Source organism: Pseudocercospora fijiensis (assembly GCF_000340215.1).
Source record: "Pseudocercospora fijiensis CIRAD86 unplaced genomic scaffold MYCFIscaffold_5, whole genome shotgun sequence".
Classification (NCBI taxonomy): domain Eukaryota; kingdom Fungi; phylum Ascomycota; class Dothideomycetes; order Mycosphaerellales; family Mycosphaerellaceae; genus Pseudocercospora; species Pseudocercospora fijiensis.
Window position 1 is genome coordinate 2,008,603 of NW_006921536.1, and position 135,584 is coordinate 2,144,186.

The following is a 135,584-nucleotide window of genomic DNA, read 5'->3' on the forward strand; positions in this document are numbered from 1 at the left end:
CTTCTAGGCAAATTAATATCTTTATCGTTTTACTAGTTATAGTATAAAGAAAAATTATATATATAGTTAGAAAGATCTAGTTTTTTTACTACCTAATAGTACTAGGTTATAGTACTAACACTAGTAAAGTAAATAAAACTAGATCTAGAGAGAACTACTAATTTATTAGATATAGTAGCTATTAATAGAAATATTAAAGAATTAATATATATACTAAAATGATTAGAAATCTCGTAATATAATATATCTAATTGTGTAGATACAGGGATAGCGATAAAAGTAACAGCATTTAAAAAGGCTATATATATAATAATTAGAAAATCAAAAAAACAGTCTTTTATATACTTAAAAATTATAGAATTTATTATAAAGCTATCTAGTTATCTAGAATTCGCTAGGAAAAAGGATATTTTTAATAATCTAAAATATATCTTACTTTAAATCTAAATATCTAAACAAATACTATATATATTAAGCTAATATTAAAAATATAGACTATTAAGTATATATCGTATCTGCTTACAACTTGTTTTTCTAGAGTTTCTTACTAAACCGTCCTATAGAATTCCGTACGGTATTCGAAGCCTATTAAAGTTATTTCCTAATTTAGTAGTTCTAAATTAGGAAAGTTTCTACGAGCGGGGTTAGAGCGGAGTTAGAGCGGGGTATGTAGGGTATTACTATACGTCTTATGCGACCGTATAGCGCAGTCTCTCTATCTAAACAAACTCGTAACGTAGACAAAGAATACAGAATAACTTAACAAATTCCGAATAAATCTCTGCCTTTCGAGATGCCTCGACAGCGCCGTTTTTACTATCCGTACGGCTTTAATGCCTACGATCACCGTTACGACTTTACTAGGTCCCTCGGTGAACGTGTTACGCTAAAGAAATACGGGTTTGTACTGCGATACCTAGGTTCGTTCGCTAATTCTGTTTCGAAGCCCGACTTAGCGTCGCGACTTCTTTGCTCTTAAGCATGCCCTTCGTAAGGTTTAGAAATATATAGACAAAATCAAGGACCTTAAGGCCGAGATTCGGACTCTAAACGAGCGTATCTACGACCTAGAAACGCGCCGTACGTACGCTACTACCCGCCTTTGAGGTTGCCGTCGCGTTTGCGTTTCTAACGGCTTTAGTCGCTGTTTAGCACAACGAGAATCTGCCGACAGTTATACCGGGTCCCCTGCCTCTTCCGGAGCCCGAACTCGAGGATTTGCCAACTCTAAACTTCGAAGAATTTACCGCCGAACGTAAGTATAAACAGGAATACTAAAACGAGTACTAATTTTTGTTTCAGAAATCGAAGAAATTCTCGGAGGCTTGGACATTTAGAGCTACTAAGGTCGCTCTAAGATAGGCTATATATAGCCTATATAACTACCAAATACTATCGTTAGTTAGGGGTAATCTAAAACCCTACTAAAATCTTAATTTAGGCCTTGTTTTTCCAACGCAATCTAACGCTAAGGTAGTATAGTTTCGGGACTAAATAGTAGTATTGTAGGTCGAATTTAGTCTCAATCTATCCTATATAATAATAGAATTTATATCGTATACGTAGGAAGGCTATAAAAGCCCTAGAAGCCGGGGGGCCCCCGATATTAGACTTTGAGAAATCTAACGCAATCTAACGCTAAGGTAGTATAGTTTCGGGACTAAATAGTAGTATTCTAGGTCGGACTTAGTACAAATCTATCCTGTATAACAATAGAATTTATATCGTATACGTAGGAAGGCTATAAAAGCCCTAGAAGCCGGGGGGCCCCCGATATTAGACTTTGAGAAATCTAACGCAATCTAACGCTAAGGTAGTATAGTTTCGGGACTAAATAGTAGTATTCTAGGTCGGACTTAGTACAAATCCATCCTATATAATAACAGAATTTATATCGTATACGTAGGAAGGCTAATAATCTCTAATACAAAGATTTCTAGTGTTTAAATAGAATAACCCTTAATTATAAAATAGTATCCTCTCTAGATCTTAGTCTTATTATATTTCTTTCCTATACTGTAGTATTAGACTAAGCCAGTACTATTAGTACTTATAAAGCCAAGATTTAGTATTATAGTAGTATATTTTTCTATTTTTCTTTATATTTATACTATAAGCTATACTAACTTCTAATCTAATTAAAACCTATTTCAGCGTCTAGGTCTATATCTTCATTGTCTATATCTAAAGCATCGTAGTCTTTATCTTCACTAAATACTTCTTCGTCTTCACTTAGAAGCCCTATAGTTTGTTCTAATTCCTCTAAATCTAAATCTTCCTTAGTAGCCTTTCCTTTTCCTTTATTACTCGAACTAAATGCTTCTAGAATTCTTTCTGTATCTACTTCTTTATCTTTTATTATATCTTCTTCGTCTTTAATAACCCCTAGACTCTTTAATATAATAAGTCTCTTAAGATTCTCCGAGCTAAGTCTATTACGTTTCTTTGTTAATATATCGACTGCTATAGAGAACTACGACTCGCTAGGTACCGAGGTTGCTAATATAGATAGCCAATCTCGAGCTATATTATAAATAATAGGTAGTCTATACTCCATACTTCTATAATAATCTTCTAGTAAATTTGTATTATTCCTATCTTTCGGTACTCTAGGCTCGGATAAGTAGGTCTCTAACTCGTCCGTTTCTAATCGTACTTTATTATCTTTAATATAGAATTCGTCGTCGCCGCTATCGTTATTATTCGTTCTAGAACTGCTAGCAACCGTAACTTGCGATTCGTTATAAATATCTGTGCGGCCCCTAGTACTATTATACTCGCTTTTATAACTATTATATATTTCTCTCAGATAATCTTTTACTTCATCTATTATAATAGGGCTAAAGTTAAGCGGAGGACTTTCTAAAACTTGTAACTTAAAACACGGATTTAGAACCGTTATAACTAGTAAGTCTTTTAGTTTATTAAATGTAACTGTTTTACTATTACTATCTAAAACGGTCGTATCTTTAATAGGATAATACTCTAAGGCTTTTGTAATAGCCTGTTCTACCCCGTATTTTAGAAACGGATTAGCTTTAATACTAGGATTTTCTAAGGTCTTTTCTAAACTCCTTATAATTTTAAATATTTATAATATAGTCTTTGATATAGTCTCGTAGTCTCGGGCCTGAAATAGCTTAGTAGGATGTTTAAATATCTCTAGAATATCTCTTAATATAATAAGATAGTCGAACTCTTCGTTACTAATAGTAAAATTATCTATATTCAAGCTACGTCTCTGTTTATTAGGTAATCTACTAGCGGTATCTAAGACTTTATTAATTTCACTAAAATGATATATTACACTAGTAATCATATTATATTTAGATAGCCATCTAGTAACATTATCGCCTTTAAGCTTCTCGGAACCTCCTTTAGTATTATATAGCTTTTTATTCTCTTTTACTACTCGACTAAAAGTGTTTTTTAGAAAGTGATTTGTTTTAAAAGCCCTAATAATCTTTCGTAAGTTACTAGGTAGTATTTTCATACTAGAAGTAAAAGAATAAGTAGGATTATTTCTAACTATATTATCTATAGTATTTATAAAGATTTTGCTTGTATTAGGTATAAAAAAGCAATATAATAGAATAGAGTTACTTATTAAATTAATAATATGTGCTACGCACCTTATATCTACGATATTGTGAGAAGGGTATATTAGTAGGTAGATAGGGTAGTAGTAGGTACGAGTAGTATTCGATAAGGAGCTAGGAGGAGAGGGAGGAAGGCAGGCAAGTTGGCCTATTGCTAAGCGCCAAGCCCTGCCTAAGGCACTAAGACCCTGGCTTTACTTAGCCTAGTTATATGCTAATTACGTATAGCCTCTTTAGCCCTAATACACGCTTCCCTTCTAAAGGCCGCGCCCTCGTAGCCTGTCTATGTTCTAAGACCTCTATTGCCGCTAACTTAGCAAGTCTAATAAGCTGCTTAGCCCGCGCTAAATTAGACACTTAACTACCTAATTATGTAACTATATCAAACCTCACCTTTAAACAATATAATATACAACTCTAACTACGCTATCTCTATATACAATAAACTATAAAGTAATATGTATCTATAAGAATTAAAGGCCTTCGACTAATTACAATACGAGCGCGTCTTCCCTACTATAATAGGTAGACGTACGAGGTATTGTAGCCCTACCTCCGCTCTAAGTAATATCGTACCGAGTTCTTTGCGTCTACTCTTAAAAGACCTAGCAATATCCGCTTCCGAGGGTTATCCGCTTCCGAGGGTTTGTTCTTATTGTTACGAGGACTATTATTGTTCGTAGTTTCGCTAGCCCTAATTAGTTAGGTTTAGTAGCCTTTAATTGTCAATCTTATCTTATCTTTTAAAAAACACAGCTCGTCTAGTTTCTATAAGTAAAGGCTATTATAAGTATAGTAGTAAAGGTTCGCCTCGCTTAAAGGGTTAGATAGATCGAGGAGTAACCTATTGTCCGCAAGATCGACCCTAGCTAGCTTAGCTCTATAGTTTTGCCCTTAGTTAGTCTATTAGTCGCTTAATCTTTTAAGCGGCTTAAAGTTTTGATTAAAGTTTTAATTAAAGGTGCCTTAGGCTCGTAGTATAGGTAAGGTTGTGTCTATAGGCGTAGTAACAATAGCAAGTAATATTAACAATAGCGGCGCTAGTCGTCTTAGCGCTAACTTTACTTTGCTTTCGATTTCCTTCTTCGACTAATAATACACTCCGCAATACCGTTACTAACATAGCCGCGTTAGCCGCCGGCGCACTGCTAGCTCGTAGCGCGACACTATTACCTTTATTACTGTTATTTGTACGCGCGCGCACATCGCCCTTATCGAACGCTTAGGTCTCGAGGCCTCGATAGAATAAAGAACAAGAGGGGGATCTATAGGGCGTATTAGTAAAGAGGTAGAATCCTCGAAAGAGCAGTCGATTAGTTAATAGTTATAGCGCGTTCGTTAACGCTCGGTGCGCATCTGTTATCGTAGTATAGTCTTGTTGTCCTTTGCTAACAATTGCTTACCTCTAATTAGTTAGCTTAATAGCACCCCGGGGGTAGTATTATTCCTAGGCCCTAATGGTGATATTATAGCCTCTTAGCCTTCTTCTTGTCCTTTATACTGGTCCAATACTCGTCTGACAACTTGGTTGTATCCTTAAAAGAGTCTTTAGCCTCCTATAAGTCCTATTCTAGTAAATAGCCCTACTATCTTAGTAGGTACTCCTTCTTACCCTGCCTAGTCCGGTGCTTTAGGATACGTTCTGCAGACTGTAGCTCTTTACTATTGGCTAAGACTTCTTCTAACTTGGTAGGCGCTTTATCGCCTTTACGCTAGTAGTGTAGTTTAAGGAGGGATACGCAGAAGGTGTTATAGATAGTATAATAAGGTAGAAGCTACGGCTAATAGGCCTATGCGGAAGAGCCCTTAACTTCTCGAATACGGAATGAGCTAATGTATCTTAGTGCGAGCTTAGGCCTTGTTTTGCTATTAGGTAATAGGTGCTTGCGGATGCGGAGGTTCTTAGTGCTTAGTATAACTATATCGCCTTGTTTGAAGGTTATTAGTATATAGCGCTTATCGTAGTAGGTCTTTTAGTACTCTTAAGCCCTTATTAGCTTCTTAGCTATCTTAGCATAGATTTCTCGCATCTTCTAGATACGTTCTATTGCCGCTAGCGTTTCTAGTACTTAACGCGCTTCCCTTTCCTTACGCTCGGCCTCGAGCGATAGTAGGTCTTGTAGTATAGCAGCGTTCTGGCCTATTGTAGCTGTGTGTAGTAATACCTTAGTCGCTAAGTAGACACTGTTATTGTATACGAATTCAGCCAGTTATAGGAGGTTGACCTAGTTGTTAGGGTTCTCGTTAATATAACTGCGTAGGTACTGCTATAGGGTAGCATTCTGCCTCTCTGTTTAACCGTTAGTCTATAGATAGAAGGCTGTTAATAGCCGATGCTTTAGTCTTAGCTGCAAGCAAATCTCGCTCTAATAGTAAGATGTTAGTATCGATCTACGATTAGACACTATCCCCTTAGGGGTCCCCTAATAGGTATAGAAGATATTGTTCTATAGCGCTTCTACTATATTAATAGTAGTCTAATCTTTCCGCGCCGGGATATATCGAGCGCCTTTAGTAAATCGATCTACTATAATAAGGATAGTATTATACACATCCTTACTGCCCCTACGCTTAGTAGGCGGAAGGCCTATAATAAAGTCTATTATAAGCTTAGTAAATAGCTTCCTAGGAACAGGAAGTAAAGACAACTCGCTAAATAGTAAGTGCTTTAGTGCTTTAACTCGCTAGTATACTACATAGGTCTGCATATACTCCTTTATATGCCGCTTACTATTTGGCTAGTAGTATATACGCGATAGCAACTCGTGCGACCTCTCTATACTATAGTAACTAGCGAGCTTACTATTATAGTGCCTCTTTAAAAGCTCTTATCTAATCGATTGTTTAGCGGGGATATAATATCTGCCCTTAAACTTTAAGTAACCTTTATCGTCGATCGACTAATTGTTATTACTCTTACTAGATCGAGTCGCCCGCCTACTTATAAGCTTATTAATGCGCTCGACAGCAAAGGCGTCCCTCTACTAAGCACGCAATAGCTTATCTATAAACGATTAACTATCCCCATTTGCAAGGTTATTTAATAGCACCCGTACTATCGAACGAGGTACGTATTATATGTATCTGATAGTACTAGTAGCCGGAACTACTGCAACCTCTTCTATAGTGCTGTCGCTATAGATAGCAATATCTTTAATCGAGTTATTATAGCTCGAGCGATCTACGTCCTTCTTAACGTATACTAGAAGAACGACAACTCCGCTATAGTATTTGTTGCCGCCGCGGGGTCCGGAAGTCCGCTTATCCTACGCTTACTTATTAATAATACGGGCTATAGCAATCTTATACTATAGGGTTAGAAACAATGAATTGATGTATTAGGTCTCGCTATCGTAATTAGGTCGCCTCGATAGGCTATCGGTAGGGTTACTTACGCCTAGCCGGTATAATATATTAAAATCGAACCTAGCGAGGTAGACGGCCTATCTAGCCTATCGACCTATAACCCTAGTAACCTTAGTAATACTACGGAGGTTGTTATAGTCTATATAGACCTGTATTATATATTAAGCCCTATCGAGGTAGTACCTCTAATACCTAAAGGCCTCGATAACAGCTAGGAGCTCTTACTCGTAGGTCTCGTAGCGACGTTTAGTATTAATTATCTTCCTCGAGAAGAAGGCAATCGGGTACTAGTAGGTATTATTAGCCTACTATAATATAATAGCTAATATAGCGAACTATAAAGCGTTAGTCTCAATTCGGATCTGTTTACTTAGTACGAAATAGTGCAACAAGGGGACTTTAGTAAAGCGTTGCTTTAGACCGTTAAAAGCGGCTTGTGTTTTATTAGTCTACCTAAACTCTCTAGAAGGGTTTGCCTTAGTCTTAGTAAGCTTAGTTAATAGTATTACATACCTCGAATAGCCCTTAATAAAACGGCGGTAGAAATTAGCGAAGCCGAGGAACGATTAAAGCTCCTTAATAGACGTAGGAATAGGCTATTTAGTAATTGTTTTGATCCGATTAGGATTAGCCTTAACACTATTAGTTAATACGATAAAACTAAGGAAGGCTACCTCCTTAGCAGCGAAGGTGCATTTAGAAGGCTTATAATATAGTCTATAGGCTCGTAGGCAGTCGAGGACCTTACGGACTATAGCCTAGTACTCCGCAATGTTAGGTAAGTATATGTAAACCAGGATGTTATCTAGGTAGACTATATAGAGGTGATCTAATAGGCCTAATAGGGCCCGATTAATATAGGACTAGAATGTAGCAGGGGCATTAGCTAGCCTAAATAGCATAACTAAGTACTTAAAATAGCTATAGCGAGTACGGAAGGCCGTCTTCTATTCGTCGCCCTTACGAATACAGATACGATAGTACGTATCCTTAATGTCTAGTATAGTATAGAAGTAGGCCCTAGAAAGGCGATCGAGGGTCTTATTAATAAGCGGAAGTAGACAGCGGTCTTTAATAGTAATAGCATTAAGTCTACGGTAATTAACGTATAACCGCAGGCTACTATCCTTCTTTAGAACAAACAGGATTAGTGCACTAGTAGGGCTATTACTGTACTAAATGCGGCTATTAGCTAGGTTTTCCTCTAGGTACTTACGTAATATAGCAAGCTCTCGCTTACTAAGGTTGTAGAGGGGGCTAAAAGGAACCTCTTTGCCCTCTATAATGTTAATCTTATAGTCCGTCTCTTTAAACATAGGCAATGTCGATGCTAAGTAGTGTTTAAATACATTAATATAGGTTTCTCGAATAGGCACTAGTATACGAGAGAGCTAATTAGGGTCTATACTATTAGGGGGTATAGGTTTATCGTTATCTCTACCGAGAAGATTAGCTATCGGATTAGCTAAGGTAGGTATTAGGTTGCTAATAAACAGGACCCTAATATTATTAGGACACTCGCTAATGTCGATGTATTTAATGTCCTCTCTCCTAGCGATTCTAAATCGCTATTATTAACTACCTAAGTCTATAACTACAGTATAGTGCTTAAGAACAGGGTTGCTAATAATAATATCGGAGGGGAGGCTATCTATATCTACCGCATAGGTAGTAAAGTCTAGTAGGCGTTCATTTCCGAGGTCGTCCTTTAGAACTATAGGAATATAGTAGGCCCTATAGGTTAAGTGCCGAGCGTTATTAAACTAAGTAAGGGTTGGCAGGTTAGTTCTCGGTAGTTATCGAAGGTCCAATTGCTTAGCTAGGCGATAGCTAATAAGGGCACTAACTGAATTTCCTAGATCTAGTATAACCTTAGTTTAATAGTTAGTGCCCTTCGTGTCCTATATAAGGTAGGAGCGTGTTATAGCTAGTACAATATCGATAGTCTTACGCCGTATAAGGCTAATAGTTAGTGCGGCGCTTACTCTTTTTTCGACTAATTAAAAGAGCCGACTAGGGTAGCATTAGCGGCTAAAAGATGTTTCCTATACTCGGCGGAAGTACGGTTAATTCGGGCCTAGTCCTTAGGTTTGTCGTATTAGCCTAGCAGATAGCTAGTACTATTATAATTGAAGCACTTCAATTTAGTTAAGAGGTTGCTATAGCCGCTATTGCTACTATTATTAGTTAAGCGATTAGTGCTATAGGGATACGAGCCCCTTCTACGGCCCCTATCGCGGCCTCCTCTATATAGCCGCCGGCTACGGCCTCTTCTACGGTCGTTGTTACTGTTCCTATTATTAGTACTATTGTCTTAGTAGGAACCTTAATTTCCTCCGCAGCTACGGTTACTACGGTTACTAGTAGGTCGGATCCTTAATTCTAGTCGTTACTAGAGCTAGAAAGCTCGTTTAGCTATTTCTACCTCGACTATAAATTGAATACGTATTAGATTAGCTTGTTCGAATATACGGCGACGGTCTAATTCGAGGATAAGCTCCTATCTAAGTTTTAGGCGTATCTCGGAGATCTATATAGAATTAGTCTTAGGCGGAAGGTCGTCTTTAAGGGTTTTCAAATAGGCCTCGAATAAGCGAGCCGATTGATTAGTCTTTTGTTTAGCTCGAAGATATAGGTCCTAAGTATGTTATTACCTTAGTATAGGGTTTCTAAGGGTATCTAGCATAATAGTTTTGTAGGTCTACTACTAAATAGCGGTCTAGTCGTCGAGGGAGTCGAAATAGTTATCCTATATACGCTTTAGGTCGCCGTTAATGTACTATATAGCGTGTACGACTAAGGAATAATCGTCTAGTAGCGCTCTTAGTGCATTGCGCTAGTTAAGCTTATAGTTACGAATATAGTCGTTGTATTGCTTGCGACTAGAGCCGTTAAATACGGTATAGTCCTTAAGCTTAGCATCCTTCTTTTAGACTAGTAGTAAGGAAGGTCCTACTATTAGTTTAGTAGTAGTTGTTAGGGCTTCCTAAAGGCGACGGAGCTCGAGGAGGTTATCTCTTAGCTATTGTTCTTAACGTAGGGTAGTAAGCCTGTTTTAAGTAGCTTCTTAAAGTCTCCCTAATAGTTGAGGGCTAAAGGCTAGTTAGCTATATCGTCGATTAACAATATTGTTAAGAATGTCGCTAATAGGCAATTCCGGATTATTACCTAGAATTACAGGTTCTTCTTTAGTAGGCTCTCCGGTAGGCTCTTTAGTAGGAGGCACTTTAGCAGGTACTCTAGTAGGCACTTTAGTAGGCACTGTGCTACTAGCGTTGTCGTTGCTAGCGCTGCTAGCGGTAGTACGGTTGTTGTTGCTTCGTAATAAGCCGGCCATTGTAATAGGGGGTAATACTAATAATATATTGTTAGCCCCTAAGATACGGATATAGCGGAATTAGTAGATATTAGTCTAGTACGATTAACTTAGTATAATAGGCCGTATAGAAGGCCTTACTTAATAATTGGTACGGTTGTTTCGATAGAATAGTACGTATAGGTCCCGTTCTTCGGGCGCAATATAGTTAGATTAACGGTTTTCGTAGCTATACCGCTAAAAGCTTAAAATAAGGACTATCTAGCTACTGCCCTTAAAGGGTAGATCGAATACTATATAAGAAGGGTATATTAGTAGGTAGATAGGGTAGTAGTAGGTACAAGTAGTATTCGATAAGGAGCTAGGAGGAGAGGGAGGAAGGCAGGCAAGTTAGCCTATTACCAAGCGCCAAGCCCTGCCTAAGGCACTAAGACCCTAGCTTTACTTAGCCTAGTCACATGCCAATTACGTATAGCCTCTTTGGCCCTAACAGATATAATTACCCTATTGCTGTTTATATTCGGATTTAATTTGTAAAACTAAGGTATTAATAGGGCTAGCGTTATCCCTAGTTACTCCTAGAATTCTATTTCTAATACTATATTATTAAAGTAGGCCATCTAATTCTTTAAATAGAAAATCTCCGCTATAGGACGTAGCGCTATTCAATACTTCGAATCCGATTAAATAACTCTCTAATTTAAATCTTTTATTTATAAAATGTAAGGTAATACTATTGGCTAGTAACCGGCCCTATACACCTAGGCTAAGTTTTGAGCCTATATAAGAGGCCTCCTTCTGCATTGTAGATAGAGCACCAACCTCGTATAGCATATTGTTTATGTCACACTTCTATAATGCCTATGTTGCAGGGCTCTAGTCATTAGCCTAAGCAACCGTCTTATTATCCTATTATGCTAAACATAGCTGCCTATATTGCTATAGGTTATGTTACCCTCGGTAGCCTATACTATTACTATAGGTAGTAGTAGTAGTGTCGGTTTCCGTCCTTTATTAGAGCCGAAGGTAGGGCCATCTCTTTATATCTAACAGGTTCGGGTATATTGAAGGTAGTCTCTAGGCACGAATGGCTATAACTAAAGCGAGGGCACGATAAGAGCCTACGATACAGACGATACCGAAGTATCTTAAGGGGCTATTAAGACAAGCAGAGAAACCTCTTAACGAGGGCATCGCTTTAACCCCGAAAAGCTGCAAACCCTTAGGACTGTTACAGCTTAGGGCCTAGTCTATAGCTATAGCTAGCTTCTAAGGACTCGGCTCCGGGTCGAAGACCTATTTAGCACCGCTTGCTCGAGATAAGCCCCGCCTAAGGAGGAGATAGACTAATTACCTATCGGCCTTGCTTGGTTTGCTAAGACTATTAATTAATAGCAAATACGGATTGTAGGTCGGATAGCCGGGGAGTCCCCTATTAATCGGGTAGGGCGTTCCTAGATTCGCAGCCTCGCTTAGATAGTGCTTAGCCTTCTACTAGAAAAAGAAGGCTACCGCCCCCCCGCCTAGCTAAAGGAGATACGAGCTAGTTTCTAGGATCTAGGTATAAATAGAGATTGTAGTCTCTCCCTCCGAGCGGCTTTTGTCTAAAATCTACTAAACTAAGCTCCTAGAGGTAGTTAGGCGACCCCTAGGAGGCTAAATCCTAATACTACCCCAGGGGTAACACTAGGAGAAATAGCCTAACACACTACTCTCTCGCATAGCAATATTACAACAAACTAAACAAACTAAAGACACCAAAAATACATTTATATAGCATTCTATTTCAACTTTATATAGCATTCTATTTCAGCCATTTTAACTATTTTACAACAATCGAATAAGCTCTAGCGCTAGCGAAAACGAGCATTACGAATTAGTAGAATCCTCTAAATCCGAAAACGCCCCTAATCCTATTAACGAAGAAATCAGGCGGCGACTAGTTAATATAAGTAAGCCTCCTACGCCCTCTACGCTAGAGGCGCTCTACAATATTATTATAAAGATAATAGAGAAGTAAACTGAACTTCTCCGTTAAAGCAAGCGTCGCCCGCTAGAACTAGGGAGTACTACAAACCCCTTGTTCGAAGGGTAGAACGCTATAGCACATATTGAGCGCTTTAAGGAAGGCTTAGTTAATTACGAGCTCGACAGAGAATCCGACTAGTACAAGATTCGGTCCTTTACGAGGACTACCTCCTCTAAGCTTTACCGAACCCTTAAAACCCTAGTTAGCTACCTAGAAAAGGACGACAAGTCTAATGCCAACTAGGAGACCTTCAAGGTAGCCTTTATAAGGGAGTATTAGGAGCGCGATAGCCGTCGTATTAAAGGTAGTCGTACGTAGCTCGAGACCCTCTACTTAGTAAGGCGCACCGAGGATAACGACCTAAAAGGGTATATCCGCGAGTTTGTCGAGTTAGCGGACGGTATCGAATAGAGTAACCTCGAAAACTCTTAGAGAACGAGGCTGCTCCTCTAAGGGTTGCCGTAGCCTATAGCTTAGCGTATCTTCCGTCGCTGCAAGCTTAGCGAGTCCGATCCTAAGAGTTTTAGGAAATACAAAGAGGTCCTAGTGTATATTAAGGCCGATATTAATAGCACAGCCGATGCGAGGAAGTTCATCTACGGCGAAGACCGGAATAACCTAGCGTAGGTTAGGAAAGAAGCCTTAGGAAACAAGGGACCTAAGTTCCTTCCTAAATCGCAAAGTGGTCCTAAGACCGTAACTCCTACTATTACTAAGCACTCTTAAGACGTTGCGGACTTAGCTGAATCCCTAGCCTAACTAAACCTAAATGCGAAAGTATTATAGCGAGTTAGGGAGGTTATTAATGCTACTACACTAGGCGATGTACTACTAGTCTACTAGGTTTCAGATCCCAACTACCCTAAAGCCCCTTTAGTAGATGTCTACGCTATACGGAAGATCCATTCTAACTTAGATAGTAAGTGCTAGATGTATAGCGGGTTCAAATATATCTAATCGTCCTACCCTATCTAGAAAGAGCTTCTTAAAAGGAAGCTTATTATACAAGTAAATGGCCGATTCTACTATATAGACACCGGCGACAAGATTGATTTCGAATAGGATCGGAGAGCCCCGAAGCTGCCTTAGCTAAAGACCCTTCTAGAAAAGAAGTATAGCGGCAAGATCGAGTTTAAGGACACTAGGAACAGTACCCTCGCCGCTATTACTAAACGAGAAACTTAGAAGGTTAGGGCAAAATAGGTTGAGGAGCGAAGTAGTAACGGAACTACTAAGCCTATTAAAGTCAACTTTGTTTCTTAGGATCCGGACGTAGTTACTAATGTTTACGCGGTTACTAAGAACAGTGTAGATGTCTACGCTACTACGCGGTCTCAGACCTAGTCCTAAAACAAGGGTAAGAGCCCTTAGAACCCTATACGCCCTAGCGCGGCAGCCCCTACTAGGGTACTAAAGAACAAGGCGGCCGACAAGGCTAAGCAATAGCGAGAGTCAACCGCTAAAACTAAGACTCTCTAGACCGCTATAGACCGTGCTGCCCGATCTAGCGCCGCACCTAGCACCCTACCTATAGAAAGCCTAGTCGTCCTAGAGACTCTAGAGGTCGATATAGAGGATGTTGCTACTAACATTAGTAGTACCCTAGGTCTAGCTAACCTACCGGCCTATAAGCGAAAGTCATCCGATCTAAAGAGCTTTCGCTTTAATAGGTATATAAAAAAGTATAGTACTAGCCTAGCTAACTCCTTAGACACAAAGGCAAACGCTCTCTTCTAGGCTTTATAGTTCCTAGACCTTAAGTCCAATGTGTCTATAGGGGAGCTACTAGTATACGGTTTGCCTACTAACCTGTTCTAGAGCCGAATCCCTAACGATACTACCTTTATAAAAGACCTCGCTGCCCTCCGACGAAAACAGGGACGAGAAGACTATATCGACGTCTCTTCCCTACAGTTCCTTCCTGAATTTTTAGGTGCCTAAGAGTTAGCAGAAGGCGAATCGGTAACCTACGAGAACTAAGAGACTATCGATAATACTAACGAAGAGGGAGTTGAGGAGATAGGCTAAGGGGATAGTAATAATCCCGACCCTACTCTAGTTTCAGTTTCTATTAAAGCTGTCCGGTTTACTAGCTAATAAATCGGTCGAGTAGGACCTCCTCGACCTAAGGAACTTTACTCTATCCCTAATAATGTAGACCTTTCCGCAGTTACCTGTTCCTTCGCCGTCGTTCCCGCTATCTATATTTAAGTCACTATCGGGAGCTATAGTTAATAGATGCTAGCAATACTTAATAATAGTTCGGAGTCACTTATTATAAGTAAGCGTTAGGCTAAACAACTTAGGCTGCTAATAAACAGAGACATTTCCCTAGGCATATAGGGAGTAAATAGGGAGGTTGCGCTAGTAGGTGCTTACTACAATGTTATAGTAGACGCCTTCGGCATATGCTTTTCCTTTACCTTCTAGATTGCCGCCGACCTAAACACGCTAATTATTCTAGGTCGACTATAGTCTCGCATAACTCGAGATATCTAGCGCAACTGCGACGATAGTTCCTAGGAGGGAACTATTACTAACTAGAAGGGCAACCGAGTCGTATTTACTAGTTATATCGGAAATACTAGCTACAAGTCCTACGAGGATATCCTTGCTGCTTCTAGACGGTCTTCGGGAAACGCTACGGCGCGGTTGTAAGACCGGCAATCTGCGCTATAAGTTAGTATAGCTTGAATAGGTTATTTCTAGAAGTGCGCCGCTCCGTACGTTAAGGCAAGTTTCTAGGTTCTACACTAAGAAGACGAATGCTCGAAGCGATAGCGAGTATAACACAACGACCACCTAATATACGAGTGAAGGTAATAATACTATCGCAAGTATTACTACCGGACGCGGGTCTACCCGAACTAACTAATCAGAGCGCGAGTCTAATGCTACCCCGGGGGTATTATTACGAATCCAACGTTTTCGCCGGCGTTATAAATCAGGACTACTAGCTACATACCTATCGACTTAAGGAAACTTCTAAAGAAGTTTACGCGCTGTTTTGTTGCGCCAATCTCTAAGCCTAGCGACAAAGAGAGCGAGCTCGGGTTCGATAATCGATTAGTATATATACCCTATACAAGAGGGTAGCTAACAAGATCAAGCCTATAAAGGGTAGCGTACACATTACCGATAGGTCCAATCCTAGCGGGAATCCTAACTAGCGATAAAAGTGTCTTAATTAGGAAGCAACATTGCTACCTAGGGATAGTCCGTACGATCAGAAATACATTACTAAAAAGTTCTCTACTATCCCTAGGGGGTTAAGGCTAATAGAGGAGAGGCTTACGAAAATCAAACCTAGCATCGAGCTTTCGGATCGTAAACTAGATTTGCTATACGAGCTTCTATACAATCGCGAGGCCGTATTAGTATATAACTTCACTTACCTAGGTAGGATAAATCCGGAGATTGCCCCTCCGTAGAGGATCCGAACGATCGAATATAAGCCTTAGGCCTACCTAGGTTTCAAGCTAAACCTAAGCCTGCGAGGTATAGTTGAGGACATAATACGACAGCGTATAAAGGCTGGCACCTTAGAACCTTCCTATGCCTCGTATCGCAATCTATACTTCCTAGTTTAAAAGAAGATAGCTCCTAGGGAACTAAAGAAGTACCGTCTAATTAACGCTATACAAAAGTTTAACGCAGTTACGATTAGAGATACTAACCTGCCTCCGGAGACTAATAGGTTCTCGGAAGCCTTTGCTAACTGTATTATAGCCTTACTAGTTAACGTTTTCTCGGGCTACGACTAGATTCCTCTTTACCCTAATAGCCGCGACCTTACTAGTTTCGAGATACCTCTTAGGCTATATAGACAAACTACCCTTCCCTAAGGGGCAACTAACTCCGTAGCCCAGTTCGTTCGCATTATAAACCAGGTCCTCGCGGCCTATATCTCCTATATAGCGATGCCTTTCCTCGACGACATCGGTATCAAGGGCCCTAAAACTAGGTACGATAATAAAGAAGTAGAGCCTAGGATCCGCAAGTTCTTTCTCGAACATATTTAGAACCTCGATAGTGTCCTCTACGACCTAGAGCGAGCTAACCTAACGGTATATAGGGAGAAACTTTAGCTCCTATACAAACGAATAAACATTGTCGGGTTTGTAACTAATAAGAACGGCCGCTATCCTAATAATACGCGGGTCCTAAAGATAGTGTCCTAGCCGGATCCTACCTATTAGAAGGATATCCGAACCTAGCTTAGAGTAGTCTCCTACTTCCGTATCTAGGTCGAGAACTTTGTATTAGTATATAAGCCCTTATACGCCTTGCTTAAGAAGGATGCTGAATTCGAATAGACCTCCGTTTACTAAGCGGCTAAGGATACGGTAACTAAGGCGCTCGTTAGCGCACCTACACTAACATCTATTAACTACTTAGAGGGTGCGGGTTTGATAATTGTTACTATCGACTCGAGCGGGGAAGGCTATAGCGAGATACTAATGTAGTATAACCGTAAGGAGCTATCCTTACGTTATCCTATTAGGTACGACTCCGGGCTATAGAAACCGATCGAGGCCCGGTACGATGCTAGCAAGCGAGAGTGCCTTAGAGTCTATAAGGCTCTAAAGAAGTTCCGACTATAGCTCTTTAGTGTGTTCTTTCGCTTAGAAATCGATGCTTAGACGCTAGTCTATTAGCTTAACCGTACAGCCTCCGACCTACTAAACTCTACGATAGCTCGGTAGGTTGCCTAGATCTATTTATTTAATTTCGACGTCTTCTACGTTCCTAGCAAGAAGCATACTAGACCGGATAGCCTTTCTAGAAGGCCCGCTATAGAAGAGGACATCGCCGAGATAATAGAAGAAGAGGATATCGATACGGTAATTAACCGCACTTTCTTCGCTACCTTCTATATTAATGCTATACTAGCGATTACTAGGCCTGCTACCGACGACCAACCTAGCGACCAACCTAGTAACTAGCCCGACGGGAGCCCTACTGCTAACGATAACGACTAGGCTAAAGCTAAGGCGGATAAACTAGAGAGGGATAATATCCTTAATAGGGTCTACTCCGACGACTCCTATTACATCGCCTACTTCCTAACCTATACAAAGAAAGCGCCTAGCCTATTAAAGAGTTAATACCGTCGGGTTATTCGCTATTCTCGACGATTCCTAGTTAAAGATCGAATCCTTTAGCGACAAGCGATAGTTAATGCACCTCTCTAGCGTATTATTAACGACCTAGCAGCCCGACAAGAGATCCTTCGTTCCGTTTACGATAAGCTCGGCTACCGGGCGGCGGAGGACACCTTCGATGTCCTTCGTCGGCGCTACTAGTAGGATAGCGTATAGGCTAATGTCTCCCGCTACTATAAGAGCTGTCCTAAGTGCAATTTTAGGAATAGCTACCGACGTCTAGGGGAGCTGCGTATTCCTACTGCCTAATTAGTCGGAGAACGATAGTATAGCGATAGGGTCTATCTTAGTCGCAATAACAGCTTGTATATTATTCGGGAGGGTCTTTCTCGATAGCTAGAGGCCTATTATTTCTATAAGGGCTACGGCGCTATTAATGCTCGTAATATAGCTACCTTCCTATTCAAAGATCTGTTTTGCCGCTAGGGAATACCTTACGAGATTATCTTAGACAATACTACGAATAATATAGCTAAAGAAGTTCAAGCGCTACTTGTTTCGTATAGGGCGAAGAACGTTCGCATCTCCCCGTACTATCCCTAGTCGAATGCTATTGTTAAACGTAGCTATCGGTCTTTGATTAATGCCCTATCTAAGATAACTAATAGAGGGGACAGGTCGGTTCCTATCTCTACCCGCGTTCCGGCCCTTCTCTAGGCGGATCGAACTACTATTATCGACACGACTAGACTTACGCTAGTAGAGCTTATAATTAGGAGGGACGCCGTTCTTCCTATTAAGTTGTCCTATCGCACGTATAGCGTTTACGACTAGGGGTCTGTTCGTACTAGAGCAGATCTCCTTGCCCTACGCGCTAAGGCTCTTAAGGATATAACCGCTACTTCTTAAGAGGGTCTTACTCGACAACGGCGCCTCCGTAAAGAGGCTAAGCAGTATTTTGATAACTATAATGCTGTTGATTGGGAGCCTCTAAAGGTTAGCGATATAGTTCTTATATACCGGTCCGAGTTAGAGTATAGTTACTCCTATAAGCTAGCCTTCAAATAGAAAGGGCCTTATAGAGTATAGGAGGTCCTTTACGATAGTTCTACGTACCGGCTTTAGGAACTTAATAGTGCCACCTTAAAGCACTCGTACCCCCGGGCTAATCTAAAGAAGGTCGTCGAGTTAAGAGAGCCTACCCGTCCTCCCCCGACCGAGGAGGAAATTAATGCCTCTATAGACCCTCTACCGACCTTAGATACCTATCGAGAGGAGGATCCTACCGCGATTATAGATCCTGTTCTGCCCGACAACTATACGCATCCCTAGATATATCTTAGTAAGCTATTAGGAATAACTTATAAACAAAAGGAGGGTTATATACGTATTAATTGCGCGTAGAGTATTTCCGATATTGATTCCGATAGTGAACTAGACTTCTAGCTATCTAACTCTAACTCCGAGGAGGAGCTCGACTAGTCTAGCGACGAAGACCGCCTAGAATTATAGCTAGATCCCGAGACTAAATGATTGCTTACTCTTCCTTACCTCTATCTACCTCTGCTACGTTGCTTCCTTGCTCTTATTAATCGTTCTCCGCGCTGTTAATGCAGTGCCGCCCTATAGCTTCAGTCCTTACTACTTGTTCCTACGGTGTTAATGCTTATAGTTGTTGCCCTCTTTTGCTTTTACTTTGTCTATTGTTTTGCTCTTTAACCTTCGAGATGTTGCTATAACTTCATTCCTTTGCTCTTGTTTCCTTAGATAGAACTATACGAGGCGTGTTTTCCTAATAATACCCCGGGGGTAGTATTAGGAAAACGGCCGAACCTAACCCTCTCCCTTCCTAGCTCTTAGATAGACATAGCAACCTAGGCCGATAGCCTCTAAGAATAGGGACCTTAGGCTGTTAAGCTTAGCGTTTAGAAGAAGGAAGAAGGAAGAAGGTGAACGTATAGACTACCTTTACGTACTTGCTGATATAAAAGGTAATGCTGCATCTATAACGGCAGTGCTATAGGCTAACGCACTAACGAATTAGCTACGCTAGGCCTAGGCGACTTGCTCCTCGTTACCGAGCATCTCTAGAGAAAAGCCAATACTACCCCGGGGGTGTTATTAGTCCCGCTAGCTTTACTACTATAGATTTCTGCTAAGGACTCGAACTAACTAGTTACATTTCGAGTACGCGAGAATCTACGCTAGCTAAAGGTCAATAAAGGCGCGTAGTCGCTACTAGCAATTAGCTAGATCGATTGTTAAACTTTAGCCTGCCCTAATAATAAAGAGGTCTCGTATATAGCTTTACTTTTATATATAGCCGTTATCCGTTTGCTTTACTAGCGCGGAATATACGGACTACGTTACCTTCGCACTATATTTAAAGCGAGCTTCCTAAGCTCCTTCTTCTACTCGGTTACTAACTAACTCGCTACCGCCTAACTACCCCCCCCTTCTATCTAAACCCTTCAATCATTATTGTTAAGCAACGAATATACTTGCAAACTCGTTTATAACCTACTTCGGTCGACTATATCTTCCGGCGCCCCGAATCCGCTAGGCGCTAGTAGCAGCAACGACCTACCTGCCCCTATTAACCTAAGCCTAGCCGCCCTAGTTCCGATCGAAGCCCTATCCGATAGCGCCTTAGCTGCTACAACTAGCCTCGAGCACTACTTCTAGATCGTTACCGCCCTTAAAGACCCTTAAGAGAAGATCTAGAACGCTCGTACCCTACTACGCGTTATTAATAGGAACATTGAGAAGGCTGCTATCTTAGTTACGTATAGTATAAACAACTTACGTTAGTCTATCGGTAAGCGTATCTTTAAGCGCGAGGTTCTTAATAATATAGATATTAAACAAGCCTTTCCTATCGTCTATAGCCTCGAGACTACCGGCACCTAGATTCGTTTGCGCTTTAAGACCCTCGACTAGGCCTTCGAACATTAGGGAGGACTAAGCAGTCTTCCTAAGAGCCTTATTAACTTCGCCTACGGTAGATAAGAGCGTACTAAGTAGGTTTCTTCGTTCGTTAATAAGTATAAGGTCCGTCGTTAAGGCGCCGAGTATCTTTCCCGCACTATAATCTATCGTATATCTACCGCTAGTAAGAAGGTAGGCAAGCAGTTGCTTAACTTGTCCTTTACGCTTAACGACTTTACGACAGCCTACTAGAAGAAGTACTACGATGCGATTGTCTAGGTCGATCTTAATATGTAGACAACTAAGGATCTACTAAAAGAGAAGGGCTATCGTATTAATAGTATAGGCTTTATTGTTAAAGGTTAAGAGGCGCCTATCGTTAATATTCTTAAACGTAAGGCTCTTCGCCTAGAAACGGAGGCCGATACGGCTGCTAGTCTCGCGCTCGCTGCGGAGATATAGGCTAAGGGTCGTCGCTCGACCCGTAGCCGCAAGGTCCCTTAAGAAGTTTAAGACGAGCGCGCTAGGGCCGAAGCAGCGCGTAAGAAGGCATTGCATACTCGCTAGGCCCTCCGCAAGGCTACTAAGAAGTGTGGCGCTCCTTCTAGTACCGACTATAGTACTAACTGTAGTACTAGCTGTAGTAACTCGGATGTTAATATACTAGATGCACTACTAGAAGATGTCTCCTCCGAAGGCTCCTTTAGCGAGCGTAGAAATAGAGGCCTCTCGCCGATCCTGTTAACTAAGAACATTTACGGTTCTTATAAGGGCGACTCTATCGCGCACCTTATTACCGACATCGATATAGTTCCTAAAGCCGCAATAGGCGAAGCCCCTGCCGCTTTCTCTATTTGTTAACAGCTCGACGACCTTAGTAAGCTAGGAGAAGAGCCGTTCTCTATATATACTAACTATGTTAAGAAGGCCGCTAAGGTCTATAGTCTCTATACTAGTACTAAGGCGAGTGTCCTCGTCGGTCGCCTATTAAAGATTAGTCGCGAGGTTCCTAATTAAGACGCCTTCGCTGCCCTTAAGGCTAATTAGGCCTATGCTAACTAGTTTCCTAGACGCCCTATTGCCGCCCCGACATCTCTAGGACTCTACGCGTTCAACCCTACTAGTACTATTACTCGCGCCCTTACGCTAACGGATCGCTAGAGCAAGTTCGTTACCGGCATTCTTAGCTAAGGCACCTCCTTCGATCGCTTTCGCTAGACTAGCAATACTATCTTCCCTTAAGTCTTTAGTTAGTTACAAGAGCCTCGTAGAGCACATCTTCCTTTCCTTATCGACCTAATGTAGGAAGAGTTTAAGATATACCTTTAGTATATGCGTAACATACCTAAGTCTAAGCAAGAAGGCCGCAATGCCCTTTAAACTTATAGTGTAAGCAACTAAATCGTCCGCTAGCACCCTGCCCTATAGCTCTTAGCTATCGCCCTTCGACCTAATTACGTATACGAGCTTATCTCCGTCCCTAAGCCTACTAAGTTCTTTAAGGTTAGCGGTACTTACGAAAACTGTCCTTCTAAGGAGTCTACTCGTCTCGGACAAGATATAGTTAAGCTCGTAGCTAGCGAGGGTGCTAGTTACCTACGCATTAAGGTCTATCTTATATCTAAGGATAAGACTAGCTACTCTACTATTGTCGAAGGTATATATTAGCCCGAGGTCTTTGCGAACTAGGTTGAGAAGCTTAAGGCTCGTAGCCTAGTCCTACTAAGCAAGATCGGCAAGCTTACTAATAAGCACCTTACCGACGACGACCTCGACTATATATTCGATAGTTAGCCTAATAGTAAGGGGCGTAAGGCGGAGTAGATCCTCAACCCTCTAAAGGAGTGCGAGGTCTCTATTTAGATACCGCACCTACTATATAGTAATCTGAAGACCGAGAGCAACCGTATATTAATTGACCTAGGCTACTCTCGCGTTATTAATAGCACTAAGGTTGAGGGTTACGAGAACTTAATAGTCTCCTAGGTTGCTAAAGCGTACCGCAATCTAACCGCCCTCCCGGCCTCTAACTCCTTCGTACTATTCGCTTTCCCTACGGCGATCTTAGTCGAAGGCCTCGGCTATATCTCCGACGCTCTAGTTAGTAGGATTCCTTAGTTAAGTCACGTTATTTAGAACGAAGTTAAACAGATCCTCTAGCTTAATAACGAGGGACTTAAGGAATATCTATACAATTAGGAGAATGCTGCGACGGAAAAGGCTATTAACCTCCTCGTTAATTAAGCTTTCTACGAGGGACAGTACTTCGGTGCTAACAGCTTCAACGTATGCGGAGGAAATTTCGAGAGCCGACTAGCAGATAAGGTTATTGCTAGTAAGGATTACGGTACATTAAAGCAGCAGTAAGTTAGCGTAGTAGATTGGATACTTAGGAAGTTGTTTTTGCATATTAATAGAATCTAGGAACAATGCTACCCCGGGGATGTCATTACGGAGTCTCTAAAAGATAGCCTTAGCTAAGATGCCTGAGGTTACTGCATGACTATTTGTTTTAAGCGCACAATGTAAAGCGTATCTAGTTAGACACGAAGAAAGGGAGGGATATTAGCTGGTAACCGGCCCTACACACCTAGGCTAAGTTTTGAGCCTATATAAGAGGCCTCCTTCTATATTGTAGATAGAGCACTAACCTCGTACAGCACATTGTTTATATTACACTTCCACAATGCCTATATTGCAGGGCTCTAGTTATTAGCCTAAGCAACCGTCTTATCATCCTATTATGCTAAACATAGCTGCCTATATTGCTATAGGTCATATTACCCTCGGTAGCCTATACCATTACTGCAGGTAGTAGTAGTAGTGTCGGTTTCCGTCCTTTAATACCTAGATAATCGTTACTATTATTAGGAGAGTTCCATTCGTCGAAGGTTAACGAGAATCTACTAGTATTTTTATTTACAATTCGTATATATTTCTTAATTTCGTTATTATAAAAAGTATTAAAAGCTTTAGTAATAAGATATCTAGAAGGTAACTCGTCTATTTCACTATTTAGATAATTTAGCAAGTTAAAAAAGCTCTTACTTTGAACTATAGTAAACGGCTCGTTATTATTAATTATAAATAGTAATAGTAATCTCGTAAATTCGTCGGTATTAAATAAACTATAACTTTTTCGCTTTCTAAGATTAGGTACTGTCTCTATACTTAGATGCTTATCTAAAGTAGTCTAACTATTATTTAAAGTATTATTATCGTTACTATCGCTATTATAATCGGAATCCTTAGACGTAACTATATCTTTATGTTTTTGACTATAGTGGTTATATAGATTACTCGTATTAAAAGGCTAGGTTCTATTCCTATAGATATGATTACACGTAGTACAAGAAATTGTAAAAGTCCGTACTTTATTTTCAATATAGGGATCTAAAGTATAAGTGAAAAGCCGTTCCCTAATCGGAGGGGGCGCGTGTTTAAGTGCCGGTAATTTAGCGTCCGGGGTATTAAAATTAAATTTAGGAGCCATGTTTTACAGTTTAAGACAATTATTAAGATTTATAATTGTTCTAGCTATAAGATATTATATATATAAAGACTAATAGAATAATAAATAATAACTTTTTTTTTAATATTAGTAGTATATAAGAGGTAAGTATATAGTAGAGTATATAGTAGATTGTATAGTAGATTATATAGTAGATTATATAGTAGATAGTAGTCTAGTATACTAGAGAACTATAGAGAAAGACATCAAACTTAGGAAGAGCGAAGGCGAGTATATATATTGCTCCCTCTCTACTTGAATTACGGTTTATATACAATATTATAACTATATATAGTAATAATAATATAATAGTATATTAAAATTCATTTATTTATTTATAATAGTATATTAGAATAATAGGATAATAGAATATATTTATTCTAAAATAATATATTATTCTATTATTCTAAGATACTATTATAAATAAATAAATTTATTTAAATATATTATTATATTTTTTTTACTAAATATAGTTATAATATTGTATATAAACCTTAATTGAAAAGGAGAGAGTAATATATATACTTCGTCCTTTCCTTTCTAAAGATCTTTCTTCTTTCTATACTACTTTAGTATACGAGACTACAACTAACTACGCTACTCTCTACTACGCTATAATCTTATAAGACGTCTATTCAATAGTAGACTACTACTATAATACGAAGTAAGTCTACTAATATAAAAAAAACTACTTACTTAGTAATATACTAATTTTATTGTTATTAGAATGTATACCTTCGACGATACCTTAACCTCTATTACTTTTATTAATAAGTTTATTAATAAGAGTCCTATAGTAGCGTCTAGCCGCATAGACAAAACTATTAGGGCTGTTATTAATAGATAGATAGATAGATATTTCATTTGCCTATTGTAGTGCCTTTCGGCCTATGTAGGTCTGTTTCTATATATTGTTTTAGGTAGGAAACCAACTTAGTTAGTAAAAACCTCCCTCCTATCCTATTTATAAGTGTTGATCTTCCTCGTTTCCTTGTTTTCCTTCCTCTAGGGTATACTAGTATTATAGTTGTTACCCTCTAACTACCTTGCCTACTGCCCTGCCCTTCTTTCCCCCTCTTCTTCCTTCTTTCTTATCTACTCCTTAGTTTCCCTTGCTAGTGCGAATTGTTGTACAAATCCCTATTTGATAATCTACTTTACTATCCTCTTTAGGTCTTCTTTGCTCTAGATTAGCTTGTCGTATTCCCTTTCTATTGCTTTTAGTCTCTAATTACTTCTGCCTTCTAACTATTAAAGGCAGACTAATAGTATATACTTAGGGTTCTAAGATTGGTAGCTATATTAGTAAGCTCTGCTTTCAATTCCTAGGACGTTTCTTCTAAATAGGTAAGATCTAAGTCCAATATATTTAGATCTGATTTAGATAGCTAGGCTTGCCTCGGCCCTGTTTAGGTCCTTATAGAGCTAGTAGTTGTGTTAACCAAATTTGATTAGTGCCTTTAGGGTTCCTAGTCTGACTTGTGTTTTGTTCTATTCCTGCTCCTATAGGTATCTAGCAATTAATTCTACTAGGCTTTGTTTCTCTCCCTTTAGCTTATCTTCCTTTAGCCTTATATTTAGTCCCTAAAGCTCTTTCTCTAGCATTTCTCTTATTAAGACTCTATATTGCTCTAGGTCTTTGACTTTCTAGGGAGTTATTTGTAGTCTATCTCGCCTCCTAGTCCTAATGTACTAGGCTTTTATCTTGTCTAGTGCCTTTTGGATAGTCTATTAGGCTAGGTATTCTATTGTCTTTGCTACATATTAGTGTCTTAGTCCCTTAAAGTATTGTTTGACTAGTAGGATCCCTAATTCCATTTCTACTACCCTTATTAGTATAGTTTTGTATACTCCTAGGATTTTCTTTAGGCTTTAGGTTTAGGACCTACTAACTAGTTGCTTAATCCTCTTTAGTGTTTTCTCCTAGGCTATCTATATCTGTGCTCTATATAGCATTACTAGCTTAACAATTGCTTTGTATATAACTTTGGCTTTCTCGAATATAGCCCCCTATATAGAGGCTATAAGCCTATTAATAGATTGTATATTAGTATCTGCCCTCTACTTTGCCTTCTTTACTTATAGTCCCTAATTTAGTTTTAGATCTAGCTAGATCCCTAGTACCCTAAGCTCTGCTAATAGTTAGGTTTTAAAGCCTTAGATAGTGATTGATTGCTTTATATTATAGGTTGATTTAGCCTTGCTAAAGTAGATAAGCTAGTACTTTTCTAGGGCGAATTTTGCTCTATACCTCCTTACCTATTTTTTATACTCCTAGTACTTCTCTTCTAGGATCTTGCAGTTAGTTTCTGTTGTCTTAGACTAGGCTAGGATGTTTGTATCATCTATAAACCCTAATACTAATATGTTTTTTGATTCTAGGAGTAGGAGTAGGTCTACTATAAAGATAAGGAAGAGGATTAGGGAGAGTATTGATCCTTAGGGGATTCCCTTTTTAGTTAGCATTAGGTCTAATTTGAATTTGCCTAGAATAAGCTATATTAATCTTTCCTATAGAAAGGACTAGATGAATTAGACTATCTAGTTTAGTATAGCTTTCTATTTGAGTATATATAGGAGCCTTTTATAGGAGACATTGTTAAAGGCTCCTAAGATATTAAGGGAGAGGAGGGTTGCTACCTAGTTTTGACTATAGTACTAGATATACTTGATCTGTTCTGTAATTAGTTCTATAGCTATTAGTATTAACCTCTTCTTTCTTCCTCCTATCTAGCCTTTAGGAAGGATGTTCCTTTCCTCGGCAAAGATTGTTAGCCTTTTAGCGACAATTTTTTCTAGTACCTTGCCTATTATATTAAGTAGGGCTATTAGTCTATAGGCCTTGAGCTATATATAGTCTTCCTTCTAGGGCTTCCTTAGCACTACTGTTAGGGACTTCCTAAATAGTCTTAGGTAGTATCCTAGTACTAGGCTTTGTAAAAAGATATTAGCTAGTGCTAGGGCTAGCCCCTTCCTATATACTTTTAGGAGTTTGTTATAGATCTTGTCTTCTCCTAGTACCTTATTGCCTAGAATTTTCTTTAGGATCCTTTTAATAGTTTCGGGTTTAACCTAGGTATCTCTTAGTATACCTAGTAGTAGAGTCTCTTGTTCTTTCTCCTTTATATCTACTAGGTCTGCTTATACTTCTCTATAGAAGAAGTAGTAGCCTAGGGCTCTTGCTTTCCCTTCTATTGTAGTCTACATTTGTCCTTATTAGTCTATAATATCCGGGAATTGTAGTAGTATATCCTTGTCCTATTTAGGTCTCCTTGCCTATTTAGCTATCCTCTATATCTCCTCTAGTTTCTTTGTAATTATTCCTATTGTAGATCTCTATTCTTATATCTTGTCTTTCTTAATCTAGATCTTCTTTTTCTAGTAGGCTTTGTTATAGTTGTCTTATGCTTCCTAGGTATAGGTTTGTATCTACTGTCTCCTAGCCTTCCTTGCTACTTTAACCTTCCTTATATACTTACTAGTCTAGTATAGTTGCTAGTATAGTGAATGTTTCTTTGCTAGGGTATACTTTCTAGCTACCTATTTTAGGATTCCTATTAGTTCTTCTACTGCCTTATTAATGTCCTCTAGCCTTAGTAGGTGCTTTATTAAGAGTTCCTCTAGTTTTAGGTCCCTTTCTAGTTCCTCCCTAATCCTGCCCTATTAGGCACCTTTCTAGTTGAGCTTCTCCTCTAGTTCCCTTTCCTAATTAGTTTAGATATTTAGCTTAATCTATACCGGGAAGTAGTCTAATAATTCTTCTAGTTCCTAGTTAACCCTATATCTTGTAATCCTATTCCTAATCTAATATAATGTAAAGTATAGGTCTAGTATACTGCTGCTTCCTCTTACCTCTTAAGTAATTAGTCCCTTTAGGGTAACAATTTCTATTCCTTCCCTCTCTAATATATTAATTAGTCTTCCTGCTAGGAAGTAGTAAGCTAGGGTAAAGTCTAAGCCCTAGAGGGGGTAGTAGAGGTTGAAATCCCTAAGTAGGATTTAGTAGGTATTCCCCTAGATAACTCTAGGTAGTCTTTCTAGGGTTTTTAGTTAGGTACTGCTTCTTAAGTCTAGTAGTAGGTTGTATATATAGTAGACTTAGAGTATACCTTAGAATATCTCTACTTGAACTAATATTAGGTCCCTATCCTCCTATAGTATAGCCTACTAGGTTTCTATATCTATCTCCTTGCTAATATAGATATATATCCTTAAGGCTCCCTAGTTATAGATAATTAGGTAGTATCTTAGGTCTTTAACTGTTACTAGTCTCTTTATATATAGGTTGAGCTAGGGCTCTTAGATTACAATAATGTAATGTTCTTTTAGGTTTAGTACTTAAAGGAAGCTCCTCTATACCTTATCTTTGCTCTTATTGATATTGTACTATATAATATTTAGTAATATTGCAATGTTTATTAGGTTTCATTTATATTATTTCCCTATAAGTTTTCCTTTAGTCTTCCCTTACTTTAGACTAACATTTAACTAAGCTTTATCTGCCCTGCTTCCTTTCCTATAATGTTAAGGTATCTTAGTCTCCCTAGTTGCTAGTGACTCTCTTGTGCTAGTAAGGCCCTAAATGTAAACCTATTATCTTGCCTAGACCTCTTTTGCAGTACTTAGCTAGGTTGCTTCTATACCTAGCTGCCCTAGCTTATTGTATATCTTTTTAGTATATTAATTCTAGCTTCCTTTGCCTTCCTAGCTGCCTATATTCTTACTAGGCATTCTTTCGCCTAAGAGGGGTGTCTTTTAGTATAGTATATATATTTTGCTTCTCCCTTATATGCTTTGCATTCTTTAACCTAGTGCTCCCCTATATAATAGGAGTAGGTATTAGTTGTCTTTATGCATTTAGCTGCTAAGTGTCTATAGTATTGATATTTGAAGTACTACATTATCCTATAGTTGCTTCTATGTATCTCTGTTTCTAATCTTTTAAAGTCTTAGAACAACCCCTAGTCTAGTACTATGTTGGCTTACTCTATACTCCCTACCTAGATAATTAGGGAAGACTGCTTCTTAGTCTCTTCGATTTTCCTTTTAATCTATACTACTTTTGTAATCTTTAGGCCTAGGTATATAGCTTAGTTTTGTCTCTATAGGCTCTTAATATCCTATTCTTCCTTAAAGCTTCTTATTATACTATAGGCTATAATTATAAATTGCTATTAGGAGACCTTTACTGTTTTCCCTATCTTAGTTATCTATTCTTTTTGTGTTTCTAGCTTCTTTTTGTCCTACTCTTATACTATAAACAGCTTAATTACCCCTTTACCTTCGTTCCTAGCCCTAATTATCTCTTTAACTACAATTCTTTCTACAATCTCTTTCCCTATAAGTCCTTAGATTTCCTTTTGCTCCTATAGGTCCGTAATATAGACTCTAACTACTATCCTCGGGGGTTTTAGCGCCTCCTAACTAGCTACTGCTGCCTAGGTGCGGTAGTTTAGGCTTATCTCCTATTGTTTCTTCGTAATCTTTGCTGCGACTGTATTAGCTACCTTTATAATTACGTAGCTTGCCTAGTTGTAGATTGCTTTCAGTCCTCTAAGGAGTTCTAAAATTATTATCCTATATGCCCTCTTAGGGGCTCTTCTATCTTCTACCTTTAGCACCTCCTCTGCCCTAGTATATAGTGCTTTCTATTCGTCCTCCCTTCCTTCTTAACTGTCTTCCCTTCGTCTCTGATTGTTCGCTGCTATTAGGAATCTAGCTGTTATTAATAGCTTGCTAAGTGATAGAGCTAAAGGAAATAAAGAAATCGTCGAATATCTAAATCGACTTCGGATTACCTACTTTATTAAGCGTATTAAGCAGTACGATATTAAGGAATATAAGAAGATTAAAGGTATTATACCCTAATATACTAACCTAACGTGTTATACTAATAATTTTTAGCTTTTGTACACTCTATCGATAATTTAGACGAGTTTAATTCTCGGCTAGATATTCGAGCTTATATCGACTCTTTAAACGATAACGATATCGTTTCTAGAATTGAATACCTTACGCTTTATATTCTAAGATACTCGCTATACTTTCAAGACTATAGTAAGTGTTATATACTAGCCTTAAGATCTAGTAATATCTCTATACTAATAGATATTATAGCTTTTATTCGACTATTTCTAGATAGTAGTATAGTATCCCCCGAGAACTATACTACTATTAGTACTAGTATCGAGTCGGCTAGAGATACCTATCTCTATACGGATATCTACGACGATATCTACTTTCTTATTAGACTTAACTTCTTTAATTTAGAGTATAAAGAGGAGGAAAAGATTCTTATAGAGGCCTATTTAAGTACGGCCTCAAAGGAGGAGATTAAATCTCTAAGCTATAGTACTATAGAAGAGATTCTTAGTACTAGAAATAGTATCGAGATAGACAGTAGTAAGGAAGATAGTAAGGACTCGGAGGAGATAGCCGATAGAGAGATAGACTTAGACTAGGCTAAATAGCCTAGTCTTAGCTATCTAGGTATAGTAGTATTATATATAGTAGTAGGAGTCAAGGGTATTAAAGGGTTTTCTTTATATAAATTGCTTTTAATTCTATAATAATCTAGACTTAGATTATAGTATAGCTATATTAGAAAGAAACATTAAGTAATTATAGTCTATTAGATACTTTCTATAAGAATACCAGTATTATATTATTTTTATTATAGTAGTTTCTTTATTTAGGTAGATACTGTTAATCTTTTATACCTATATTATACTGTAAATATCTATATAGTCTAGAGCACTATATAAGTAATCCTATAGCTAGTATAAATATAAAAAATATATATTAAGTATACGGCTATAATATAATAGAATTGTAACGATTATATAGTATAAAATAGATAACGGCTCTATCTAGCTATTAGAAAGACTGCCTATATAAGTATACCTGCCCTTACTAGATAATAGCAACTATAGCGGCTAATATTAGCGGCTACTATACTATTGTATATATATTATCGACTATAGCGACTAGTAGAAGCCGCTACTATACTATTATATATATACTATAGTAATATATATTTCTACTCTTAATATTAGACTATCCTTAATTATATTATAGTATATTATAGTATATTATACTTATTAAGTAATTCTATAGCTTAGAATAGGTAGAAAAACTACTATAATAGTAGAATAGTAATTACTATTTTACTATTACTATTACTATTACTATTTCTCGAAGGTCCCTAGTAATAGTAATAGTAATAGTAATAGTGATTACTATAGTAATGTTACTATTACTATAGTAATTACTATTTACTAGTTTACTAAGGTTTTTACATCTCTGGTAGCACTATCTGAATGAATAATGTCTTTTAATACTAACCGCATTCGGATAATAAATGACCCGTCATGTAATACCATTGCCGTGACAGCAGCCACCACAAGTGAATGTATACCAGCGACCCCGAGGGTCCGATGGATGGGCGTCTTACTCTTCGGGTCTACGAACGTGATGTGCTTACTTCATGTCTGGGCAGGCTGGGCTACTGCCTTCCAGAACGACGGCAGAACACCTTCCGTTCCAAGACCTTACTTACTCCGAATGCATGCGACATGCGAAGTGCATCGTATTTATATTATTCGGCCTTGACCGAGCCGTCACATTGACCCACATGCTCGCGTGTCTTCGATAACGTGTAGATTGCGCCATGCAATGCGGCGAGAGCTTGAGGGCTTGCTTAGAGGTCGATGGCTGGGAAGCGAGATAGTAGGTTGGAGCTCTGGCAATGGTGTAGTGTAGCTGATGACTTCTGCGTATCCGTCACGTCTATCGCGTCCTGCGTTCAGCGCGTGATTGCTCCAACCAAATCCAGCAGGTATACTAGAAGGCCAAGTGCCCAGGACTTGGCTGCCTGCCGAGCCTGCAGGTCTGGTTGTACCTGTGCTTTTCTCGCGTGGAATCGCGTCCGGTCCGGTGGGATGCGAGATCAGATCTTTGATGATATGGACACTTGTAAGGTTGAAAGAAGAAGGTGAAGAACTTAAAGCGCGCACGGCGTAAAGATGACAGGAAATAAATCTGGAAAATCCAAATCCTTCATTCATATGAACTTCGGGTTTCGGATGCTATATCTCAAGACATCCTCAACCCAGATACCACCCAACCTATACATTGTGTCTAAAACATCTTATCAAGAGCTCTGCGCCATGCTGGCCATGAAGCTCGCTTGGCCTTGAATTCATCCCACAGTTCCATGTCGATCTCACGACGACCGGAATCGACATCAATTTGAGATGTCTTCATCCATGCCTTTTTCTTCCAAAAGTATCCAATGGCGTAGAACAAAAGCACAACGAAGAAGGCCAGGTAGGAGTAGAAGAAAGATTCAGCGTCCTTTGGAGCAACGGCGGTATAGAACTGTTTAAGTGTGTTAGCATCGGGAGTCCTTCTGTCGCAACTGGGGCAACTAAGCGAGTGAGCTTACCTGAGCAATCAGAACAAGAATAACAAGGATGAATCCAACCCAGGATCCATAGACACCAAATATGGCCTGGAATGGCAATTCATCGAGAGTGTGGCCGTGGTACTTCCAAGCAGATCTGAAGCGAATGTGGGCCAGGCAGATGCTACCCCATGTGAAAAGGGCAGCAAGACCAGAAAGCGCCTGGAGCCAGCCGAAGACCACAGCACCGGAGCTGGCAAGCGAGACGTATGCGATTGGCCCGAAGGCGATGATGAAGATGGTTGCGAAGAGTGGACGTCCAGCCTTGTCGATGTACGAGAAGAAGCGTGGCGCATAGCCTTGTTCGGCCAGAGCACACAGTGTTCGCGAGCCTCCATAGACACCGGACAAGCCGATCGAGACGACTGCCGTCATGATCACAACGTTGACGAAAGTGCCGAATGCTGGGATGCCGGCGTTGTCGGCAACGATGACGAATGGCGACGCAGAGACGTTGATGTAGTCGCCACCAAGGAGTCTACCATCATCGTATGGGACCAGAAGACCGACGAAGAACAATCCCAGGATATAGAAAAGGGTGATTCGCCAGAACACCTGCTTGATAGCGGATGGGAGTTGCTTCTGTGGGTTCTCAGATTCGGCTGCAGCCAAACCGACCAACTCAGTTCCAGAAAATGAGAATGCGGCAGTGACGAATACACCACAGAATCCTAAGAACCCATTGTTGAAAGCACCAGGATTGTACCAAAGGCGAGCGCCCCTAAAATAGGTCAAAGGTCAGCACATGTCTCGAACACTGGAGTGCTGCCCAGTCGACGGTTTCTTACCAATACTCTGAATATTGTCCATTGCTAGGCCCGCCACCGCAAGCGAAGATTATACCCATGATCATGAAGACAATGATTGTCGAGAGCTTGAGCAATGACACCCAGAACTCTTCCTCAGCATAGCCTAGGACACCAAAGAGACTGATCACCACGATAATGATCATGAAGAGCGATATCCAAATTGCCACGTTTGGCGTCTCTTCAGGCGTGTCTATCCAGAAATAGTTGACTGTCAAGCTGGCAACCACGAGTTCGAGAGGTAAGACAATGGCCCACTGCAAGACGTAATTCCAGCCCATGGCGAAGCCCCATGCGGGATCGATGAAGCGGACAGAGTATGTGTAGAAGCCTCCAGAAATAGGATACATGTAGGCGAGTTCACCGAGAGCATAGACGACGTTAAACATCATCTGCAGTCCATGTCAGCCGAAAATTGCATTGGCCAATGGGTTTCTACTCACTATGCCGATAATACCGAAGCAGAGAAGCAGAGAAGCAGGGCCGCCTGTGCGCAGAGCGCTTCCCGATCCGACGAACAAACCCGCACCTATCGATCCTCCGATGGCGATCATGTTAAGATGACGGGCTTTCAATGTCTTGTTGAGGTTATTGTGCTTGTCTGAAACAGGTCGCTTTCTGAACGAGTCTGGAGATAAACCCAAGCGGGTCATGAGTGGGTATCGAGGTTGCTCCTCGTATGTAATTTGGCCATCATGGCTGATGTCCGATGCGGAGGTGTCGACAGCAGGCTGGAAAGCCTTCTCGGCGTCGGCCATGGTGTAAAGAATCCTCGCGAGGGACTCTGTCGTCAATAACAATGATAGGAATAAGGAAATGCGACAGAGAGGGCAGCACAAAGCCCATCGCTGTGGATTTATACATGCCACGAGCATCTGGCAGCGTACCAGCAGCGCCAGCCGCTACTGCAAGCGGCGCAGGTGCCAGACCCTTGCGCCGTCTTTGTGCCCAGCCGGTGAAGGAGCAGAACTCTTGGAACCAAGACATTGGCACGCCAAGTCCGCCACGAGCTGGCACACCACGAGCGCGTGAAATGCGCAACGAACCAATGTGCGGCGCAGGCCTTTATCGTAGCTTATCTCGTTTCGATACCTCCATCCTCGCTGGGATAGATGTCCGCGATCCTTCGAACAAAGCGGCGTTGTGAGGCTGTTCTTTGGAAGCCTTTGTTCTGCATCGAAGGCTGCTAATCTCGGCCTTGGTATTGGCGTTGCACTTCGCCGATGAAAACCGGCTGTAACATCAAATCATTAGCTGATTAAAACACGCGGAAGCAGCGTGAGCACGACATGAACGCCTGGAGTCGTGCACGGAGGCACAACTGCAGCTGATTTCGTTACATAATTAGTCGGTTGTGAAGATGGAGAAGGCGGAGTCGACTGAAATCTCCAAACGACGTTAAAGCGGCGGGAAGTAGCCGCGCAAGCGAAACCTTGCGCCTACGCTAGATAGCCTTGATTGTAGCAGACTTTTAGCGTCCCATTCCTTTGGGTTCCTGCGGGACTGTCTCCACCATTCCGGCTAGGAAATGGCCCGATTATTAGGCGTACGATAGGACCTACTAAGCTTACGGAAATGCTCGGTTTTATGTATAGGCTCGGCTTGCCTAATTAGGCTGTTATAGTAGCTTCTAAGGTATTGTTACTATCTACTACTTCTTCTTCGGCCTCTTAATAGCTCGTAGTATTGTCGCCGCCTTTAGTCGCTTACGCTTGCTATTACTACTATATTTATTAGAAGTCCGCCTCTTACCTACTACCTCTCGTAGAGCATTATTATTATCTAACTAAGAGAAGTCTTCTACTGCTTCTAGGTCTTGTTTTAATAGCGAAGCGGCTCCTACTAGCGAAGTAAGGTCTACAAGCTCGGCTATTTCTTCGATAGTGTCTAAGTCGAGCGGCTAAGCCGATTATATAGATAATAGCGACTCGCGCGGCTACTATAGTAGCGGCAGCTTCGAAGGTAAGAGTCTAAAGGGTAGCGGACTCGGCGTAAGAAAGTCGACAATATAAGGGCGCGTTAGTAATAAGAGCGTCTTATTAAGCCGCAGAAGGTTAAACGCTCGAGGTCTATATTTAGTCGCTAGTAGTAGTAGTAGTAGTAGTAGAAGAGTCGGATACCGAGGCAATTGCTAGCGAGTTAGAGTAATAGGTTTAGGTAGAAGTTATTATTAAGTCTACTATCGCTGTCGGTTACTAGTTAATTAAACCTTAGGCGCACCTTCTCGAAGGAAGTTATCTAGTAAGAAGTTAGCTAGCTAAGTAAGCGTGTCTTTAATACGCTATAAGAAGCTTCTTATATATTTGTCCTTTAGCGTACTATTACGGATAGTCTTATCGTTACGGACCGCATAGAAGTGCTATAAGAGGCCTTCTATACCTTCGTTAAAGTAAGCGCGAAGGTTACGAAAATAGGGGTCGCTAGCAGTATATTAAGTCTCTTCGAAGCCCTTAAGGAAGAGAGTAGTACTATCTCGCTGCCGCTAGTATTAACTGATTTCTATACTATTAAAGCTATAGTAGAAACTAACGTAGAGCTGTTGTTGCTATAAAGTAAGCGGCGTTACAAATAGGTAGTGTCTTAGTATATAGTAGCATAGCAAATACTGCTAGAACTAAGGAAGGCAATTGCAGTAAGGCAGTTGTCTATTACGATACAATACAAGGCCGTCGTATAGTAGCAATGCCTTAGCCTTATATTCTTCCGTAATAGCTAGTTGTTTCCTAACGAAGTCCTATATAGTAGGAGGTATTAACTCCTCGAAGTATAGCATCTCTTTAACCTTCTAATATTGCGTACGTTTGCTAATTCTATAGCTTTAAAGGTCCGCCTTATATAGTTGTCGAGCGTCGATTGTTAGTAACTTAGTTATAGTACTATATATCGTTAACTAAGGGAGGTCCTTCTTCCGGTCGTATTTAATAGCATTATAGTATCCTTCTAGTAGCAATGTAGTACGTATTTGTATAAGGACTGGATTGTTTAAACGAGCCTATATAGCCTATTTCTATAACTTGTCCGACGACTAATTCTTTAGTAAATACTAAGTCTCTTCTTGCTTATTAAGAAGCCGCAACTCCGCTTCTATTATAGTAACAACTTCTTTAACCTCTGCCTTACTCCGAGCCTAATAAATAGCTCTTTTAAATAGTCTCTAGACTATAGGGTACTTAAATTTAGGAAAGTGTCGAAGGAAGGTCTCTTTAGCGTGCCGCTAGCAGAGATATAGTCGTATTTCCTCGTCGAAGGACAGTCGAATAGCCGCTTGTTCTTATACCGAGTCGTTAGTTATAGCTAACCTCGGCTTCTAGCGAGGGCACTACTACTTTAGGACTCGGAAAGCAGCTTACTAAAGCCTCGCACGCTGTGTTTATAGCAATATATATATAGCTAGCATCTAACTTTCGAATCTATTGCGGACATATACTATAAAGAGATACTAGCCTATATTAGTAGTCTTATGCGTTACGTCGTAGAGAAATAACTAATCCTAGATTAGTCGCTACTTTGCGGTTCCTATAGCCTAGTTACGTAAGCGGGGTAGTAGTAGTAGTACACTTACATCTCCTGCTAATCTATTATCTAACAACTGCCTCTACTAATCCGCCTGCTATATAATGCCCTTATAAAGGCGCCCTTCTATAGTTACTAATATAGCTTTATACTATAACTAAGCGCCGTTTACTAGATTAGTTAATAGCGATAGCTCGTTATATAGGTTCTCGAGTTAGAGGGAGATATTGCCCTTCTTAGCAAAGGTTACCTTCTTCTTGTCCTTCTTCTTCGACTATTTTATTATACCTTCCTTTATACGATAGCCTCTAATAACGGCAAAGCGGTTAGTATTACGACCTTCCTTTATTAAATAGAATATATAAGCTATATTATAGTCGTATTAGTCTATTAAGTACTCGAGAACGACCTTTAAGCTATTACTAGCACCTCGTACGTCCTACTAACTATTAGCTTCTAACTAGGCCTCTGCTATCGACTTAAGAGACAATACTACCAAACTTACTATATAATCTATCGAATAGCAATATAGCGAGCCCGCCTCGGTACTAGAATCGGGGGACGAAGAAGCGACCTTATATATATAAGGCTCCTTATACTGTTTCGAGCGATATATAGCAATTACTATACATATCGCATTATACCCTTCCTTATAGAACTCTACCTTCCGAATACTATCTAGCAACTCGCGTAGCCGATTAGTATCCTACCGATAACGACAATAGTATATTATTCGCTATATTAAGCTATCCTTATGCCTCTCCTATAGCTTCTAGTACTAGAAGTTGCTAGCAAATAGCTATACCTTGTTGTATTTGTCTATATCTAAGAATAGGCTATTTAAAGGTAGATTAAAGAGCTAAGAACGTAGTAATATATTAAGGCAAGAGGGGATTAAATAAGCTATTATAAAGAGCGTAGATTAAAGAGCGTAGATTAAAGAGCGTAGATTAAAGAGCGTAGATTAAAGAGCGTAGATTAAAGAGCGTAGATTAAAGAGCGTAGATTAAAGAGCGTAGAATTTGCCTACCTAACTGCTAATAACACCTTTTATATAGCTATATAGCTGTTTCTTCGTCGATATAACGACTAACTACTACGATATAAAGTTGGCGACTGACGAGTCCTCGGCATGCCCGATTTAGCTAGCAAAACCGGCTATATCTCGATCTAATTATCGACTCTACCACCACCGAGTATGTCCGTAAAATGTGAGCAATCGACAACAACCCTGCACGCTAAAAGTCTGCTACATCCAACACCATCTGCCTACGCTTCTTTCGCATCTCTCCGCTGGTACAGATAGATGTAACTTACACTTGTCTTGCAGTCTTGGTAGATTGTTGGTATCATCAGCCTCGCGAATCAGATCGCCGCCCCCAGCATTGCATATTCTGCTGCACCCATCGCACGACATCGACTCTGCGAATCACAACGTCTCCTCCAGCAGCACATGGCTCGTCCAGCCCATAGCACGAACGTAGATCTTACAGCTCTCGAGGAGCCTCCCTTTCACACCGCCCGTACCTCTTGATGCTTCATTGGGCTGTGTGTACACATCTTGCCCCTTGAACGCGCCGATACAGGTATTGAACTCGAGTGGTTTGACCGCACGCCAGATTTTGACGATGTCGTCCGGGTGAAGAGGAACGCGGTTCGGTATGCTGCGGTCCAGTCAGCTGGATCGACACAGAGATAAGAGACTTAGCAGAAATGACAACAGAAGATCCAGATGGGTGGGGCAAAGCACCTACAATGAAATTCTCACAGACGTCGGGTGTTTTGAGGAGACGTCTTGCTAAGGTGAAACTAGACCACCATCATCCTAGCCAAGCGCTGTTGGAGATGGTACTGCTCACCTCCAGAAGAACGTGAAACTGAACACTCCATCTTTGCCCGGCACAGGATTTGTAGCACTCGGGCTCGTAAAGATCGTGTCCGCGATAAACAGAGTCTTCTTCCAATGTAACAGAAGGCTACCAGGGAAATGGCCTCCAGCCAGAATCGCAGTCGCGCCAGATCCGGGCAAAACGTCCGTATAGGTCTCCGCCAGAAATCGAATACCCGCGCCAGGAGAGTCTGCCCGCTCAAGCCATATCTTGTCAGGTTCGCCGACATAGACCGGACACTGGAAGTGCGAGACCCTTCGGACCAAGTCGAATAGTAATGAGGGTGGCTTATGACGATGCACGCCAGTCCACCTAAAGAGACGATCTTGTCTATGGTGCCTTGATCAAGGTATGTGATTAGGTCCCAGAGGATATTTCCAGCTGGAGTCTGGATCAGTTCGGCGCGTTCACCGATCGCGAACTGGACAGCGAGTCAACACCAATTCCTCTCAACACGCTGCTAGAAATGACTTACGGGTGGATAAGTCTTCACACTCCAGATCTTTGGATTTTGCTTGTCTTGCCACCATTCATTCCTATGGCCTTGCTCCTCCAGCTTTCCCAAAGTTGTAAAGACCTGCCCTTCAGCAGGAACATATTGTCTTGGATCATCACATATCTTGCATTCATCTTTGCCCGAATCCGCAGTCACGTCATACTGAGCGCCACACTCGTTGCAAATGAGCAAGTCGTCGGACGTGCGCAAAGTATAGGAAGTGTTTCCGCTCATGATGGTTTGTTCACCTGAACTTGCACCATGATGGACACTGGCTGGCACATGCCCTTCTGATACTTTCGAGCTATTGAGGTACAAATATGATGTCCTCCGCAAACTCTCAATCTCCGCGCAGGGCGTGTACAGCTAAGCAGAACAGCAGACCCGGAATGCTTTCATAAGACATCGCAATTGTTCCGCATACATCTACAGCAACTTTTCGATTCCTGTTTTAGCAAAAGATCAACAGTTCCAGAGATCCTTCTCCGCACAGAGGAGCTAGGAACTACTACCTGTAGTTCAGGTACTACGAGCAAAGCCAGGATGCCCTAGCGATCGCACTGCAGGCAAAGAACTCGATACATCTGCCTCACCTGACGATAGAAAATGAGAATTATTCTTATTAAGAAAGCAGCAACAACGCACCGCGCGCAAACATGGCTCCCGCTTTGCCAACCCACGTCTCATGAGCCGAAAGGCCCGAAACGCCTCCACAGCGCCACGCATGCACAGGAACTTATTACTTGTCCTCAAAAGGAAGCTCGAGCAGTCAAAGTTTAGAGGCGTCCGGGGTGCGAGCACAGTGAATAAAGACCGACCGGCATGCTTTGCGTTATTTGGGAAAAATACAGCTGTAGTCTCGATAGTGTACATTGATGAATTCAACAATTGCATCCAGCAGTCAGACTCCTCGCCTTGTCACGTTTCTAATCTACTGAAGACTCATGCAAGCAAAGCTCATCTTCGTGACATTGGCAGCAGTCGACTCACCGCCCCATCCCGAAGGTGCATCGAGACTCCACTCCATGTTGACGTATGGCCAGCAGATGCTGCCGTCGTTCATTGTGACCATATCTCCAGCAAAATACGTATTGTTGCTTACCACCGGGTTGCCAATTTTGGAGCCAGAGCTGTCGACGAGCTGGAAATATGACCCGCTGAGAGTTCCGCTGCAACCCATGGCGATGAAGTCGCAAGAAGGCTCGTCGATTTGCTCCCAAGTGACCAAAGCGTACTGGTCGTCGAAAACAGCGACGTGAGCATTGCTTCGATCTGGGCCTTCTGTGGGCGTGAAGCAATTGACTTGACTGTCCCCATCTGCTGCGCCAACTTCAGAGCTTGCCTGGGCTGAAACCTTGGTCTCCTTGTCTGAGAAGAGAGCGATAGCAACGCGGCGTCCATTCGTACGGTTCTGGCAGTTCGTGTATCCTTCACCCATCCACGCGTTCTCAGCGAGGTCGACTGCACCACGCGAGACCCAGGCAAAGATGTATGATGAAGAGTTGGCGAATCTTGCAAGACCAGAATACGAGCCAGACATGCCGCCCATCGCTTCACCTCCGGCACCGTTTGTGGTGTTTTCGTTTGAGACTTTGACACCGGTGCTATGCATGCCTTGGCCGTTGGTGTTCAGCCAGATAGCACCTTGGTCCTCAGTACAGATGCTGGCGAATGGTGCCTTTTCTGCTGCCTCGAACGCAATACTAGTGTTGTGCGAGCACCCCCAGGAGCTTGAAGCGCCATCAATGGTCTCAAGTGTTCCATTGCTGTTAATGTATTGGATGCTGTCGCCGAAATGACCTTCTGCATCTCCAGTGTAATCCGTGACGACGAAGTAGGCGCCGTACAGCTCAGCCTCGTCGGACCAAACCAGATCCCCATTCATGTCAGGACTCATAGACAGACCTGCTTCCTCGTGCACACCAGGGCCAGCCACGAAGGTCTTGAAGGTCTGCTCGCCGTTGGTGTAGCGATAGATTGCAGGTACTGGAGTGCCGCTTGGGGGAGCATTTTCAACCGTGGTGGCAATCGGCTCATTTGCAAGCAGGGCGAAGCCATCGTTATGAGCTACCAGACCCCCGGCTTCCTGAACCGCATCGACAGTTACTGCAGTTCCAGTGGCAGTGAATGCTGATGGATCGACATGCTGAACGTGGACACCGCTGCCACTTGCATCCAGGTAGGCGACGAATCCTGTCTTGCCATCTGGAGACACAGCAAATGGCGTGCGGCGATGGTGTGGAAGTCCAGTCCAATAAGCCTCCTTGATAGGATTGGAATTCGCGTCCAGATCAACAGCATCGACGTAGGTCTTCAGATTGAGCGAAGGATCAGCTGCAGCGACCAGCGCAGCAGCAGACATAAGGAACGAAGCGGCACGCAATGCCATTGTGAAAAGAATGAAAAACTGGGCTTAGAACTTTTGTGAATGCGCGACTCACATCTCGTCTGAAAGGCGGATACATGCTATTTGAATTGCCATGCGCGGCCGCACGGTAGACTTGGCATTCAGGAAAACATGAGTGAGTCGGCTCGAAATATAGACGTCGTCCTGCCAGGCAATATGAATGAAACGCAATGGTCCAGTGTTGAGGATAGGACACTAGCGATGGTTCCAGACGGCTAGAGAGCCACGTGCGGTGGCGGCCGACACAAAACGCGTGATGTTGATGAACATGGTGCGATCCTTCGTATTGCTGTCAGGCGATACGGGCGGAAAAGTAGGACGTGGTTGTCAATGTGTATGTGCAACGAGAGAGAAGCAGGAGTGCATGAGTGAACGAACAGTGCCAAGCGAGACTTTGGCTAGCGCCAACCAATATCGAACCAATTGTGAGCGATCAAGTAAGCTCTGCGGCTCTTACCGAACTTGCCATCTTGATCTCGAACATCACTCGGAGAGCATTGGGTTTGAACGATTGTGGATGTAGCGCACCACAGGCAGTGAAAATGGTCATCAACCCGACATATCTCGCGCAGCGCACGCGCTCGTGTATGCTGATGCCATGAACAGTTGTGAAAGGGCCACAGACTGACCAGAGAGCAGCCAAAACCTGGGCCGATGCGAAGACAAGAGTGCTGGCCAGCTACCGAGACTGGCTGAGAGCGGTACGTACAGAAAGCAGTCCGCTGTGGAGTGACATGAATATTTGGATCACAAAGAGCTGGGCGGAGAATGGTCTGGTACAAGAGGCGGGAGGCGGGGCGCATGGACGTGCGGGATCAAGACGACAAAACGGCAGGAGGGAAAAGCTGGTGAAGATTGCCATGGCCACAAGACAATGATCGATACGCTTCAATATTTTCCGGAGCCACAGCTGACCTATGTTCACTCCCGCAGGCTCCGGAAGTCCAGACTATGTACTCCCTGAATATGCCAGTAAGCGCGATACGGACCAAGATACGACAAGAATACGAAAGACATAGATACGTCAGCCAACTGAAAACGGTGGACGTGCTACTATTCAACAGCCACTCGGAATTTCAGGTACGTCAGCAATTCCTCAAGGCACCTAGAAGCCCTGTAACGCAGACGTGGAAATGAGCGTAGAGCCAGCTCTGACATTTTCTCGCAGGAGACACTCAATTTCTGGAAGCAACTTACACACGTCCTCAAATACTTCCGCGCAGAAGAAGAGCCGAAAGCGAGATTACCGAAGAACTTCATCCAAGGTTTCATTGAGGGCAGGAACTAGGACACGAGCGCAGGCGCGGTGAGGCTGTGGCATTCTGTACATATCATACCCTTAGGACGAGAGCTGCTACAATTAGGGCAATGCTCGTGCGAATGTCATGATTTATGGAAATCGTAGTGTCCCGCGCACAACGACGGAGATTTCACTGACATACAGCAGTCACAGCGACCATCTTTCGGCAATGCTCGCTCCCAGGCCACGTGCGAAGAGTTTCCCAAAAGATAAGCCTCAGACGATTGACAGAAGACGTTCCAGGAAACTCGAACATCTCAACCCTCCAAATCCTCATACAACGCAAACCTCAAATCCCCCTCCTCCAAAATCCCCAATCGACTTCGAATCCGACTCAACGGCACATCTCTCAAATCATCCTCAATCACCGTCTCAATCACACATCCACGCACAATCGCCACACGCGAATTCCCACCAGAAGATACAGAATCCACGAGATCCGCGATCGTAAAATTCGGCACATGGACCCAATACCAGATGCTTTCTTGTTGACGTCGTACATAGATCTGATGAAATGTTCTAGGCAGGAGGATGGGACTGTTGGTGGAAAGTGGAGAGTCTGGGTTTCGGTGGTGGGGTGTGAGTGCGAGAGAGATTTTGGCGCTGGTGTGAGGGAATGGATGTTCGGTGAGGAGTTTTGGAGGTGGTGGGTTGGGGTCGGAGTTGGAGAGGAGGCCTTCTTGTGCGGTTTGCTTCACCGAACGGTGAGGATCAGAGGTGAGGCGGATTGTGTGGGACATTTGTGGTGGTTTGCCTTGAAGATAGTGTTCGTGCTTATTTATGGAGGGTCTCTCTCCGAGGACTACTAGTATAGCCGATCTCTGATCTATGGGATCTTGATAGAGTCGCATCGCGGTTACGGTAGACCTCGCGATCTCGATGCGATCGATATTTGATCGAAGTTGAGAGTGTACAGGATCTCCCAGTGACTGAAAACGAACAGCCTCTTACGAAGACCGTCCTGCTTCTAACCCGTATTGCCACAATGTCTATTCCCTGGGTCTGGAACTCCAACGGTCCTTGCATTGCCCACAGACAAGCTGAATGTCATCTTTGCGACGTTCTTGAACGCACAAGGTGGCACGAGCGTGGAAGATGTCGTGAACACGAAATCTTGCAAGCCGATCTATAATCCCACACGACTCGCCGCTCTTCTTGTGTGTAGTCCAGAACCAGACCACGACCGAGAAAGCGTTCGTGCTGCAAACGTCATGTATGTCCCAGGACTTCGCAAGCATCGATCACACGAAGCAGAGCTGCACGACACCAATAATTTACCCGGAAACGAAGAAAAATGGCAGACAGCAGCAAGACCTTCAGAAGATTTGCCAAAACGGTTCGAATCAGAAATCGTCCGCCAGCGAGAATCCGTGCGTTCCAGACTGCGCGGCGCTTTCCACGATGGCAATCAAATCGATCCAATGTGTCGAGACATACGGCGCTCCTCCTCCCCACACCCGCCTTGCCATTTCCTTTGCACTGACACGGAACAGCATTACACAGTCTACGTTCGCGGAGCTACAGATGATTCCTGGACACCTGTAAATGTCAGCGCTTCCACGACTCTTCGAAACTTACTGAACACCTGGTCCCGTTCGCCAGAGCGTTGGATGCACTGCTCTGGAAGTGAAGGGAATATGAATTACGAAGAGCTGAGCGATGGGGTTCTGAACCGTAGTATTGGCGAGCATTTGCGAGGGCGCGGGGGGCGGTATTTTATGGTTCATGATTCTGCTTGGACGAGTAATTGGTCGCCTTTCAGCTGCGGAGGATGTTGAGGACGTTTTCGAGGACTGTCGGGCAGGATGTTGTGGACTGTGCTTGCGGGCTCCAGTGCTCTGGTTGGGACCAAAACATCTGATGCCCTCCTCTTGCGGTCCCAAAGACCCGTTCTGACCTGACCAAAAACTATTTAAATCAAAGCGAAGTTTTCAAACGCGTCTTTTGCTGCCCGGAGCCCAAAGGTCACGTTCAGTGCCATACAGCGCCATCTAACCAGCTCAGATGAAATCAGAGCAAAGTCGTTAGACGTATGTCCTCTCCCAAGACAGAGCACGAAGCTCAAGTTTGGTGTCAGACAGCGCCATCGAACCAGTCGAGATGATAGCTTGACATGTCGAATCCTTATCCACGGCCATCGTCACGGTCAACCATCCTCCACAGTGATCTGCAGCTCACTGTGAAGTCCTGCGACCGGTCAGGACAGACAGGCATCAGATCTTCAGTCGAAGCTTGAAAAAACTGACTTCCGAGACTGACAATAGCAACCACGAGCAACAACAGATCACGCTGAAAGCTAACAGCCCAGGATCTCTGATGCCGCTTCGCAGGCGTCAGATCTCTCGGTGAAGTTTGAAATTGTTGACTTCGATGCGACCCTCAACTCCAACAATGAGCACCTACTCCGGTGTCATGTCGCGCAAGAGTCACCTCTTCAGCCGAAACTTGATGAGGCTCGTCCTGAATTATTCCACACCCTTGGTCCGTGCTGAAACAGGCCCATCCAAAGCATGGCTTCGGCGAGCGCTGTATTCGCAGCAGGTCAGGCAAGTGTCATATCCAGAGCCGTAGCCATGAATGATGGCTTGAACATGATGGCTTCCGCCTAACAACACGTGATCAGGTGTCTCGCCGCTTCTTTCAAAGCACCCGATATTCCTGACCGCATGTCGAGCTGGAGAACGACCACATTCGAAGCCTTGAAAGCCTGACCTATGGCAGGGTTCCAGCCTCAAACGCGACGACCTCTTCACGGCCCGAAAGGCACCGCGGGATTTCGTGGTTCGAAGATCCGGAAGTATGCTGCCGCGGTCGAAGCTCTTGAACAAAATGGAATCGAACCCTTTGCAGGTCCAACACGACTCTCTGTAGAATCATTGATCTTTGAATCACTAAATCGTTGCCGACTTGGTACATCACAGCGCTGGATGGTCTGGCGACCACCGTACGTTGACTTCTGCCCCCGTACACACCGCCTGAAGTTTGCCAGTGCGCACACTCCAACCAACTCCATCAAGACAGGCTATCTGAGGGCGGGCCTCCGTCGCACTGTCAATCTGAAGAAAGTCGTTCAGCATGGCGCGTTCTTGGGCACCCGAGGCTCATCCGGACATGCCTGCGTGGGAACAGGAGCCGTAATGAGATCTCCAGACGATGCACGCTCGTAGAAATGCATTCAAGTCTAGACACTGGAACTCACTTCGGAGAGGCCTTCTCGCAAAGAGCTCATCTCGAAGACAATCGAAATCATATCCTCAACCGCCCTAGCTTGTAAGCTCCTCGTCTTATTCAGGCCTGCTTTGACACCACAGCAGATCTTACTGACAGGCTTAACGCGGGGCGGTTGGGTGACTCGAAAATCCTTTCCTTTCATGCAGCCGGCGATGCTTAGTAGATCGGCGCCTTATTCAGCTGCGCCTTCTGGCTTGTGCTCTGTCAGACTGACGCCTGCTCAGCTCGGCCTTCGGCGTCTGTACGGCTCAGCTATTTGGCTGGCGGCAAGGTGCAAAGTTCTGCCTTCTCAGGGCGGCGACTTGCTTACATCTGCCTTTGCTCAGCTTTCTGGCCGACGGCGGCGACTGACATCTTCTTGCTCGGCGTGCATGATTAGTGACGTCTTTCTCCGTGTACTCGCTGGCAACCTCTGCGTCTTGCTTGTGATGAGGGAGACGGGTGTGAATCTTTGCTCATTCTTGAAGCTTAAGACGGTTTGCGTTCTTGACAGCGTATGTATCTGGAGGACAATGAAACATTAGCAGCTGCATGATGCTGCGACATGTTTGCCTTGGGTGTCGTGCAGGCAACACGGCATCGTGTCCATGGACCGCTACTGAAGTGGGCGAGAAGGGTGCCAGGACGAGGCGCGCAGCGAGAGGTGGCCACATGTTCAAGGAGTTCGACAGCTGTAACGAAAATTGATTGAGGTGTACTACCGTCGTAGTTGCACATTGCCGTCGCAATGTAACGAAAGCCTCGTTCAATTCAGACAGCTACCAGCGCTCGCAAGCAACATACTCTCTGCTACTGCCAGATGCGTAGGAAGAGGTGCAGTCCAAAGCTGTTGGCGTTGCTCTTGCGGGCTGCGGGAACGGACGTGAATCTGTGATGACGCAAGGTAACCTTGAGAGAGTGGCCCACGCAGCGTCCTTGGTCGGAGCTGGAGGCGAGTCTGTGAAGGCAGCAGTCATCGAAGACATCAGGTCACTAGCGGCGCCACGGCAAGAGATGTATGCCTGGAGACGATGGAGCTGCAGACAGGGCCGGCATCAACTCGTTGGACAGTGGTGAAGTCTGAGGCCAGCCGTGAGCTTGGCGTGCAACGCTCCGCCTGTGAGTGTGTAGCCAGAGAACAGCACGGAGCTGCAAAGGAGATGCCGATTCCAAGAGCAATGTAGTCTGCTTGAAACGCGTGATCATCGAGCATACACGCCGGCGTCGGTGTCGGCCTTGCATTATGTGACCAGCGCGGAGAAGACAGAGGCCATCGACTCGAGGAGCGGTGAGTCCGGAGCGCGTAGGAAGGTGGGTAGTGGCATTATTAAGCGGAGGAAGAGATGCGAAGAATGCAACTGGCAGAAGTGTTCGTGAAGTAGGGGAAGTTGTTTGCAGAGACTGAGCACAGAAAGACGCGTCGCGCGTGTTATGACGAGGAGATGTGTGAGTGAAGATGGAGGTGTCGGAAATTATTGCGAGAGGAGAGGAAAGCTGCCCGCAATTTATTGACCAACGCAGCACAGACTGCTTGGCAAACTTTCGAGTCACATGTTATTCTACGGTGAGACGCAGGGAAGATCCATGAGCGATGCGATACGCGCCGATGAACGTGCAGCCATGTTTCAGCTATGTATGTAGACAGGCACACCAGCAAAATGCACTTTCCCGTCCCATCGTATCTCCCTATCTACGCCAGCATTCGTTGCTGAAAGCAGAACTCCAAACTCCTCGCTAGTATGTACCATTCGTGACCCTTTGGAGGCATCATCTCATCTGTCCCGCTGTCTTTCGCTGCTTCATCCGATATGCCTGCTGAATCGATCTTTTTGCATCACTTTCTTCTCACCCCGGAGGACTATGCGAATAATTGCTATTTTGATCACTTCGCCAAGCACCTGCGTAACCGTTCGATGGATGCGACTGTATCGGCGGCAGTCGTATGTGCTGCTGTTGCTGCTGCTGCTGGCTGGGTGGTGGATTTATAGAAAAAGGCCGAAAGGTGGGACCGGCGGAGGCACTTCCGGACTCTTGACCAGTGGATGGTCGTGAGTATTGGCTCCAGTTGTTGCTCGTATTACTGGTGATCGGAAAGGACGGACTAGAGCTGCTGGCAAGGCGGAAAGGAGATCCCGTCCTGGTGGCCAAGTTGGTGTTGCCGAAGGTGCTGCCGTAGTCGTCGGGCGCAGCGCTGCTCCTAGCGTGGCTACTGGGCGGTCTAGCTGTGTTACTGACGGGCTGTCTATAGCTGTCAGCAACATAGGCCTGACCACCATAGTACGAAGTAGGACGAGGATCGGGTAAAGAATTGGGTGTGCTGTAAGGTTGTGTGGATGTGCCATGATGCGTACTCGTATTTGTGGACTGCCTCTTGGCCGGCCTTGGAGGCTCGTCGTCGTCCGAAAGTGTCAAGTCGATCACCGCGCTCGCAGGGCGCTTGTTGCTCTGTTGTGCCGATGTGGTCGAAGGTGCTGCGGACGGTCCTCTTGATGACAAAGGCGGCGTATTGATAGCGAAGCCAGAACCAGGCATCGGTGACAGTAACGAAGGAGTAGAGCCATTGCCGATGGGAACGCCGTTCGTAGGTCGTGATTTTGAAGTCGGGTCACTGACTTCCACGATGTCATCGTCATCGAAGTCATCATCGTAGTGTGCGGGTTTACCTCTACTAGAATGACCGTTCGGCTGTGAATCTTCTTCTTTGAGCATATGCCACTGTCCATCTGGTTCAATGTCCACCTTCTCGACCGAAGTTGGCGTCTGCTGCAGGATCTCTTCGAAGTACTTATCAACGCAGAGGCTCTGGAAGGAGACGCTCTTCGAACACACAGGGCAGGACCACTGTGGAGCCTGCTCCTGCAGGTGCATGAACATTGATCCATCAAAGCACTGATTGTGCGAGCAGTTCGTCGATCTCACTGGCAGTGTGATGCGCAACGTCGAGATTGGATCTTTCAGTGACATTCGTACCGAGGTTGCAGCGATGTCCGGATCCGCGTTGGCCTTGTTCATTTCGTTCAGGACAGTCTGCTTCGTGATGATACCACCGCCGTGCTGTCCTCGCTTGATGCGTTCTGTTAATGCATCGGCTGAAACGTACTTCACCAGATATACCGCAAATGAGAACCGCTTCTGAGTCAGTGCGTATGTTATAGACAACTGATTCTGATAGCCACCGTGTTTCCTAACCTTGTCGGTGATATCGGCCGGTTTTGTCGATCCTGGCTTATTCTTCAACCCTTTGAAGTTGGCGCGAACGTCATCACCATTGATCTTCACCTCAAGCTGATTCGGGAAGGCAACGTCGACATAGCCGTATGCAGAGATGCCAGTGCCGCAGTACATCAGAAGCTTGAGGTTGGGATCTAGTTTCATGCGATTCACTTGATCCTGAGTGAGGGTCACATTGGATCGCACGGTATGCCTGTTCTGTGGCATTTCTGTAGGGCCATCTGTAAGTTTCCATCGTAAGTGCGCTCAAAACTGAAGCATGGAGGGGCGGGAAAGATATTTACCAGGTAGATCATTGAGCGGCAGGACTTCTTCGTGGCCTTCATAAAATGGACTCGATTTGAATGGATCTGCGCTGCAGTTAGCCGAATGCGCGCATCGTCCAATACCAGGTCGTGAGCTCACTTCGACCTCCAATGGGGATTTTATGGCCGCCATACAGCGCCTGTCGACCGCCTGGCGGCATTTGGCTGTTTTGTTGCGAGGTACCGTTGGAGTGTGAATACGTTGCTGAGGAGGAAGGTTGCGACGCTCGTAGCGGGGCTTGACCGTGGTTGCCCACTCGATGGTTGAAGATGTCGAATTCGGTCTGATCGCCTCGCTTGACGATGGTGTTCAAGACTACTCACGAGTGTCAGAAAGCTCACACGACCTGCAGACTTTCCAAGTGACGGCGGTGGATCTCACTGTCAGTGCATCTGGCCTGCAATATGGCCTTGGTGCCGGAGACTTGATAATTGTACGCTTTGCATATTTCCTTCAAGTCGTTGTTCACCAGAGTCTTGATGCGCGCCTCTACAGACCCTCTCTGCTGCTGCATCACATGTCCGCCAGATGCCATTGCTGTGCGCTTCGGAGCGCTCTCGCCGGAGTGGGGGATTTGCGATGACTCGAGGAAGGATATGGCGTGCGGTCGATATGAAGTCGTAGGTTTGGCGCTCAGCTCGGTGCTGGCGAGGGGTACTGAAAGCGCTGTGCCAGCAGCTTATCGGGTAGTCGACGGTGTATCACAAGGAGTGCGAGTGGTGCAGAGGATCAAAGAGAGGGAAGGCTCCGACTTCACATTTGGTGTGCACGCATTGACGAGGAAGGCACGACCAGCGCAGTTCCGGCGATCTGTGAACAACTTGAACTCATGTGAAGTCCACAGACTATTGTCACGCCGCACAATGAGAGTGCTCGAGTACGACCTCACACGGTCTGGTGTCTTCGCCGGGTGAAGTCAAACGGCGAACATCGAAGGCAACCCGCAGCACGCAGCACGGTTCACTCACAGACGCCGGCGGTGATCTCGGCAATCGGCCGCGCTTGTGGCTGCTGCCGCCCGACCTGCATATCGATTTCGATTATTTTCTTGCGGTCTACATCACTGCAGAATACACTCGACGCTGCGATGGGTTCAAGCGCAAGAGCAAGCAGAATCAAGAAGAACAATTCCGCGCTGAAGAAGCGGGTATTTGGACCCGTTGAGCAGGCACGAAATGAGCGACTTTCCGCAAAGCTGCTCGCACTGGCAAAAGCACCCAAGGACGAGAAGATGGACATAGAGCAGGAAGGTGCGTCGCAATTTACGGAATCGTCACAAGCAAGATGAACATTATGCTGACGCAATTGCCGAAGCAGGCGCAAAGGAGATGGCGAAGGAGAATGAGGCAGCGGCGGAAGACGTCGAAATGGATGCTCCCACGAAAAAGACTCGAAGCAAACGAGAGGTTAAGCGCTTGCAAGAAGCAAGAGCACAACGACAAGAGAAGAAGTCACGCAAGCGCGCACGTAACCAGGTCGCGTTTCCGAGCAAGAAGAAGGGTGGAAAGCGATGAGCTGAAAGGAATTCGGATTTTCCGAGCGCACAACATGGCAGCCATAAGGTCCAGGGGCTCTTTTCTACGCTGAAAGGCGCATGGATGGAAGAAATGGTCAGCCTGTGGAAAACAGGACATGCAATCCGCCTGCTGGGCTTGGTTGAAGAGCAAATTCACGTTGGGATGCAGTGAGCATTAGCGAGGCGTTCAGGTGTTCCAAATAATGAAGAACAGGGAAACAAATGAAATGGGATCTTGCAGAGGCACAATGTCAAAGAGTCATATCCATAAACGGCCTGGGTTCCATTTCCATCACGCTACTTTTCTGAAAAAGTATTATGCGCCGATTCAGACATTACATGCATGTACAACTAAGTGTGTAATAGTAAAAGGACGGATCATGTTTTGCCTTTCCTGTGCTTTCATGTATGGTCCAAAAACAATCCTTGTCCTTGGGTATCATGATACTGGGGTATGGGTATCAACACTTTCTTCTCCCATCGCGTTAAAGAGTCAAAAGAAGAACTGGACATGTCCCTCATGCCCAAAGGTGTAGAGTATGCGTGCCAATAGAAAATCATAACATTTCCGTCCGCGTCGTTAGCGCCATTGTGTTCATGTGCAGTAAGTAGTGTGCATCATATGTTCTTGTCGACTTTGTTCTGCATTCTTGCCAGAACTTCTCGGTGACGGTCGTGCATTCCACCCATTCTCATATGGACATCGATCTGTTTCTGCATCTCTTTTTTGCGCTGCTCTCGAGCTTTGGTCTCTGCTTCGCTCTGCATTCTTGCTGCTCGCAACATATCCATTTGTGAATCAGCATGGTTGTATGAATTCCTCGAGCTCGTTGCAATGGCGTTGCTAGATAGCCAAGCACTCCAGTTCATGGCTTGCTTGTTCGCGTTGTGTGACGTTCGTCGGGGCTGGTGAGAATCGTAAATTGGTTGCTGAGTTCCTGAGGAAGAAATTCGAGCAGGTTTGGGAGCCGGAATTGTGCTCGAACCGGGAATTGCGTTGACCAGAGGCGCTGGCACCATCGAGTTGCGAAGGGTTTGCGCTGACATGCGAGTGTTCAGTGGCAATTGGGCCTGTGAAGCATTTTGCGGCGAGAGAATGGCTTGTTGCTGGACGAGTGCTTTTCGTTCCGCTAGTGTCATATCTTCAGCTCCTTCTTCATCGATGGCAACTCCGTCGGACAGTGACGTTGCTGAGCTCTTGCCTCCAGTGGAGCCTTCTCTTTTGCTGCCTCCCAAGGTCGAAGCTGTCTCGATGATGACTTCAGGTGTGGAAGCCATGAAGGAAGTGGTTGTTACCCGGTTTGATAGCCGCTCACGACGCTCATCAAGTAGATTGGGAGTGGCCCGGCCGGGCATCAGGGAGAGCCTATTTGGCACCTGCGAACTGCGGTCCGGCTTGAGCGTTGGAGGAAAGAAGTCACGAGGTGGCTGTTGTGGTTGTTGCTCGAGCAGAGGTGCGGATACCTTACGCTCTTCGTCAATCATTGGTGCAGAGGTTAGAGCAGGATTACTACTCGTCCTCTTCGCCAAAGGTGTCGACCAATCCGCATGGCTTGCTGTGGAGGCATGAGCATAGATCGGTACCGCAGCGCCTCCTGATGGAGTGTGAGAATGGCGCTGGCTGATCTTCTTTTCCGCCTTCGAAGGCTCAGCTACCTTTTGAGGAAGAGGTGGTACGGGAGGCGGTAGTGGCGACGCATTGTTTTCTCGAGCTCTGGCCTTTTCTGCGGCGTCGTCCATTTCGACTTGAACAGCATCAAGCGTGTGCTGCGGCACTTCTTCGAGAGGTTCCGGCTCAGCTCGGGTGACCTCTTTGGCCCATTCGCCCGTCCTGTAGTTTTGTGCGGCCTTCGATATCCGCTTTGGTAACTTGTCCTTGAGCTCAACTGGCTCTCTAGGTGTCGTGCTGCTGTCTGCTCCAATAGAAGGCGATCGACCTAGTGTGCCCGGCGTTCGTGGGCCGACCGAGAGTCGACTCGATGCACCGCCAATGCTCGGGGTCTTTTGAGGTAAACACAACGCTTCGTCGTCATTGTCTTCAATGAACTCTTCCTGCAAGTTCAACGGCGATGACCCAGATCCATAAGGAAAGTAAGAGGATCCGGGTCGAGAAAGTGCTTTTGTGGAGAAAGCATCCATGTCTGGGCCTTCGGCCATAGTGGCCGCAACAGATGACGCCAGGTCATCTTCTTCAGGTTCCCATTCTTCTTGTTGCGGTGCAGCTTCTTGCGCTGCTGAGGCAAGTGAAATTCGACTTCGGTCCTTAAGAGCACCGGCACCACTGATGCCAAGGCCTGGCGTTGACGGGCCGGCAGTCATTGATGGAGAGCGGGTTAGCGGTGAATTCGCACCGCCATCTCCAAATGTGAGCGGCGGCAAACTAGGCACAACCGAAGGTCGCCTAGACGAGCCCGAAAGAAAGTCAAAGCTTGCGGTCGACTTCCGTTTGGACATGGACGACCTTTTGCCAATACTATCTCTGGTACCTGGGCGCATGTTGACCATTGCGAAAGAGAATCGTTTTTCGTCATCCTTTCTGGAGGTGTTATAGCTGTCCGCGCCGCTGTCCTTGCGAACAATGTTGTCCGTCGATGCCGATGCCGAGCCGATATGTACCGTTGGTGCCTTCTTCTTACCATCGTAATCGCCTTCCCACGCTGCGCGGTCGATGGCCACCCGAGTCTCAATGTCTCGTCCGACTTCTGCCTCCTCTGCATCTCTAAGCTCTTGCTCGCGAAGCCGGTCGGCCTCTCGTTTTGCTTTTTGCTCCTTCACGATCTTCCAGATCTTGATTTGAGACAACGTTCCGAGAAATGCAACGATAATGATGGCCGCGAGTTCCGCTCTCATGTTACGATTGATTGGGTAGGTATCAGTGAAAAGGGGGAAAACGTCGTCGTTCAGATCTGCTTGTTGTCAGTTTTGTCGACGATACGAATAACGCAGAGACTCACTCCAGATGTACATCCAAAACTCCTTCAGTCCGGCTTTACTGAAACAATCGATGCCCAGGACAAAGGCGACAGATCCAGCGAAAGACGTGCAGCCAATGATGCCGTACACTCGAGTGTAGCGGCTGATGTACAGGGAGAAACATGCTGCGCAAAAGACGCCAATGAGGATGATGCGCCCGACCTGATTCTGAATCAAACCACCTGGAGCCAGAGTGAGGAGCCACATGGCAAAGCAGAAGCCTCCCAAGACACATCCGAAGCCTTCGGAAACTTCCTTGAATATCAAAGCCAGAGAGCCCAAAAGACAGCCTCCAACAACTCCGGCAACCACATATGCACCTTGAATGGCATCTGGAACCGGCGGGTGCATGAGGTAAATGACAAGGACCTCAATTCCAAGCGCGATCAATAAAGATGTGCTTAGGAATGTCTGTGTGGGTCTATGCTTGATTCCCACGAAGGCCAAGATCAATCCGGCAATGATCAGGATGGCACCGGCGACTCCACAAGCAGGTGTAATCTTTGGCTTGATGGGCAAAGCATCTTCATCCTTGTTGGCATCCGCAGGCAAGGTCGCATTCGAATGTGTAGTATCAACGTTTGGGGTGGCAGTCGGCGCGAGCGTGATGGGTGAAGTGGCATCTCCACTGCTGATGTCGTCGGACTTCGTCTTTGCTTGGTCTCCAGTGGTAGATGCAGATGCGGTCGAAGTTGGACTGGTCGTGGTGGGCGTGCTTTGGACATTGGTTTTGCGGCTGGCGGGAGCGCTGTCTGTGGCAGTGGCAACGTCGTTCTGTCTCGCGCGCAAGCCAATCCTGCCGAGCGGTTCGGCGCAGCATAGAGCTACAAGTAGCGAGATCAATGAGTACCGTAGACGCATGATCGCCCTTGTCGTCGACTGAGATTGATCTGCGCCAGGTATCGAATGGCCAGGTCAGCTCCAGTCAGCTCAAAAGACTCTTCAGCATCTCCAGACTATAGGTGGTGTTGCTCGGGGTCCATAGGTCAGTGCGAAAGGCTGGTCCGGTGCGGTTTCAGCAGTGTTCGGTAGGCGGTAACGCGCACATTGTCGACGTTTAGCTCGGCAGCAAGCGGAGAGGACCAGGTGACGAAGATGGAGGACGAAATGTTGCGTCTATATCACGAAGCCCTGCAAATGACCAACAGGTATTGGCTGGCAAGGTTGTCCCGGCACATGCTTGAATGAAGGACAATGTCAGAATCAGGCCGAGTCGTTCAGCCATTGACAGGCCAGCAGGCTTCCCTTTCCAGCCCCGAGAGAGCGGTGCGTCGCGCGCAGCCGCAGCGTGCTAGAGCCAAACTCTGCTTCGCAACGAGGTTACGAGGGCCACTCATACCATCGGAAACGTCATGGAACGATAATAGCACAACGGCTTCAGAGCCACCCGTCCATTCTGGGACGCAGCAGAGACCAATGCGTTGAATGCGATGTCTTGGGTTTCGGGGCCTGCGGCTGCGTGGGCTCGTGAAGACCAGGAGGCAGGAGCTGCAGTCGGACGCGCGCAATCCAACCAGACAGGCTCTGAGCAGCACGCGTCTGCACCTGATTGTACAGGATGAATGGCGGGTGATGATCGGGCTCTCTCAGACCGCCTCACCGCCACCAGCAGCCGTCAAAAGCGTTTCGGGCGAGGAGATTGCACGAAGCTATGCGAGATGAAGTCGAGCTTTGCATCCACTCAGCACCCTGCACCCCGAAGCCCTGGCGATCGCCCGGCGCCCGGCAAGAACCTCTTTTCTCGCAACCCTGCACGTGCTGCCCGTCTCCCGAAGTCCCCGTGCACCGCCGACGCTAATCAATAAGATGTACCTGTATACATACAATGGCGCCTGCCCTGCGACCTTTTAATAAGTACACCTCTCGTCGTCGACGCTCGTACGCCTCTTGTCGCACTCTCAAGCACACGAGCACTCGGACATGATTCATACGCCGGCATTGTGCTTTCGCGCGCTTTCTGCTTAAGCTGCCGATCTGCTTCTGTGCGCGGGAGATCCTGGAGTAAAGTGCATCGATACCTTGTTCCTGCGCGATTTGCCCGGGAGCCGTGAGACGCTGAGAGATCGGCCTTCAGCAGCAACTCAGCTTCATCGCTCCGCCACATCCAGATCGTCACCTCACCTCCTTCAAGTTTGCCTTTGGACAAAGCGTGGGCCGCACGAGACCTTGCAAGCACACCCTGCCATTTCACCAAGACTATGAGATGCATCTCCCGGTCAAGCAGTCCTCGCGCAGTGCCATGAGTACGTCACAGTGAATCTGACCCAACAGCCAGCTCGCGCGAATGCGATGATGCTTTGCATCCCAAGATAGTGGCCGGGCAATGAAGGATACCCTACACTGATGGCAATAGCGCATCAAAAAGTCGCACGCGATATGCCTAAAAGCTCGAAGTCATGGCTCCAAATTGCGCATTCGTGTCAAGTCTTGTCATTGCCATGCATTTGTCATTTCGACAGAATGCATTGTCATGCAGCACCGAAGATTCGTCAGTCGTGTGTCAACCTCACGTGCCGAGCTGCACAATTAACCTCTCGGCACTCATCGAGCTCTCGACGTTGCTAGCGATGAACGAAATGCGGATGATCTGATGTGGCATCGATCGCCTTTGAGGCATACCAATACTGCTTGCGTTATAACTTGTAGCCAAGCTAGGGACTTACATGCACAATAAGGAGCTGGAACCTACTACTCCACCTTAAGCACCTTTTGCAAAGACTCCTAGCACGATCCGCGGGCAACACTTTCTGCACCTTTGCTCGGCCCAGCCTTTACTAGAGCCTGCCCTTGGTGCTTCTCATAGACCTCCCTGACAGCATGCTGAGCACTCTGTCGTGATGTCATCGGTGCCTCGGATAGTTCTAACCTTTGTAAATTGATGATCTTTCCATCGGAGAAGACAGCGTATACATCTTGCAGTAGGAGGTAAATACCGCATCGAGGCCGATGGTGTCCAAAACTGTTCTTCACTCCCATCGGCACTCGTGACTGGTTCACGTGCTGTGTTTCATTATTATACCTTGTGTACTGCTTGATAGTGTTCGAAGGGCTGGTTCGCTGGCATTTCGGCTGCGAATTGTGACCTGATGTGTGAAGGCAGCATCTTCCTCAATATTCATCATGCTCGATCATGAGGCATCACTTCTATATTCATGCCCGGTAAGTGTTCTATCTCTCTGATCCTCTGGTGTCTCTCCTCCAGCAATCTCATTCGCTGGCTTCAAGATGGAGCCAGAGGGTTCGGCGATCTGGGCCCGCCGCCTCAGCTGCACCTGCAAGCTGGACAAGGCGACATGCTCGTTAGCATTTGAGTGCAGGACACCTGGGAAGAGAGCATTTCTGCCACGGCTTCTGCATTCAACCCATTGGGCACACTCTCCCGCGAATTGGAGCATCTCCATGTGAGCCTGCTTCGCGCCTGCACCCTCGGTGGCGCGCCTGTCAAGCCCATGTCCGAAGCAATTCTCCTCCAGAACACAGTGAATAAGCCGGGCACTTCTTGCTTGGGATGTCGGCGGCGGAAGCTGAAGTGCAGCCGTGAGCCAGACGGCTGCTTGAACTGCACCAAAAGCGACCTGCCTTGCGTCTATCCAACACCGGATGTTGGCGTCAAGCGCAAAAGAGGCCCGTACAAGAAGGACAAACCGCCGAGGCAGAGACATCTGGAAGATCTCGTCAAGTATCTCGAGCCGAAGAATCATGCGCAAGATGGCACTCGCAATGGTGACTCTGCAAGCCCAGGCCACGCATCTTCTCCAAGTCGTTCCGCCTACGGACAACCTTCTCTCTCAGCTGGCCCTCGACCGCCAGCTCAGACGGCAAACTCCGAGGATCTGGTGAAAGATGCACTGATAGCGCTTACCAAGTCGTCAGTCTCGGATCATGACAACAAATACGATGATGGAGCTTGGCCTCATCGTGATAACACTTCTGGCCCACAAACCGCCGTTGGCACACGACATCCTCCGGTGCGTCGCATCTTCGAATATTGGCATCTGTTTGTGACCCGAGCCGATCCCATGACGAAGCTGATACATTGTCCGACATTCGCAACGAAGTTGTTCAGTGTCATCGACAATTTGGCAAATGTTCCATCGTCCACCGAGGCTCTGATGTTCGCCATCTACTACGCAGCACTAAGCACGTGCACTGCACGTGAGGCACGACGCAGATTTGGCGACGCACAGGACGTCTTGATGCATCGCTATGGACGTAGTGTTGAGGCCGCGCTGGGAGACAACTACGACACACCTCAACTTGAGGCATTGCAGGCTCTTGTGCTCTACATCATATGTATCAGACGAGCAGATGATGGCTCTAATATTCGTGCTTTATTTTCGCTTGCAGTACGCTCGGCACAGATGATAGGATTGCACGAAGATCCCGAAGGCAGATACTCGCCGTTTGAGGTTGAAATGCGTCGAAGATTGTGGTATCACTTGTGCGGCCTGGAATCTCGAACGGCTGAGGAAGGTGGATCAAGGAACACGACAATTCTGAAGGATCGAAATGTCCAGCTGCCTGCCAACCTGAACGATAATGACTTGGACCCCAGCATGACACATCCACCCCAAACCCGCGTAGGAGTTGCAGACATGACATTTCCCATCCTTCGCTTTGAGATTCACCGACTTGTGTTTGGCCTGTGGGGTATCCGGAAAGAAAGGAACGGCAACTGGGCTGGCCAAGAATCTTCAGGCCCGGACAGCGTGAGAGATCACCAAAACGACTACTACGAGCAAGCGAAATTCAGGTTCGACACGAACTATATGCAATACATGCACACCTCACGGGCGTACGACTGGCTATGCACAAACTTCGTCGAGAGCATGCTGATCAAGGCGCGCTTGATCATCGATTTCCCTTTTGGCACCACGCCCACAAAGGACATGCCAAAAGAAGAACGCATGACCCTACTTCAAGCATCTGTAGACATCATCCAAATGACGCATGGCGTCGCGAACGACGAGCGATTATCCGACTACAACTGGTACTTCCGAGGCTATGTGCAATGGCACTCGCTCGCGATTGTGGTTGCTGAGCTGGGCTGGAGCACAAATCTGGATTTCGCAAATAATGCTTGGGCAGTGCTTGATCCGATCTTGGCTGATTGGGACAGAATGTACAAGACCAAGCGAGAGGAGCCAGCGTGGCAACACGTGCATACCCTGATTGAGCGAGCGCGTCACATACGATTGCAGAGAAGGCAGCAGCTAGCAGCACAGAAGCAGGCCAGTCATAAGCGCACTCGGACCGATATATCAGCTCCAGCCCAACGAGAAACACCTCAATACAGTCCAAACATGGTGCACGTCCAGCAGAGCGTGCAGCCGGAGCAAGCACCTGAAAGTCATGCGCCCAACCACCAGGCCATGGCGGCCGGGCAATACAACTATCCTCAACCAGAGGCACCTGCATCATACTCTGCAGGCACGCCCGCTAGTCACAATGGCTCATCATTCTCGGGACCATGCACTGGAACAGGATCAGTCATGGACTTCAATCTCGATTTTGACCCTTTTGCTGGTATGGAAAATGTGGACTTTAATGCTTTCAATGAGGTATTCAATGATGGAAGCTGGGAGATGCTGGATAATCTTGAGGACGTGAACATGCAGATACATGACGAGACTACGTGCGGGAATTGGTGGGGCTTGAATGCTCCAGTGCCGCAAGCCAGCACAGGAGCCTATGACTATCAAGCTCCGACGCATAGCTGAGCCAAGAGCGTCATGTGAAAGATAGCCGACAGATCACGAAGCGATGCACATGTCAAGTGATGCGCCAGGCACGTTACTTCAAACCCTTGAAACGACGCTTAACTGGCTTCATGATTGTGTATGCACGCGCTTGTCTCTGCACGCGACACAGAGCAAACAGATGCGCGGTCAAGAGATACAGGCCACATCTGCTGTCACTCGCTTTTTGGGAAGCAATCCTCGCTCTGGCAATATACTTCTATTGCAAGCCCTCGCCCGCAACTACTCGCTGCAACTCCACCTCGAGCGCTTCACTGCATTACTGGACTGGATACAATTCGAGGTTCCCAAGTCAGCCAATACGCAAACGACAGCATGACCAGAGAGATTAACGTTAAGAAAAGCTCAGTCCCTGCCCCAAAGCACCGCGACGCCCGAGTCCTGGACGGCCAACTCCATCGAGACGCCTTTGGCCCACCTCCATTCAAGTCATCAAACCCCTCTACCACCAACCGAACGTATCCAAACACTTTCACGCCCACGCCTGGCGCCGGCAAATATCAGCGCAAAGCCGAGAAGCTACTCTGGGAACTCGAGAACAAACTGCGCAGCTCAAAGCTCCTGGCATCCTATCCAGTCAGCAGCAGTTTCGCGGAGGAAGACAGATTCGGAGGTGTGGTTTTCGACTCGGATAGCGGATGTAACACTATCGATGGGGGACTATACGCTAGCAATACTGAGCTGCTTGTAATGAGCGGCGCTCTTTCGGCAGATGACCACCGCTGTGAATTGGGAAGGGCATGCTTTCGGACCAAGATCGGGGAACAGAATGGTGACAGTGGCGAGGAACGAAGGAGTTTCGACGAATTGGAGGCGCAGCGCGGGAAGAGGCGTGAGGAGTCCGAGTTTCGGGGCTTCGATTCTGGATGGTATGCGCCGAGTGAAGAGAGTGTAGAAGCGGACGAGGAGGGGGAGAGAAGAAGCGTAGCGAGAGATTGTGGTTCGATGAGGCTTAAAGATAGATTTTGAGGTACAGGTGCAAAATTCGGGCTTGACGAGGCATGGATGGGGCGGATAGATATGCACGATACCAATCTTCATCACCTCACATTGACACAAGCCTTCTCTATATCCGTTTCTTTGACATCAGTAGCATCCATTTCACGCAAAGAAAAGTGGACTCGACACCGGGATGGAGCACAGGCAAGTCCTCCAATTGTGCGTGCCGTCGAGTATGCATGACTGGTGTCTGGCTTTCCAGTCGGGTCGTGTTGATGCACTCACTCGGGAGTACAGTAGGAGTATGACGAGATCGCGGAAAACTAAAGCCGTGGTTGCTGTAGCGAAGCTTGCAGTTTTCCGATCGGACTCCAACGTAAGGCAAGGCTGAGCACAGACCCTTTTGATGGGCTTGTGTGTCGAACGTGTTCGTGAGCCAACTCGTCTGATCATTGGAACTGAAAGTGATCTACATATGGGCATGGTCAAGTGAAGCTTGTGACGACTGTTGGCAGATATAGGACGGAAGGTGCATGCATTCGCCTATGCTTGAAGCTTAAATCAAACTGTCTCGAGACAATGGTATCTCTGTGGTATCCAACGATTGAACGCTTCACGAAAAAATGCAAGCAATAAATGGTGGGCAAAATGCCGGACAGCGTGTGGACGCATCCATCCGCGCAGCAAAGACGAACATGTCGAATCTGTTCTTGTGTGCGTGCCGTGACTGCACATTCCCGACCTCAATCGCTCAAGTCGGGATTAGCAACAAACAAGCGTGGTCCAGACATGGTCATGGTCCTCTCGTCCACACTGCCTCTCCGCCTGAGGTCATCAGCATTGTTCTTCTGCTGTTGTATTTGTTCTTCGACTGTGATTTTCCGCGAAGGGAGGCCGCCGACTTGACCGAACTGCTCCTCTTCGCTGCTTCCACTAGGCTTGCCGAAGTAGTCCAGCTCTACGCCATCGTTCCTGGGCATCGGCGTTTCCTCCTCGATTGGATCACCCATACTGTCTACTGGACTGACACCAGGAGGCGTGTTGCCGTTACTGTATGAGTTGTTCAGCCCGGAAGCGTGGAAGCTGTGGCCTCTCCTGCCACTCCCCAAACTGCTCCGACCACTGCCAGTTCGGACGTGATACCGAGCTCCGGTGTCATCATCACTGGTGTTTCCGTCGTCCACTTCAGAAGCACTGAGCCGCATCGGGACGCCGGCACCAGGCTTCAACGTAGCGTTGTATGCACTGGCCTTTGGAGCTCCGTGATGCCGGATCTTGCTACGCACCCCGCCTACAACACCCGAACTGCTAGTGCTTGTGCGTACCGTGGAAGCGTAGTTGTGCCCACCAGCCACTTCGGCCGCAGCCCGCATCTTTGCTTGGCGCTGCGCAGCCAATATTCTTGGATCCTCATGTTGAGCTCTATCGCACCACACCGTGGCCTTTTGTTTCCGCATGAGGGCGACATACGAGGTGGGCGAGAGGGAGGAGTTGCTGCGAGAGGAGGTGGATCGACGCACGCCATTGGTCATGTTCGTGGGCGCTCTTTGCAGGTTGGAGTTTTGTGATGAGGTCGAGGAGCCGGTGGCATTTGATAGGGTGCGGCGGGTCTGCCCAGGCTGAGGATATTGTGACTGCGATTGTGTCATGCTGTAAGACGGCGATATGCTCGGTTGCCGAGAGTCGTTCTGTAAGCCAAGAGCGGTGGAGGAATTGGTTCTTGCCCGACTGTGGTTATATTGGCTATTCATGGTATTGCCATTGCCATTGCCATTGTTGTGTTGTGCAGGAGCCAGTCTCTGTCCCTGGGCGGGGAGGGGCTTCCTCGCAACGGCGACTGCAGACATGGTGAAGGCTGGTTGCTGCTGTTTGCGGCTGTCTGCGTGCGTGCGTCTTTGCGGGGTCGAGAGTGGTGTTTCAGCTTCTCGCAGCAGCAATCAGCAGCAAGCGCAACACCGGCGGACACACACAGCGGGCAGTGTCGGCGTCGAGGGCAGACGCGTCGAATGTATGTGTGCGGTGCGGTGCGGTGCGGTGCGGTGCGGTCGTATGCTCGCCGGCGCAAGGTCGACTATTCTACGCTGCGTCGGGACCGGGGGACTGCGATGGAGACTGCAGGCCAATATTCCTGCATGCGCTTGCTGCACACTGCCGTGCGAATGAGCGGCGTGCGTCTGGCGGGCTTTTGGGCTGCGAGCAGCTGGACTGTATGTGTATGGATCTGGCGAAGCAGACGCGGTGCAGTGCAGATAAGAGAGAGTGATCGGCGCGAGTCCGAGACACGCAGCGGATGCGCGATGGAAGATTCAAGATAGAATAGCGTTACAGTGCTTCGCAAAGGTCTCGCGCGATTATCAGCCCAGCCCAGGCCAGCCCAGCCGTCGCTCGCCCGTAGTGTGCCAGTAATGATGCACTGAGGAGGGAAGTGGGCTCAGTCGGCGCTGTGCTCGGTGCTTCACATGCCACCCTTGCAGCGAGGCGTGAGCGTGAGATGTGGATACGAGAGAAGACGAGGGACAATAATAATAATGCTTTGTCCTCCCGCTGCTGCACTTGAAGAGCTGTCGACACCTGGCCTGGCGACAGCACCGATCGATGCCACCCCGAGACTCACCACACCTATCCCAATGGCCCAGGCACGATGTCCCAGGGCAGCCTGTTGTTGTGGTATTGCCAGAGGTGCGTAGATTCGCTGCGGAGGAGCTCAGGAGTGTAGCTTGGGAAGAAGAGGGGTGGACAATGCTGCGATGTGATAGCGGATCAAAAGACCTTGAGGCAGAGTGAGACGGCAACGCAAATAGGACTCCGGACTGCAGCTACATTGTACTGTATCTTTGCCCTTTCTCCAATAATACGAAGCATCGCCCCAATGATCGTTGCCTTGCATTCATCATCTCACATTGATGTCGCGCGGCAAGCAAGCACTGCATTTAGCCTTCGCTAAATAGCTGCACGCCCGCCGTATGCCCACCCGAATGAATGCTCTCGTTGGTACGGAGCTTCACGGTACGCAAGGTCGAGTCTGCTTTGGGGCTGGAGCTCAGGAGGAGGTGGCCGGAAGAAGAAGCCCAGCCTCCCGAATAAGCCATCCTCGAGGCCATTCACTCTGTATGGCAAATCGCAAATAGCATCGACGTTGACGCAATTGCCAATACCCCAAGCCAAGAGGATTTTAGCAGCAATCCTTAGCGCGCACATAGGGTAAGAAAAAACCGTAATCTTACAGCAATTCTCAGTCCAACTGTATAAGTTATTTTCAGCTGTACGTCCACTGTAATCTCCTAATATGCTGTAGACAGTTAGCCTACTGTTGAATCTGTGTACTATATAGATTTCTAAACCGTAGAGATCCACTTTTGCTATAGGATCTAATAGGAATAGCCGCTAAGCGGTTAGGGATGTGGATACTACCCGTATTTCCTTCCGACTTTATGCTATTATATAGTAATCTTCCTTTACGCGCACCTATTCGCATCGCTTCCGTACTACTAAGTCCTTTATATATCGACTTTCTAGATCTCGCGCGCGCCCGATTCGATATAGCAGAGACAGTAGCAGCAGCAGTAGCAGCAGCAGCAGCAGTAGCAGAGCCGCCGGCAAAGCGGCTACTACTAGAAGCACCGGTATATTACATCCTACACTCTTTACTATTCCTATATAGTATTGGTCTGCACAACACTAGCTTCAGAATTCAGGTTATATAGCTTTAGAATACAGCTTTAGAATACAGCTTTAGAATACAGCTTTAGAATCTAGCTTAAACTGTCTACTACGACTATGTCTAATACATACACCTCTTACACCTCTACACTATTTATTTATTCTAACGTTTGCTAAGCCTTTATATGTAAACAGGCGGCTATAGTAATATAGTGCAGTAGGCTAATTCATTTACAGATTCGAGAGCACTTGCGTTTCTTTACGAAATATCCCTATATACGATTACCTATAAAGTCCCTTCCTGTTCCTACTACTACTAAGTCTTAAGCCTTTAAAGCTAAGACTAACAAGCGTAATTTACTTAATTAAGCGTTCAAATAGATGCATTTCGAAACTAGTAGCTATAAGCCAAAGGATGATATTATTAAAATAATTTATAGAGATGCTATCTTTAAGGAGAACAAAATGCTGTTTGCTTAGGCTCGGAGCAAAGCTCTTAATACCCGAACATTGAAGTCGGAAACTATTAGAAATTGTCGTATAAGTTGATCCCTCTAGCCGCCTATTTATATCTTCTTTTTTTACTATTAAGCTATACGTTTGCATATTAGCATCTAGCTTTAGAACTTAATGATTTCGAAGCCTACTAATCTTTAGTACAATCTCGAATCTTCTAGTTCTGAAACCTTCAACTTTTGCTTACTAAGGTACTCTTATTAGTGTAGATATAGCTAATTTATATACAGAAATACGTCGAGAAGCTTATAGCCGAGGACCCCTCCCTTTTAGGCCTAGATATCGAAGAGACGCTAGATTTCTTCGACGCCCGCTTTAGCGAAGACGAGTTCTTCGTTATATAAGTTGATTATAATACTAATGTTTTATTTCCTATTTCTTTTGATATAATATGCTCTCTTCTAGCCTAATAAACGATGCTAACATAGATATATAGCTTTAAGTATATAAAAGGTCGGCTAGATGTCGACTAGTCCGGCCCTTAGGGGCAAGCCTTCTACAAGTATATATTATTTAACATAGCATACTATACTAAGTCTTTGATTCTCGAAGCATTATTTATTATAAGCTTTATACCTAAATCGATACCTCCGAAGCTCCGTATCGAAGAATCGCTACTCGTACGATAGCTAATATACTAATTCTATATAGGGTAGTATCGCGCTCTATACTCGGAGGTGGCTGCGGCTACTCGAGCCGACAAGAAGCTTAGTAAGTCGCTCGGAATAGTAGGTAATCGCTACATATAGATAGAGCTAACAGTATATATAGGCGAGCAATACGCCAACGTAAACAAAGCCCTCGTAGAGGCATACGACAGCTACCCGTAAGACCTTCTAGCATCTAGCATCTAGTAGCTAATTAATATATATAGCATTAATAAAGATTTCGATAGAGTAGTCCGCTCCGACTTCGCGGAGGTTATACCGAAGAAGACTAGTGCTAGCGACAAGGGTCGCAAGGTATGTATAGCTTTCCAATACTATATAGATATACTAACTATATAATAGAGAAAGAACCTCGCTAGCGCTAAGCGCGCTAAGAAGCGGCTAATGGCCCTTCCGCCTCTAAAGGCATAGGCCCTTTATTATTTTTATATTTCTATATCTCTGTGTATTTTTTTAGATCTTAGCTAAGCGATAGCGCTAGTAGTGTTGCTGCTGCTATTTTTTTTTTAGCTCTGCTCTGTATTTATTTTAGCTTATAATACCTAGATAATAAACAAGTATTAATATACACTAACTACTACTCCTTATAGATCGACAAATAGATCTATATACTCGACGCCGATATCGACATACTATTTAGCGCTTCCGGCGACTTCGTAAACAAGCAAGAATATACAGAAAGGACTCTAAATTACACGGTCGCGTAAATAAGACAAAGGAAGATCTACTATATTCACGCGTATTGTCTTTATTTACGAAGCAACCTTCGCTACGCGTATTATGCTTAGCGCGTTAAAGCGCGTATATGCCTTCCGTAGCAAACACCTATACCTACCTCTATCTACTAACCTCTAACTCTAAGCAAACTCATCCCTCGAGACACTATAGTCTAAACACTACAGTCTAAACACTATAGTCCAAAAACCACAGTCTAAAAACCACAGTCTAGCTATGCGTTTCACCTTCTTGCCGCTAGGCGTCTTAGGTATTTAGCCAAACCCTCCCTAAGCGACACTATAGCTAGCTATAGCCGCAGCCGCAGCCGTAGCAATACTATCTGTTCTAACCGGAACGAAGCGCCCTCGCGAATACGAAGAACAAGAATAAGAACAAGAGGAGGAGGAGGATAATAAGGGATACGAAGGCGCGGCTAAAGACTCGAGTAACCTTCTAGCCCTAGATAATATCGTTGCAACTACCGAGCCTGAAAATAATGAATTAGTACAGATAGAAGCCGTCAATCCTATAGCACGTATAACTACTAAGCTGCTTAATCTTCAGCTAGCTTTAACTTAAGCTATCGAAGATGCTAATTAGCTAAGCGTAGATAAAGTAATCGAGGCAGCTAGGTATTAAATCCAGGCTAATGAAGAGCCTATCTTTGTATAGGAAGCGACAGCTGTACTAGGTTAAGAATATATTAAAGCTGATAAGGAACACGTACCTCCGACTTAATAGACTAGCCTTATACTTCTACCTCCGACCCTAGCGAGCGACTAATCTTAGCTCCTTAATTAGAAGAGGGGCTATCGTATCCGCGCTATTAACAACCTAGAGATGTCCTTTAGTCTCTAGCTCTAAGGTATAGGCATCTCACGATCCGACTATGCCTCCTTATACAATATCTTTACGACCCTAGTACTAAACAGTAAGCTATCCGATCTACCTAAGTCAATTAATACAATCAAATTGCACCTAAAGTCGGTTCTTCTACTACTACTAATACGCTACTAGGAAATCCCTCTATAGAAACAGAAGACATTGCTAACTATACTAGGGTCTTAAGATTTCAAGACCTCCGAGCCGCTATACTTCTTCGACCTACAAGAGCTATTCACTCGCCTACTTAGCTCTAACAATGCTATATATAGCGGACTAGCTAAGCTTGTCGACCTACCGACTAAGCTATTTTAGTCCCGTGCTTAGGCAAGCTCGATCCGTATAACTTCTAGTATATTCGCGAGATATCTATCGTTAGGCGGCGCACTAGTTACCTACGCTACTAGACCTGCACGTAGAGTCGCACTACAATACGAGCTTAAGAAGAAGACTCGTACGAGGAAGGTAGCTCGGACTAACGGTAACGAGGAGACTCTACTAATACTAGCACCTCTAGTTGACTAGCAGTAATTTATCGGCAACGCTAGTAGACCTGTTTTTCTATTAGACTTTGTCCGTTTCCTATACTAGGATATTAGCTACAGTTGTCGATCGACTTAAGCCTACGCTAGCCGCGTTATAGCTATATAGGTCGATAATCGCGAGCCGACAAAGCGCAACCCGAAGGCAGATTACAAGGGTAGTAAGGGATTAACAGTAATCTAGATCGTACCGCTTCTTAACTACGGCGCGTTACCTACATATACACGACAGTCTCTTACTAATAATGTTGTCGAATACGAGCTGTTCTAGGTAGAGAATCAACTCTACACTGTTCTAGAAGCTAATATATAGCCGTTCAACTTAGGTTTAGTTACTATATATTACCTATACGAAAGCAAGATCGACGCTGCTCCGCTTCTACGCGACGATAGGTACAAGTTTGTTATACGGCGTATTGTTACCCGCAATGGTTCTATCCGCCCGATTTATTAAACCTATCTAATCCGCGGTAAGCTAGAAATCATAGTATACGGTCGTTAGTAGCTCCTTAAGTTTGACTCGTATACAACCGGTTTAAAGGTTCTCTCCGCGCCTTTCTTACTATTCATCGATAGCTTTAGCCTATACCGCAACATGCACCGGTTATTAATAGGCTAGTATATAATTATAGCTAGCCTCTCTATATAGGAGCGAAATCGGACCTCTAATATTATTCCATTTACATTAGGTCTATACGGTAGCAATACGGAGGACGTAATTAGCGCTATTGCCCCGAGACTAAAGAGTCTTGATATCGGATAAGAGCTTAATCTATATATACTAGGCGGTAAGGCGTTAGTTTACGCATTCGCATTAGCGTATATTAGCGACATGCTACAACAGCAAGAAAACTCTAGTATACTCGGCCCTAGAGCTAATGTCTCTTATCGCTTCTGCTATATACACTTAGCAGATCGCGGCAACCTCGACGTAGATTGCCTACGCTTCTACTATAAGAACGAGCGAATCCGACAGTATATGTCTTCTATAGGTATAGCAGCTTCTATACGAGCGACCTTTAGCCGGCAATATAGCATACTTAGTAAGACTCCCGCACTCTAGTAGCTATTTCTAGCCTTAGATATTATCCTGTTACGACCTTCGGATCCTACTTACTTAGAGTATAAGGGCATAACTAGTATGTTCTATACTGTCCTTCTCGCAGAGATTCTTACTAATACGGCTCAACTCGAATACGGTAAAGCAATTTATAGGTTTCTAATGCCTCCTAGCTAGAACCGCCTCTAGTCTCTACTATACTATCTTGCGCAATACAGCCTCTCTAAGCACGCGCGTTAGTCTGTTACAGTCCCAATTTTGGGTCGTCTTTAGCTAAATAATAGCTATATTGTGCAGTTATTCCGAGATACCGTACAGGGCATATTATCCTAACAAGGTACTATGCTGTACTAGGTTGCTAATAGTCTTGCTTAGGAGCTCTAGATACCAATAGACGACGTATTAGTAGCTGCAATTCTAGTTCGCTTCCTTATAGTATTAGCTCGTTCGAATGTCTACCTTATATCGAAGAAGACTACTACCTAGCAACGCATCGACTATATAACTAAAATGGTAGCAATGCGGCGTATCTTCTAGGAACTTATAGAATACGCAGCTATTTCGAACATTAAGAATCTATACACTCGACAGCGTAGCCGTAGTTATAGCATCCCTCCTGTTGCTAGCACCTAGCTTAGCTAAACACCTACACCTATAGCTATAGCTGCAGCTATAGCAGATTAACAACCGAAGGAGACTAAGGGCGCAGCTAAATACCGTAGTATAGCAAAGCGACTAAATGTCTATATCGGGCAGCACTACGCAGAGATAATTGCTAAATATACTATAGCTAGCAATCTTAATATACTAGCTAGCGAAGCTAAGTATAAGACTATAAAGCAGCAGATTTACCTTACTAACTAATATAGGCCTAAGAAGGACCTCCTCGAGCGGTAGGGTCTTAAAATAACTGTGCGACTGCTGCTATAAGGTACGTATAAGCAGGAGCCTAACCTCTCGGCTTAAATAAGCGACCTCTTTAAGAATAACCTATAGCTCTTCGACAATGTCCTACCGCGGTCTAAGCGAGGCACTAACAGCGACGATTACTCGGTTCTCGATAGTACGGAGGTTATGCTTAGCGACGACAACTATCTAAATGTAACAACTGGCGATCGCCTGCTATAGTATTACTATAAAGACTTCTTGCTACTTCCTATCCGCAATAATGCTATAAAGAAGCTATTCAAAGATGCACTTATAGCCGTATACTAATACGACTACAACCGGACTAATTGCATACTAGACAATAGCGATGCTCTATACTAGTACAAGCGCTTTGCCTTCGATAATAAGCCTACCTAGCGCCGGACTGTCCTTCGCCGGGGAGACTTTGTTCGATATCGCGGCGGTATTAATATCGGCCGTATCGATCAGATCTTTACGTACCGTACGGCTCGTAGCATCTCGCTTTTCGTACTAATTACTGTCGCCTAGATGGACCGAAAGGATCTAATGCTACAGCTTTTAGTATATAAGCTTACTACTAAGTAGGTAACTGTCGGTATTAACGGTATTAATAGCAGTAAGATTTGGATAGTGCTAGTAACTAGGCAGGGCCTTTAGATAGCAAAGGGCAAGGCTGCTATTAATATAAGAAGCAGTGACCGTGCCCTCTTTGTCGATTAGGACCTGCAATTCCTTTAAAGGTAGTTAGGTATGTTCAGCTTTATCTTAATAGTAATAACTTAATGCTAAACAATAAATAGGCTAAGCCGACGCGCTAGATGTCTATCGAACACACGCTCCTTATAGTATAGACTCTCTAGCAGAATACTACACTCTTAACTAACTAGAAACTAGGCTTTCTACGCGGTCCTTTATATAGTCCCTCTACTCTTCTACTCGTAAGTCTGAAATCTATACTCTAATAACAATCGCTAACTTTTAGTATAGATTTGCCATTCTACTGCGACCGAGCTATACTATTCTACTGCGACCGAAGCTATGCTATTCTACTGCGACCGAAGCTATGCTATTCTACTGCGACCGAAGCTATTCTCCTACGACCGAGCTACGTACTAACAATACCTCTTAACGCTTTCTATAGCTAGAAGGACAGGTAGATAGCCGGATAGCTAGCAGTCGGCAAGGCAGGTAAGGGAATAGGATGTACTAAGTAGCCTATATAGAAAACTGCAATCGTATAAACTAAAGCACCCGTATAAATCTCTATACTAAATAGGCCTGTCTCTCGCATATACTATTGTACTATATAAACTGCTGAACAGTAGGACTCGCTCCTACTACATAGATTGCTGAACTGTAGGACCTACTTCTACTGCAGGACCTAATTAATAGCAGCCTTAGCAAACAGTACTTAGGTTATAATAGCATCTTACTATAAACAGCACCGCTTTAGAAAACTGGAGAAATGCTGTTATCTGAGCCTACAGTTGAGATTATTATATCGCATATCTACAGCATATCTACGGTCTAGACTGAGCATATGCCCCGCTAAGGATCTATTTTGGATCCGGATGCTGCAGAACTTCCCTTCGCGCTGCCAAGGAAGCCAAAATCGTTGCCAAGCGTCCCACCATCTCCTGTATCAAGCATCTTCTTCACGAACAACATCCTCGAAAGGGTCCCAGCTACCGTTCACCAAAATACCTTCCTTCTGCTGGCGCCGCCTGTCACCCCAAATCCTCGGAGTCGATCGCGCTGCACAACATCCTCGCATCCCGTTCGTGTGCAACATGAGAATAGAATAGGGGACTTGCGTCATTTGATGCAGAACGATCATCCCGCAACATACTACTAATCACACGACACGCCGGGTGGTTTCGACCTTCGGCATCTCCGTTCGAGGTGGCAAAGAAGATACCTCCTCCACTTCGGATCGCTGCTAGGTGATTACTATGATGGAGAACAAATTCCACGTCCCGAGACGCGCGCCGACACCCGTGCAGATGGCTGACCGCAGTTCCTCAGCCACGAAAAGCGAATGTTGCACGAGGACACAGAACTGGAATCAAGATATGGAGCTTTCTCCAAAGGAGAACGCCACGCCTCGCCTTTCTCTGCTATCAGGACGAGACTCGCACGCGTCTGGAAAGGCTCGGTCGTGCAAGGAACTCTCTGCCCATCAAACAATGTCTTTCTTCTGGGAAATCTCACCATGCTCTTGTCGAGACTCGTGGCAGCCAAGGTGACCACTCAGTCCAACTTGCAAACGGCAGTGTGGATCTTCATGCGGTTGACCGCTGTTGCCAGACTCCTAGTGGAAATGAATTGTCTTCTCCTCGAGCTCGTCAAGGATCTCCCAGAGGAATTTGGAGAAGACAGACGCCACAGATACCAATATGGCAACGTCTTCGCCAATGACAACACCATACTGGTAAATGCCAAATCCTTCCCTCACTGGTTCCAGCCTCGGTGGCAGTTCATGATCCAGCACCAACAGAGAAGTGGGTTTTGGCGCACTTACCCGCGGGACGTCGCTTTTGACTAGGATGATCTTCAAGCAAGGGATGCCACACCCCGAAGCAGTAAGTCAGTAGGAAAGGTAAGGTACACGTCACATCCCTTTTCGATCATTCTCATTTTCTGCCTTCTTGTCAACATCACCTGGAAGCGCGACATCAAGCCAACGAGTCAAGGAGGATGGCGAAGTCGACCTGTATCCTCCTCCAAGTGCTGCCTCGTACGTGAGAGCTCCATCAAAGAAGATCTGGTTGAGCTGACAAAAGTATCCAGGTGAACTTCGCGACATGATCTACGAAGAAGTCCTCGCATCCGCGACAGTCACGATCCAGGCGGAAGAGAAGTTGGAGAGGAGAGGCAGCGTAGTACATCGCCGTGGTTTCTCAGTCACAGGACCGCCAGCTTTGTTAGCCACGTGTAAACAAATCCGTGCAGAGGCGTCGAAAATCCACTACAGCCGCAACGCTTTCGCCATTACAATTGCAGCCGAGAACATGTCAATGCCTATCAAATGGTTGAACTCCATCCGGCCAAGACACAGACGAATGCTCCAACACATCAGCATCAATTTCCAAATGAGCTCAAATAGTTTGGTACCCGCGGGACCTTCCTGGCTAGCGACGTACTCCCCGAGATGGCTTCTGGATAAGAGGCGGAAAGACACTCTTGTGTTTTTAGAGGAACTCTTCTCTATGCGACACCTTAAGCATACCAACGTCTCGTTCGGCTTTCTAGGTCTCGAGATGGGGCAGAAAGAGCCTTCTCATACCGCCGAGATCAACCACGACTGGATTCACTTCTTCTTCGATCAACTGCTGCATTTTCAGCCTAGGTTTCTGAAGTCGGGAAGTACGCTGGGATGTCCGTACTGCGAGTTGAGAGAACGGCCGCAGGACGGATCTTGAGGCGTGCATAGGCGAGCAAGCGGATCTGAAGACCTTGTGGATTGTCAGATACTATAAGCAGTACCGGAATCTGGAACCTAACCCATCGAGCATGATGTTAGCACCGATCTCATGAAATTCCGGGCACATTTATCTCTGGCGGAAAACGATTTAATTTCCGTCAAAGTGGCCACATCTACGCCAATACTTGATTGCTGGGCTAACTAGACTATGACTCGGTTAATGTGCTGAGAACTGGACAAAGGCAGCGATGCCGGAGCACTGTCAGTACGTACATATAAACACAAAGAAAGCAGAGCCCTGCTATACAACTTTTCTTCAACCTGACATTCTTGAGCTACGATCCCCATCTCCAGGTGGCCTGCTTAAACGGCACAATATCCTCCATCGACAACAATATCAGTGCCAGTAGTGTATGAGCTCGCGTCACTCGCCAAGTAAAGATATGCTCCCTTCAGCTCACTAGCCTCTCCTTCCCTACCCATGGGGATCTTCCCATGCCAAATCCTCTTCGTCTTCGGTGGTATGAAATCCGAAATCTCGGTCGCCATATATCCCGGACTGACACTGTTCGCCCTCGCAAATTTCACCCACTCCACCGCCAAAGACCTGCACAAGTGTATCACGCCCGCTTTTGCAGCATTGTAAGCGGCTTGAAGTTGAGGGATGTTGGCAATGTGACCACTCATAGAAGCCGTAGCGATGAATGATCCATAGCTGTAGTTTTGCAATGGTGAACCGAAAGCGTCGACTCCCGACGTATACTGTCTCCTCCAAATCTCGCCCGCAGCTTTGGCGCAGTAAAAAACACCATCCAAATCAGTGGAAACAACTTTATGGTAATGATCCAATTGGCCATCGATCATTCGTCCCTGGGTCCAAGGGATGCCAGCATTAGCCACAAAAATGTCAAGACGACCATTGAATTCTTGTACGATTTCATGGATGACGCGCTTCGTATCTGCAAAGTCCGTGACATCTGTTTGATAGGCTTTGCATTTGACGCCGAATTCTTGCTCGATGGCTTTGGCCTTTTCAATCGCTTTTTTGTTGCCGTGATACCAGATTGCTACGTTGGCGCCCGCTTCGGCGAAGCCTTGTGCCACAGCATATCCAATGCCGGCGCCGGCTCCTGAGATGATAGCCGTCTTACCCTTGAGACTGAAGAGGGGGAGGATTCGGTCTTGTTTGGGCGGAACGGTGTTGTCTATTCCGCGAGCATTATCAGTTGGTCCGGAGCTCCTCGTCCTGTAATTGTAAGTGCAGACGACTCTTACCTTCCTTGAATAATCCGTCGTGCATAGACGAGTCTTCTGGAGACTCCTGAAGCTGAGCTGGCAGGGCTGTTCGGACCATTGTGAGTGATGAGGCACAACTGTCACCGGTTCAACTGGATTCCAAAAAGATTGTAAGGCGTTCCGACTGGAGATGCTATTCTGGTGATGCAACGCGATGTTGGGAGGCGTGGAGTCCAATGTCAATTGCGTGATGATAAATGGTCGGCGCTCCGGCCAAGGCCGGCCGGAAAGCAACGCACGGACGCTCGACCGACCAAGTGAAGCTGGCACTCACTCTGACTTCCATCTTTCCTTCATCGACCTTACCTTGGAACCATCTCCAATCCCCTGCAAAAAGCAGATCTTGTGGCTTTTTGCGATGCGAGCAGTCGTTCAAGAGGGCCGAGCCAGCCGACCGCGCCGGACGGGCTTGGATCTCTCATTTCTGAGAATCGCTTCTTCATCGTCTTCTCACCGTCGTGAGCCATCGCACATTTTATTGCGGTCCCATGCCAACAGCGCAACTGCTGTTGGAGTAAGATTGAGATGTCGCGACGACGGTTATTGTCAACGCGCTGGCTGCCCGCGGTGCAGAGTCCCTTGCTCATAGAGAACATACCTATGGTTGGTGGCAGAGCAGTTTTCAAATGAATACTTATGAGCCGCCCTCGTTTCTCGCCAACGTTCATTTTCCCGTCTCTCAAACCTACACACTCGTTTTTGTTTTTGCTTTGGAGAAAGTCACTCATTTCATCATCTGCTAACTGTCTAACGGGCTGCTTTTGCCACGCGAAGCCCATTTTATTCACATTCCAACGCACCCGTCTAGCAACGGCCCGCATACCAGTCAGCACTGGGCCACAACATACCAGAGAAAGCTCAATTTGCGACTACGATCGGCGAACACCTTGCCTGAGCAAGACCTGAGCTTCTGACGCTTGAAGGACGAGCGGCCGGCGTGCCCAAGACTGGCCAAAGTTGTAATTACGACAGGTGCGAATTAGCGATCTGGACGACGGGAACTACACTGGAACTATAGCTGGACTCTGGAGCTCGAGAAACCTGGCAATCTACGTTGACAACGACTCGGGCAGTTAGCTCGAGCATAATTTCACGACATCATGGCACCTACCGAACCACCACAACACACTGGCGCCATGCCACGCAATGCAAGCGCAGAAACAGCTAGTGCTGCGGCGCCAAATACGACCGCTATAGTGATCGGTGCCAGTATAGGCGCTTTGATCGCTCTGGCTTGCATATTCATCACGGCTCGCATAGTTCGGGCACGAAGAGCTCACCGAAAAGCTCTAGCCGCAATTGAAGAGGGTCATGCAGTGCCAGGAGCTATTCGTCAGGACATGTCTGAAGTGCCACGCCCCGTCAGTGGCTGTTCTGTAAACCGTTTCATGCCGTTGAACACGCAAGGCGGCTGGGATGCTCTCGGGTCTAATGACACCATCAATGAACCACAGGCAGTCGCCCAAAATGGCAAGAGGAAGAGGAACAGAGCTTCTCTTCCAAAGCGTGTCAAGTCGCGTGGCATCCCTTTGAAGTCGTTCAAGCAACTGTCAGCCATCATCGAAAGTCCGAGAGCTCCACCAGAACCGATGCCAACGGCGAAGGCTGTTGAAATCAGTCCGAAGGTCCCGCTTAGCTGTACGATTACGGACGTCCATCCGGCGCACAGAGAGCAAGTCTTGAGCGCCCCCGATAGTCCCAAGCCAGCCGTTATGCCATCCTTTGCGATCCGATCGCCTGGCTCTTACGGTGCTGCCATTGCGAACAAACCACCGAGGTCCGTCTCGACTGGTGTGCTCACTGACTATGTCTCGGATGGTGCGGTATTTGGAAGTCCTGAGCCCATGCCAAATATGAGCAAAAAGCGCCGCGGGCCTCCCCTACACATTCGTTCAGTCAGTTTGGGAGGTCCTGCAAGCAGACCTCCATCAGGTCCTGTTCCTCCGCTTCCAGTGATTTCGCCATTGGAGACTGATTTCGATGAAGCTCGAAAGGGAGTGTGCATATCGCGCATGTCTTCTTCTTCTAGCAACGGCTCGACTGGTAGCTCTGTCTTGGTCGTCAGTCCAATTCTGGAACGCAACAATACGGATGATGCTGTTGTCTCGCCCACGGTTGAGGAGATCGTGGACGACAACGATGGAGCGATGAAGACTGTCACCAAGCACCAGTGGCAAGAACCATCAGTCACTGTGACGAGAGCGACTTCGAATATGAAGGCTGGAGGGCATTCCAGGGCGCGATCATCTGTTCGTGGTCGAATTGTGCGTTCAAGCACCGATAGTGCCTTGACTCATAATCGCCAGACATCGTCCAGCACCATCAGCTCCTGCGGAAGTGGCGGCAATCGATTGTCAGTACCACAAATTTGTTCCGCCGAGCGTGTTAGCCTGAGCAGAGTATCTTCCTCGAACTCTCTCTGCTCAACAGGTGGCATCCAAAAGATCAGCACACCAACCAAGCGAGCTCGAAGGCAAAGCTCGGTATCTGCGTACGGATCACCAGCGGAGCGCAGACGAGCAAGTGCACTTCGTGATATCTCTGGTAATGCGGTGCTCCGCAAGGACACTCCGACCAGAGAGGCATCCCAATCGACCATCAACTCCGGCAGGAGCAGCAACGGTAACCCGTTTCAATGGGACACACAGTCGTCAAATGTGCTGCCCAAGCCGAGCGCTCTCAAAGGCAGTCCAAATGCCCGCAAGAACCACAAGAGGCAGAAGAGCTGTGTGCGAATCAGCACACTGACGCCTGAAGTACTTGGCCCGGACCGAAGCAGATCAACAAGTCCTTCTGGTCTCATGCATGAAATCAAAGAGGAGCGCGAGAGCGATGAGATTGTTCGACAGCCAAGCCAAAGACAGAGCTCGATGTATCTCGCCCGAGGCGCAAAGCCACCCAGCGCTTCGGCTTCGACTGACAATCTTCGTATCCAAACGCTTCGTGCCTCACTCACGCCTAGCTCGCCGACTTTGTCGACCTGGAATGCGTACCGTGAGACTTCTGGTCTACCAAGTCAACCCTCCGACTCCAACATGACCACTCTGACCTTGACCGCAAGCCGCCCAGTATCTCGACAATCGGACAGATCATTCTCGATTCCCAAATTCCCATCGCCAGCAGCACGCAAATCACAAGCCACCATCTCGCCCGTGGCAATCGACACAGCACCAATGCCAGAATTCGCCCCTGCATGTCCAAGCTCAGACGAAGGCGAAGAAAGCCACAGCTCATCTCCTTTCGCTCTCGACATGTCCAGCGAAGAGGCAATGCCCGTCGAAATCCCCTCCAGCCCACCTCTACCAATATCCAAAACCGAAGAATACGATCCCGCTTGGCCCATGATCAGCTTCATCCCAACAGCAAGCAGTGAACACGACCCTGCTTCCCCTCCAGACAACAACAACAACAACAACAACAACGACGACGACATCCGAAGCAGTCTCTTCCTCCCCTTCGCGCGTCCAATTTCCTACAGCTCCCGCGACTCCGTCATCATGGAAGACGAAGATTCTCCGCCTTGCTCACCAAAAACCCTTCCGGAATCGCCAACAATCCCGGCGAAAAATCCTCGAAGAGCAGAACGCAGAGAGTTTTCTAAACTCACCTCGGAAAATGCTTCGACGATTATGGCGCGGTCGAAAACTGCTCCGCAGCTTGGATTCCCGGGTGCAGTACCGATTTTGGCTCCTACGTCGCAGTATGATGAAGATCAGGATCTTCCACGATGGGAACCACAACAGCAACAAGAAGGGGAGGAGGTGGAGGAGGAGGATGTTACACCACGTGCCCCGGATATGAGAGTCGCTCGAGCACCAAGCCTCTCGACCATTCCTCAAAGCTCATCAAGCCCCCCTCCACTCCCACCAAGAACGACTTGCAGTCCCAGCCCCATGGGTCCACGCCCAGAACCCGCACAAAGCACTTTGAAAAACGCAATGGCGTTGCGAAGAATGAATTCCGAAGTCAACTGCCATCGAAGCAGGGCTAGTAGAACTTACGTCCGTTTGGGGAGGGAAGCTTCTCCGCTGCTCCCATACATTGGATCCTCCGGGGCCGGAGCCGAGAGGGAGGAGAGTCGGAACTCGCTTTTCGAATTCGAATTCGAGTCTTCAACAAGTGCCGAGACGACGCCTGGCAAGGGTGTTGGTGGTGGTGGTGTTTCTGGCTCTGCAATGGATGACATGGATATGGAAATTTTTGAGAAAAATGTCGAGGGTGCGTTGAAAGGGTTTGATGCGGAGTGGCAGCACCAACAACAACAGGAGAATCTTAGGCCGGAGAGGAGGAGTAGTGTTTGGGATGATGGGGAGAAGTATTGGGAGGAGACGTCCGGGCCTCGGACGAGTGGGATTTTGTTTCCGGCTTATACGCATGCTACGCCGACGAAGCAGCAGAAGGAGCAGATTTGTACGACGAGTATTGATCCGAGGCTTTTGATGACGCCGGCTGGGGTGAGGAGTAGTGCGAGTGTGGCTGCTACGCCGAAGAGTTTGTACGATGCCGATGGATTTTTGAAGGCGTAATGCTTAATGCATAATTTTTGAAAGAGGTGGATGGTTACTGGGGATCATATCATGTCCTTAGATAGATTCTACCCAAGTACGCACTCATGTTCTTTTGTGAGATTCACAAACTTCTTGGCATGTCTTTCTCCTTCTCTGCTGTACGCTCTTTCGGATAGCCCGCGCCGAATCTTCATCGAAGAAGTGTCTCGTCGATGAGATCACTCACTGGCCTGTTCTCGCCGGACCGGCAGCTGGTTGCGGGGCTTATTTGAGCGAAGCGGCGGGCGTGGATGTGTGACAAGCAGCGCTGATATCGCGTGAGAAATCCACCAACAGTTCGAATGCTGGAAAGGAGATGCGCCGAGACATCAGTGCGTGTTCATCCAGTGCGCTGCCACTTCGCATCATCCCCATCAGCACCTTCTTCAGCATCAAGCTCAGCGGCTGTTCTCGATCGACCTGCGCCTTCCCCGAGAGGCTCTCGCTGCTCCTCTTCACCACCAATGACAGTCATGCCGGCAGGCATACGGAAATTGCCGTTCTCGTCCATGAAGTCTGCCATGTTCTCGCTGGTAATCCAGCCCGTGGCTCCTGGTGCTGTCTCATCGAACTCCATCCCTCCATCTTCACCTTCTTCGCCATTCGCGACAGAATCCGGGTTCAGCTCTTGACATTCTGATATTGCCTTCCACAGCGCGGTTGCAGTATCGTTGTCACTCGTGGTCCCATTCGCGCCTGATTGTGTTTCCGTCTCTGCAGTAGTGGTCGCATGGTGTTCGATTCTCGTCGCGAAGATTCGTAGTTGGATGTATTGAATGTCTTCGTCGGCCGTGTCTGCGTCTGAGAGATTGAGCTCGAGCAGCACGTCTGCGCCGTCTTGGGCGGTGATTGTGATTGCCGGGTAGGAAATTTGAAGTCCTGAAGAGGCCGGTGGACTGTAGAGAAGGAGATGTCTTGAAGTCACCCACACATCGACGCCTTGTATATTGAGACTGCCATCAGATGGCACCGGCGCGGTGCTGCCTACGAGATGCTTGAGGTCTGCTTGCGCTTCATATTGCTCTACAGGCACTTTGATCGTTGCGGCTGGCGCGTGGAGGTGCAGCACTGGCTTTCCGCCAAAGAAAGATCCTGGCGTCTGCTGTTGGTGCTCGCTGAGCGCCGTGAAGTCGTCCAGCTTTGGGGCCTCAGAAATTTGCTCCATGACTCCAACAGTCTTTGCCTGGTCCCGCGGATCGTAAGGGCAATTCTGTGTTTCGGTGTCGCGAAACTTTAGCTCGGACTTGGTTGGCCGGGGCGGGCCTGCAGATCTCCCTTTCGGCCCCCAGGTAGTCCATCTCGGCTCTGGACGCCATCTCCGAAGGCAATATCTCTCGCAAAGCCTTTACGTTCGTTCAACGTTTGCTAGTAATGGCTGCTGAACTCGCAGCCCTCCATCACATATCGAAGGTAAAGGCCACAGCCAACGGGTTGGCGAGACCAGCTCCCCGTACCAGCCACCCAGCCTTGGAGAAGCTGTGCCCTTTCGCTTACACAAACCAATGCGGGACTCCCACTCCACATGCCTTGCATATTCAATATGGTGGCTTTGGCAAGCGGCAGCATGCACTTACACGTGAGGCCCGCGTGGCTGCTCTGGGTAGGCCTCGAACACATAGCTTGCAATGCTTTCGTCTCAACGAGGCTGAAGCCTTTGGGAAGAGGATGCTATTAGATTCCAAATCCACCAGAGGGAGGCATTATAAAGAACAGCTAATTTCTCGTAACATCAGATCATCACACAGTAGCAACCCGATCAACCAAGGGCTTCAGTCGCAATACACAGTCATCAACAGCTCCTCACACCGTCAACAACTTCTCACACAATGTCCAAGATGCTTCTTCTCGCAGCCACCATCCTTGGTCTCGCCACGGCCAGCCCTTTCAACTCCTTTCCCATCATGGAGCGACAATCATCTTCCATCACCTGTCCAGACATGAACCAGACCACTGTCATCTCGAACGGCAAATCTTTCGTGGTGGAATGCGGAATGGACCACGCAGGCGGCGATCTTCCCAATCAACCAGTCTATGTCAACAGTCTGGCGCAATGTGTTGCTGCTTGTGCTCAAGAGCCAAGCTGTGTTGACTTCACCCTCAGTGGAGCTGCTTGTTACATGAAAGGCAGTGTGGGACCGACTGTGTACGGAGGTGCGAACGGAGCTAGGCTTATTGGTGTTGAGTCTGGCGTGGTTTACTTGACTTGTGGTCAGGCTGCTTAGAAGTAACCTACCATGCTTCACGAGCTTCAGAGCAGATATCCACACAGGACGCCAGCGAGGAATGAATGAAGGGAGTCCACGCATACGCATAGGGTTGGAGGATCGAAACGCCACTAGCATACATAGTGAGAACGAGCATCTAGGTCAGCATGAAACACTGGGCATTTGGTATGGGAACAACGGCTTCATAATGTAGTCCACAGTGCTGGTGCTTTTCCTACCGTTCCTCGCTCCAAGAAACAAACACACAGTGCCATGTCTGCTGTTGTCCCGAGTTTTGTTTTGGCCCCCTGTCTGCCAGAACTTCCGCGGCACGGGCCTGCAGATCAGCGCAACTCATTAAAAACCTTCTACTTCTTCGCCGCCCTCCACCTCCTTTTCGCCTACATCATCACCTTCTCAACGCCGGCGCCCATCAACCGTAAGAACGTCGCTCATGAGAAAACATCCTCAGTTGGGCTTAGCAAAACAGTCATCGCCGCACGTCTCACCGTGTGTCGTGAGCCTGCCACTCAACACTGCATTCATCAAGGACGGCGACAAAGCATCCACCGAGGACTGCCCAGTGCGCTCCCGCGGGATAATCAATGTCGTCGATGAGCTGCGAACATGCGAACGAGCGCCCATCGTGAGCTTGTCAAAACTCCCGAGACGCATCGGGCAAGCTGCGACAAAGGTCTCAACGCGAGTCAGTCCGCGATGACGATGACCATGACTGAGCGCTGTCTGTACAGCTGACGAGTCTTACCAGCTTTTTGGGCAGTGCGTACAACGCGTTCGTGCTCAGCACGTCACCGGAGACGACTGACCTGCCAGATCCAGCGCAAATAGGTCGAAGATACCCAAACAGGTAATGGAATCCACTGCATTTTGCTTGAATCAGAGTTCGACTCACACTTGCCAATCGACTCCCGCTTCTGATGCACGCAACCGGGCTGCCGATATACACCGCCCCGACCCCGACCAAATTCCCAGCTCCGACTCACTGGCTCTGACGATTGCGTAACTACTCTTGCAATTGCCTCACGTTGAGATTGAATGCTTGCTGCTACCTGATCTCGCCTTGTCTTGCGCGTCTCGGGCTGTGCTAACAATGACTCAAAGAGCATCTCATCTACTCCTCGTCATTATGCCGAGTCTTAAGCATTGTACTTTCACTTTCACTCTCCTTTCATCTCGCCTAATTCCAACCTCTTGGCTTATAAGTGCCGATGGACGACGAGAAGGATGAAGAAGTTATAGACCCTGCCATGCCTCCGCGACGACGTGGCATCACGCTGTCCGGCTGGCGCCAGATCGTGACGGAGGCGTTGTGGAACGAAAGTGATCAGCATTCACTGAAGAAGCTACATTACAACAGTGCATACAATAGCGCTGCCACATCGAGGTGAGGGCACCACCATAGTACGAAGGAGGTCGAAGCTGACAGATTACTGCAGCGAGGATCTCGTTCTAAAGCCAGCCAAGATCGATCACTTGCAAGAATCGAGACATATTTCAAGAACGAGAAGAGTCATTGAGGGTATGTTGCGCCGTCTTTGCGCCACATCAGCTCTGTGCATCGGTTGAAGGGCCACAGTCTGCAGAAACACAACGACTGACAATTCGCAGCGATCTGGTATGAACTCGATGTCTTTCCCCTAAACAGCTTCTACTGGCGGACTGCTCTAGCCTCGGTCGTTGGAAGTGTCATCTGGATTCTCAGCTCGCTTTTCAGTTTCCTTCCATTCGCATTCCCCAGCACCAGGTTTCCCGACGAGACCGAAGTGTGCGTTGGCCTTCTATCATGTACGGGCACCATCTGTTTCTTCATCTCCAGCTTGACCACTATCCTACATACACTCAACGAGAGTCGACCACGTTATGATGGATGGAAAGCACAACAGATCAGGAACGAATTCCGTGCAGCTCGCAACCTGCACAAGAAGAACTACCGTGTTGGAGACTGGGGCTGGCGACCGCGCTGGAACGATATCAAGGAGCACTGGGCTGATGACCTTGCCTTCAGGTCTTGCTGCATACAACTCGTGTGCTCGCTGCTCTTTCTCGAGGCAGGCATTTGTGCCATTCCTGCCATCTACAACAGGATCTCACTTTCGCACTACCTCATGAATTGCATTTACTGGTCGCCTAAAGTCTTCGCTTGCGTCGGTTTCATCTGGATGGGTTTCCTCGGTCTCGTTCAATCTCACCAGAGCGAACGAAGAACCCCATTCTGGCGAAAGTTGAGCTGGCATGCGGGCATCTGGTCAACACTTGGCGGCATTGGTTTTCTGATCATGTCATTTCTTGGATTTGGCACCCTGGAGTGGATGCAACGACAAAACCGTATCTGCGCGCTCTGGGGATCTTGTGCTTTCTTGGTGTCCAGCTTGCTTGTCATCTGGGAACAGACTTTCAAAAGGTGTCCGGAATGAGCTTTCGCTCCTACGACTCACGACTTCACGATTCATCTCGAAAAGCTTTGGATAGACAAAAGCCTACAAGAATTTTGACTTAGCATTCCAGCGAGGCGTTATGGGAGACACGCATACCCGTTTGGGATTGGACACAGATGGAACATGCGTGTATGCATGAATGCGACAAAATAGCAATACGAATGCAACCTAGCAAGCACAATGAAAGAAGAATCTTCTCGCGTTGGTCCTCAACAACAAGACAAAGTCAGTTCTCACCTGTTACAGTACACGACACAACACACACTTATGCACCACACATCCATCACGACGATGACACTTCTCTCTCCAAGTCGTATACACAGCACTACAATCTCTGTGCCGGACAGGATGGTCACGCCGTGTCGATCTCATAACTCTTATACTTTTTGGGCAGTTCCGGCGCAGGACTACTTGTTAAGAACCATTCAGGTCAGCGGGCATACACCTGTTGAGGATGCGGCTGCTACTATGGCTCTGTACTTGAGGAAGTTCCCGTACGATCGGGTGAGTGGGGCTGCGAAGTGGGTACCAATGTATGAGCGAAAGTCGGTGGAGGATCAAAAGAAGGAAGAGAAGAGATATCACGGTCCGCAGAGACGTGGTCATCGCAAGGGCAAGGGAAACGGCAAGTGAAAGAAGACAGCGATGGAGACCCAGTCCAAGTTGGAGAGGGAGAACGACTTCCCTGCTCTTGGCTCGAAGTAGCTTCTGAGGCAGAGGCATTGAGTCGACGACTTTAGAAGGCAGTCTCTTTGAGTAATTGGAAACCTACACGTGAGGACTGGTTTGGATCTCACCTCTGCATCCGAATTTTGGATTAGCTGACGGTAGACTCAGGATTAGCATAGTTCTTGGCGTTTTTAGGCCGAGATACCCAGAGCATGGTCCTCGATGGACTAGCTTAAATGAAATGCTTTGATGAGAAGTCTGGGTGAGGTTTCTGATGCCATATATCGATTTGCTTGCTGCCATGGATGCATGAATGCAATCTCATAATAACAACTAATGCACACCTAGCAAGCAATTTGAGATCCTTCGTCGGCTTTGTGCCTCACAACATAGATAAGTTGGTCCTCGCTTTTTTAGCACACACTGTAGGGCATCAAGACTCAACCATCCATACAGAGTATATTCCTCTTTCAATATCGTATATACATCAATTTATGCATCATGAGAAGCCATTCGACACTGGCACTACTACCATCGTCCTCGACCAACTCCGAGATGTCGATGAACCAGAAGAGTCCCTTGACGACTTTGCCGCGCTTGACGATGCCGCCGAGCAGAAATACGACACCCAGGCGCAGGAGAAGAACGACAAGCCCCCACCCGAGTATGTGTCCGACAACCAGTCTCTCTTGCAGGACACGCGCGCCGCGAAGCCATCCATCGTCATCGGCGACGAAGGTCACCACTTCAAGAACAAGTTTGCTCTCCAGAGCGACTCGTGGGCTGGTTCTAGCGGTGCTCGCCAGCCGGGTCTTGCGTTCTTGGTGGATAAGCTGCTTGGGGAGGCCATTCAGAGTGGTGGCGAGCATTCGCCGGTTGAGGACGCAGACGCTACACGGAAGATCGATCAGCTGCGGTATGGGTATGATCTTGTTGCAGAGGCGCGGAAGTGGGTTTGCTGTCTATGACGAGGGGCCGGGTCGGTCGTTCAAGGGAGAGAAGAAGGCCAGATGAGGTGAAGGATTGAACATGCAAGGATCCAAAGGATGTTACTGGAGATTAACTGTGAACGACCATTGGAAGGGCAAGATTCCTGTTGCTGACTGAATGCCTGCATTCAATGATACCCTTGTTTGATATGAGCGACATTGTATTCACCTACGTGACTTAAAAGAACCATGGTCCGTGCACTCTCGCTTCTTCCGTAGACACGCCATCGAATTTACACTCTTCGATTCACTGCGACTATGCTGCTGCTGTCACATGGAAAGAAACACTATGGTCCTGTTTCTCGTATGTGATGCACTTGCGTGAGTTGTGCGAGCTTGAATGAGATCTCACTCGTTCTACTTGGGTGAAGAGAGAGAAAACAAGGGGAGGATAATAGTGATTCCGAATCGATCGGCGGTATAGAAATTAACAGGTCGAGAATGAAAAAGAGTTCGAGATGCCAAAGTGTGTTCACCATTCTATGTCTATATGCATGCCTGCATGCAATGCGCTATTCTGTCCGCCCCGCCTCGCGTGTGCCTTCAGAAAAACCAGGTCCAATCAATGTCAAGCGCCAAAGTCGGTATGCTGGGCGGGAGTTGTGCTAGGTGAGGTTATGTAATTAACAATTAGGGAATAAAAAGATTTCAAGATGCCGAAATGTGTTCGCCATTCTATGTCTATCTGCATGCCTGCATGCAATATGCCATTCTGTAATCCGCCACGCCCAATCATGCTCGCGAGTGCCTTCAGAAGCTCAGGTCCAATCAAATCCAGACGCCAGAGGCGGTATGCTCGGTAGGAGCGGTGCCAGGTGAGGTTATATGTCTTGTGTAAGACTCCTCACTTGCCAGCGTTGCCGCGTCCTCGAGACCAACCTCCACGGCCCCCACGACCACGACCGCCGCGACCACGAGAGCCGCCTCGACCGCCTCGCTGGGCAGTCTGCATTGCTGGCCTTTGGTATGGCTGCTTCAGCAGATACAGCTCCATGGTGGTTTGGGCATCTTCGACCGGACTGTGGTTATCTACTTGAATCGTCTTCCCAAGCACATCCTGCGCGCAAGCCCTGAGACCAGGCTGACGATTGTTGTCAACCTCGTACGAATACAAGACCTGGGTATCGACGACTTGCGGGTGGTTGAATAGGAAGTCCTCATGAATGTAGAAGGCCTTCTTGTCGTTTGAACCACCATGTAGGACGACAGGGCGGCCGGTGAGTATGCGGACGAGCCAGCCCTCGACCCTCTCCGCAGGCTGGGCATCGTTGTCTTTCTTCAAGTCCTCGTGGGTTACGCCAAAACCTCGCCACTCGGCGGGAAGGACTTTTTCTATGCCGAGGTGTTTCTCGTTCTTGTAGTAGACGAAGGTGTCAAGGATGACTTGACCGAGAGTGTTGGTGACAGCTACTCGGCCTAGTCGATTCGACCGTCTACCATCTTTCTTCCAGTCTTGGAATTCGATGTCCATGGCCAAAGGCTCATGGGGATCGACAAGGAGATTCCAATGCGGTTTGATCTGGGTGGCGATGCAGAATGGAGGGTTCCGCGGCGCGCTTTGCTTAAATACTGGTGCTGGGTGGGACTGGTCTGTGAGTGTAGCCGGAGCGGTAGCCTGATCGGCGGTCGAAGTGGCTGCGGTCGAGCCTGAGGAGGAGTTCGGGGAAGAGGATGGTGCTGATGCCATCTCGAGATAGGTAGATCCTCTTGGATCGAAGGGAAAGGAGTTGGTGCTTTGGTAAAGCGAGATCGATGTAGCGAATGCTTGTGTGCACTTTTCCAGTATGCCAGAAAAGTAGAGTGTGGTATCGCTGTCTGGAACTTGCTGAAGAAAAGAATCCAACCGAGGAATCAAGAGCCTTTTAAACCCTCCAGCCTCGACCGTCACCATTGCAAAATCCATTCACGACCTGGCGACCTTCACCAGAGAAGCCATTCACGTCGAGGATGAATGCCATTGTTTCGACTCCAGCCATGCCCTTCACAAGCTGCGGGATAACAACAAAGGGTTGTCGACAGGACAGGGCTTTGTCGTCAAAGCTCTTCCGAAGCTGCTGAGCAGAGTGGTGCTGGGCGTTTGGGGATGATTGTATACATTGTATGAGTTGAGGGATAGCAACAAAGGATTGTCGACAGAACAGGGCTTTGTCTGTCGTTAAGATTTTTCCGAAGCTGCCGAGTAGAGTAGTGCTGGGCGTTTGTGTATGATTGTATACATTGCATGAGTGTTGAGTATAACCTAAGAAAAAGTCAGAAAAGTGTGCTTCAGAACAGCGGATGTAGGCGGAGGGAAAGGAAGAATATATTACCTGTCGTCTGCAGGACGTTTACTCATGGGGAGCATGTCTCAAGGCTTTCTCTGATGTCTAGAACAAAGATTTCGGAGGCCCGACAGTCTCATCACCTCTCGGAAGTGGCACGTAGTCTGCAGGCCTTCACCTCATATGCCGCATGTCTCAAAACTTCCTTTATTAAAGTCCGAAGCAAAAAAAAGAAAATTTCAGAGGCGCCGCAACAATCTCATCACCTCTCCGAACTAGCCTCTCTCGCCATCGCCATCCACTCATCATAAGCCTCCCGATTATCCTTCAAAAGAACAAGAGCAGGAAAATTATCAAGTCTGATTTCTCCTCTACCTTGATTGCCGGGAACTCGAGCAATCTCGTCTCTTCGACCTTGCTGTTTGCCGGTCTGCGATTGCCCTGCAGCAAGTTTTGATTTAGAAGATTGCGAGGCATGATCATGATCATGATCGGGGGGTGCATGAGTTGTACTGGAACGGGAGGTGACGCTCTTGCTGTGCCGGAGGCTTGTCTCGCCGTGAGACATGTTCTGCTTGTTTCGTTTATGGAGCTGTCTCTTGGGGCCTGAGCTGGCGTTTTCCTCCGGCACGGCTGGATCCCAGTGGACTCGCCGGTCAAGTTGTTCATTGTCGTAGTCGATTGTTGCTCGTCCTTTGCCTTTGTTGTTGCGGGGTCCAGCAGAACCCCCTTCTTGCGGGGCATCTGAGTTATACTCGTTGTTGTCTTCCGTGCTGTAAGACATACTTGTCTGGCCTGTAGCGAGGGAGAAGATTGATTTCTCGATGAGTAGGTCCTTTTGAAGGCAAGTTCAGTACTCTCTCAGTGACGTGATGTTTCCTCAGACGGTTGAGCTACTGTTATTCCTGAAGACTTTTGATCTTTCTGAAATCGCAAGGTTCCAGTTGTAGTAATGCGAGTGAAGTCGCTAGCGTAGCCGCTCAGTTCGGACGAGTTCTCGCATGGCATATGTAGTTCGGGCTTCTCTCGTTCTCGCCAAGACTATCAGGTCATGCATGTGATCATCCGACAACTGTGTAACGTTCGACGGGTCAACGCTAAGAAGTCCCATGGATTGGGAGAACAGGAATTGCAAATTGGATGACGGACAGGTCGCCGGGGAGCAAAGTGTGAAAGCAGAAGATGAGAATACTGTGAATAGGATCAGTAGGATCCTGAGCTGATCGGCGACTCGGTGTCTCAAGATCTGCGGCTCAAACAGTATATAAGGCTCCTCCCGAAGATTGTACCTGCATTTGGTGCCTGAACTCAACAGGCAGGGTCTATTAATGCCTGGAACAAATTATTCCAAGGATGACTGACCTTCAATCGTGAGATCTTGCTAGATCATCTACAAATTATTCAGCTGCTCGATCTATAGGTCACTGGGTATCATGGCAGCTGGCCAAAGAATATACAAACCAGTCTAATCCCCAAACTAAACAAAGCCTCTCTTCGTAAGGTGTGCATCTGACGCCAATAGCCTCGACCATCGCAGTCAGACCATCAAGACTTGCGCAGCCAGGTCACGAGCCAACCCAACAAGCGGTAGACGATGATGATGGCGATCATGATGCCAGCCCACTTGCCCTCTCTACCCAATGCATAGCCATAATCTTGCAGAACTGCCGGCCCAGCGATCTTGCATTGACTTTGCAGTTCGCTTGAATACATGCAGTGACAGCTGTCGCCGACACGTGCGCAGGAGAAGTCTCTGGCCTTGAACTCGTTGACCATCATGCCCTGGAAGACGTAGGCTTGATAGTCGATGTAGTGGAACACGTACTTCCAGAACCCGTTGAGGACCGGCATTGAGACAAGGAAACCTCCAACGCTCATCCAGAGACTGCGCAATCATTAGCATAGTCTCGCAGAATGATGCTTATTCCACGTACCCGTTCGCGAATGCAATCAATGCCAGTGCTACCACGAAGTTTGGGAACAGAGACGACATGAAGACCACAAGTGATTCCGCGGCCAAGAGGTCGAGAAAGAGCCACATGATCCACGTGAAGAATGCCGCGGCATCTGGGCGCAGGTTGATAAGCCAGTAGGATACCACCGAGAACAGCACAGATATCAGGAAGAGGTAGGGTAGGCCGATGATGAAGTTCGACAGGAGGAATGCAGCAGGACCATACAAGCCATTTGCTCGCTCTTTGACGAACGAAGCTCGATCTTCGAGGAAGGCTGGAACGTAGGCAACTGCCATGAAAGACATGAACGCCGAGCCGAAGAACTAGAGCGTGTCAACAGTGCACTCGCCCGCAAAAAATCGGACTCCGCACTTACGATAGCGTTCACGATTGGCTGAATGTTCTTCTGCTCCGAGCTCAGACGCAGCCAGACTGTGCCCATCATGACGGCCAAGCCCATGTACATGGCGAGACGAATCCAGTAAGCGACAATATCTCGGAAGCTCTTGATGAATGCACGGTGAAGAAGAACCACAACTTGCGCGAAGAACGATGGCTTCTTCCCAGTACCTTTGATCTGAAGGCGACGATTCGACTTGAGACCTTTCAGTTCTTCGTGAAGCTGTCGCGCACGCGGAGAGTCTTGCCATCCTTGAAAGACAGTCTCGAGAGGTGTATGGGCGGAATCGACAGAGAAGTCGGCATTGACCAGATCGAGAACATGTTCGGCTGGATTGATGTTGCCTGGAATAGGCATACCAATCTCAGCGAAGAAGTCGGACATCTCCGGTACAGGGCCGGCATAGCAGGTCTTGCCTTGCGAGAGTAGTGTGACTTTCGAGAAGAGGTCGAAGGTCTTGGTTGATGGCTGGTGTATGCTCGCAATGACAATCAACTGCTTTTCATTAGCAAGGAACGTTGGGAAAGTGACTGATGATGAGAACGCACCCGGTTTTGCCGAGCAATGTTGCGGATGAAGGAGATAACTTCAAAGCTCGCCGTCGAATCCAATCCGCTTGTTGGTTCATCGAGGTACAAGACGCGTGGACCTGTGATCAGCTGTGTCGCCACGCTCACTCGCCGCTTCTGACCTCCAGAGATTCCTTTTTGCAGAGGAGTGCCGATAAGAGTGTGTCGCTGGCCGCTCAAGCCAAAGGAGTTTATCAGTTTCGAGACGCGATCTCGCGCTTCTGCTTTCGTGACGGACCTTTGCTATGGTCAGCTGTGCTAGGTTACAAAGTCTGACAAGATGCCTTACCCGGGCAGAGATAGTCTGGCAGCAAACTTCAGGGTCTCCTCGACGGTCAGTGAGCCGATCAGTGTGTCTTCCTGCTCCACGAAAGATGCGATCGCCCGGTGCGTGGCAAGTGAGGCCTCCTCGCCAGTGACCAATACTTTCCCCGTGACAGTGGCCGTCTGGCGCTGTGCAAGTGTGTTGAGCAGCGTGGTCTTGCCAGATCCAGATGGACCCATCAGCGCAACCATTTCGCCGGGTCTAACGATGCCCGAAGAGAAATGCAGAATGTTGCGGTCGCGACGGGTCGAGCGATCCTCGACCGTCACCGTCAGGTCTTGCCATGCCAGGCTTTCTACGTCGTCGTTGGTGAAGATGGGGCCGACGTCGGGCTGCTTTTCGAGGTCTCCCAGCTGCATCTCGCTACCTGATGAGCGAGCGTTAGTGTCGGTGTCGGGCATGACGAGCATCTCAATATCTGATCTGAAGGAGTGGCGAGGTTGTGGCATGTGGAACGGGGGTGAGGGGTGTAGAAGTGACGGTGTGCACTCGGAGAGGTCAATGATTGCTTGCCACGTTCACTCCATCATGTGGTCAGGGCGAGGTTTTGTTTGTTCGAGCTTGCAGGTGCGCAGGCCTGAGGCGGGCAAACGCCGCTCGGCGAGGTTCACGAACGATTTCAAGGACACGGCAGGGCGGAGTGCAGTCGTGCGCGGGTGTGTGCAGTGCATGCTGGACGTTCGTTTTGCGGTTTGACCGAGCAGCGGCCCTGGTTGATCATCGGGTTGCACATGCTGGTGATGCCGCTGATGAGCGGTAGCGTAAGTTGGTCGGGTGTGTTCCACGCTGCCGTTTCGTGGGATGGGCGGGCCGATGATGCGTTGAGTGTGTGGGCGGAAAGGAGTGACAGTGACAGTGACCGGTCAGGGAAGGTCAGAGTCTCATCTCATACAGCACTGCAGCGAGCGGCGTGGTGGAACAGTGGCGTCCTGCAATTGCATATACCTCTGCTGTGCAACATGCGCCCTGGTCCCAGAGCTCGTTACCGTTCCCTGCCAGTGGTCGCCTCCCTGTCGTGCCTGCATCGACGTCGCCAGCGTGGAGTGGAGATTTCGGTGGTCGAGATCGCTCCGCCCATCAGACGGGCACAGTGTGCGCTGTAGGACGGCACAAGAGCGTAGGGCGGAGGTGCTCGGCGGGAGGACGCGTGAAGGCGAATGGCCGACACGCGAAGCACGGCGGTTGTGACGATTCGGTTGTCGTTCGTTGTAGAGATTGAGTTTGGCAGCGGCGTCACCATCCTGGTCGGCTAGCTCTGCAGGGCTCAGCGGGAAGCAGACTCCAGCTGTCAAGCAACGACATCTGCACGTATCCTATCTACAAATTGCTGTCCACCGCTTATTCCACATGCAGCGCGCTGTGCGGACTACGCCTTGCCAGCATGTGCTCATCTCCTGCCCGGCCATGTCTCTCCTCTCATGACTTGTGCACATCAAGCAGCGATTGCTCAGCACCGAGTGGCAGAAGTGTATCTAGGCATGGCATTTGCAGTAATATTAATAGTGTGAAAGTGCTGCTCATCATTTCCTCTGCCCATTGCTCGTCGTCTTTCGGGCATCACAAAATCTTTTTTAAAAAAAAACTCGAAGATTGAAGTATAATGCAGAGTGCTGATCCTCTGCGTTTCTGCTGTTCCAATATGCGTGATATTTCTTGCGAGAGTGCACGAAGCGCCCATGAGGACCTGCCAATGTCATGAGACATAATACACGTGAATGCACTCAGCCTTCACACTCTTTTGCCTCTCTCACTTGCTGTCAGTCCGGCTTGTCCGCTAATTTGTTCCGTCACATCGGCGTATCGGCGACCATGTCCATGACGTCTGACGCAAGACATCGCAATATCCACTGCTGCATTCAGACGATTTGCTCAAGGTCGCGGCGCAAGATCGCCACATAGCCCCACCCATTCGAATTTGGGCCATGTAGTTTGCTGCTGACTCTATCGTGAAGAAAATCAACGTCATGTGGGCGGTGCCCGGGAATTGGGGAATTGGTAACCGTCAAACGCATTGCATACATGTACATCACCTGGTACTGGATATCTACCTCTATCGCTGTTCATATGGCCGCCCAGTCGCCGTCTGATACTGCGCAGTAGCACCAGTCCTAGCCTCTCCAGCGTCCAAGTCAGCAGCCGGGATTTGTGCAGCATCATTGGTAGGTTCCAATGGATATGAGGTCGATGGCAAACTCTGTAAATGCTTGCGATGGTGTTCGTGAGCCTAACAGTGTCGTCAGTGCATCCGGCTTTCACCACAAGCCAGCCTAGACTTACAAATGGCAGACCACAGTATGTGCACACGCAAATCTGGGGCTTGTCCACGTTGATAAAGATTCTTGGATGTCCCAGAGGTCCTCCGCCTCCATCACACGACACCACGCGCTCTTTCGTCCATTGCACTGGTTGCTGGTGAATGAGTTCAATGGCGGCTAAAGGTCGTGGCTGGAAGTTGCTCCGTCAGCCATTGTCCATTCCTGTGCAGCACATATCCTCTTCCAATGCATCATACCTGATCCTCCATGATAGTCTGCTCAAACCGAGGCCCAACCATTGCCCGCGCTCTCGGCTGCTGACTCCTGCTCCATATGGTTGCTCTGTTGGGTGCCTGCATGACACGCTTGGCCTCGGCGGCCTCTGGCTGCTCTACGAGAGCTTCGTCCTGGCCTGGAGCTACGGTCGGCAAGGCATTGGTGCTCGAGACGGGCGATCGCCTCTCCTTGGGATTCGGGTCGTTCGCGGGGACCGTATTGTCTGTGGTCGTCGCCGGCGGCGCATGCGTACTGTAGTTATAGAAGCCAGCTACATTTCTTCTTGTGACAGCAGGCAAGAACCTGCGCGTGCTTCGCTGCAGCATTTTGTGATGTGTATGCTGGTGTTTCCCTCACGATCTGGGTCGCCGTCGCTGCCATGGAAGCTTCTCTGTGCCTGCCGTGATTGGCCAGAGCACAGACCAGCTCTTGGCTTGTCCGAAGTCCACAACATGGGCAACATCTTCCGGGCTGCCATCCACACGAAAAGATCATTTTAAAGAGAACGTGCTCCACTGACAACCATCACGATCTTTTGGACTATACTATAGGCGCGAACGTGATGACAACGATAGTTATACAAAACTCTGCAGAAGCACGAGACGCACTTGTCGCTATAGAGCTCAAAGCTAGACGAGGGCCACTATCGCTAAAGGTTGCATATCGATCTTCTAATACATGTATACTTTGACGCCAGCATTTCGCTTGTGCGATAACTCTGCCTGTGAGATAGGTGGACACTTAGCACCATCTCCTTCGACCCCTTCGGCGCACTTCACAAGCTTTGTGCGATCAGCTTGAATGAAGAAAGGCACAGAATATCGTGCCTTGGTGAGCACCTTCATGTGTCGGGAAGCAAGCCGCTTAGCTAACATAAACAGACGATCAACCCCATTCTCAAGTGGAATTGAGTAAGGTCTTTATTCTAACCGAAGGATATCAAACGATATCGAAGGATTGTTGATCATCTCCAGCGCCCCGCCAAGTGCCATCATGGCCAACAAAGTAAGCTTGGATGTCATGTACGATCCGTGGGAAAGAGAGCCTTCCAGGGTCACCAGTAGGGTCGTTCAGCACGCCAAGCAGCGATGGTCGGGAACTAGACAGCGGTCTCGGTGCCAATCGGACATGAGTACAAAATGCTGGCCCCAGAAGGTAGTAATCGGACGAAGATGCTGGTCTGAGCAAGAGAGGAGTGTAGCCTCCCTCTAGGGTTGTGATCATGTCGCCTTTACGTGCAATAGCAGGTGTGTCCCACTCGCATTGGAACAGGATCGACCAATCGTCGACCATGGATCCGTTAGTCTCGCATGGACAGGCATTGCTAAAAGCTATCTGAGCTTTGCCGACCGTGACTGTGTACCTGGCGATTGTGTGTTGACGAGCCCTACCACGAACAGGCTGCTGGAAGTGATCTGGTTCAGGGTTGTTGATAGAATACCGCTGAGTGAGCTCGTACCCGTGCCTTTGAACGCAGTCATCACAGCTTCTCAACGTGGCTAACAGCCGGCCACGTAGTCTCAGGGCAAGTGGATTCGAGGGCGATATTGGAGCGAATGAAGTGTCGCGACGGGCGTTGTTGAGCAGTGCCTCGAGTGTGAGCTTCGCCCGCCGGTACATCGCATCCAGGTGTGTAAGGATGATCATCATAGGTTGGGTAGACTTTCTCCAATCTGGTACCCAGGATGGCAACCTTGTACCGTCCACATCCGCTGCGTAAGTGGCATCTAAGTACAGCACCGAAAGATCCCTCTCCCGCATGATGAGGTAGAGCGCAACATCTCGAAACACCTCGCAAGCAGATCGCGAGTAATCAATGCGCAGAGGGTGGTCTGGGTAGCCGGATGACATGCTCGCCTTCGGCGCATGCCAATAAATGCATAGATATAGTCTCGCTGGTCGGTACACTTGCTACCGACCGATCGGCGCAACACATTGATGAGATCCAATGCGAATTTCTCCTCATTCTGCAGGAGTGGATTGCGAATGTCACTCTGCTCGGCCCTAAGCAGAAGTTGTGGCGACGCACTCACAAGGCTTGTCTGGAGATACTTCATCCGCGTGTAGATCTGTTTTAAACGTGGCCTGTACATGCTGGGTGCTCGTAAGGTAAGTGTTTCTAGCTTCGAGCTTGACCCAGTAGCCAAAAGGTCCTTGGGGAGATGAAAATTGCCACAAATCATGGTTGGCTCTCGTGCTGCCCATATTTCCTGTTTGATCCAGGCTCGGTCGTACCAGGATCGGTGTAGAAGGTCCCTGATACCGTCGATCACGTTTGAGGCATGTTGGTCACATAGCATGCCATGACCAGACGTCAGACCTTTCGCCGTTTCAGAGCTTGCTTGCACGTCCTTGTTTGTATCAGAGGATCTGACAGAGCGTAAGAGATACGCTTCAACCAATTTGGTGTTCGCACCGAGTTCGCCGAGCCAGATTACTACATGTAAAGCCTTCTTGAAGATGGTAAGCATTTTCGAGACTTGCTGCGACTTCTCGGCGTCATCTTCCTGGTTGATGCAGACTGCGTCCACCCACAGATACCGGTCGCGATTCCTGTATCGAATTCTTTGTAAAGCGTCGTGAACACTCCTAGTGATGGGAAATATACCATCTCTCAGCAAAAGCGGACAGAGAAAGTCTTGGGGGCCCCAGCAATGTGACAAGGCGTCGTAGAACACCCTTTCTTGACTGGCGTGAAGCAGTACTCCTTCACCGTGGAGTAGGTCTGCAACTTGAAGATCGGCAATCAGAGGACTGTTATAGTGACCTGGCCGCAGTCTCAGGAGTCGAATCTGCCAGTCGCGTAATGGCGTATACAGTCTTTCGGAAGCCTCCCGTCGGGCGGGAACTGTTGACGCACTGGTTCCGATTTCTCCCTCCGAAATTGGTCGAAAGCCGTTCATAAGGCATGATTTCATGCACAACGCGCCTCCCTCATCGCGAGTCCTTGCGACACTGCTGAAATCATGATCGCCGAGTCGCGTAGCACTGGCCGGATCTGCAGCCATCTAACAGCAGGCATATATCAACGACGGAGGACATTGGGCTCCGACAAGCCATCGCCACCCTTAGTCGCCAAATGCCCTGAGCAAAGGTGACAAGGTGGCTACGTGCGGTTCTGGTCCAAAGAGAAGCACAGAGCAAAGGTGGAAAGTGGGAACTAGAGAGGAGGAGCTCGGCCTCGGCGAAGTCTTGGCATCAGTCAGTCGTCCGTCGGTTGCTTCAACTATGCAGCACGTCATTACAACACCCCGAGCACAGCATAAGGGATCTCAGTCCTTGTACCAGCATGCGCAGATACATTGCGCTATTCACATGACCACTTTGTCCCTATCACCCAGCTCCATCTGGCTTCAGCAGGCTCTACTTGCTCCGCTTGTAGATCTTTCTCAAGAATTCCGAGAAGACCTCCTTCTTCAAGCCCTCACTCTCATCGATCGCGTCGATCTTCTCCCTCAGCTCGCCGACTCTCTTCTCCTCGTACTTGGTATACACCGATGTCAAATCCAATTCATTGAACACCTCTTTCACAGCGGCTTCCTTCTTGCTATCTTTCTGGCCGTAGTTCTTCTCAAGCACCTCTCTTTGGTCAGGGCTGGCAATTTTCAAGGCTTGGTTGATCAACCAGCTGCACTTGTTATCCTGAATATCTGTTCCGATCTTGCCCAATACTGACGGGTCGGCGAAGTTGTCGAGATAATCGTCTTGGATCTGGAAGTACTCGCCCATTGGAATGAGGATGTCTTCTGCGGTCTTGAGGTTCTTGGGCGTTGCGAAGCCGGCGAAATGGAGGGCGAGAGCGACGGGAAGGTAGAAGCTGTAGTATGCAGTCTTGTAGATGACGATGAAGGTGTACTTGTCCAGCGAGAAGTTGTCAAGGTCGACGTGGTCTTCTGGCGCGGTAAGAAGATCGCACTCTTGGCCGAGCTCAGTCTGAAAGGTGACTTCGTGGAACAGCTCGATCAGATCGACATAGTTCTTCTCTTGACGGAAGTACTTCTTGAGCAGGATGTAGATTGACGACTCGAGCATGAAGGCATCGTTGATCGCGATCATGCCGACATTTGGCATGAGGTACCAACATGGCTGGCCTCGGCGGGTCTTGCTGCTGTCCATGATATCGTCGCTGACGAGGAAGAAAGCCTGGAGCAGCTCGATCATCCAGCCAAGAGTGGCTGCTTTGAAGAACTCGTCATCGTTGAGCTTGCGGTTGAGAATGAGTTGTGTGGTGTCCACGACGGACATGCCGCGATTGTACTTTCCGCCTAGGGTGTTGTGTTGGAGGGACTATCATGTCTAGCATCAGTCAATGCCTGGGACGGAGTGAATTGAGCGTACGCCTCACCTGCTCGAACCATTTCAAAGCTTGATCTGGGAGCTTATATGTGTTGCAGTGCTCTTTCAAGTCTTGGACAAGCTTTGGGAAGACCGTCTCGAAGTTGCTGCGAGTGAAAGGCATTTTGGTGGTGGGACGAGGGGTTTCGACGCGGGCGATTGACAGGTGACGACGATTCTTGTATGTAGGCTTGCAGAACGTTCTGAACAGTCTGCTGGGAGGCCTGCAGACACTGTGGTATGGCTTTCGCGGGCCAATGGCGGGTGGGAGATTTGGCATACAACACGTACGATTCGATGTGACCGCCTAACAATTGTTCCGGTCGAACGCCAAGCTTTCTGCACGTCACCCGCGCAACCCAACGGCGATTGCCAGCGACGCGTGTGTCCACGACATCTGCCATGGCTCAACACGGTGCCCGCAGTGAGCAGATCGCTGAAATTGCTGCTCAGCTGCAGGCGGCGGTCGTAGCCTGCAATGAGCGATGCCTGTACTTCGCGGCGAAATGGTCGGCAGAGCTCTTGAACTCGCTCGCCAGGTTCCCGGAGTCGGACGAGACGTCCGATGCAGAGCCCGATGAAGACCACTCAGTCCAGAACGCGCAGCCAGCGAACCGTGATGCTCGAGACGCTCGGCGAGAGCGGAAAGAGCTTCCGCGCTATCTCATGGCCAAGTCTTTCTTCGACTGTCGGGAGTATGATCGATGTGCCGAAGTCTTCCTCCCTGGCCAGCTTCCTCACAGCACTCCATCATACCATGCGGCCTCTCCGACTAAGCTGCAAGCGACGCCTAAGCAGCCCCACTCTGTCCCAGCACGGTCGGTCCCGTCACGGCAACAGTCACTCAAGCATCAACCTCCGCCCGTGCCCACGAACTTGAGCCAGAAGTCCTTGTTTCTGGGTCTCTATGCAAAGTATCTCTCGGGCGAGAAGCGCAAGAACGAGGACTCCGAAGCAATTCTTGGACCTCACGATGGACCTTCGACCGCTAACAAGGAAGTCTCCAGCATCGCCGCTATCCTCGAAGAGTACTTTGCTGCTCGTGGCGGCCTCGAGGAGACGGGCAATTCGCAAGGCTGGCTGGACTATCTGTATGGCATCATCTTGATCAAGTCCAAGTCTGAGGATCTTGCCAAGCAGTGGCTGCTTCGAAGCGTCAACATCAATCCTTTCAACTGGTCGGCGTGGCTTGAACTGGCCTCACTGGTGGAAAATGAGGAGATTTTGCACCAGCTCAACCAGCATGTGCCCCGAAACATCATGTCATTTTTCTTCACCATCCATTGCAAGCAGGAGCTCTTCGTCCAAGACGATGATACCTACCGTATGCTGGCCCAGATGCAGGAAATATTCCCGCATTCACCCTGGCTCCAGCAGCAGAAGGCCTTGCTTCACTATCACGCAAAGGACTACCATGCCGCAGCCGAGCTTTTCGATCATCTACTGCGACGTCATCCACATCGCCTGGACAGTATGGAGATTTACAGCAATCTTCTATACATTCTCCCTAATCGTCCAAAGCTTGCAACGCTAGCAGCTATGGCAAGTGACACGGACAAATTTCGACCCGAAACGAACTGCATTCTGGGAAACTACTACAGTTTAATCGCCGAGCACGAGAAGGCAGTCCTTCACTTTCGACGTGCTCTGGCCTTGGATCGCAATTTCCAGACGGCATGGACGTTAATGGGTCACGAATACATCGAGCTCAAAAATCACCAGGCGGCTATCGAATCATATCGTCGTGCTGTGGACATCAATCGTAAAGACTATCGAGCATGGTATGGACTCGGACAGGGCTACGAGATGCTCGAATGCTGGAGCTATAGCTTGTTCTACTATCAGCGAGCTGCTGCACTGTATGGCGCCGACCCAAAGATGTGGTCCGCAGTTGGCCATGCTTACAGCAGATGCGGCAAGAACGCGAACGCCATCCAAGCACTGAAACGTGCTCTCATCGCCGGGAGCCAGATCGATCCAAGTGCGAGCTTCGGTAGTACGGGATCAGACCCATTGGCACTTGCAGTTGGAGGGGCTCTTGATTGCGGCATTCTGTACGACATTGCTCTTCTATACGAGAAGGAAAGCAATTGGGAAGAGGCTGCAGCATTCATGGAGCTCTGTCTAGCGCAAGAGGAGGGCGCCGAGGAGGGCGAAGAGGGCATCGGCGTTACTCAGGTCACCAGTCGAGCACGTCTCTGGCTGGCAAGATGGGGCTTCAGCTGTGGCGACTGGCCTCGTGTGATGGAGTTGGCCAACGAGCTTCAGCAGGACGGAGTCGAAGTGGAGGAAGCCAAAGGACTGCTTAGAGACGCGCGCGGAAGGCTGCAGCAAGAAGGAGAGCAGGTCGAGACAGAGATGCGTTCCTCCCTGCAAGTGCCAATGGACAGGCCGACGTAGGCAGGTCTAGTTTTGGCTTACATAACCTTGCATTAGTTACGGTTGTAGCTACCTCCTGCGCATGCTAGCTTTTGAACCGCAGAGTATCTCGACATCGAGGCATATACTGGCAGCTTCACAGCCGAGACGGAAGGTATCTGACAACTGGACTCAAACACAGCGCATTGTGAGATTTCGAAATCATGTCGACATTCGACCTGTCCCTTGGCCTCGAAGGAACCAATGTGGTGGTCACAGGTGGGTGTGGCCTAATCGGTCGAGTTGTGGCAAGGCATGATGACTTCTCAAGACACAGATTCAAATTCTCATTCGAATGAATGATTCATCTCCATGCAGTGACTGTCACTTCAAGCTATTCACAAATACTTGCTGGCCTAGGCTTGCTACACCCGTTAGGTTGATGCATTTCTCGCAGCAAGATGCAAGGTTTTCGTCCTCGACCTTTTGCCTACCTCAAAAGAAAATCAACCATTTTAAACCATGATGGCTAGTCACGGAGATGAGCTGCACTTGATTCCCACGGACATCACCAAGGAGCAGGAACTTGATGACGCCTTCGCAAAGATCGAGTCGGAAAATGGCCCAGTAAGCAGACCAAACCGGCTGCGATCTATATCAACAAGAACCCTGCTGATATGCTTATGCCAGGTTCAATGCTGCGTCGCACTCGCATCACTCGATCTCAGCGTCCTACCCCAGACTGAATCCATATGCGATGCACAGTCCCAGGACTGGCAGAAAGTCTTCAACGTCAATATCCATGGAACCTTTAACACAGCCCGTCGCTGGCGACAAGGCATACGTAGACACACCAGCACTCATCCCAAACATCTTCGAAACGTCAACCTCATCCTCATGGGTTCCGAAAGCGGGAAGTTCGCCGTGAGAGGTTGTGCCGCCTACGCCGCTGCCAAATCCGCCGTGCAATACGGTCTTCTACAATCTCTCGCCAAAGACGCGCCACGGATTTTTCGCGGTGCCAGAATCAATGCTGTTGCTCCTGGTGCCGTAGAAACACTACGATTTCAAGACGAATGTCAGAAGTTTGGGAAGGAATGGGAGTGGGAAGAATGTCAGGCTACGGTCCCGATGGCCAAGTCTGTGCCTGCGGAAGATGTTGCTCGTACGATTTTGTTCCTTGCGAGCGAGAAGTGGAGTGGTACTACGCATGGACAGGTGCTACATGTGGATGGAGGCAAGACGGGGAGTGTGGCTTGGAGATTGGGTGAGTTGGAATTTTCGGCTTCGTGATGTTGTTTGGTGAACAGCGAACCATGGCTTGTTCATGGATATGAGGTGAAGACATGGTATCGATCGCACTACAGCTGGAGCTGAGCTGACCCTGGTCCAGCAGACGGAGCTGAGCTTCGCATAGAGCCCCTGTGCGTATCCCGGTCCCAACAACCAAACCTTCGCAGAGTTTACAGACTTTGAGCATAGTAGTTCCAGAAAGCAAAGTCTAGCAAACCCCACTCCAAGGGTACAACCTATGAGGTTCCACAGCGCTTCACAGCACCTCTAGAAAAGTTTAGTTGCTAGATGGCTAGAATTCATCTCGGGCTGTACCTAATTTCGAGAATATTATACCGCTATACCGGAAAGCCTCGGAGCGCAAGGTACGAAGTCTGACGAAGTGTTGGTGCCACCACCGTGGTACTACACATCCTGGTATGTCTATAACGAGAATAGCTTACGAAACAGGACTCGGAATGCTAATTCCCTACTTATACTACTAGATCTTACGTAAGGATCCTAGGCAGAACTATTTTCAGATTTAGGCAATCGTATCGCTAAACAGTAGTGTTAATATAGATCTTTACTAGAGCGAAACCTGCCATGCTACCAGGCCAGGTATCCAGGTGCTGTCTGTGATGCAGGCCCGGTTTCAGCAACAGGGCATAACCTGCGAAAACTCGTAGGCAGCATATAACGGGCAAAGTATTCTAGACGAGATGTACAAACCCTTCAACAATGTCGTCTTTACGCTTTCAGCAGTTCATGCAGTTCTTCCTCCATCTGATTTCCCTCAGTGCAGCAATCGCTGTCGACGCATATGGATCCCGCAGCGTTCAGCGCGATCTAGAGACCCGCGATGTACCACCTTGCCCGAAGTGCCCCGTCTCGGACCAAAACTGGCTGTCCGTGGTATACAAGCAGCCAGTGTCGTACCAAGTCGAGCCTCAAAGCGCGGTGACTGGCAACGGATGGCTGCCGCGGGCCTGCTCTATGCACGGTTATACATGCATTGTGTTCGTCTTGCACATTCTGCTGCTCTTCAAAGCCGTCGCATGCTAACTCTCACGCCCGTAGCACCGCTCCAGATATCCACTTCAGAGCTGGAGGCTTCCCCGGTTATCCGCAGGTCGGCAAATGGACGCGTCCCAATGGCGAGCAGATATTTGTGTCAAAGTACTGGGAGCAGACCATCCAGTTCATCGGAACCGAAGCGACGTTCAATATCTATCCCGCGCACTGCACGATCTATATCTTGTCCAAAGGAGAGAACACGCAGGTGACGGTGGGAGGTCGAGTTGTGCTTCAAGGGAATGGTGAAAAATGTCTCGGGAGCTCGTCGAATATTGATATTGGAGTTATCTATCTTGGGCGGAAGACTTGAGGCGCATCTTGATTGCAAGTGAATGGAGCATTACTTGTGTACGTAACCGTTATTCTAGTAGTCTCGTGGATGAAGCAGTGCACAACGTGGTAGGACGACCAAAGAGTGGAGTTCCAGCCTGTACTTCTGAGCACGCCTGTGCATTTGTGATCACAGGTCAACAATGCCCGAAGCATCGCTCGCTCTTATGTTCTGCATCATACAATCAACATATCTACAACATATCTAGACAGGACCGAAGACATGATCACCAAACATGCATGATAGCACAAACCGAAGCTGAAGGTCGTAATGATGACAGAATCACACGCCGGCAAGAGTATGCCCCAAGCCTTTCTCCCTGGACCTGCCTACTACGACAGTACGACTACGACCACGATATCACAGTAATTAGCTTTCGGGTTGACAGGTAGCGGGGCCACGTGCAATATGCCACCCGCCTATCTTTGGCTTTGATAGCTCCTCTGCCGACCAAAGGACCAGAATGTTTAGCCGAGACAATTGCCTATCTAGTCCAAGGTGAGTGCAGTAGTGACTAGCTAGTCCTACAGGTAGTCCTTCCCAAGCATGGAGGCTGATTACATGCCACTTGGCACCTGACAGCGCACTTTGCGTCCCTGTCAGTGCTGCTCTAGTCTATCTCCAAATGAGGCCTTGCCCAGAAATCCTTCCGCGCGGCATCGTGCGGCTAATAGTTCGATACTGCATTGCATGCGATAGCCTCTTCGCAGGTGTGGACAACAACATCGAAGTATGAGTTGAATGCTAGATTCGCACCTCGGACTGGATCGTACAGCGCCTAATACCGCAGTCATGATCGCGTTGCAGCTCAAGACGCTCCCGCGCGACCATGTCATCTGAACGGCACACTCCTTACATTATGATACCCGATAGCACGCTTGTGGGAGTAATTTTGGTGCTTCGGGCGATTGTCACTACTTAGGCTTCAGGAGCTATCGCTTATTCTATCACAGTCCGGCTCATTCTCAACCAGACTTCTTTTGCTTCAGCGTTAGGCTCGACAACAAGGCTGAATAATCTATCGCTGTTTTGCGTCCTACGGAGAGAAAGAAACCTCGAGGCTAAACATAATATGCTAGAAAATCCTTAACATCGTAACAATACTAAACAAATACAGATCACATCGGCATATTTCTAAAGCTATAGATAGCGGACCGGCTGCTTACTAGCGATATAAAGGAGCTAGCCGGCATCCTATCGTATATAGAGAGATATAGCTAAACGCTATGCGGGCTTCGCAAACACCCTAATCGTACATCCTCGGCATAACTCTAATGTCGTCTTACGTATCTGCAACTTATTAGTAACTCTCGCGCACGCTATACGAGACAAGAAGTGCTAGAACGGTCTACTAGTAGTTAAAAGTAGGCAAGCTGAAAAGCACTTTAACTAAACTAGATATCCGTAGCTAAATTAGAGGCAAACGCGGCTCGCTACGCGAGTAGTCTATACCTATCCGTAAACTACTAACTAAACCTATTACCTATCCGGAAATGACCTATAGTCGGTAAAAACAGGTGTTTTATATAGTAAATAGCCCTCTCGCTCGATTCTGTATTATTACAATAGTGCTAGAACGTTCTATTACTATATAAGGTAATAGGGTTGTTATATAGTGCTAGCAATTCGAGTTCTTGCTAGCTTTATATAATACTACTACCGCTATTTACCTACTATTTATATTACTACTACGCATCGCATATATGTGATTTTTATATTATATAAAAGCCCGGAGTAAGTAGATTAACACCTCGTGTCGTATATATATATAAGTAGCTAGTATAGGTAGTATTTAGTGCACCTTCGTAAAGCCCGGTATCTCGGGCTTAGCGGGCTTTAAAGGACTCGAATACGGACTTCTTACTTCCTACACCTATACGAGAGATAGCGGCTCTACCGCGATAACACTGTATGTTTAGAAGCATTAAATAAGGTAGTATCTATGTATATTCTGCATCCTCGGGCATCTCCGGTAGCTCCGTATTCTCCGCGAGTAATAGATCGAGTACCTACCCTAAATCTATCTCCTAGTTATCTAACTTATACGGCTATAACTAAGAACTAAGGCCTATAGTTGTATTAAATAGGTTACTAACGTTACTATCGGACTCTTCTTTAACAATGTCCTTATACGTACGCTATTACTATTGCTGCTTAGCAATTCTAGCTATATCCTTCGGTCGTATACGTAATAGAAACAGGCTCTTATAATGCTCCTCGTATAGTAGGTCTTCTTTATCCGATAATCTACGCTCGTTACCTTCTGTAAAAAGGGTTGTGTTAGTAGGTAGATAGGGTAGTAGTAAATTAGTATAGTATTCGATAGAGAGCTAAGAAGAGAGGGAGGAAGACAGGCAAGTTAGCCTAACGCCAAGCGCCAAGCCCTGCCTAAGGCATTAAGACCCTAGCTTTACTCGAGCCTAGTTATATACTAATTACGTATAACCTCTTTAGTCCTAATATACGCTTCCCTTCTAAAGGCCGCGCCCTCGTAGCCGGTCTTTATTCTAACCTCTATCGCTACTAACTTAGCAGGTCTAATAAGCTGCTCGATTCGCGCTAAATTAAACACGTAACTACCGATTATATAACTATGTTAAACCTTACCTCTAACGCAATACAATGTCTAACTCTAACTACGCTATCCTTGTATATAATAAAGTAATATATAGCTACGAAAATTGAGGGCCTTCGACTAATTATAATACGAGCGCGTCTTCCTTGCTATAATAGGTAGACGTACGAGGTATTGCAGCCCTGCCTCCGTTCTAAGTAATGTCGTACCGAGTTCTTTGTGTCTACTCTAAAAGAGCTAGAAATGTCCGCTCCGAGGGTTTGTCCGTTCCGAGGGTTGCTCTTATTATTACGAGGGCTATTATTTACTATCGTAGTTTCACTAGCCCTAATTAGTTAGGTTTAGTAGCCTTTAATTGTCAATCTTATCTTATCTTTTAAAAAACATAGCTCGTCTAGTTTCTATAGGTAAAGGCTATTATAAGTGTAGTAGTAGAGGTTCGCCTCGCTTAAAGGGTTAGATAGATCGAGGAGTAACCTATTGTCCGCAAGATCGACCCCGGCTAGCTTAGCTCTATAGTTTTGCCCTTAGTTAGTTAGTCTATTAGTCTACTTAATCTTTTAAGCGGCTTAAAGTTTTAACTCGGCCTTAAAGTTTTAATTAAACCTTTAACAGGCTTAAAGCTTTAATTAAAGTTTTAATTAAAGGTGCCTTAGGCTCGTAGTATAGGTAAGGTTATATCTGTAGGCGTAGCGATAATAGCAAGTAATATTAACAATAGCGGCGCTAGTCGTCTTAGCGCCAACTTTACCTCGCTTCTAATCTCCTCCTTCTACTAATAACACACTCCGTAATACCGTTACTAATATAGCCGCGCTAGCCGTGCTGCCCTTTAGTATAGGCGAGACGCCGTCGTTATTATTATTATTACTATTCTACGCGTATACGCACCGCCCTCGCCGATCGCCTAGGCCTCGAGGCTTCGATAGAAGGAAGGAATAAGAGGGGGCGTTAAAAGGAGGGTCTTATAGGGTGCGCTAGTAAAGAGGTAGGTTCCTTAAAAGAGCAGGCGATTAGTTAACAGTTATAGCGCGTTTGTTAACGTTCGGTGCGTATCTACTATAGTAGTATAGTCTTATTGTCCTTTGTTACTAATAATTGCTTACCTCTAATTAGTTAGCTAATAGCACCCCGGGGGTAGCATTAATCCTAGGCTTAGTAGTAATATTATAGGCATTATAAGCTCTTAGCCTTCTTCGTGTTCTTTACGCTAGTCTAATATTTATCTAATAACTTAGTTATATCCTTAAACGAGTCTTTAGCCTCCTATAAGTCCTATTTAGGTAAATAGCCTTACTATCTTAATAGGTACTCCTTCTTGCCCTACCTAGTCCGATGCTTTAGGATACGTTCTATAGACTATAGCTCTTTACTATTAGCTAAGACTTCTTCTAACTTAGTAGGCGCTTTATCGCCTTTACGCTAGTAGTATAGTTTAAGGAGGGATACGTAGAAGGTATTATAGATAGTATAATAAGGTAGAAGCTATAACTAATAGGCCTATACGGAGGAGCCCTTAACTTCTCGAATACGGAATAGGCTAATGTATCTTAGTACGAGCTTAGGCCTTGTTTTGCTATTAGGGGATAGGTGTTTGCGGATACGGAGGTTCTTCGTACTAAGCATAACTATATCGCCTTACTTAAAGGTTATTAGCATATAGTGTTTATTATAGTAGGCCTTCTAATAGGCCTAGGCCTTTGCTAGTTTATTAGCTATGTTAGCGTGAATTTCTCGCATCTTCTAAACCCTCTTAATAGCCGCTAGTGTTTTAGGTTAACCTTAACCCGCTTCCCTTTCCTTACGCTCGGCCTCGAGCGACAAGGGGTCTTATAGCATAGTAGCGTTTTAGCCTATTATAGCGAAATAAGGTAACACCTTAGTAGATAAGTAGACACTATTGTTATATACGAATTCGGCTAGTTATAGGAGGTTAACCTAGTCGTTAGGGTTCTTATTAATATAGCTACGCAGGTACTGCTATAGCGTAGCATTCTGCCTCTCGGTCTAGCTATCTGTTTATAGATAGAATGCTATAGATAGGCGATACTTAAGTCTTAGCTATAGGCATATTTCACTCTAATAGTAAGATATAAATATCGAGCCTCGGTTAGAGACTATCCCCTTAGGGGTTCCCTAATAGCTATAGAAGATGTTATTCTATAGTAACTTAGCTAAGTTAATAGCTATCTAATCCTTCCTAGCAGGGATGTAACGAGCGCCCTTAGTAAATCGGTCTACGACGACTAGGATAGCGTTAAAGATATCTTTGCTTCCTCTTCGCTTAGTAGGGGGAAGACCTATAATAAAATCTATTATAAGCTCTGCAAATGGCTTCTTTAGAATAGGGAGTAAAGACAACTCGCCAAATAGTAAGTGCTTTAGTGCTTTAACTCGCTAGTATACTGCATAGGTCTATATATACTCCTTTATATGCTGCTTACTATTCGGCTAGTAGTATATACGCGATAGTAACTCGTGCGACCTCTCTATGCTATAGTAACTAGCGAGTTTACTATTATAGTGCCTCTTTAAAAGCTCTTGTCTAATCGATTGTTTAGCGGGGATATAGTATCTGCCTTTAAACTTTAAGTAACCTTTATCGTCGATCGACTAATTGTTATTACTCTTACTAGATCGGGTCGCCCGCCTACTTACAAGCCTATTAATGCGCTCGATAGCAAAGGCGTCCCTCTGCTAAGCACGTAATAGCTTATCTATAAACGATTAACTATCCCTATTTATAAGGTTATTTAATAGCACCCTCGCTATCGAACGAGGTACGCATTATATATATCTAATAGCACTAGTAGCCGGATTAACTGCAACCTCTTCTATAGTGCTGTCGCTATAGATAGCAATATCTTTAATCGAGTCGTTATAGCTCGAGCGATCTACGTCCTTTTTAACGTGCACTAGAAGAACGACAACTCTACTATAGTATTTGTTGCCGCCGCGGGGTCCGGAAGTCCGCTTATCCTACGCCTGCTTTATAGCAAGGTCTATAGCAATCTTATGCTATAGGGTTAGAAACAGAGAATTAATGTATTAGGTTTCGCTATCGTAATTAGGTCGCCTCGATAGGCTATTAGCAGGGTTACTTACGCCTAGCTAATGTAATATATTAAAATCGAACCTAGCGAGGTAGACGGCCTATCTAGCCTATCGACCTATAACCCTAGTAACCTTCGTGATTCTACGGAGGTTATTATAGTCCGTATAGACCTAAATAGGGTGCTAAGCACTATCGAGATAATAGCGCTAGTGCTTAAAGGCTTCTACGATTGCTAGGAGCTCTTACTCGTAGGTCTCGTACCGACGTTCTATATCGATTATCTTCCGTAAAAAGAAGGCAATCGGGTACTAATAGGTATTATTAGCCTGCTATAACATAATAGCTAATATAGCGAACTATAAAGCGTTAGTTTCAATTCGGATCTGCTTGCTTAGTACGAAATAGTATAATAAGGGGACATTAGTAAAGCGTTGCTTTAGGCCGTTAAAAGCGGCTTATACTCTGTTAGTCCATTTAAACTCTCTAGTTAGGTTAGCCTTGGTTTTAGTAAGCTTAGTTAGAGGCATTACATGCCGTAAATAGCCCTTAATAAACCGATAGTAGAAGTTAGTAAAACCTAGGAATAATTGAAGCTCTTTAATAGACGTAGGAACAGGCTATTTAGTAATTGTTTTAATCCGGTTAGGATTAGCCTTAACACCTTCGGTTGAAATAAGGAAGCTAAGGAATAACACCTCTTTAGCAGCAAAGGTGCATTTAGAAGGTTTGTAATATAGTCTATAGGCTCGTAGGCGGTCGAGGACCTTGCGCACTACGGCCTAGTATTCTGTAATATTAGGTAAATGTATATAAACTAGGATGTCATCTAGGTAGACTATACAGAGATAGTCTAATAGACCCGAAAGGGCCCGATTAATATAGGACTAGAATGTTATAGGGGCATTAGCTAAGCCGAATAGTATAACTAAGTATTCGAAATAGCTATAGCGAGTACGGAAGGCTGTTTTCTATTCGTCGCCCTTACGAATGCAGATACGATAGTACGCATCCTTAATGTCTAGTATAGTATAGTAGTAAGCGCTAGAAAGGCGATCGAGGGTCTTATTAATAAGCGGAAGTAGACAGCGGTCTTTAATAGTAATAGCATTAAGTCTACGGTAATCGACGTATAACCGTAGGCTACTATCCTTCTTTAGAACAAACAGGATTAGTGCACTAGCAGGGCTGTTACTATACCGAATGCGACCGTTAGCTAGGTTTTCCTCTAGGTACTTACGCAATATAGCGAGCTCTCGTTTACTAAGGTTATAGAGGGGACTAAAAGGAACCTCTTTGCCCTTTATAATGTTAATCTTATAATCTGTCTCCTTAAATATAGGCAATGTCGATGCTAAGTAGTATTTGAATATATTAATATAGGTCTCTCGAATAGGCTCTAGTATGCGTTCGAGCTAATTAGGGTCTATGCCGTTAGGGGGCATAGGTTCTTCGTTATCTCTACCGAGCAGGTCGGTAGTCGGATTAGCTAGGGTTAGGTTGCTAATAAATAGGACCCTAATATCGTTAGGGCACTCGCTAATATTAATATGTTTAATGTCCTCTTTTCTAGCGATTCTAAATCGCTACTATTAGCTACCTAGGTCTATAACTATAGCATAGTACTTAAGAACAGGGTTGCTAATAACAATATCGGATAGGAGGCTATCTATATCTACCGCGTAGGTAGTAAAGTTTAGTAGGCGTTCATTTCCGAGGTCGTCTTTTAGAACTATAGGAATATAGTAGGCTCTATAGGTTAAGTGCCGAGCGTTATTAAACTAAGTAAGGGTTGGTAGGTTAGTCTTCGGCAGTTGTCGAAGGTCTAATTGCTTAGCTAGGTAATAGCTAATAAGGGCGCTAACTGAATTTCCGGGGTCTAGTATAACCTTTGCCTTATAGTTAGTATCGGGCCTAGATATAAGACAGGTACGTATAATAGCTAGTACAATGTCGATAGTCTTACGCCGTACGAGGCTAACAGTTAGTGCGGCGCTTACTCTTTTTTCGAAGGTTAGCCTATAGGGGTAGCGTTAGCTACTAAGAGGTGCTTTCGGTGCTTAGCGGTAGTACGGTCGATTCGGGCCTAGTCCTTAGGTTTGTCGCATTAGCCTAGTAGATAGCTAGTGCTGTTACAATTAAAGCACTTTAGTCCGGTTAGGGGATTGCTATAGCTATTGCCGCTATTGTTAGCCGAGCGATTAGTACTATAGGGATACGAGCCCCTTCTACGGCCCCTATCGCGGCCTCCTCTATATAGCCGCCGGCTACGGCTTCTTCTACGATCGTTACTGTTCCTATTGTTAGCATTGTTGTCCTAGTAGGAACCTTAGTTTCCTCCGCGGCTACGGTTGCTACGGTTGCTAGCAGGTCGGATCCTTAATTCTAGTCGTTAGTAGAGCTAGATAGCTCGTTTAGCTGTTTCTACCTCGACTATAAATTGAATGCGTATTAGGTTAGTCTGTTTAAATACACGGCGGCGGTCTAATTCAAGGACTAATTCCTATCGCAATTTAGGGCGTATTTCGGAAATCTAGATAGAGTCGGTCTTAGCTAGCAGATCGTCCTCGAGGGTCTTTAAATAGGCCTTAAATAAGCGGGCCGATTGATTAGTCTTTTGTTTAGCTCGAAGGTATTAGTCCTAAGCGTGTTGTTGCCTTAGTATAGGGTTTCTAAGAGTGTCTAGCATAATAGTTTTGTAGGTCTGCTACTAAATAGCGGTCTAGTCGTCGAGGGAGTCGAAATAGTTATCCTATATACGCTTTAGGTCGCTATTAATGTACTGTATAGCATATACGACCAAGGAGTAGTCGTCTAGTAGCGCTCTTAGTACATTGCGCTAGTTGATTTTACAGTTACGAATGTAGTCGTTATACTGTTTTCGACTAGAGCTATTAAATACGGTATAGTCCTTAAGCTTAGTATCCTTCTTTTAAATAGAAGGTCCTGCTACTAGTTCCGGTCTAGTAGTAGTTGTTAGGGCTTCCTATAGGCGGCGAATCTCGAGGAGATTATCCTTTAGCTATTATTCTTAACGTAGGGTAGTAAGCCTATTTCGGGTAGCTTCCTAAAGTCTCGCTACTAGCTAGGGGCTAAAGGCTAGCTAGCTATATCGTCGATTAACAATGTTGTTAAGAATATCGTTAATAGGCAATTCTGGATCGTTACCTAGGATTATAGGTTCTTCTTTAGTAGGCTTAGTAGTAGGCCCTTTAGTAGGAGGCACTTTAGTAGGTACTTTAGTAGGCACTTTAGTAGGCACTATACTACTAGCGTTGTTATTGCTAGCGCTACTAGCGGCAGTACGGTTGTTGTTGCTTCGCGATAAGCCGGCTATTATAATAGGGGGTAACACTAATAATGTATTATTAGCCCCTAAGATACGGATATAGCGGAATTAGTAGATATTAGTCTAGTACGATTAACTTAGTATAATAGGCCGTATAGAAGGCCTTGCTTAATGATTGGTACGGTTATTCTAATAGAATAGTGCGTATAGATCCCGCCTCGGGCGTAATATAGTTAGATTAACGGTTTTCGTAGCTATACCGCTAAAAGCTTGAAATAAGGACTATCTAGCTACTGCCCTTAAAGGGTAGATCGAATACTATATAAAAAGGGTTATATTAGTAGGTAGATAGGGTAGTAGTGAATTAGTATAGTATTCGATAGAGAGCTAAGAGGAGAGGGAGGAAGATAGGCAAGTTAGCCTAACGCTAAGCGCTAAGCCCTGCCTAAGGCATTAAGACCCTAGCTTCACTCGAGCCTAGTTATATACTAATTACGTGTAACCTCTTTAGTCCTAACACCTTCTAGCCGTAGAAGAGGCTCGTTCTTATAGCGGAGGCTAACTAGCTACTAGTTATAGCGACAATAACCGTAGAAACTAGCTTCTTCGAGTGTATCTATTAGTATAGCTTTATCGCTCGCTATAAGCTACGCCTATTAACTATCTTCTAGCATTACTCGCTGTACTAATAGCAACGGTTTTACTAGTATAAATCGAGCCGCCTTCTTCTTACGTAGTAGCCTCGAAGGTATAGCGGTAGTAAAATAGGGGAAGGGGTTACTAATAGACTTAGTGTTATACTATAGATTTGCTAGTTTGAAGACCTTTAGCGGCGCTCGGTCTTTAAGGTCGTTAGGAAGATAGCGGCTAACTAACTTATATTAAACTAGCTATTGCTTACGCTTCTTAATCTAATACACCTTCTTAATCGGCCTCTACTTATAGCAACTAGCGAGCGGTCTAGTCTTATAGATACCTATTAGAAGTAATAGAAATGGCTTAGTTAGTAACTAAATAGTACGCTTAAGAAGGGGCCGCTTCCTGTCTTCTATACGTGCCCTTCTACTTATTATCGTACCGAGCTCCTTCCGTTGTCGCTTATAATAGGACTTCTATTACTTCCGTGTCTTGTATGCCTTATTATCTACTAACTTCTAAGCCTTCTTAATAGCAGTAAGCTCTCGATAGGCGACTCGAGTATAAACCTTATACGTATAAGCGATGCCTATCTTCTATTGCTTGCTATTATTAGCCTTGCGTGCCTTCCTCGCCTCTATAGCAATCTCTATCTCCGAGAGGTTATATAACGCCTAAGCGCCCTAGTTAGTATAGAATAGCACTAAGCTCGTAACTCCTTCGAGAAGGCCTTATATTAGAGATAAAGGCAGTCTATGCCTCGTAAGTCGCTTATTAAGGGCATTAATCTATCGCTTTATAGTACGAATAGTAAGCGTAGGGTTAAATAGGTCTATATCGACTAGAGGCGGCAATTCTAGCAAATGCGAGAACTCGAAGAGCCGACCGGTTTCTACGCTATTATAGATACTATTAAGATCCCTTATAAGAAGGTCTGCTTTCTCTACCGCCTTACGCTCTACGTGCTAGACTATATACGTACTGTACTCGTTACGGAGAAAGTCGAGGGCTCGCTATGCGTTAATAGGGGCAATACCGGTCTTCCTAAAGGCTAACCGAATATTACTATTCTTAAAGGTCTTCCGCCGGATGCTATCGATAGCGTCTATAAACTAAGCGACGCCAAATTCGCCTATTCCGAGCCTTGTATATTCAATAACGGCCTTCTAGTAGTAATGCTTATAGACCTAGAATAAGACTATATCTAGCGGCTATAGGAAATAAGAGGTATATAGCGGCAGTGTAAAGATTAGAATACGGTGTCTACGAGCGAAGTCGACAAACTCGAAGAAGTCGTAGCTTCTAAAGTTGTCTATTATAAGCAGGCGATATTGTGTCTTATCTGTAGGCTTCGTAAGCCTCTCGAAGTGCTAGATCTAGTAGAAGGCCCTATCGTCGTTTAAATAACTAGACTTAGTTACTCTAACTAGATAGTGCGCTAGCAATTTATTAAACTATGCTTCTAGTAAGACCTTACCTTATACTAGAAGCATTAGCTTAATGTATCGTCTATAAGCGTTAACGGCTTTTACTAAAGTTATATGCTTCCGATAGGTGTTAGTTATAGCCTATAAGCGGCGCTTTAGGTCTACTACAACTACCTATTCTATGCCTCTAATTCTAATCTAGAAGCTAGTCTCGTCTATATTCTAGCAGTTGTCGAGAGTAATCTTACAGGTCTATATTAAGCTATATAGCTTCTTAAACTAAGCACCGATAAACTAAGGGTCGTATGCTTCCTTCCGTACCGCCTCGATATTCTTCCGCTTAGTCTCTTTAGCCCTATTCTTCTATATCTATCTCTTATACTATATCTTACTTAATAGCTTAAATAAAGCCTATTTATTATCCGGGAGGCCTCTTCGTATAATTAACTCGGCGGTAGCGCGGATTAGTAATATAGGAAGGCTTAGGTCTATCTGTTCTCGAGAACGGTAGTATTCGAGAAGAGCGAAGCTTTAAGATAGATTAAGTCGAGCGTGTAAAGCGGTACGGTTACTACGGCTACTACGGCTATTATAGCGGTAGTAGAGGCGAGAATATATGTCTTTACATCGGTTGTCGCGGCACTATGCCTTTAGGTCGACGAGTGCTTAGTAGGTACGCTTATATACTTGTATTTTAGTTAATTCGATCGCGACTCGGGCGTCTTTGCGACGATTCTCGGTAGTAGATTTTTGCTAGGGCCGTATAACGCGTTTCTTCGACTTTCGCTTTCCTAATAGCATTGTAATAGTATTAAATAATTTATTTAATGCAGTATATGTAAATTTACGGATAGGTAATAGGTTTAGAAGATAGTTTACGAATAGGTATAGACCGCTCGCTTCGCGAGCGGTATATAACTCTACTAAAGCCGCGGATAGGAACTTAGGAGAGTATAGTCTAATTAAGCGAGATAGCAGGCTAGGATATCCTAGAATAGCCCGTCACACTGCCGAAGCCTGATATAGCACCATGTGGCTTCTAGAAGTTCGGTTACGAAACTCTAATCTAACTTCAGCTAGAAAACCTTTCGTCTGAATCGTCTCACGTTTTGAAGTCTCCTTTCACATACGACGCTATAGCCGCGGAAGACTTGTGGAAGAATCACGTCAAAGATACAGCAAGAAAGTCTGCATCGAAGAGCTGCTCCGCATATCAATTCATGGTGGAAAGAAGTCTTCAAGAAACAAACAAGGATGCATAGCAAGATGTAGTCACGGCATTTATTCAGCAATGCTGTCCGGTACCTTTAGGCATATCTTCCCTCAGGATCACCTCTTCTTCGTACGGGCCGCCGCCATTCGCTTCTTATTCTGTATGAAGGCTTGGTATACGCAAAAGAATACCGGATCGCACATTATCTCAGCTTCGTGCTGCCATCTATGTCGCGCCACAATCCTGCACTATCTTGTTCGAGGACTGTCCAGACGCCAGCGCAGAGCGGATGCCAATGCGCAAGGCGTACCATCTCAATGGAGCGCATTGACACGAGCTGGCGCTATTGGGAGATGATAAGTACGGAGCACTTCGTGTTCTGCAACAGCTGTGTTCACCACTCCTTCTTGTCACATTCTTCCTGCTCTTCTTGAATCTTGTTTGAGAGATGTCCTAGGGTTCGAGGAACGCTCACTGGTCTTCTATTTTGCTTTCTGTCTCCAGAGAGTGCTAACATGGCCTCTCTCATACTACCTTTCCTAATCACTTTATCAAGCGCACTCCCTTCGGTCAACCTGATCCAACGCCAGACTCAGCTCGCGCCCGCATGGAACACATCGTTACCGACGAATTGGACGTATGTCGGATGCTACAAGTATGTTTCGCATCATTCCAGGCCTATCCACCGCAGCTAATCCTTTGTAGTGAATCAAATCCAAGAGCCCTAGGAGGAGGAGGTTTTAACAATGCAACAACCATGACTGGTGCCCTATGTGCAGCTTACTGTGCAAATAAAGGCTTCATCTACGCAGGCACAGAATACGCCGACGAGTGCTATTGCGGTAATAAGCTCTCGGCACCAACTTCACTTCAAAATGATACCCAGTGCAGCATGAGCTGTGCCGGGAATTCTACAGAAGCTTGTGGAGGTAAGATTCCAGCTCAAAAGCCAATGATGAGAAGTGCTGACGTGCTTTCCACAGGTCCCAACTACTTGACAGTGTACTTTGCAAACAAAGATGCGCCCAAAGGTCCTTCCATCAACCCTGGTCCCTCAAATTGGACCAGCTATGGTTGCTGGACTGATGGCAACACCAGGACGCTCCGGAAGGTAATGCAGATGCCCGGCGGCTTCAGTAATGGCACTGTTGCTGGCTGTACATCCGTCTGCGGGGCTGGTGGCTATACACTTGCTGGTGTCGAGTATGCAGGAGAATGTTATTGCGACAGCTACCTATCTAATAGCGTCGCCAAGAAGGTCTCCGATGATGACTGCAACATGGTGTGCAACGGCAACTCCTCGGAGTTCTGCGGTGCAGGTGTGTCTACCGTCGAATGCATTGATGCATCAAATATTGACCGCGTACAGGCAACCGATTGAATCTCTATGCTTCCGGGACCTATGTGCCTAGCACAAAAGCGCCAAACAGAGCTCCCCCCAAACCTGTGAACTGGCTGAGCTTGGGCTGTTACAGTGATAGCGTGGCCAGCCGGTCACTGAGATACGGGCAACAAGTGCCTGGCGGAAGTCGAAATATGACAAACCAGAACTGCATCAATGTATGCCTGTCTCAAGGATATACTATCGCCGGTACCGAGTACTCCGGAGAGTGTTTCTGCGACAACGACTTTCAAGGCATCAGCGGTCCTGCAACTGATGGCCGCTGCAACATGAATTGCAACGGAAACGATGGTGAGATTTGTGGGGGCCCCAACGGCCTCTCTGCATATCAGTTCAATGGATGGTACGACCAGGGCTGCTACACGGATAGTGTCAACGCAAGAACACTTCGATATGGCCAGGCAGTGCCGGGAGGTCCACAGAATATGACTGTGGAGAACTGTGTCGCGAGCTGCAAAAAGGCTGGGTACACTATTGCTGGTGTCGAGTATTCTGGAGAATGCTTTTGCGATAATACCGTGTCCAACGGTGGCGGACCGGCGCCTGATGGCTCTGCTCAGTGTAATATGCAGTGTTCTGGCAACCAGGACGAAACATGCGGTGGACCAAATCGTTTGAATGTGTACGCATTCAATAGCAAGGGACTGCCAACGGCCACGAGAACCAGCACCACTGCTTCGGCGACCGCAACAACATCTAGCGGCGGAGATGACACTCCAACTCAAACCACTCCCACGGCGAAGCCGACCTCAGGAGTCAATGCGACTGCGATTCTGCCGTTCAAGTACCAAGGCTGCTACACAGACAACATGCAAGCTGGCCGCGCACTCATCAATCAACGACCCGACAACCAGTCGATGACGGTCGAGTCCTGCATTGCCGCATGCTCATCCCAAGGCTACGCTATTGCTGGTATGGAGTACTCGGCGCAATGCTTCTGCGACAACTACTTGCGCAACTCACCTACGCTCCGCGATGACACTGAATGCAACATGGCATGTGCTGGGAACGGCGGCCAAAAGTGTGGAGATGGCGGCAGGCTTTCGGTCTATTCGAATGGTACTTTGGCCAATTACACCTCGCCTGGATTCCTAACAGATAACCTGCCCAGGAATTGGAGCTTCGCAGGCTGCTTGGAAGACAATGTCAATAATCAGCGATCACTGCCGTACCAGATGGAGTTCCCCAAGGATAACTCCAATGTCAAGTGCATGAAGCTCTGTCAGGAGTTTGGCTATACTGCAGCAGGAACCGAGTATGGCGAGCAATGCTTCTGCGGTGATCCTCAAAACTACATTGATGCAGGCGCCAGGATGATAGCCAACTCTTCTTGCAACATGCGATGCGCCAATGACACAGCTGGTAGCAATGGCGGCGAACTTTGCGGTGGTGGCAACGCCATCTCGCTATACACATGGACTGCCAATCCACCAAATCAATGGACCATCGCGACCGGAAACGCTGCTGGAGCGTACGAGTTCTTGATCGGTGGCGTGACGATTCCATTGGTGACAGCTCCAGCTCGAAATGGCAAAGTCACATTCGTCGAGAAGTTTGGCACGAGCACCAATGCCAGCAGTACTGGTGCATATGAGCTGGATCTCGCATTCATCAATGACTTCAGCAAGGCTTGGCGCGAGATGCACGTCAAGACTGATGTATTCTGCTCGGCAAGTCTGACCTTGCCAGACCGGGCGGGACGACAGATCAACATCGGTGGCTGGTCACATCCCTCCACGGAAGGCGTTCGTCTCTACTGGCCCGATGGAAGTCCTGGTGTTCCTGGAAAGAATGACTGGGAAGAGAACTTCGAAGAAATCGCGCTTCTCGCAGGGCGATGGTATCCTTCTGCGATGATTATGTCCAATGGTTCGGTACTTGTCATGGGAGGCGAAGAAGGTTCGAATGGTGCGCCAGTCCCATCACTCGAGCTCCTCCCAGCGACGGGAAACCTCCAGGAATGCGACTATCTCCGCCGCACCGATCCAAACAATCTTTACCCTTTCCTGATCAATCTGCCATCGGGCAACATCTTCGTCGGATACTACAACGAGGCCCTGCTCCTCGATCCCGTGTCTTTGCAGCCGGTCAAACAACTTCCAAACATGCCTGGGTCCGTCAACAGACCCGACTCGGGACGCACATATCCATTCGAAGGCACAGCAGTTGTGATGCCTCAACACGCTCCTTTCTCAGATCCTCTCGAAGTGCTGATCTGTGGTGGCTCCAATCCCGGTGTCGCCGTTGCGCTCGACAACTGCATTACTATTACACCAGATGTCCCCGGCGCGAACTGGACCATCGAACGAATGCCTTCCAAGCGGGTACTCACCATGATGACCGCATTACCAGACGGCACATTCCTCATCAGTGGCGGTGCACACCAAGGCACCGCGGGTTTCGGGTTAGCAACAGACCCGAATCTGAACGCCGTGCTGTACGATCCTTCCAAGCCAGTTGGCAAGCGCATGACTGTCATGGCGAATACCACAGTAGCACGACTCTACCACTCCGAAGCCGTCCTCCTCGACGACGGTCGGGTATTAATCTCAGGCTCTGACCCCGAAGACAACGCCAATCCACAAGAATACCGCAACGAGGTCTTCATCCCCCCCTACTTAATGGGCAACCCATCCCGACCCGAGTTCAATACCACAGATCTAGACTGGTCGTATGGCTCATCGCATACGTTAAGCATTCTCCAGCCCGGTGCTGGAGGAAATTTCAAGGTTTCCCTCATGGGCGCCGTGGCTTCGACTCACGGGAACAGCATGGGTCAGAGAACATATTTCCTTTCTGCTTCTTGCTCTGGAAGCTCTTGCACTGTTACTGCGCCTCCTGATGGCAATACGTGTCCGCCGGGATGGTTTCAGCTTTTCTTACTTGACGGCGCAGGCGTGCCTTCTCACGCCATTTGGGTGCGTGTCGGCGGCGATCCGGGACGTTTGGGCAATTGGCCTGATGCGAAGGGTTTCTCTTTGCCTGGTATGGGCGCTGTTGAGCGGTTGTTTTAGATCGATGTCATGTCCATGAATCTCTTTTTACTCGTGCCATCGTGCTCCTGTGTTCTTTTCCTCTTTCTTTACTCATCTCTTGCAGAGTTCGTTATTACCACCAAGTCCATCTGCTGAACAATGCTGCTCGCCTTGTATCGAAGGCTGGCTGAGAGAGTGTGGTCGAGGCCCGAGCCGAAAGTCTTGGCGTTCAAAGCCTTGTCTCCGACTACGCGACGCGTTCTGTACATGTACATCTTCGTCTTGATTTTCGCCCTCTGAGACTGCATAGCAATGCATGACCAAGCGGGCCAAGAGAGACGCTCACAGTCTTCGTCTCCAACGCTATGGGTCGACAAGCAAGATGATACAAAAGAGCCGGGAGAGATGGATGGATTACGATGACGGTGGCTGTCACGACTGCAAGAGCATGACATGTATTCTACGCCAGGGATATGTCTGTGGGTTTGGACAAGCCACTGTGAACGACGATATCAAATGCAAGCAAGTGCGAAAGAGGCTTAATTGAGCAGGGTGTGCTTCAAGTGGGAAGAGTCTCTGACAATGATACACTGGCCAAGGGCAACGCTATCATATTGATACTCATAATCACAATGCTCCGCTGGAAGCTCCACTCTGGAAGATAACCAAATGGCCCTTGGTAATACCGGCTTATGTCAAGGTCAAGTGGAAGCTCGATTCGCTCACAAATGCATCGTACGGAGAGCTGCTGAGGCTCCCACGAAGCTGAGGTCGAGGCCAATGCTCCAAGATGTGGGAAAGTTACAACGATCGTTCCAGCGTCATCAAACTGATAATCGAGTATCTCAGACAAAGGATCATGGCTTTGACTACAAATGGGCATAGACCTTCTTACCTTAGACACCACGTGTTTCCTCCCAACACAATTGCGCAGGTTTCCAGCCGCCATCGAATTCATTGCTGCGCTACTGTATCTCAAATAGAAGTTTGCTGCAAGCCGTGGTCTATGCTGCCAACAAGAACTGCAACACTGCATCAGTAAGTCAAACTTCAACGAACCCCTGAAAACACACATGGAGATTCTATTTGCTGATGCTTTGCATGAAAGGACATTTGTATCAATCGGCACAATCTGCAGATTCCCGAGTCTGTGCTCTTTGCTTCTTTGAGACATGCGCTTTGAGATGCACGTTTGCTCGCGCAGTCGTCTCGGCCGTCCGATTTCAGCCAAACACATGTACCAGCTTATATGTCCGCACTGAAGACGCCAGATCTGTTTTCTCCTCATCGATACATCGAAGCCTCTTTTGCAAACGACACCCCTCACCACCCCTTTTGTCAATTGAGTCTCCGTGAAGTCTAAGTCTACAAGAAAGAGCAGGATTTCTACAGAAGTCACAGAAAGTCTACAAGAAAGAGCTTGCAGCGATGAATGGAAAGAAGAAAGATGGAAGTGGCATCAAGAGGGAACCTCCCCACTCGCTCTGCATCAGATGCGACGGCGAGGAAGATCATTCAATCGAGGCATGTATCAAGAAGTATCCAGCGGAGAGCACGCCTTCCTCGCAGCTCTGGATAGCTTGGCCCAGCACCGAAGTCCCAACAGAATCGCTCTCTGCCGACCGCAAAGCCGCCCAAGACTTGATCAAGAAGGCCAGAGAAGTTGGTAAAAGGGTCTTGGGGTATTCACCAACTCAAGATCATGTCGTCGAGGAGACTCACGCCCAAAGAAAAATCGCGAAGAAAATTTCAAGGCAAGCACTTGCTCATGCTGTGGAAGTCATTCTGAAGCCCGTCTCATCCCAGAGCGAGCCTCAGTCCAGTGCTCCTCAGCTCGTGCAGAACGCATCGAACTCTCACGATGCGGTGCAGCCTCGCACTCCTGCCGGTGAATCGGTGCGAGCTGCGGAAACCGACAAGTCCCACAGCAAGCACACTAAATTCGACATCGCTGAAAACATGGCAAACGGTCAAAAGAAGTTGCCGATTGGGAATCCTCGGCCTGCCAATCAACAGAAGCAGAATGTGCAGCCTCCTCCTCGTCATCATCAAGGCTGCTCAAAGTGCGGTCGCACTGGACACAATCCGAATGACTGTCCTTACTACGACATGCAAAACAATCCCCTGTGTAGCAACTGCGGCGCGACAGATCATGGATACCAGAATTGTCCAAAGAGCTGCCAAGTCTCTCGTTGCAATGCGCATCATTATACTTGGCAGCACCCGGAGCCCTCTTCCAAATTGAACCAGATGCAACGCGACGAGATCGTAGGATATCAGAAGATCGCGACAAGCGCCCCCGATGCGCTAGCCTCTCCACGTATCCAGGCAGTTAATCGGTACACTGGACCACTCCACGCTCGACCAGAGTGCAACTATGCTAGCTATGCCGGAAATCCGTCTGATGCTTTGTATGCTCCAAAAAACAAGTCTGCGTCTGTTGTCACGAACTACGTCAAGGTCGATTGCCAGCTTCAGCAAGTTCATGTCTACACTATGCACTTCACTGCTCCGGCAGATGGCAGCAATGCTTCTTCAGTTGCTCCCGCCAGCACCCAAGCCGGACAATCCCACGTGCAGAACCAACGGTACATCCAACAGCGGGGAGAACGCAAGCGCGTTTTCAGAGCGCTACTCACTCAAGCGCCTCTGCAAGGACGGAGGGACTACGCGACGGATTATGAGACCTTGTGGACCGGCACGGTCATACCAATACCACAGGGCCAGCACAGCTACGTGCTCTCGAATGTGCAGTACCTCAAGCAGAGCGGCAAGGCAATCACCTTGCCTCAAGTGGAATTTCGATACCAGAAAACTCTCAATTTCGCCGCTGGCACACAAGATCTCGCTGGACCTGTGAGGCAACAGCACAATCCCAATGAGCTCATCCGGGGCTTGAATGCTATGGTCACCCGGTGCATAACTGATGCAAAGTCGCAACAGATCTTCGAGTACGGCACCAATATGTTCTTCATCAAGGGCAGTCAGGTCGACATCAAGGGCCTTGACATTCAGCGAGGCTACTTTACGTCCGTGCGACCCGGTGAGCACAGTGTCTTGCTCAATGTGAACATCACACATGGCACATTTTTACAGCCGATCTTGGTCTCTGATTTCATCAGGATGATCAACAAGCAGGACACGGAAGGAGGCGTGAGAAAGCTCAAGAACGATTACAAAGACCCAACCAAGCTTTTGAAGGGTCGTGCTGTTCGAATAATCTATGATCGGAAGCCCTTGAATAACGTCATCCAGGATAACAACCGGATCAAGATCATTGCTGGCTTCGGAGATGTGCCTTACCTCCAGCAATTTGAAGGGAAGGACAGGATGTGGACTGTGAAAGAATGGTTTGAGAGTCAAAACCTTCCAATTCATCGTCGACATCATGATCTTCCGTGCGTCAATGTCGGATTGGGCAGAGATCAGGATGGTCACTGTGACCGGCTGCCCCAAGCCATTGCGCATTTTGCGTCTGAGCAGAACTGAGTTCATCGACAGAACTTTCATATAGACCATGGGAGCGACCTCTGGCAACACCCGGCCTCGAACCACGCTGCCATAGAAGAAGAGGGCCTGCGTGTTCTCGGCTTTCGTGACACGCAACAGCCTCTACTGAGAGATCTGAAACTTACTGCTGGACAACATCTTCTGCGTATTCCTGCCACTCAGCTCCCAGCACCGATTGTTGCCTACAAGAATCTCAAGCGTGAGGGTATAACTGGCGCAACGTGGAATCTCAAAGGTGTCAAGTTCCAAAATGCAGCGAAAACTGTCAAGTCGCCACTTGCTGTTTTGGACTTGAGAAAAGCAGAAACCAAGCCAACGGCTTACGAAATCGCGACGGACTACCTGAAGACGTGTAGAGATCATGGCCTGTTCCATGGCAGTGTGCCAGATGTCAAGGAGAACGCAAAATTAGAATCAGCGAAACTTCCCAGCTCGACAGGTGGAAACTACGCTATGGATCTGTCCCAAGTGATTAGTCCTGCTCTCAAAAAATTATGTACCGAGCCGCTCGTCCTTGTGCTGCTTCCCAGCACGGATTCTATGATCTATGCGACAGTGAAGCGGATAGCAGACACGTGCTACGGTGTCAGCACGATCTGCGTGACTCAGGCGAAGTTGGAGAAGCGTGATATGAGCCTGTTCTCTAATCTTGCAATGAAGCAGAACTTGAAGCATGCATCTGGCCACAACCACCGTGTGCAGCTGAAAGAAGGTCAGTCTGCGTTCTCGGTGATCTCTTCAAACACTCTGGTGATCGGCGTCGACGTCGTTCACCCTGGCGGTTATCATCCATCAATCGCGGCAATGGTCGGCAGCGTCGATGAAGAATTTGCAACCTTCCCAGGACACATTCGTCTCCAGCCAGCTCGCGCAGAGATCCTGACACAGGAGAACATGCGAGACATGGCGAAAGCCTGCATCGAAGCTTACAAGGCTCGACGAGGGTTTTATCCATCTCGAATCCTCTACTATCGTGATGGAGTCAGCGACGATCAATGCCACGATGTTGTCACACGCGAGCTACCAGAGATCGAGCGTGCTGCGCCTGCGGGCATGGCTGCACCATCCATTGTAGCAATTGTGGTCGGAAAGCGTCACAACACTCGGTTCTTCCCGCCTGACGACAGCATGACTTACAAGGACAGGAATGGCAAAGCTCCAGCAACTCTCAGTCCTGGCGATGTCCAACGAGCACGAGCCAGTAATCCGAAGAAACCCAATTACCCAAACGCCATGAATGGCAACATTACTCCCGGTCTACTTGTCGACTCAGTCATTACGCAGCCACAGATGCCTGGCGGAGGTGGTTACCGAGACTTCTTCCTACAATCTCATGCGGCTCTCGCTGGTACCGCAAGATCGGCTCACTATATTGTCGTTCGCAACGACCCGGCTGCCAAACTCACCCCAGCCCACTTACAGCGACTCAGCTACCATTTCTGCTTCAACTATGCCCGTGCCTCCAAAGTCGTATCGTACTGCGCACCAGCATACTATGCCGACAGGCTTTGCGACCGTGTCCATCACTATTACCGACACTTCATCGAGTCTGAGGGTCTCACTTGGGAGAAGACCGCTCAAGAAATCCGAGCTGGTGATCAAGGCGAGACGACATTCCGCCAACGAGTGCGGGACGAGGTTGCAACACACCCAAACTGGCACACGGATCGGCGCACCAATAATCCTTGGGTGTCGAACTTCAGCGACCACATGTTTTGGCTTTAAGGAGGAGGCGAGAAGGATGCATGGATGTGAGAGATATTGAGATCTTGAGATCTTGGCGCATACAGGTCATGCTGGCTGTCATTTGCTGCGTTCCTGTACAATCCTGCACGGGAAGAGTCATGGCTCAATTCGGTGTTTATTGTTCATAGAATCTTGTAGCAAAACTTGGGCTAGCTGTCGGAACAAAACCTCCTCCCTCCATTCACTCGTCCTACCTTCGATGCCCATGATGCCCGGCCTTCCTCAGTACCACTCTTCTTGATCCAAGTCCACTCATCACCAACACCACTCCCATCACTCTTGACAACCTGAAATGGCCAACTCCTTCGCACTCTTCAACGTCAACTCACTGAAGTGGGATTGGAATACGGAGAAACGTTCGGGCCGAGGTGAAAGCAAATGTGTCATTTTTATTCTAGTCTGCCGAGATCACTGGCATGCATCAAATCTACTCAATTACTGTGCTGCTAAGGTAAGCGTGCCCACCTCGCGCTAGTTACGCGAGGTTCGTAGACCCTACTAGTTTGTTAGCAACCGCGAATCTATAGTAGTTTCTCGTGCCTAACTCGCTCGTAGTTACGCTTAGGGTTAAGAAGAAGGCATTTCTCGAGCCTACCGTCGATTAAGCGACTAAACTATACCTCTCCGCCGTAAACCCGACGCGTCTCGTAAAGCTAAAGAGGCCGCCGAGAGCGCCGCTATTATAGTAGAAGCTTAGTCTACTACTACTTAGAAGAAGCGTAAACGTACTACTAAAGTAGGTACCTCGAAGAAGCGATAGAATAGTACTAATTAGCAATCGCAACTAGACGATTAATTGCTAGAAGCTAGCGGTTATCCGGAGGGTTAAGACGCGCCTATAGAAGACGGAGTAGAAGTAATAGACGGAGCCGCGTCTACTAGAGCGGACGATAAAAAGAGGGTTAATAAAGAGAATAAGGACGTAGAAGCGTAGTAAGAAGCCGAGATTAATTACAACTTCCGTATACTAGTATATATATCCTATAGTAAAGAACGCCTACGTAGAGATTATTAACTACGCGTATAGCGAGTAACTAGCTTCGAGACCTAGCGCAACTTCCTTAAAGTATATAATAAGTAGTATAAAGGATAGGAAGACAAATACGACTATCGAGAGATTATCGTTAAGTACTCGTACTATAGTCTTCGATAGCGAGATATCTTCTTAATAAGTGTCGGCGGTAATAAGCGAGAATAAGACTCGGTATAGCTTACTATTTTTAATTAACTCGACGACTAGTATAACGCTAATAGGCAAGGCCTTATTATAACTATAGATATACTAGTAGTTAATCTAAAGCCGCTATAGACGCCTATATAACTACGAGCGAGGCAATAGTAGCGACTAATACCTAGCGGCTCTTAAAGGGTAACTACGACTTAGCGGCAGTTAGATAAAGTGCGTCGGTAGCGGCGTCTCGAGTTAGAAGAAGATGTAAGGCAGAAGCCGAGGAGGCTTGGCGCCAAGCACGTAGCGACCCTAGCCTATAAGTGCGCCCGAGATCCACGCTTAGTAAGCGCAGATACTTCCGATCTTTTGTCGCGGCGTAAGATGCTAGTAAACGGGCGCACTAGTACAGCGGTCTAATATAGTATCCGCGCTTTATAGTCTATAGGTTAAGGTCGCGCGTTCGATTCTTAGTATGCGTTCTTAGCCGACTAGGCTAATCCTTAGCAAACGCGGCTTCGGAGGTGCCTAATTGCCTTAGGCGCGCGACTCGGCTACAGGCGCACCTGCCTTAGAGGGGTTAGCTTATAGGCTTGTTTGTTAGATTACGACGCAATTCTAATTAGATGCTCGGCTGTACCTTCGGGTATAAGGCATTAGAAGATTTTATTAGCTGCTCGGCTATATATACGGGTACGGGGTATACTAAGGCTAACTAGCTATAGGGCCGCAGCTAAAGAAAAGGGAAGCGCGTATAAGGCGGAAGCTAAGAAGGCTTGGCGCTAAGTACGTAGCGACCCTAGCCTATAAGTGCGCCCGAGATCTACGCTTAGTAAGCGCGGATACTTCCGATCTTTTGTCGCAGCGTAAGACGCTAGTAAACGGGCGCACTAGTATAGCGGTCTAATATAGTATCCGCGCTTTACGGTCTGTAGGTTAAGGTCGCGCGTTGCGTATAAGGCGGAAGCCGAGGAGGCTTAGCGCTAAGTACGTAGCGACCCTAGCCTATAAGTGCGCCCGAGATCTACGCTTAGTAAGCGCAGATACTTCCGATCTTTTGTCGCGGCGTAAGACGCTAGTAAACGGGCGCACTAGTGCAGCGGTCTAATATAGTATCCGCGCTTTACGGTCTATAGGTTAAGGTCGCGTATTCGATTCTCGGCATACGTTCTTAGCCGACTAGGCTAATCCTTAGTAGACGCGGCTTCGGAGGTGCCTAATTGCCTTAGGCGCGCGACTCGGCTGTAGGCGCACCTGCCTTAGAGGGGTTAGCTTATAGGCTTATTTGTTAGATTGCGACGCAATTCTAATTAGATGCTCGGCTGTACCTTCGGGTGCGGGGCATTAGAAGATTTTATTAGCTGCTCGGCTATACGTACGGGTGCGGGGTATGCTAAGGCTAACTAGCTGCAGGGCCGCAGCTAAAGAAAAGGGAAGCGCGTATAAGGCGGAAGCCGAGGAGGCTTAGCGCTAAGCACGTAGCGACCCTAGCCTATAAGTGCGCCCGAGATCTACGCTTAGTAAGCGCGGATACTTCCGATCTTTTGTCGCGGCGTAAGACGCTAGTAAACGGGCGCACTAGTGTAGCGGTCTAACAGAAGAGGCTAGCAATCTACGGCAAACGCCTTTAGCTAAAGAGCTTCGTAAGGAAGATAATAGCGACTATCGAGAGATAATAAAGCGTATATAGGCGTATAAGAAGACAACCTATAACTAGCATAGTTAGTACTACTATTATAACGGCTCTAACCTAGATACTGCTTACTACTTAATCTTTAAAGAGGTTGCTATAGCGTAGGCGGCTAGAATAGCGAGAGGCGAGCTTACTATTATAGATCTAGGCTCTACACTTGTTAATAAGATATAGCGCTATAAATAGCGCTATATAAGCAACTCGGCTCGTAATCTATTTACTTAGAGTACGAAGAGCGTAAAGGTTAGCGGTAGATATAGTAGCGGCGTAACGGTTAATAATTATATGCCTAGCTCTATAGTAGCGAAGGAATAGCTACCCTCGAGTCTACTACGTAGCTTATAACCGGATACCGAATAGGTAGACCTAAGGGATCAAATCTACGATTTCTTCGCCTAGCTTCGTTAAAGGATATATTAGAGCTATAGATTAGAAGACCTAGAGTATATAGAGCGAGTATTTAAAGATAGGGAGCTTAGGTTATAGAGATATATCGGTATAACTAAAGGAAAGTAGTATAAACTAGGCTTTAAAAAAGGGTAATAGGAGTATTTCCGCTAGGTAGAGCGGAGGTATATAAAGGATAGACGGCTTTAAGATTTATAGAGTTTCTATACAATAGCATACTATAGAAAAACACCGAAAAAAAGAGACAGCCTTATTATATACGTATACTATCGAGAAATAATTATTATACGATAAGTATTATATATTATTGTTATATTCTAATAGTTGTATAGAAGCTAAAAGTAATAAGAGATATACGGCTTTACTAGCTCCGAGCAAAGCCGAGCGAATCCGAGTAGAAGCTAAGCGACTTAATAACGACGAGATCTCCTTAACACTACGCCTACGGTAGTCGAAATCCGTATACGATAGTAGAGGATTTGTCTTAGTATAACTTTGTCTAACAAATTAGTAACTGTTTGCTTATCTAGCGAACCGCCGAGTATATAAGGTAGACCTACGAATACCGGATATATTTTAGTCGGAGATCCGATTAGTATTAGTACCTAGAGGCCTAAAACTACGCTTTTAAGTATAATGCTATATTAACCTATTCTATAGCGTATTAAAGGAATAGACCGAATGTCTCGTATACCTTTACAAGGTCTATATTACGTCTAATCTATACTTTAAGCGAGTTAAAGGATATCTTAATAGGATTAAAGTCTAGTAAGTATAGCGGCAAGTAACGTAGGTAAATGCTAAACCTATTATATAGGTCTTAAACGCGTAGACTATAGTATATTAAGGCATTGTCTATAGTAAGAAACATACCTCCATCTAGTCAAGGCAGTATAAACAACTCTAGCTAGTCTTCGAAGTCTACGGCTTTAATAGAGCCTTAGTAGATTAGGTAATCGTCTAGATAACCCTTACTTATTATAGTAGGTAGTATAGACTATCTCTTTAACCTCTTCGAGCCCCCGATATCTTTATATAGTATATTAACCTTAGAATAGCTATATTTCCGCTATCTAGTGCGCTCGTTTAAACTAGACTTGTCGATATAACAAACACGGTCTATTAGCATCCCCTTCTATAGTATCCGCTAGTTCTCGCGTAACTCGTAGCTCTATTCTAGTGCCTTGCGCTACGCCTTCTTCTTCGAGAAGTTATGCCTCTTAATAATATTGCTAACCGTAGACTTAGATACTATAACGTTAAACTCGTCGAATATAAACTATATAGTCTCGGAATAGTACGAAGTCGGTCGATCGCGAAGATAGACTTAATATAACTAATATATTAGAAGAAGGACTAATCTATATAGAAGTCCGAAGATAAAGTGTAGCAGTTGCAGCCTTAGGCATTAGGTACGTAATAGACCCTAACACCTAGATATATACTCTAAGTTACCCCCTTAGCACGTGTATATCGCTATAGAATGAAGTAAACTAAACACAATAGCTATTTAGTTAGCAAAGCAAACAGGGGTATTAGGTAAGCAGAAACAGGTAAACAAACTAGACTACTCTTAGGTCAAACAGACAAAGCAAACAAAGGCCCTCCTTAGTATTTAGTAGCTAGCTTCGTAGCGTTCTTAATAGCGGCCTTGCAATCTACTAGGTTCAGTTGTTTAATAAAGCGGCCGTGCTTAACCTTATTAAGCGGCTTAGTAAAGCTATCGGCTATCTAATTATATGTGCTAACCTATTAGACGACAATAGTACTATTAGCAATCTTCTCTCGAATGTAGTAGATACGAGTATCTATATGCTTTGTGCGGCTATTAATGCTAGTCGACTTAGTAATAGTAATAGCGGACTAATTGTCCTCGTAGAGCGTAACTAGAAGAATATAGCCCTTATAGCTAATTTCCTTTAATAAACGAGCTAAGGCAACTGCTTCCTTAGCCCCTATAGTAAGTTAGACATACTTAGCTTCTGTTAACGACAGTATAACAAGCGTCTAGCGGCCGGACTTATATAACAGAGGTCCGCCTGCAATAGTAAAGTAGAAGCTACCTATTAAACGGCGAGTAACTAGGTTATCGGCCTATAAGGCATTATAGTATCTAGCAAAATTGAGCTTATCGTTCTATATGCCTTAGAAGCGTATGCTACGACTAAGGGTACTAACTAGGTACTTAATTAGCTAAAGGAGCGCGGTATAATGCTCTTTAGTAGGGTTAGAGATAAATCGTAATAATAGGCCTATAGCGTAGCAAGCATTAGGTCGTATAATTATAGCTAGCTATAGTGCCTTACTAACACCTTCTTAATACTAAGTCTTAAAGGCGGCACTAGCTATATAGCCCTTAGGTGCGCGTTAAATAGACGTCTTAATATAGCGAGGCGCTATTAGAGTAGCTAGACCGATACGGCTACGTATACTATATTTCTTACTAAGCCTATTTAAATAGGCATCTTAAACGACGTAAATAGTGCGCTAACCGCGGTTACGGATGATTCGCATGCCGAGATAGTAGTGTAGGTCGCCTAGTTCTCGTATATTAAAACGGTCCTTTAGCAACTAAGCAACTGCTTCTAGTGCTAATAGGCTATAGGCGATAATAATTATGTCGTCGACATAGATAACAATAATAGAGCCGCTAACGACGTGTTTAAACACATACACATTAGCTATTATCGGTATAAAGTCTAGGCTCTTTAAGTACTTTCGAAGCTCTTCGTACTATAGTATTAGCGACTGTTTCAGACTATATAGTGCCTTTAGTAATAGGCAAACTATGCCCTTTCTACTACGGTCCTTAAAACTGTGTAGCTGTTCGACGTAGATCTTATACTTATCTCCGATAAGCGCATTAAGGAAGGCCGTTAGAATATCGTACTGCTTAGCCTCTAGGTCGTAATAAGCGATTAGTGCAAATAGTACTCGTAGCGTAGACGGCTTAGCTATAGCCGTATAGGTCTTATTATAGTCCTATCCTTTAACCTGTATAAAACTACGGACGACCTATCGAGCCTTAAACCGGCTTACCTTGCTATTAGCGTTACGCTTAATAGTAAACACCTATCGGCTATAGACAACCTTACGACCTTCTAGCACCTCTAACCGAGATATATAGACCTATATATAGTTGTCGATTAGTAACTTGTATTTAGCCTTATAGGCCTCCTTCTATTGTAGCTAGTATAGCGACTAAGTTGCCTCCTTATAGCTCTTCGGAATAGGAATAGTGTCCTTAGGCTTATTAGGCTATTTAGCAATGTAGGCGGAAGCTATAAAGCCCTTTATATAGGCTATCGGTATATTAGCTATTATACGTCGAGTCGACCGCTTAATACTACAATTAGCTAGATAGCTACGTAACAGGTTACGAGCTAACTTGTTACTACGGGTTATACGGGTAGAACGAGCGCCTGTCGTATTAGGTCGCTTAAACTCTAGCAACTAGCTAGGCTTACCCTTCTTCGCATTTAGATTAAAGGGCGGAGCTTGATCTTCCTTAGCTAATTAGAAGCTATCTTTATTACTCGAAGCTAGTAGTTGAACGTCTAGAAGGTCGTCCTCGATTAGCAATAGACTAACAACCTCGTCGGCTAAGTCCTATACTAGCCCTTCTAGAGGTTGTTCTTCTTACTAAGCTAGAAGTTGCTAGACTATACTAGCGGCTTCTAATAGGGGCGGAGGCTCGTTGCTTATAGCATTAAACAGAGCCGGTATAATAGACTTAATACTAATAAACTCGCTTTTAGAAGAGTTATTAGGGTTAGTATATAGATCTATGCTATTTAGAAGCAGAAGGTTACTATCTAACTTAATAAACTGAACATCCTTAGAAGCGATAACCTTGTGTTAATTAGGCAGGTAGATTATGTACTTTCTAGAGTCTATAGAGCCCTTGGCATAGCTAACTAGCTTACTAACTAGGCCTCTACTATCTATCTTCTTTCTACGAGCAACACTGTAATCGTAGGCAATTAACGTACAGCTATACGCTCGAAGGTGCTAAAGACGCGGCTATATTCGTAACTAATTAAGCTCCTTAGCGATAATAGTATATAGGCTTCCTCCGTTAGCGGTTAGCGTAATATTAAGGACCTATATAGCGGAGGCAATAGCATATAGCTATAGGAACTTAGGAAGGTTGGCCTATAGCATTATCTTTCTCGCAGTCGTATATACGATGTGATTGCTAACCTTAGCAAGGCTATTCTAAGTAGAAGAATGAGGAGCTATAACCTGTAGTATAATGCCCTCGTCTCGAGCCTAATTTAATAGCTAATTTCCGCCGTATTTACCCCCTCTATCGAGTCGGTAGATCGGGATCGAGCAACTAGTCTATATACGGACGTATATACGATGTTCCTTAATAGCTACTATAGCCCCTAACTTGAGTAGGCTAGCATACTCGTAACGATAGCCTAACTTAGCGCATATAAATAGCGTAAAGTAGCGTTCCTATAATAGACTAGAGTTAGTAATAGTAACTATATCTATATAGACAATGTAATAGATCGTAGATAGTCGCACGCGTAGCAGCCGATTGTATTCCTTATGTGGTATAGCTATACGACAGGCAATGCAGTTGCGGAAGTCCTTCTTAGCACTAGTAATAACAATCTAACCCTTAGACTCTATTCTTAGCAGCTTGCGGTAATGAATATAGCTATATCGCAGATACTACTTATCTATAGTGCCTGTAGGCATCCCCTTCTTCGATAGAAGGGCAACTACTTTACTATCTAGACTAGAGGCTAGTATATAGAGGTAGGGAAGACTATTCTTATAGTATGTCTAAGCGATAGTAACCTTATTGCCCTCTACTATTATAAACAGGATACGCTTATTATTTCGGTAGAAACAACCCTTGTCGGCAAGCTTCTTAGTAGATAGAAGGTTAGCTGCTAGACCTAGAACATATAGCGTATTAGACAGCTTTATATTGCTAACACTACGCTTATTAACAACCTTAGTCTAAGCTATACTAACTATCGTAGCGTGCTTCGTATTGCTACTAAACCGGACGGGAATGTAGCAGCCTTTATATTTAATAAGCAGTAAGGGATCGTTAACTATATGTATACTAGTACCTAAGTCGACAACCTAATTAGTAGTCCGAGTGCTAGTAGTAAGAGCCGTAGACACCTAGTCGCTAACAGTAACTATAGTATTTGCAGTAAAGGCGTAATTGTCGCTTAGGCCTAATAATACCCCCGGGATAGCATTAGCCGCATACAGCCTCTAAGCACTATTTTAGCTAGATAGCGGCTGCTGCTATTACTAAGTAGCTAGTCCACGCTGCTACTGCTATACCCCCTTCTTCTTAGCCTTCTACTATTTATAACGTAGTCGATCTTCCTCCTTTAGATAAGGGTATTTAGTATAGCAGCGGTCGGAAGGGTAAGTGCCTTAATAGTATAAGCACTTCTCGCGATTTTGACTATTCTAGTTGTTTCTACTACGACTACGACTATTGCTGCTTCCGCGGCTACTACGACCGCTACGGTTCGAGTTACCTCGACCGTTACTATTGCTACCTTACTATTATAGTTAGCGTTAAAGACCGAAGAAGCTATTATATTAGGCCTAGTTTAGTTAAGCTATATTCTTATTAAGTAACGCGCTAATAATATTGTTAAGGGTGCTGTTATTAATAGTGTATTCTAAGGCTCGCATTTGCTCTCGGCGCATCTATACGAAAGCCTCGTAGAACGGTGCAATTTGTATAATAAACATATAGATAGCCTAATATTAGCTAATAGCTAATTTAGTGTCCTTTAAGGCACTAAGCTTCTTCTTATACTTATTATAGAACTTCTTAACGTCCTTGCTATCGTAGCGAAGGGTAATGTATTCCTAGTAGAGCATAAATTTAGTAGACCTACCTTTACTAGTGTATTTCTTCTTAAGGAAGTCCTATACTTCCTAGGATATAGACAGACTAAGCAGTAATTGTTAAATGTTACTAATACAATTAGCAAAGATCTAGGTACGTGCCGTTTGATCTTTAGAGTCCTATTTATCTTAGCGGTCTTTAAACTCCTTAGAAGACTTACTAGAGGTCTTAGAAAGGGGTCGCTAGTAGGTACCTTATATATAGCGCTACACCGACATACCTTTAAGGGCACCCTTAGCGGTATAGGCCTATACTAGATAATTCTCCTTGTTCTTTAGCTTAGGGATATTGCTTATATAAGCGTTAGTAGTTATAGGGGGAGCTATTACGGACAGCGACGGCGATATAAAAAGAGACTATAAACTTGTCTTAAGGGGCGGCCGACAGGCGCGCCTATATTTTAGTATAGCGGACAGCTAACACTAATGTTAGGAACGGGTATAGCGGACAGCTAACACTAACAGTAACCGACTCGAGTCTAGTACCTACTAGAATACTCGAGAGCGGCGGTAGCGATAGTATTAGTATCGGCGCAATTTTTAGTAACGAGCGCTAGCTACGCAGCAGTCGGATTAACTATTAGAACACGTATAGAATGCGTTAGAAACGCAGGGGGCTTATAACTACTTAATGTAACTAATGTATTAGAAGAAGGACTAATCTATATAGAAGTCCGAAGATAAAGTATAGTAGTTATAGCCTTAGGTATTAGGTACGTAATAGACTCTAATACCTAGACATACACTCTAAGTAATAGTCGATTATACGTACCTCCTACGCTAAAGTAAGGGCTCGAGACAGTCCTTTCCTCGCCTACTATAGATATAGCTCGCTAAATAGTATAATATTAATCCTTAGGGTATCGACGGCGCGCCTACTAATACGAGTCTTTCGTACGATACTACGATTAGAATAGCCTTCTACCTATAGATCTTTAATGAAGGTGATCTGATCCTCTAGTATACGCGTGCGGTATAGGAGCGCGTGTTTCTAAGCCGTATACGCTATTCTAGGCGACTAAACAATACCTAAGAACGGCTATACTATTAAAAAAGCGACGACAAGCATGCTAGTAATAATACGATTGATTGCAGCTACTCGGTGTTCGGGTTTACTAACTAATTAGTAGGCTTCGCGAACGACGCGTACGGACCCTAGGTAGGCACGCTTACCTTGGCACGGTAATACCTCCCCTCATCAGCCGCACCGTGGTGCCTGCCAACCTTGAAGGCTCCAGCAGGGGCACCGAGCTTCGAGGACTGGGTGGAGGCAGCATCAAACACATGCAGATATTGATGTGCATATAGCAGGTAAGTCTCCATCTCCATATGGAGAGAGCTGGCAGCAGGTTTGGCACTTCGTGTGTCATTCTCTCACAGCAGAAATCATGTTGCCCAACTACTTCGCCTATCTTGCGCTGTCTTCACTCTTCTCTTGCACTTCTGCGCAACAAACTGGCAACGGCAGCCCCCAAAGCATCACCGTCAAATGGCTTGGACAGTCTCCCGACTATCACGCAGGCACGACATTTGGACTACCTTGGGCGCGAGGCCAGCACTATGCGAATAGCACTCACTTCTCTTCGGCGGGAGACCTTCAGTCATGGATCACAGCGTATTGGCCCGATGACTCTATCAAATGGACTGGTCATGCTATTCCGGCGTCTGAGGAGATCCCTGACCAATACACAATTACAGCCAGCACAACTTTACCTTCTGGAAATCACTCTTCCCCAATCATCGTAGCGCAATCAGATAACGAGGTCTCTGTGAACACAGGCAAGATCACTGCTACATTCGCGAAGACTGGATCTGTCTTCTTGAGGAGTATCGTTACTGCAGCTGGCAAGACAGTGGGTGAAAATGGATCACTTGTCTTGCACTCCCAATCAGGCGTTGCGAACGACATCCAGACCAGGACTGCGAATAACATATCCTATTACAACTTCGAGAGTAGCGTATTCAATGTGACG

At 46.6% G+C, this 135,584-nt stretch overlaps 37 protein-coding genes across 37 annotated transcripts in view; 18 read left to right on the plus strand and 19 right to left on the minus strand.

Annotated features, from left to right (window-relative positions):
* Nucleotides 1–31,896: 31,896 nt before the first annotated feature.
* MYCFIDRAFT_56514 (uncharacterized protein) lies at nucleotides 31,897–33,914 on the minus strand. The gene is made up of 4 exons (XM_007928875.1): nucleotides 33,568–33,914; nucleotides 33,107–33,516; nucleotides 32,301–33,039; nucleotides 31,897–32,233 (listed from the first exon to the last, which is right to left on the minus strand). Exons 1-4 carry the CDS (start codon nucleotides 33,880–33,882, stop codon nucleotides 31,994–31,996), a joined length of 1,704 nt encoding a protein of 567 aa, XP_007927066.1. The 5' UTR covers nucleotides 33,883–33,914; the 3' UTR covers nucleotides 31,897–31,993.
* A 4,152-nt stretch (nucleotides 33,915–38,066) lies between these two features.
* Nucleotides 38,067–39,256, minus strand: MYCFIDRAFT_188812 (uncharacterized protein; the record flags this gene model as incomplete). The annotated part of the gene is made up of 4 exons (XM_007929240.1): nucleotides 38,067–38,301; nucleotides 38,497–38,765; nucleotides 38,822–38,947; nucleotides 39,002–39,256. The coding sequence occupies 4 exons, from the start codon at nucleotides 39,254–39,256 to the stop codon at nucleotides 38,067–38,069; spliced, it is 885 nt and encodes a 294-aa protein (XP_007927431.1).
* Nucleotides 39,257–39,953: 697 nt separating this feature from the next.
* On the minus strand, nucleotides 39,954–41,384 carry MYCFIDRAFT_77746 (uncharacterized protein; the record flags this gene model as incomplete). The annotated part of the gene is made up of 1 exon (XM_007928960.1): nucleotides 39,954–41,384. One exon carries the CDS (start codon nucleotides 41,382–41,384, stop codon nucleotides 39,954–39,956), a length of 1,431 nt encoding a protein of 476 aa, XP_007927151.1.
* Nucleotides 41,385–41,971: 587 nt separating this feature from the next.
* Nucleotides 41,972–42,717, plus strand: MYCFIDRAFT_63363 (uncharacterized protein; the record flags this gene model as incomplete). Its single annotated transcript, XM_007928911.1, has 4 exons — nucleotides 41,972–42,014; nucleotides 42,069–42,130; nucleotides 42,363–42,509; nucleotides 42,598–42,717. 4 exons carry the CDS (start codon nucleotides 41,972–41,974, stop codon nucleotides 42,715–42,717), a joined length of 372 nt encoding a protein of 123 aa, XP_007927102.1.
* Nucleotides 42,718–42,986: 269 nt separating this feature from the next.
* On the minus strand, nucleotides 42,987–46,102 carry MYCFIDRAFT_175509 (uncharacterized protein; the record flags this gene model as incomplete). The annotated part of the gene is made up of 19 exons (XM_007929241.1): nucleotides 42,987–43,100; nucleotides 43,131–43,658; nucleotides 43,714–43,737; nucleotides 43,763–43,842; nucleotides 43,870–43,955; nucleotides 43,997–44,208; nucleotides 44,252–44,283; nucleotides 44,315–44,637; nucleotides 44,667–44,728; nucleotides 44,760–44,836; nucleotides 44,862–45,070; nucleotides 45,096–45,131; nucleotides 45,160–45,173; nucleotides 45,204–45,313; nucleotides 45,343–45,459; nucleotides 45,483–45,704; nucleotides 45,728–45,829; nucleotides 45,857–45,889; nucleotides 45,919–46,102. 19 exons carry the CDS (start codon nucleotides 46,100–46,102, stop codon nucleotides 42,987–42,989), a joined length of 2,565 nt encoding a protein of 854 aa, XP_007927432.1.
* A 609-nt stretch (nucleotides 46,103–46,711) lies between these two features.
* Nucleotides 46,712–47,381, minus strand: MYCFIDRAFT_203857 (uncharacterized protein). Its single transcript, XM_007929242.1, has one exon. The coding sequence runs from the start codon at nucleotides 47,179–47,181 to the stop codon at nucleotides 46,933–46,935; it is 249 nt and encodes an 82-aa protein (XP_007927433.1). The 5' UTR covers nucleotides 47,182–47,381; the 3' UTR covers nucleotides 46,712–46,932.
* Nucleotides 47,382–47,629: 248 nt separating this feature from the next.
* On the minus strand, nucleotides 47,630–50,011 carry MYCFIDRAFT_188816 (uncharacterized protein; the record flags this gene model as incomplete). Its single annotated transcript, XM_007929243.1, has 4 exons — nucleotides 47,630–47,751; nucleotides 48,291–49,391; nucleotides 49,660–49,791; nucleotides 49,858–50,011. 4 exons carry the CDS (start codon nucleotides 50,009–50,011, stop codon nucleotides 47,630–47,632), a joined length of 1,509 nt encoding a protein of 502 aa, XP_007927434.1.
* A 328-nt stretch (nucleotides 50,012–50,339) lies between these two features.
* On the plus strand, nucleotides 50,340–52,041 carry MYCFIDRAFT_207989 (uncharacterized protein; the record flags this gene model as incomplete). Its single annotated transcript, XM_007929244.1, has 5 exons — nucleotides 50,340–50,386; nucleotides 50,413–50,726; nucleotides 50,761–50,956; nucleotides 50,999–51,160; nucleotides 51,207–52,041. 5 exons carry the CDS (start codon nucleotides 50,340–50,342, stop codon nucleotides 51,526–51,528), a joined length of 1,041 nt encoding a protein of 346 aa, XP_007927435.1. The 3' UTR covers nucleotides 51,529–52,041.
* On the minus strand, nucleotides 51,288–52,041 carry MYCFIDRAFT_211499 (uncharacterized protein; the record flags this gene model as incomplete). Its single annotated transcript, XM_007929245.1, has 1 exon — nucleotides 51,288–52,041. A coding segment is annotated over one exon (431 nt), but the record flags the coding sequence as incomplete, so codon positions are not given.
* A 1,783-nt stretch (nucleotides 52,042–53,824) lies between these two features.
* Nucleotides 53,825–54,484, minus strand: MYCFIDRAFT_17490 (uncharacterized protein; the record flags this gene model as incomplete). The annotated part of the gene is made up of 2 exons (XM_007928721.1): nucleotides 53,825–53,898; nucleotides 53,947–54,484. Coding segments are annotated over 2 exons (612 nt in total), but the record flags the coding sequence as incomplete, so codon positions are not given.
* Nucleotides 54,485–54,871: 387 nt separating this feature from the next.
* Nucleotides 54,872–56,495, plus strand: MYCFIDRAFT_175513 (uncharacterized protein; the record flags this gene model as incomplete). Its single annotated transcript, XM_007929246.1, has 13 exons — nucleotides 54,872–54,927; nucleotides 54,951–54,986; nucleotides 55,027–55,128; nucleotides 55,156–55,314; nucleotides 55,347–55,458; nucleotides 55,487–55,579; nucleotides 55,615–55,745; nucleotides 55,772–55,819; nucleotides 55,869–56,012; nucleotides 56,051–56,188; nucleotides 56,220–56,277; nucleotides 56,319–56,411; nucleotides 56,442–56,495. The coding sequence occupies 13 exons, from the start codon at nucleotides 54,872–54,874 to the stop codon at nucleotides 56,493–56,495; spliced, it is 1,224 nt and encodes a 407-aa protein (XP_007927437.1).
* A 31-nt stretch (nucleotides 56,496–56,526) lies between these two features.
* Nucleotides 56,527–57,084, minus strand: MYCFIDRAFT_175514 (uncharacterized protein; the record flags this gene model as incomplete). The annotated part of the gene is made up of 5 exons (XM_007929247.1): nucleotides 56,527–56,552; nucleotides 56,585–56,616; nucleotides 56,651–56,662; nucleotides 56,694–57,022; nucleotides 57,049–57,084. The coding sequence occupies 5 exons, from the start codon at nucleotides 57,082–57,084 to the stop codon at nucleotides 56,527–56,529; spliced, it is 435 nt and encodes a 144-aa protein (XP_007927438.1).
* A 330-nt stretch (nucleotides 57,085–57,414) lies between these two features.
* MYCFIDRAFT_29593 (uncharacterized protein) lies at nucleotides 57,415–59,112 on the plus strand (the record flags this gene model as incomplete). Its single annotated transcript, XM_007928736.1, has 1 exon — nucleotides 57,415–59,112. A coding segment is annotated over one exon (1,698 nt), but the record flags the coding sequence as incomplete, so codon positions are not given.
* Nucleotides 59,113–59,488: 376 nt separating this feature from the next.
* MYCFIDRAFT_182979 (uncharacterized protein) lies at nucleotides 59,489–60,244 on the plus strand. The gene has a single exon (XM_007929248.1). It carries the CDS (start codon nucleotides 59,846–59,848, stop codon nucleotides 60,041–60,043), a length of 198 nt encoding a protein of 65 aa, XP_007927439.1. The 5' UTR covers nucleotides 59,489–59,845; the 3' UTR covers nucleotides 60,044–60,244.
* Nucleotides 60,245–61,182: 938 nt separating this feature from the next.
* On the minus strand, nucleotides 61,183–63,378 carry MYCFIDRAFT_86714 (uncharacterized protein). The gene has a single exon (XM_007929249.1). It carries the CDS (start codon nucleotides 62,508–62,510, stop codon nucleotides 61,407–61,409), a length of 1,104 nt encoding a protein of 367 aa, XP_007927440.1. The 5' UTR covers nucleotides 62,511–63,378; the 3' UTR covers nucleotides 61,183–61,406.
* Nucleotides 63,379–71,082: 7,704 nt separating this feature from the next.
* MYCFIDRAFT_175517 (uncharacterized protein) lies at nucleotides 71,083–73,230 on the plus strand (the record flags this gene model as incomplete). Its single annotated transcript, XM_007929250.1, has 13 exons — nucleotides 71,083–71,087; nucleotides 71,198–71,398; nucleotides 71,423–71,519; nucleotides 71,561–71,614; nucleotides 71,635–71,931; nucleotides 71,959–72,086; nucleotides 72,115–72,147; nucleotides 72,180–72,344; nucleotides 72,377–72,384; nucleotides 72,408–72,802; nucleotides 72,842–72,983; nucleotides 73,015–73,082; nucleotides 73,141–73,230. 13 exons carry the CDS (start codon nucleotides 71,083–71,085, stop codon nucleotides 73,228–73,230), a joined length of 1,683 nt encoding a protein of 560 aa, XP_007927441.1.
* MYCFIDRAFT_71664 (uncharacterized protein) lies at nucleotides 73,210–74,470 on the minus strand. Its single transcript, XM_007928928.1, has 2 exons — nucleotides 74,317–74,470; nucleotides 73,210–74,246 (listed from the first exon to the last, which is right to left on the minus strand). Exons 1-2 carry the CDS (start codon nucleotides 74,393–74,395, stop codon nucleotides 73,405–73,407), a joined length of 921 nt encoding a protein of 306 aa, XP_007927119.1. The 5' UTR covers nucleotides 74,396–74,470; the 3' UTR covers nucleotides 73,210–73,404.
* Nucleotides 74,471–75,437: 967 nt separating this feature from the next.
* Nucleotides 75,438–78,267, plus strand: MYCFIDRAFT_197213 (uncharacterized protein; the record flags this gene model as incomplete). The annotated part of the gene is made up of 2 exons (XM_007929251.1): nucleotides 75,438–78,123; nucleotides 78,227–78,267. 2 exons carry the CDS (start codon nucleotides 75,438–75,440, stop codon nucleotides 78,265–78,267), a joined length of 2,727 nt encoding a protein of 908 aa, XP_007927442.1.
* Nucleotides 78,268–79,213: 946 nt separating this feature from the next.
* MYCFIDRAFT_175520 (uncharacterized protein) lies at nucleotides 79,214–80,200 on the minus strand (the record flags this gene model as incomplete). The annotated part of the gene is made up of 3 exons (XM_007929252.1): nucleotides 79,214–79,242; nucleotides 79,266–80,094; nucleotides 80,129–80,200. 3 exons carry the CDS (start codon nucleotides 80,198–80,200, stop codon nucleotides 79,214–79,216), a joined length of 930 nt encoding a protein of 309 aa, XP_007927443.1.
* A 510-nt stretch (nucleotides 80,201–80,710) lies between these two features.
* On the plus strand, nucleotides 80,711–81,106 carry MYCFIDRAFT_77734 (uncharacterized protein; the record flags this gene model as incomplete). The annotated part of the gene is made up of 1 exon (XM_007928959.1): nucleotides 80,711–81,106. One exon carries the CDS (start codon nucleotides 80,711–80,713, stop codon nucleotides 81,104–81,106), a length of 396 nt encoding a protein of 131 aa, XP_007927150.1.
* A 1,211-nt stretch (nucleotides 81,107–82,317) lies between these two features.
* Nucleotides 82,318–83,578, plus strand: MYCFIDRAFT_207993 (uncharacterized protein; the record flags this gene model as incomplete). Its single annotated transcript, XM_007929253.1, has 6 exons — nucleotides 82,318–82,418; nucleotides 82,450–82,465; nucleotides 82,499–82,632; nucleotides 82,659–82,684; nucleotides 82,718–83,484; nucleotides 83,525–83,578. 6 exons carry the CDS (start codon nucleotides 82,318–82,320, stop codon nucleotides 83,576–83,578), a joined length of 1,098 nt encoding a protein of 365 aa, XP_007927444.1.
* Nucleotides 83,579–83,583: 5 nt separating this feature from the next.
* MYCFIDRAFT_211502 (uncharacterized protein) lies at nucleotides 83,584–84,329 on the plus strand. The gene has a single exon (XM_007929254.1). The coding sequence runs from the start codon at nucleotides 83,725–83,727 to the stop codon at nucleotides 84,175–84,177; it is 453 nt and encodes a 150-aa protein (XP_007927445.1). The 5' UTR covers nucleotides 83,584–83,724; the 3' UTR covers nucleotides 84,178–84,329.
* MYCFIDRAFT_175524 (uncharacterized protein) lies at nucleotides 84,313–84,647 on the minus strand (the record flags this gene model as incomplete). Its single annotated transcript, XM_007929255.1, has 4 exons — nucleotides 84,313–84,343; nucleotides 84,371–84,509; nucleotides 84,556–84,586; nucleotides 84,636–84,647. 4 exons carry the CDS (start codon nucleotides 84,645–84,647, stop codon nucleotides 84,313–84,315), a joined length of 213 nt encoding a protein of 70 aa, XP_007927446.1.
* A 60-nt stretch (nucleotides 84,648–84,707) lies between these two features.
* Nucleotides 84,708–85,240, plus strand: MYCFIDRAFT_175525 (uncharacterized protein; the record flags this gene model as incomplete). Its single annotated transcript, XM_007929256.1, has 2 exons — nucleotides 84,708–85,162; nucleotides 85,186–85,240. The coding sequence occupies 2 exons, from the start codon at nucleotides 84,708–84,710 to the stop codon at nucleotides 85,238–85,240; spliced, it is 510 nt and encodes a 169-aa protein (XP_007927447.1).
* A 22-nt stretch (nucleotides 85,241–85,262) lies between these two features.
* Nucleotides 85,263–85,681, minus strand: MYCFIDRAFT_175526 (uncharacterized protein; the record flags this gene model as incomplete). Its single annotated transcript, XM_007929257.1, has 3 exons — nucleotides 85,263–85,341; nucleotides 85,372–85,458; nucleotides 85,491–85,681. The coding sequence occupies 3 exons, from the start codon at nucleotides 85,679–85,681 to the stop codon at nucleotides 85,263–85,265; spliced, it is 357 nt and encodes a 118-aa protein (XP_007927448.1).
* Nucleotides 85,682–86,046: 365 nt separating this feature from the next.
* MYCFIDRAFT_77732 (uncharacterized protein) lies at nucleotides 86,047–86,889 on the minus strand (the record flags this gene model as incomplete). The annotated part of the gene is made up of 1 exon (XM_007928958.1): nucleotides 86,047–86,889. One exon carries the CDS (start codon nucleotides 86,887–86,889, stop codon nucleotides 86,047–86,049), a length of 843 nt encoding a protein of 280 aa, XP_007927149.1.
* A 2,119-nt stretch (nucleotides 86,890–89,008) lies between these two features.
* On the minus strand, nucleotides 89,009–91,071 carry MYCFIDRAFT_30619 (ABC transporter, ABC-G family, WBC-type; the record flags this gene model as incomplete). The annotated part of the gene is made up of 5 exons (XM_007928751.1): nucleotides 89,009–89,348; nucleotides 89,398–89,741; nucleotides 89,795–90,313; nucleotides 90,367–90,625; nucleotides 90,677–91,071. The coding sequence occupies 5 exons, from the start codon at nucleotides 91,069–91,071 to the stop codon at nucleotides 89,009–89,011; spliced, it is 1,857 nt and encodes a 618-aa protein (XP_007926942.1).
* Nucleotides 91,072–92,852: 1,781 nt separating this feature from the next.
* On the minus strand, nucleotides 92,853–93,473 carry MYCFIDRAFT_101752 (uncharacterized protein; the record flags this gene model as incomplete). The annotated part of the gene is made up of 3 exons (XM_007929258.1): nucleotides 92,853–92,936; nucleotides 92,990–93,157; nucleotides 93,225–93,473. Coding segments are annotated over 3 exons (501 nt in total), but the record flags the coding sequence as incomplete, so codon positions are not given.
* Nucleotides 93,474–94,236: 763 nt separating this feature from the next.
* MYCFIDRAFT_197220 (uncharacterized protein) lies at nucleotides 94,237–95,321 on the plus strand (the record flags this gene model as incomplete). The annotated part of the gene is made up of 5 exons (XM_007929259.1): nucleotides 94,237–94,248; nucleotides 94,488–94,490; nucleotides 94,730–94,872; nucleotides 94,928–94,959; nucleotides 95,134–95,321. The coding sequence occupies 5 exons, from the start codon at nucleotides 94,237–94,239 to the stop codon at nucleotides 95,319–95,321; spliced, it is 378 nt and encodes a 125-aa protein (XP_007927450.1).
* Nucleotides 95,322–95,663: 342 nt separating this feature from the next.
* Nucleotides 95,664–95,915, minus strand: MYCFIDRAFT_18284 (uncharacterized protein; the record flags this gene model as incomplete). The annotated part of the gene is made up of 1 exon (XM_007928724.1): nucleotides 95,664–95,915. A coding segment is annotated over one exon (252 nt), but the record flags the coding sequence as incomplete, so codon positions are not given.
* Nucleotides 95,916–96,434: 519 nt separating this feature from the next.
* On the minus strand, nucleotides 96,435–97,488 carry MYCFIDRAFT_215537 (uncharacterized protein; the record flags this gene model as incomplete). Its single annotated transcript, XM_007929260.1, has 1 exon — nucleotides 96,435–97,488. The coding sequence occupies one exon, from the start codon at nucleotides 97,486–97,488 to the stop codon at nucleotides 96,607–96,609; it is 882 nt and encodes a 293-aa protein (XP_007927451.1). The 3' UTR covers nucleotides 96,435–96,606.
* A 500-nt stretch (nucleotides 97,489–97,988) lies between these two features.
* On the plus strand, nucleotides 97,989–99,903 carry MYCFIDRAFT_165155 (uncharacterized protein; the record flags this gene model as incomplete). The annotated part of the gene is made up of 1 exon (XM_007929261.1): nucleotides 97,989–99,903. A coding segment is annotated over exon 1 (1,659 nt), but the record flags the coding sequence as incomplete, so codon positions are not given.
* Nucleotides 99,904–100,917: 1,014 nt separating this feature from the next.
* Nucleotides 100,918–101,190, plus strand: MYCFIDRAFT_123747 (uncharacterized protein; the record flags this gene model as incomplete). Its single annotated transcript, XM_007929262.1, has 1 exon — nucleotides 100,918–101,190. A coding segment is annotated over one exon (273 nt), but the record flags the coding sequence as incomplete, so codon positions are not given.
* A 759-nt stretch (nucleotides 101,191–101,949) lies between these two features.
* On the plus strand, nucleotides 101,950–103,456 carry MYCFIDRAFT_77725 (uncharacterized protein; the record flags this gene model as incomplete). The annotated part of the gene is given in 5 exon segments (XM_007928957.1): nucleotides 101,950–102,227; nucleotides 102,289–102,496; nucleotides 102,863–102,956; nucleotides 102,968–102,971; nucleotides 103,390–103,456. The coding sequence occupies 5 exon segments, from the start codon at nucleotides 101,950–101,952 to the stop codon at nucleotides 103,454–103,456; spliced, it is 651 nt and encodes a 216-aa protein (XP_007927148.1).
* Nucleotides 103,457–115,565: 12,109 nt separating this feature from the next.
* On the plus strand, nucleotides 115,566–119,258 carry MYCFIDRAFT_165158 (uncharacterized protein; the record flags this gene model as incomplete). Its single annotated transcript, XM_007929263.1, has 2 exons — nucleotides 115,566–116,006; nucleotides 116,543–119,258. The coding sequence occupies 2 exons, from the start codon at nucleotides 115,566–115,568 to the stop codon at nucleotides 119,222–119,224; spliced, it is 3,123 nt and encodes a 1,040-aa protein (XP_007927454.1). The 3' UTR covers nucleotides 119,225–119,258.
* A 3,987-nt stretch (nucleotides 119,259–123,245) lies between these two features.
* MYCFIDRAFT_211505 (uncharacterized protein) lies at nucleotides 123,246–124,604 on the plus strand. Its single transcript, XM_007929264.1, has one exon. It carries the CDS (start codon nucleotides 123,326–123,328, stop codon nucleotides 124,418–124,420), a length of 1,095 nt encoding a protein of 364 aa, XP_007927455.1. The 5' UTR covers nucleotides 123,246–123,325; the 3' UTR covers nucleotides 124,421–124,604.
* A 10,336-nt stretch (nucleotides 124,605–134,940) lies between these two features.
* Nucleotides 134,941–135,584, plus strand: part of MYCFIDRAFT_188828 (uncharacterized protein) — a gene marked incomplete at both ends in the record, with an annotated part of 2,813 nt that continues 2,169 nt past the window's right edge. The window contains 2 exons of the mRNA XM_007929265.1: nucleotides 134,941–134,972; nucleotides 135,080–135,584. The exon at nucleotides 135,080–135,584 is cut by the window's right edge and continues 2,169 nt beyond it. Of these exons, the coding sequence (XP_007927456.1) occupies nucleotides 134,941–134,972; nucleotides 135,080–135,584 (537 nt within the window). The remainder of the gene's footprint in view (nucleotides 134,973–135,079) is intronic.

Excerpts from the sequence above, each read along its gene's own strand:
- MYCFIDRAFT_86714 (XM_007929249.1), bottom strand. The coding sequence starts at position 62,510 with ATGTCTGCAGTCGCCGTTGCGAGGAAGCCCCTCCCCGCCCAGGGACAG.
- MYCFIDRAFT_71664 (XM_007928928.1), bottom strand. The coding sequence starts at position 74,395 with ATGGTCCGAACAGCCCTGCCAGCTCAGCTTCAGGAGTCTCCAGAAGAC. Across the intron at positions 74,247-74,316 it reads CGACGGATTATTCAAGGAAG|ACAACACCGTTCCGCCCAAA; the intron begins GTAAGAGTCGTC and ends CTCGCGGAATAG.
- MYCFIDRAFT_203857 (XM_007929242.1), bottom strand. The coding sequence starts at position 47,181 with ATGCAAGGCCGACACCGACGCCGGCGTGTATGCTCGATGATCACGCGT.
- MYCFIDRAFT_56514 (XM_007928875.1), bottom strand. The coding sequence starts at position 33,882 with ATGGCCGACGCCGAGAAGGCTTTCCAGCCTGCTGTCGACACCTCCGCA. Across the intron at positions 33,517-33,567 it reads GCTTCGGTATTATCGGCATA|ATGATGTTTAACGTCGTCTA; the intron begins GTGAGTAGAAAC and ends CATGGACTGCAG. Across the intron at positions 33,040-33,106 it reads GGACAATATTCAGAGTATTG|GGGCGCTCGCCTTTGGTACA; the intron begins GTAAGAAACCGT and ends GACCTATTTTAG.
- MYCFIDRAFT_211502 (XM_007929254.1), top strand. The coding sequence starts at position 83,725 with ATGAAAGAAGAATCTTCTCGCGTTGGTCCTCAACAACAAGACAAAGTC.
- MYCFIDRAFT_211505 (XM_007929264.1), top strand. The coding sequence starts at position 123,326 with ATGAGCCTGTTCTCTAATCTTGCAATGAAGCAGAACTTGAAGCATGCA.
- MYCFIDRAFT_182979 (XM_007929248.1), top strand. The coding sequence starts at position 59,846 with ATGCGCGGTCAAGAGATACAGGCCACATCTGCTGTCACTCGCTTTTTG.